Consider the following 103,440-nt stretch of genomic DNA (forward strand, 5'->3'; position numbering starts at 1 on the left):
CCGATACCAAAGAGTCACCACGCGGCTGGTCATTGGACTGCTATCCTTGGGATTGAAAAAAGTTGCTAAGCCAAAATCCGCAATCTTTAAGACACCATTATTGTCAATAAGAAGATTTGAACCCTTTATGTCACGATGCAAAACACCATGGCTGTGACAGTGTTCAAGTCCACTTAGCAGTTGCTTCATGTAGCATTTAACCTAACGAAAAACAAATTAACATGAGAATTTTAGAAACTACTATACAAGGACACAAATACAACAATCCAATTGCAAAATTAAGGAAACTGCGGCTCCCATGCTGAATCTGCAGCATAATTATATTTTTTTTTAAATCAACAGTAGTAAATGAAAATCCCGTTGAAGAACAGCCAAAGTCCGGAGAACTTCCAAAAAAGATTGTAAGAATACCTGAGGCTCTGTGAACTTCATGCCAGGAAGTGATGCGAGTCCCATGAGATCATGTTCCATATACTCAAAAACAAGGTACAAGCTGCAAGCTGTCTGGGATGTGATCAAGCCTTCCAATTTAATTATATTTGGATGATCAAGTTTGCGAAGAATAGCAATTTCCCTAGCCATAAACTTGACACTCTCAGGATCATTTTTATCAAACCGTACTTTTTTCAAAGCAACAATTTTATCATGAATGACATCCCGAGCCCTGTAAACACTACTGTAAGTTCCTTGGCCAATCTGCAAGATCAAAATACCATGATGTCTGGTGAGCCATATGCAATCACAATCGAATCTACTACAGAGGATGTTTCAAAGAATAAATAAGATTTAGTGAATGCATTCATCTAGCAATAGCAATTTTCGCACTTCACAAAACAAAATGAAAGCAAATAGAGCATAAAGTCAAGAAGGAAACAAACCTTATCCAATTTCTCAAACGTATTTGCACGTCGTGGTATCCATCCCTTGATGGCATCACCAGCCGCCGCAGCAAGCCAAGACGGCCACCCTGCCGCCAACTCTTCTGCTTCTGCTGCTTTAGGCAATCTCCCCATGCTAGGATGATTAATTACAGTCACTTGACAATTTTCAATCCTCTTCTTCTCAATTTGATCATCAATCATCTTTTTTCTCTCAATTTGTTCCTGAATCATCTTTTTTCTCTCTATTTGATCATCAATATTTATCGTCTCAATCCCATGATTATCGTAATAGCGGTTGGAACCATTGACTTTCTTGTCAATCAACATAACCTTGACATCATTATTCTCAAGTCTATCTTTTGATCCAACAATCTCCTCCCTTCTGGATGAACTCACATGCTTATTCAATGACCCTTTTTGATGAAGTCTCTCTCTTGGACTCTCGCGGCTGTCTTCAACAGGTGTAGGCTTAGAACACAAACCACCCATGGTTCCAAACAAAGAAGTTAGAAATAAACCCAGAAAAAATCAACACTTTCTCCTTCACAAACAAACTAAACCCAGTCCTAAACTTGCTAAAACTCCACCCTTTTGAATCTCCATAAACAAGAATCAACTCAAAGACCAATCTTCAAAGGACATTTGAGAAACCATATAGCAAAAAATGACTACAAAAACAAGAAAAAAATGATTAAATTATAATGAAAAGTTAAAAATGATTGAGAAAGGAAGACTTAATCAGCAAGAAAGAGAGGAGGAGGGGTTTGGGACTGTTGAACGCGTAAACATAATTACACTTGCAATTAACACAGACAAATAGAAATTTATTATATATTATAGAGACGGCCTTTGCCGGCAAAGCAGAGGTTCTGAGTCAACATAACAAATCCACTTTCTCTATCTAGACGGGAGTTTCAAACATTGAGTATAGTTTGGTTTGGGTTTCAAAAGTGAAGCTGAATTGAGGTCGTTGATTTGCCGTTATGCTAACAACTTCTCAATTACTATTTCATCGAAAATACTGTTGCTCCTTTTGAATGTAAAAAAGGTCAAGATAATTTTATTTTCTAAACTACGTGGTGAACACACCAATGGTTTGTTACAAAACTTTGACCACACTCGATCACATATTCATATCAATAATGCTTGAGTTACCGATTAAGGTACCGATTTGACATACTGATTAAGTTAAAATTTGAGATTTTGAGAATTGGGCAAGTGCATCGGTATGTGAAAATCAGTAATTTACTCGGTAAACGTAGTATTACTGTATTCATATATCCACTTAGTTTTAATTATCAACTCAAAAACCTTTATTTAGTTCATGCAGTTTTTTATTTTAAAAGAGATTATTGATTATATAAATTACATAAAGTTTTTAGTAAATTTCGTAAAGAGATTTTGATTTATTCAAATAGGGAAAGTATATGGACCTGGTCTTCATTGTGGTCCTCCATTCATATTTTTATTTAACCTCAACAAATTACTGATAAATCAAACATGTTTATTATTTGAGGAGTTTGTGAAATTAATTTAATGTGATGTTAAACGTTTACGCTTCAGTATACACATATATTGATATATATAGTTAGATGAACCAACTCCCTTTAAAATTCATAATTCTAGCAGCTCCACCTACACCTAATTAAGCTAAGCAACTGTGCTCCCAATTAAAATATGGATTTAATGTTGCATTAGTTACACCAAAATTCAACTCTAACTATTTATTTATTACTTTGCATAAACTTCATTAATACTTAAAATTATTTTAGATTAACAGATTTCACCACAAATTTGAATATTTATCCGATTTTGACATTTGGATAAAGGCGAATATAAATGCATATACAATTATACGAATTTATTGGATATCTCCAAATCTTGGATTTATTGGGATACCCAAAAAAAGTAACGTTAAAAATATTGTGTATTAAGTTTTTGATAATGCTAATAATGCAAAATTAAAGCTACAGCTAAACGAGCCCTGGAATAATTGTTAAGAGGTTAACGAAGGAAGAAAAGAAATAAATATTAATTATGAGCAAGTGGGCACAAACAAAAGTAGGTTCAGGTTCCATTCAAAGCTATTCCGTATTCAATTAAAATTTGGGGTCACTCCTCAGTTTTATTTGATTTAAGATTTGGCCTATACAAATCATGCATATGTATAATTTCATTTTTGTCCGTTCAAAATGGGATTATAATTCTTTAGTTAAAAAGAAATTTGATTTAGCACATAGTCTAGTCAGTGGAAGTAGATGATTTATGACCAATTCGAAGAAATTTGTTGATGCCAAAAGAAATAACTATAGATAGATACTCAACTTGTATAAACTGAAAAGGTCAAATAACCCTAATATATTAATTACATGTTATCAAAGCTTCTTGATTAAAACAGGCACCGATAGGAATTGTTAAAGCTTTAGCTAGACCGTGTCTACATTCAAACACAATAAATATTATGATTTAATTTGGCAGTAATATAATTCACTTTCCTTTCCTTTTCCTTTTATTTGATGAATATTATATTTAGATGAATGATAAAAACATATTCCATTATTATATTTGGAAGCAATGAATTTTGAAAGAGAAAAATCGATTTATCTCCTTTCCTTTCCTTAATTTTCAATCAATGGTCACAAATTTTAGAAATAATAATTTCTTCTGTATTAACTAAATTTTTAACTCAAGAAAAGTTACTCAATATAACTATTGATATCTTTACATAATTCATGTTGATCTCACAACAGAGTCCAAAATATTCTTGAAAATGGTTTCAATAATTTCTGTCTTTTTAAGTAATAGAATATAATAACCGACAAATTTCACAAAACCCGCCAAACCCAACTGCCATAAACACACATCCCAATAAACCCCTTCCCTCTTTGCTCTCTTGATCTTCAATCCAGTTTCCAGATCAGATTCCTCTTTTTATCTTTATTCAATTCAATTACCCTCTCATTGAAACTCCCAATCAAGACAATGCATTGCATTAATTCTTTATTTTATATCTTCTTTTAGCACGAACAAGATCATCAGGATTACAGTTGGTTTCTGGTTGGAACTTAGATTAGACTTGGTCTTCTATTGACTTTTCATTCTTCTTACATTATGCCTCACGTTGTAGATTCTTGAAACTTTTTCTTACTTCCTCGGCGGGTTCATTTTTTTTTTTTTTTTCAAAGAACTTTTTGGATCAAAGTATGAGTAGAAGGAGATCATCATAACAAGTGAGGTAAAGCTTGTTCATTGAGTTGACTTGATGGGTTCATATATCTTCTCTGTGATCTGCGTTCTCCATTCATTGTTTGCAATAACATGCGGATCCTTAATAATGTTCTATCTTAAAGAAACATATGTCTTTGGTTTGGGTGTTGAGACGGCTAGAAGGCTTTCAGGATCAACCCCTCATGATGAATTGTTGCTCCAGATTTCCAATTCTTTTGCGGGTTTGCTTCTATTTGTTGTTGGATTTTTGCTGCTGATGGTGGCCTCTGTTAAGGACATGGAGTTCCAGTGGTTTTTCGCTAAAGGGTGCATTCTTTTACATGTATCAATGGCTGTTTGGAGGATTGCTTTTGAGAGAAAGCTTGAAGATTTGGCATGGGATTGGCCAAGGCAGGTAATTGGGGATTTTTTACTGGCGCTTTCTTGGGTCTTCTTTTTGGTGAAAACATGGAGAGACAAGTATGATTAGTTTCTACTCATAAATTCGAAACCAGATCAAAGGTTTTGAGTTTGTGATCTCAGTTTTAATGTATTAATTCTGGTGTTTTGAGGCTTTAGTAAATGATTTAAAGCAATTTTGGAGATGTGTTATTACTTGCTTTTAGTTGACAAGATATTGAATGTTGAGAAAAGTCAGGTGGCTGAGCTTCCTGGCCAACTGTATATTGTTGTAAAGAATAAATACACCATTGTTGGGCAATTGCATTAAAAACCTCCATTGAAGGTCTTTGTTAATGAATTTATGGAAAACTCTTAATGTGTCGGTTCATAATCAACTCTATAATGTAACAGTAGTGTTGTGCTTTCTTATGCCTGGAAAAGTAGGGCTGAGGCAGAACCATATCAGCATAAGCGGTCAGAGCTTAGGTAAGTCTTATAGCCATTCAGACGCAGCCACGTCGCATGTTGACGTGAGCGGCATGCTCCTGCCAGTGCAGTGGGTGCTCGCCAGACTGGTGAAAGGCTGGAGAAGATCCACGTGTCCAATACCTGCACACATCGAGTAAATCACTCGAGCAAGTGAACAACGGGATGCAAGGAAGGATTTGCACAGCAACCTGACCCACTCACAGATTTAGTGACCACTACCATAACTCATCCCACTATAAATAGAGGGTTCCTCTCCCGCTTGTGGGATTAACTAATTTTTCCCTGGAATAGCATATACTCTCTCTCTCTCTCTCTCTCTTGTAATCTCTTGTAAGTCAGCTCGTTGAATGCGACCTGATCTCATATATTAATACAATACCAGTGGACGTAGGATTCGCTTACTTAAGCATCTGAACCACTTTAAATACTGTTCTTCATCTTTTATTCAGTTTAATAGCCTCATACACGTGTGTCTTCTGAGTCAGCTCTGCATTTCCCACGTGCGTTTAGTTGGTGTCAAAATCCCGCATCAACAGTTTGGCGTTAGGAGGGCCTGATTTAGTATTCGTCCTTTATCAGGAGGATCTCTGACTAATCGGTCCCACAAAAGCAAATGACTCGCTGATTCGAATCTGAGCGAACCAATCATGGTGAGGATCCCCCAGGTACAAGAAGACATTTCTTCCGAAATGCCCCCAGTCCCGCAAAATCTCATGGGGGATATCCCTTCAAGCTCACGGCTTGATCCAGCCATCATGAGCTACCTGGAGAGGTTCAACAATACTCTCCAAACGGTCAACAAAAGGCTGGACTGCTTGGCTCGGGTCATGCCATCTGAATCAAATGAGGCGGTGCCACCGCCAAAAACGTCTGCAGGTCGCATGAAAGCGCGGAAAAGGGCGATAGCCCGTGCAGCGCGCACTACAGCGCGCCAAAGAAAGGGAAAGCAGGTGGCAAACAACTGACCTAAAGGCTCCGAGGGACCAGCGAACACCGACCGCACCCCGGGTAGAAAACCCGTGGCGGAAAGACTCGGTGACATGTCGCGGCCTGAGCTGTCCCGTGCCACATCTCGCGAGCACTCCCACAAAAGTGCAAAGCGGGGAGATTCTCATTATCGCCAAAATGACGACTCTAATCGTCGTCACGCGGGAAGTTCCCACCGTCCGCAAGTCGGTTTGCACTACCGCGGAGGTCGGGAAGGTTCCTCTAACCAGTCAACGCCATCGCACGACTCTAGCCAGTGTGTGTCAAGAGCGGTCGAAACTGTCAGCCGAGGTGAGGAGGAATCTGACCTTTGGACTTTCCTCAACCGCAACCGCGAGGGTCGAACCTGCGTTGGGGAAAGTAATCCCTAGATGGCTCCGCTGCCTCAGATTAAGGGGTGCAGCAAGCTCTGGATCAGCTAAAGGCTTAGCAAAATGAGCGAGGGTAGGTCACAGAGGCGTTTCCCTTTTCTCCAGCTGTGTTAGCCACCCCTCTCCCATCCAGATTCAGAATGCCTAATATGCGGGTGTTTGATAGGAATTCTGATCCGCATGATCATTTGTACGAATTCAACGACCTGATGGAACTTCACCAAGTTTCTGACTTGACAAAATGTTGTTGCTTGCCAGTAACTCTAACTTCACATGCCAAGCGATGATTCATGTTGCTCTCGGCGGGATCAATCAGCTCGTGGAATCAGATGAGTTCGACATTCTTGAGACACTTCCAAGCAAACAGGAAGTTCTCAATGCCTTTGAGCTACCTCAACAACATAAGGCAAGAGAGGGATGAATCCCTCCAATCTTACATCGACAGGTTCCATAGGAAACTCCATAAAGTAGCTCATACTCCCGAAGAGTCTGTTCAAACTCTTATCATAGCGGGAGTTCGTCCACAGACAGATTTGTGGAAAGAGTTACAGTCAGAGGACGATGTTTCCCTTACCCGCTTCTATAGCCTTACAGAGACATACCTCTGTATTGAGAACTCCGTGGCAGCACTCAACCGCCATGACCCCGATCCTTCGGGCAGTGCGCCAAGTCAGGGGGAAAATAGGAGGGTTGATCGCCGATAGGCTAACGATGATCAGCGAAAAGGAAAGAAGCAGCGGTTTGAGCCCAAGAAATCTTATGCTCTAGTTCCTTGTCGCGATCGCGACAAGAGTCAATATACCCCTTTGAAAGCTTCAGTCTCTTCCATTCTTGACAAGTCAGAAGAGGCCGGCCAGCTCGGAGAACCTGAGCCCATGAAAAATCCCCCTTCAGCTAGAAACAGTAAAAAGTATTGTCGTTATCATCGGGATAATAGGCATCACACTGATGAGTGTCGAGCTCTCAAGCAGGCAATCGAAGACCTTATCAAGCAGAGGCATTTCAAAGAGTATATTGATGAATCTGCTTCCGTAGGGGAGAAAAATAGAGAGGAATCGGGTAAGAAGCGTCATGATCGCAAGGGTATCTGTAGCGTGGGGATAATCTTTGGGAGATCACACCTCGGAGGGAACTCGCGAGGTGCCCAAGAAAGATATGCTTACGCAGCCCATCACGACCCTATCCATGTGATAAACACAACGCAGCGACCATCAAAGGTTTGGAGACAGGAAGAAATCACCTTCTCCGAAAAAGACACAATCCGATTGCCTCATCCCCATAACGATGCTCTCGTCATCACGCCCCAAATAGGGCATTGCGACGTCCACAAAATGTTGGTGGATAACGGAAGCGCTGTGAACATCATGTTCCAGCGAGCTTTTGAAAGAATGAAATTGGATGAGGCCGACCTGAAGCCCGCCTCTATCCCTCTATATGGTTTTACAAGGGATCACCTAATCCCCAAGGGAATGATCTCGCTTCCAGTCACACTGGGTGACTCCGACAAGGTGACCAGGGTCATTGAATTCTTGGTAGTGGACTGACCCTCCGCTTTTAGTGGCATCCCAGGGCGACATCTACTAAGAAACTTCAAGGTAGTCACTTCGATCTACCATCTTAAGATGAAGTTTCCCACCCCGACGGGGATAGGGGAAGTAAGCGGATCTCAGCGTGCGTCTCGCGACTGCTATGTAAGGGCGGTGCAGATGGCGTGTAAGAGGAAAGGCATCCCACGTGGCATTCCCAAATAGGCAATGGCGATCAGTCGGATCGAACCACAGCCTGGCCCAGCCGAGGATAATATGGATCCTCGTATCCAAGAATACCCTTCCAGTGGGTCAATTGAGGATTTATCTGAAGTATCAGTCGACCAGAGCAAGCCCAGTGTTGAGGATTGGAAGCAATCTCAACCCCCAACTCGCTACTGACCTGACCAACTTCTTCAAAGAAAATATTGATGTGTTCGCATGGACGCATGCTGATATGGTCAGGATCAGCTCGAACATCATTTGTCATGCCTTGAACATCGATAGTGAAGCGAGGCCAATCCGCCAGAAAAGAAGAGCGATGGATCCAGAACGATATGCTACCTTAAAAGATGAGGTAGATAATCTTCTCCGTTATGGATCCATCCAGGAAGCGCTCTACTCGAGTTGGGTTACCAACCCGGTTCTAGTAAAAAAGCCTAATGGCAAATGGAGGACCTGCGTTGACTTCACCGACCTCAACAAAGCCTGCCCAAAAGATAACTTTTCCCTACCAAGGATCGACCAGCTCGTTAATGCCACCTCCGGGCACAAGCTGCTGAGTTTTATGGACGCATACTTGGGATACAATCAAATTTCGATGTATGCGCTGGACGAAGAGCATACCTCCTTTGTTATAGATCGGGGGCTGTATTGCTATAGGGTTATGCCCTTCAGCCTGAAAAATGCTAGAGAAACTTACCAGCGGCTGGTTAACCGAATATTTTCTGAGCAAATCGGGAATTCGATGGAAGTCTATGTTGATGACATGCTAGTCAAGTCGCATGTCGCTTCAGATCACATAGCGCATCTCGCTGAGATGTTCGACATCCTCCGGAAGTACAGAATGAAGCTCAATCCTTTCAAATGCTCATTCGAAGTATCATCAGGGAAATTTCTGGGGTACATGGTTAACTAGAGGGGAATAGAGATCAATCCCGAAAAAATCCAAGCTCTCCTCAACATGAAAAGCCCGACCAGCCGAAAACAAGTTCAGAGTCTCAATGGGCGAATAGCGGCACTCAGTCGCTTCATATCGAGGGCAACAGATCGTTGCTTGTCATTCTTCAATAGACTCAGGGCCAATAAGAAGTTTGAGTAGACTCCCGAGTGTGAACAAGCATTTCAGAGCATTAAAGAGCACCTCGGAAAACAACATCTTCTGTCCAAGCCTCTCCCACAGGAAATTCTCCTGCTGTATCTATCCGTCTCTCAGTACACGGTCAGTGCAGCTTTAGTTCGGGAAGAAAATAAGGTTCAATGGCAAGTTTATTACGTGAGCAAGCGTCTGCTGGATGCCGAGATACGGTATCCGAAAATGGAGCGGTTGGCTTATGCCTTGTTGATTGCCTCCCGAAAGTTGCAACCTTACTTCCACGCCCATACAATCCATGTAATGACCATTTACCCGCTCAAGCAAGTCCTCCAGAAGGTATAGGCATCGGGTAAATTGCTCAAGTGGGTCATGGAACTAAGTCAGTTCGATCTGCAGTATAGACCGAAAGCAACCATCAAAGGGCAGGTTGTTGTCGATTTCATCTCAGAATTCTCATATCATCCAATAAAGGAATCCGAGCAACAAGCCAGCAAAGTCACCCAGAAAACTGTTCAGAACCTATCGACCTGGAGCCTCTTTGTCGATGGGTCATCGAACAGGAAAAGGGTCGGGGTAGGCCTTCTCCTCTTGAGTCCCGAAGGGGCTCGCATTCATGGCATTCTTCATTTCTGGTTCAAAGTGACCAACAATGAAGCCTAGTGTGAAGCTTTGCTCCCTGGATTGCGGTTGGCAAGAGAAATGGGATCAACCGCGATCAGCATCCACAGCGACTCCATGTTAGTTGTCAACCAAATTTTGGGGGAACATCAGGCCAAGGAAGAAAACATGATCGACTATTTGAAGAAAGCTAAGGTCGCACTCGAGCCTTTTAAGCACTTCACGATCACACAGATCCCTATGGACAGCAACTCTGGCGCGGGTGCCTTGGCAAAGATAGCCTCATCGCTGGACTCAGACACGCCAAAGAGCATTCCTGTTCTATTCATAGAGGCCCCTAGTATCAGTTTACCCACACAGGCCATGAATGTGACTGAGTCAGCCTCCTAGATGACCCATATCATTTAGTATCTCTGAGAGGTGATCCTGCCCAACGACAAGGTCGAGGCAAGAACCCTACGAACAAGAGTTGCTCGTTACACACTCATAGGAGATCAGCTGTACAAGCGAGGGTTTAGCGCCCCTCTTCTCTGATGTGTAACCGATGAAGAGGCAAACTATATCATGAGAGAGATACATGAAGGAATCTGCGATAATCACACAGCCGCACGATCTCTCGCCAACAAAGTTATTCGTCAAGGGTATTACTGGCCCCTGATTCAAGAAGACACCTACAACTTTATTAAAACGTGTGACAAGTGCCAGCGGTTCGCAAATGTACCGCGAGCTCCTTCCCACCAACTGGTAACCATGTCCAGCCCTTGGCCATTCTCCATGTGGGGAATAGATTTCATCGGACCCATGCCAGTTGGTAAAGGGGGAGTCCAGTATGCGGTGGTCGCGGTAGACTACTTCACCAAGTGGGTCGAAGCAAAGCCATTGGCCGCGATCACCACCAAAAAGCTCAAGGACTTCGTCTTCAAAAATATTGTGTGCCACTATGGGATTCCTCATACCCTTATCTCTGATAACAAGAAGCCGTTCAATAGCGAAGAGTTCAAGCAGTTTTGCGACGAGTTGGGTATCCATAAGAAATTTGCCTCAATCGCAAGAGCGCAAGCAAATGGTCAAGTTGAAGCTGTCAACAAAACCATCAAGCATACTCTAAAGGCCAAACTTGGCTCAGCTAAGGGAAATTGGGCCGACGACCTTCCTGAACTTATGTGGGCATACAGGACAACAGTGAGAACCTCTTCCTTAGAAACCCCTTTTTTGCTAGCATATGGCTGCAAAGCGATGATCCCTGTGGAGGTAGGGACCAGTTCACTTCGAAGAGACCTGTACAACGAGACAGACAACGAGGCGCTTATACACAAAGTCTGGATCTAGTTGAAGAATATCGCAGCAAGGCTCAGCTAAGAATAGCAGTCTATCAGCAACGCGCGAAAAGGTTCTTCGACTCTAAGGTCAGAAGAAGAGACTTCCAGGTCGGCGACCTCCTTTTGAAGGAAGTCCTTCTCGGTACCAGAGAACCGAGTGCGGGAGTTTTGGGACTGAACTGGGAGGGCCCATACCATATCACCAAAGTGATAAGACCAGGGACTTATCATCTCAAAAGACTGAATGGTTCCGAAGTATCGCGAGCTTGGAATGCTGAACATCTACGACCATAGTATCAGTAATTCTGAACTGAGTTTCTCCTTGTAAAGATTTTACTTTTCTTAGTCCTTGTAAATAAAAGACAACCTTTTGCAATTATCTTTCCATGTGTATACTCTGTTCGCATAGACTTGTACCAATGTTATTGTTATTGTAGACAGCTAGAATGCGATCTCATGTGTAACATATAGAGGTGGAACATATGGGCCGGGTTAGGCGGGCCAACCCTAACCCGGCCCGCCAAAAAGAGGGCTCAAACCGGCCCGCCTTCATGGCGGGCCGGGTTGAGCCCAACCCGCCAGCCACCCCCGGGCGGGCCGGGTTACACTAAGGTAACCCGCGGCCCGCCGGGTTGCTATTTTGGCCTCTTTCAAAGAGGCCCGCAACCCGGCGGGTTGCTGGCGGGTTGGCTGTTGCCAACGGCCAACCCGCGGGTTGGCAACGGCCAACCCGCGGGTTGGCCAAAAAAAAAAAAAAACAAAATTATTAATATTTTTTATTTTTTTCAATTACACTTTTACCCTTGAAATCTAGCCGTTTTATAGCCGTTGGAGGGGTCTTTTTCGTCATTTTTTTTCCCTATTTTTTTCTATAAATTGGACCTAAACTCTCATATTTTTCTCACAACTCAAATTCTCTCATTTTCTCATATTCTCTATTCTCTCAACTCTCAAGTCTCAATTATTCATTTATTCTCTTAATATTTTTGTTATCAATTTGCTCTTATTTTAATTTTTATTAGGTTTTGCAATTTTCAATTCATATTTCCAATTTCCATATTCCAAATCTCTTTCTTTAATTTTTATTTCTTCTACATCATTTTTTTTTTCAACTACAAGTCTACAATGGATAGATATTTCTCTCCCATCAATTTCAATGAGGAAGAAAACTATTATCCTAGTCCTAGTCCCGCTGATTTTACTATGAATGCAGGAGATTCAAATAGTCCCGCTGTCCCAATCCCAGTCTCAGAATCCGATACACCTCAAAATATGGCGTCGATTCCAACAGCGCCCGGTGGTTCTAGAAGTCGTCCTCGTAATCGTCGTCCTCGTCCAACTTCATCTCAAGCTGAGGCGGGATCATCAACTGCCGTCGAAAGCGAAAACAGACACACATCAGACGTTTGGGCGCATTTCGACAAGTTTTACGAGACAGAAAATGGCGTTCAAGTCAAGAAAGCAAGATGCAAATATTGTGCAAATGTTTATAAAGCTGATTCAGGTAATGGTACTAGTACTTTAAAAAGGCATGCTAATAAACATATTAATCAACATGGAAATAGAGAAAGCAATCAAACTCAAATAACTAATATGGGTACTACTTGGCGTTATAATTCTGATGTATATAGGGAACAGTTAGCTTTATATATTGCTGCATCTGATCAACCTATTAATATGGCAGAAGATAAATATTTTGAAAGATTTGTTCAAAATTCATTTTTTCCAGGATTTAAAAGTTATTCTAAAACTGCAACTAGAAATGATTTAATAAAATTGTTTAAAAAAATGAAATTAGAATTAAAAAATAAATTTCATACTTGTCATATTAGTGTGGCTTTAACTGCTGATATTTGGAGTGGTAGAGCTAAACAAGATTATATTTGTGTGACTAGTCATTATTTTGATAATGAATTTAAATTAAATAAATCTTTATTAGGATTTAGATTAATGGATGTGGATCATAGTGGTTTAGAAATCTATAATAAAATTATTGAAGTTTTAGAAGATTATGATATTATTGATAAAGTGATAAGTTTAACTTTAGATAATGCAAGTTCTAATAGTAAAGCTATAGAATTTTTTCAAAATAATTATCTTTTATATAATAATTTGAAGTTTTTTCACCAACGTTGTGCATGTCATGTTATTAATTTAATTGTGAAAAGTGGTATGAAAACAATTAAAAAAAATATTGATAGAATTAGGGAATCTTTAGCTTGGATTACTAGTAGTAATAAAAGAAATGCTGAATTTCAAGAAGCTTGTATAAAATCAAATATGTCTCCTAGAACTTTTGCATTAGATATGCCTGTTAGATGGAATAGTACTTATTTAATGCTTGATTCATGTTTACCTTATGCTAATATAATTAGTTATTTTGTAGCAAATAATAGAGGTCCTCATCATTTGGTAGAAAATGATTGGAAGATAGCTAAAGTATTTCATTCTTTTCTCAAATGTTTTTACCAAGCCACTTTACAACTTTCTGGTGTGTATTACCCTACTAGTCCATTGGTAATACATGCAATTATAAAAATTTCCGAGTTATTTACAAAAAACAAAGATGATGAAATTTTACATGCACCAATAAAGGCAATGGAAAATTTTTTTTTGAAATATTGGAGACCCGTTCCTTTTCTTTATTGTTTAGGTGCTATATTTGATCCTAGAATTAAATTAGCACGTTTAGAAAATGGTCTTGACAATTTAAGTGAAAATTTACAAAACGAATCATATATCAATCAAATAGGAGAGGTAAAAAATAGTCTTTTCGAAGTATATTTCCAATATGAAAACAGGTATGGGAACCCGCAGTCGCAAAGAGGCGAAATATCCAGAGAAGCTGTAGCAGAAGAAACAAATGAAGACTTATTCTCTTGGAATGCACTGAATAGGCCGAAGAGGACCCGAGTCCGAAGCACAGCCTCCTCTTCAGACGCACCACCACCAACAACAACAACAACTAATATGCTGTCCTCCATGGAGTCGCAGAGTAATGAACTTCAACAATATTTGGCAACCCCCGAAATGTTTTCAACAGGTCACTTTGATCTCTTAGAGTATTGGAGAGCCAGAAAATGTATTTTTCCGGTATTATCAAGACTTGCCTTGGATGTTTTCGCTGTTCCTGTCTCAACCGTCTCATCCGAACAAACATTTAGTGCAAGTGGAAGGATTTTAAATGAAAGGAGGACTAAACTTGCTCCAAAAATGATTGAAGTCCTCACATGTCTTCGAGATTGGGAACGATCGCGCCATCAAGATCAATACGAGGTTATCGACAATGCTTTAGTAGAATCATTTCAATTTTGTAATATAGATGATACAGATGAGGGAGGTCCTAGTGAACCACCCCCAATTTAGTTGTTTTGTAAAATGTAATTTGTAAATTAATTGTCAATTATTGCACTCTTTTTTCTTTACCAAGTTTTTCTCCCATTGGGTTTTTCTTGGTGAGGTTTTTAACGAGGCAATAATTGTTGTAATTTCTTATTTTATTTTTTGATAAATGAATAAGTCTAATTTTTCTTATATTACAATTTTATTGTATTAAAATTGAATTAATATTTGAAATGTTAACAAAAAAAAAAAAATTGAATTGAATTGAATTATTGATATTTGAAAAGTTAACTAAAAATAATTATATTTATAATTATTTATTTGAAAAGATAAATTAAAAAAACAAAAAAAAAATAATAAAATCGGGCTAACCCGGCCCGGACCGTGCCTAACCCGGCGGGTTAGGGCTGGCGGGCCGGGCTGGGCCAGCGTATTTCCCTTAATTGGCGGGCCTAACCCGGCCCGCCTTTGTTGGCGGGCGGGTTGAGCCCAGCCCGCCAAAACAAGTAACCCGCCGCGGGCCGGGCCGGGCCGGGCCGGGCGGGTTACTTTTCCACCTTTAGTAACATATAGGGTACGAAAATTGTAAGTATTCATAACAGATTAAGAAAGCTATGTCTTTATTTATTAAATAAAAAAGGGAAAGTACATAAGCAAGCAGGAAAAAGACCACAAAAGCGGATCACTGGTCCTTATCCCCAGGTCTCGGAGGGGCGACCTTAACATCCTCAGGCTAGTCGCTGATCACCTGCTTGGGTGCAGGTTCCTCGGGGACATACTAAAGATGCTCTTCCGGGTCAGGTCCCCGAGCTGCTTCCTCATCTTCGGTCTGCGCCATGGAGGCAAGGGCATCCCGGTACTCATCAGGGAGGTCGGACAGATTCATATTTTCGTTCTTCGACCGAAGGGCGAAGATGGACTGAATTGTCCATTCTGTAGCCCTATTCTCGAGCTCCAACTCCTATTGTTGCATCTCTGCAATTAGCGAGGTGACGCGACATTGAGTAAATCAAAGCTCAGCTTCAAGCGCCCACCGCTTCTTTTCGGTGGTCTCCCACAGCTCAGTCATGTCCCGCTCTGCTCGTAAGGCCCGCTGAGAGGTCGTTTGCAGCTCCTACTCTTTCTTGCCAGCCTCCTTGGTGAGTCTAGCCACCGTCCTCTGGAGTTCCTTTACTTCCACTCTGTGCTTCTCTAGCTTAGCCTTCTGAAAGTTCACCGTGCAAAGAGCAGCATTCCTTTTGGATAAGTACTGGTTCACTTGAACGGAGGATGAATCTCTCTCTACTCGTGCGGCCTCTAATTCTCGCGTAAGCCGCACATTCTCTTCCCTTAGCTCGACCAGTCCCTCAGCAGCCCTCAGGTGAATTTTCTTCAGGGATAGGTGCATAGAGAGCAGGCCTGCGTAACGAAGAGAATAAAGAGTCAATTTCCTTTCTACTAAAAAAGCAAATATAAAGTCCTGGTCGAGGACAGCTAGTTTACCTGGCTCGGGTGCTAGAAGGACGTGGACATCAGGTCCATGGGGTTGGAGGCCACGAATCGTTCGAACGCCTCCGCAAGCCCGCACTCCAGCAGAGTGAAAACCACCGACTGTAGATGGTCCAGAATTTGCCCATCGAGTCTAGCATGGGCGTGCCCATGCCCATGCCCATGCCCGCAACAGGTACAATCTCCTCCTCGGGCTCCTTGCCCGACCTCCTCCTTGGACCTGCGACCTCCCTTTGCCTCATCCGCGGACCCTCTGGGGAAATGGAGATGCTGGTCACGCCCCTGGCTGGCCTTTCCGAGCAAAACGCTTGGTAAGGTTGTGACCTCTCGGGCTGGATGCCCAAACCCACAGTCTCGGACTCTGACTCTTCGGCCCAAAGTTGCTTCCGCTTCTTGGACTTTTGAGCCATTGTTTTCTGCTTCGGGCGACCAGCCAAAGGCTGGGGAGCGCCCGCAGGTCGGGCCAGAGCGCTCGACGGTGTCCCTCCGACGGGGGAATCTCTAAGAGCCACTCCAGCTGGTCCGGTGACACCCATCTGAGGGAAGGAAAATTGCCTTGGTTGCGGTGATCTGGGCACCTTGAGAGGCATGGTCGCTGCATGCGAACATCATTCGTAAAACAGTTCACTACATGAAAAATCAAAAAACAGGCTAAGGTTAAGAAGCTTACTCAATGGGGTCTCTAAGGCCACTCATGGGTTGAAAAAACCGTACTTTGGCAAATTTATGGTTGTCACGAGCAGCCTTGCGTCGCGACTCTCTTCTGTCTGAAAACCCAAGGTAGTGATTCTGTCTGGATCCTCGAGGAGTGATAACCTACTCGTTTTGTTAACTGCAAAGAAACAAAGAGCTCATTAGCAAAGATAAAAAGGAAATTCGCGACCTCAAAAGAAAGGAGAACTTACTCGGCTCTTGAAAGTGACAAATGTCATCGTATCGAAAGAAAAAGAACTTTGTCTTGTACGCCCCTACATTGTTGGGGTAACTATGTATTCCTGCTTCTATCGTAGAGTGTTTGGAGAGGTAGAATGAGTTTTTGTCCTTGCTCTTCTTTAGGATGTACGAGCAACCGAGCTCCAGCGCGGTTAGCTCACCTAATCTGTTTTCACCGCAAGCGATATACATAGCCACTGCTATCATATATGCGTTCGGCGTTAGCTATAGCGGTGCGATCCCGAAATGATCGAGGACCGACCTAACAAAAGGGTGGAAAGGGATCAACCCTCCACTTTTGAAAATATTCTCGAAGATCACAGCCATCCCTTGTGGCAGACTCCGAGCTGTGTGTATCCTGTCTTGGAAGACCTCTATGCTAAGAGCGTCTTGGTCTACCACCCTCTGAATCTCCTCAGCAGTAATCATCGATAGGATCTCTCGAGGGGGACCTGCAGGAGCATCCTGCACAGGCAAGCTGGTCCCCTCCTCAATTCTGGTCGTTGGGGAGTCCATTCTACTGCAGTCTGAAAAAAACGACATGCAGGGAATCATTCAGTCCTCGTACACTATTTTGTACGATGACGTGGAGGAGAAAGTAAAAAGCTTTCTCCCTTACACCCTAGAAAAACCCTAACAGAACACTTTTAGAGCCACCATCAAATGGCTCAAACCTAAGGAGAATATTTCATCTCTGATCAACTACCGGCAGACTATCATCGCATGACAACCGTTGAAAACAAGAAATAATAACAAAAGTGGCAGAGAAACCATCCTTACCTCTTGGATAAGAAGATTAATCCTCCTGCTTCGAATATCAAGCACGCACCAATATGAAAGACAAAGAACCAAGGCTCACAAAAATTTTTGCTCTCTCTGAGAAGGTGAGATTGTGACATTACCTGAAGTGAGCTTGGGGTTTTATAGTGAAGGAAGTGGCGCTTTGGTTTTCCGAAGTCAAACGACGTTTGGGCTGAAAACGCATCTGACCGTTGATCGCGACCACGTGTCGCAAATCAATGAAAAAGAGTGACCATCACGCTTTGAGAAACCAAATCGTCATTCTCTTCCGTTGAAACACTCAAGCGACGACTTGTTTCCCCTCTCCGCATTTAATGCGTCCACGTCCGCATTTAATGATCTGATAGGGAATGTCGTTTCAGCATGACTCGCATTTAATGCGCATGGTTGGCACTTATTGCGCATAGGACACGTCTGTCAGAACAAAAGATATTTCATTAAATGTATCAGCTACAAAAGTGCAATGAATAACATCTGAAGAGGTCATTATATAGAACATTGTTCATCTTATGTCAGTCGTGAAGCAACGTGACTCTTCGATCGTCTTATGTCAGTTGCAAAGCGACGTGATTCCTTGTCTTTGGCAAAAATTCCGCTAAGTGCAATAACATCGTGAACCTCGGATAAAGACCAGAGTCATCGTTATGGCACTGAATATGGTCTAAGAATAGGTCGTTGACCCTTAGAGTAAGTCATTTTAGGTCGCCTTCTTGGAAATGTTTCTTTGACTTCTTTGCATCTAGGTCGGATCGACTAGTTTCTCTTTAAACACATCAAATCAAGGCATAATATGTAGTTTCCAAGGTTCAATTCTCAAACCTTAAAAACTAGGGGACTTCTGTTATGTCTGGAAAAGTAGGGCTGACGTAAAGCCCTGTCAGTGTAAGCGGTCAGAGCTTAGGTAAGTCCTGCACCATTCAAACGCAACCACGTTGCACGCTGACGCGAGCGGCATGCTCGTGCCAATGCAGTGGGTGCGCGCCTGACTGGTGAAAGGCTAGAGAAGATCCACGTGTCCAATCCCTACACACATCAAGTAAATCACTCGAGCAGGTGAACAACGGGATGCAAGGAAAGATTTGCACGGCAACCTGACCCACTTACAGATTTAGTAATCATTACCTTAACTCATCCCACTATAAATAGATGGTTCCTCTCCCGTTTGTGGGATTAGCTAATTTTTCCCTAGAATAGCATATACTTTCTCCTTCTCTCTCTCTCTCTCTCTCTCTCTCTCTCTCTCTCTCTCTCTCTCTTATAAGTTAGCTCGCTGAACGCGACCTGATCTCATATATTAATACAATACCAGTGGACATAGGATTCGCTTACTTAAGCATCTGAACCACTTTAAATACTATTCTTCATCTTTTATTCAGTTCAATACCCCCATACATGTGTGTCTTCTGAGTCAGCTCAGCATTTCCCACTTGCGTTTAGTTGGTGTCAAAATCACGCACCAACGATCTACGTTATGCTGGACAAGGAATTGTGACAAGTTTTCCATTTCCATCTTTATGTCAATAACACTTTGCATAGGAAAATTGCTTAAGTGGGCCATGGAACTAATTCAGTTCGATCTGTAGTATAGACCGAAAGCAACCATCAAAGGGCAGGTTGTTGCCGATTTCATCTCAGAATTCTCATATCATCCAATAAAGGAATCTGAGCAACATGCCAGCGAAGTCACCCAGAAAATTGTTCAGAACCTATCGACCTGGAGCCTCCATGTCGATGGGTCATCGAACACGAAAAGGGTCGAGGCAGGCCTTCTCCTCCTAAGTCCGGAAGGGACTCACATTCATGGCATTCTCTGTTTCGGGTTCAAAGCGATCAACAATGAAGCCGAGTATGAAGCTTTGCTCGCTGGATTGTGGTTGGCAAGAGAAATGAGATCAACTGCGATCAGCATCCACAGCGACTCCATGCTGGTTGTCAACCAGATTTTGGGGGAATATCATGCCAAGAAGAAAACATGATCGGCTATTTGAAGAAAGCTAAGGTCTCACTCGAGCCATTTAAGCACTTCACGATCACGCAAATCCCTAGGGACAGCAACTCTGTCGCGGGTGCCTTGGCAAAGATAGCCTCATCGCTGGACTCGGACATGCCAGAGAGCATTCTTGTTCGATTCATAGAGGCCTCCAGTATCAGTTCATCCAAACAGGCTGTGAATGTGACCGAGTCAGCCTCCTGGATGACCCTTATCATTCAGTATCTCCGAGAGGGGATCCTGCCCAACGATAAGGTCGAGGCAAGAACCCTACGAACAAAAGCTACTCGTTACACTCTCATAGGAGATCAGCTATACAAGCGAGGGTTTAGCATCCCTCTTCTCCAATGTGTAACCGATGAAAAGGCAAACTATATCATGAGGGAGATACAGGAAGGAATTTGCAGTAATCACACAGCCGCACGATCTCTCGCCAACAAAGTTATCCATCAAGGGTATTACTGGCCCCTGATTCAAGAAGACACCTAAAACTTTGTTAAAACGTACCGCGAGCCCTTTCCATTTCCATTTCCATCTTTATGTCAATAACACTTTGCATAGGAAAATTTAAATGATGTATGAAGTTTAATAAAAACCTCCATTGAAGGTCTTTTTTTTTTTTTTTTTTTTTTTTTTTTTAATGATGTATGAAGTTTAATAAAAAAAAAATGAATATCCGAACATTATTTAAGCACAAGTGAGATTAGGAATTGATTAATTCGTGATTCTTGCTGGCAAATACATCAGAGAGGCCTTGAAGAAATTGTTCACCAATATGCTTCATGTTTCATCATGATACACCAATCCGATTTAAATATATACATAAAATTATTAATCTATTTGAGAAGAGATCTTGATAAAACATGTGATTGGAATATATTAACAAAAAGTTATTCAATAATAAGAATGCAGATGGAGTTCAAATTTAATTTTATAGAGGACATAGTTTATTGCTGCAATTACTAAAAATCAACTAACCTCCGTCCTAACAATATTTATAGAGTTCCCACCACTTTTACATGGAAGAATAACGTGAAATGGGAAAAAAGAAAAGTGGTTGGTTGGGTTTGAAACGAAGATGATTCTGCAAGTTGTAAAGTGAAGAGCTTACAAACCCAACAACAAAAGAGGTAACTCCTATTGCCCAAACTACACTTTCGGTCCATTTTCAATTCCAAAAATCATTTTTACCAAAGCTGTAAAGCCCGCTATATATACTATTACCCAACTGTCATTCTCTTCTACAGATACCATGACCCCTCTCTGACCAAAACAGAAAACAAAAAAGAATTCACCCCTTATCACTCTCCTTTTTATCACGTGAACATCACTACTCAACTATCAATAACCATCTGTTTAGCTTTCCCCCACGTGCCTCCCATTGCGCTTCATATATCATCTCATCTCATAAACTCAGACACGATAGTACATAAAACTCTATTAAAAATAGAAAAAAGAAAAAAAGCCCAAAAACCAAAACCCATAAACCATTTTTCCAAGGCGAAGAGAGATCAAAATCAAAGGCAAGTTTTTTCTCAATGGCAGACCACATGGAACAGCTAGAACAAGAACCAACCACACCCACTTCAACATCATACAGATTGTTTATAAATATTATGAGCAAAAGGAGAACATGGGTATGTCTCTTTGTTCTAGTCTATGCAATCCTTTTATCTTCTTCATGGAATTTACTTAAATCCATCCTCTCTTGGTATAAACTTCAAGCTCAACCATCTTCTTCATCTTTTGGGTGGCCTGCTTTGTATGCATCGGTTCTTCTCGGGGCAGTTTTTGGTTTGATTTCAATGGCTGCAGCTCTGGCTGTGGCTGTGCCTGCCACTTTGGTCATTTGGATCACTGTTGTGGTTCTTCTTGCTTTCTTTGGGAAACCCAGGAGCAGTTTGGTGATTGAAGGCAGGAAGATCACAAGAGAAATTATTAGTTTTGTGTTCAAGATTTTGTTGAAGGAAGGTAATGTTGTGGCTGCTGTTTGTGCTGTTCTGGGATACTTTGCACTTGTTAGAAGGAATTGTGGTGATAGTGGTGTGGCGTGAAGAAAATTGGGGGTTTTTGTTTGTTGATTTTGGGATTTTGTGAGATGGTTTTCTGGAAATTTTGTTGTTAGATTAGGTTTTGGTAAAGTTAACCCTACACTACATTTGAAGAGATTAAGGCTGTTAAATATGGATTACAGATGTAAAGCTCATAATTAAGGAGCTTATGTAACAAATAATCCTTTAATTTTCCATTTTCGGCGTATTTTGTTACTAATTTTACTTGTTTCTGATTTCTGAAACCGATGGATGGTCCTCACTATGTAGCAGTCCAATGGTCTCTAATTTTCACAGGCCTGGTAACATTATGAAGATTGTCTCTGCCTTTCCCGACACTTCAAGTCAAAGCCAAGTTTCTCCTTGAGAGAAGGTTAATGTTGTCCACCAAATAATCAAATACAAAGCTTTTGTATAATGTTGATTTTTAGCGTTCATGCACGTTGTTATAGGATTTCGAATACAACTAACAAAAAAATTTGAAATATAATATACCACGATAGTTGATATAATTTATTTGTTCATAGCGAATTATAGATTATGTTGTTAAGCAAAGTACCTGATTCCACCTAAAAGTTAAATGGCCATGGCCCATGGGTTTTGCTTAATATACCAATTCACTTTCTTTTTGTCAAAGAGCAAATTTGATTGACCGAAATTGTTTTAAGGCTTTAAGCAGCATCTTTCCTCGTTTGGCATAAAAATGAAATTAACAAGTACTTGCTAAATATGTTTTCACAATCAAGAGACACCTCTTTTATGTCTTGAAACATACTGGGCTTCCTAATTAGGCCCAAAGTTGTGGTTTCCATACTTAAAGCCCAACCCATATTCAGAATGGAGTTCTTTATTCTGCCCAGCCCACAGTCCATCCTCCTAAATAGCATGTCAACCATCTTCTAAGGAACAGAGCGAGATAATCGCAGTTACCCCATTGTGGTTCCGCTCCCCTATTATAATAGACATTAACCCAGAAAGTGTAATTTACTTGTACACGTAAGGACAAAACAGATATTTCCTATTAACAGTTATAATTTCTCATTTTTGAGTTTATTCATCATATAAACATAATTTTGGTTTTTCAGTTTGGTATTAGTTATCTTGCAGTATAAAGTGTTTGTGCAATACATGAAATCAAAATATCATGTTTTCAATATTGCCTTTATTTCATTTTCCAGTTTGACAAGTTTATGCCGACAAAACGCCGTGAGAAGTCATTGTCATTAGCTGGAGTTAAGCTACCAATAATGCAATGGAAGCCTGAATATATAAACATCAGTTCAGTCTCTTTATAAACCAATTGTTAGTTTTGCTACAATATGTTAACTACTAAAAGGACAAAATCAAGAGTTATTCCAATCCAATCCATTCATTAATTGAAATTTCATTTTATTTTATAGGTAACCATCTTAACATCAAATTAAATTATTGGTCATCGTCCCTCCTTGTATAAATGAATCCCAAGTCCCAACAAGCCTCCATGCAACGCATCTCAATATACAGTATGTGTATATGAAGTTACTAAATTACTATTATATTGTTCAATATTATTAACGTTATTTATATATATGAGAATATTTTTTGTTTCCTACCTGAAAATTGGTGTTGCCGGCTATCCTGGAGAGTGTCGGTGGCTCCTGGCAAAAAACTTTTGTTTAATTCTTTAATGCACATAGATATGATTGTATATAAAAATATTGGCACATCATGTGAAACCATTTGACCTTTGCTTTCCCCATCAAGTACTCAATTAGTAGAAGATTAAACTAAAACATCATCTTTAATTAATTATTTTTGGGTACATTGAGTATTTTAATTAATATGGAGTATTAGACAAGAGTTTTATGGGATTTTTAGTAAATGTTACTTTTTGAAAAAAAGAAAATGTTAATTTTCGTGTGATGGAAACTAGGCATCTAATAAACGTAATAACGAGAGAAGCCAATAGGTCAACAAGAGAAGAAAGGAATAAGACCCAAATCTAATATGAAAACAATTTATTGATTATTATTATTAATTTTTAAAGCATTAATGCATATGTTAAGATTCAATTGGTTCTTCAATCTTTCCCAGCCAGATTGCCCCGTGTTTTGGTAAATACTAATTAATTAAACAAAAACATGTCTGTCCAAGCCCCTTCTTTTTCCAATAATTAATTTCTTCGCCATATATTATTATAACCACTACAATATCAAGATTATAATAGAATTGTAAATAAGTTCTTTTTGGGAAGATATGATTTTATAGATTAATAAATTGCATTATTAGCTTTTTAGTGTTGAATTTGAAAATTGAATTGCAATTTAAAATTGTACTAATATATGTTTCTCATTTTCAATAATTGAAAACTAGAGTTAACCGTAAATTTGACAAAAGGTGAAAACTTGACTTGACTATGACTAAGTACCGTAAAATAAACTTATAACAATTGGAAAGCTGTCGGCAAGTTTCTCCAATCCCCGATTCCCCATACCCTACTTTGGAGTTTGGACTTGGGATCCACACGCAACTCTCAAATTATTTAAAAAAAAAAAAAAAAACGAAGGCTATAATCATTACAAAGAAGAAAGAAAGTCTTATGATTATTTGACCAAGTGAATATGACCAACTACAAAACTTAAAATTAAGCTACCAATGTTCATTCACTTGAAAATCATCAGCTTCATTAACATAGATCTGTGTTAATGAAGCTACTAAAATCATCAAGTTTGTTTATAATTTATATTGAAAAGAAAATGATACAATACAACACCACATCTTCCATTATAAAAGAAATTAAGCATAAGATTTTAATTTATTGCCACTTTTGTCTTTGCTCCACAATTTGTTCAAGAGTCCAGGCCCAATGGGTGATGCAACTGAATATGATATAATTAATTAATTTGATTATGATTACAAAGAGATATTAACAGAATCTATGTGATGAAGAAATTATGGCATATCATGAGTCCTTCTTTCTCATTTTATGCCCTATTTCAACTTCATTGTTTAATAAAAATAATAATAGTTTGTTTACCCAATCCTCTTGAGTGGGTACGTACGTCACTGCATTTCTTTAATCCATTAATACTGAATTTCAACTCAGATGCATATGCACTTGCACATGACTAACCCCTTTGATATAATTAGCTTCAGTTACAGTCTACTACAGTTTTTATTTATAAAACTCTTTTGTGTCTCTCTCACTCACCCTGCCATTTCCTTTCCTTTCCTTTCTTAACATGTAACCATTTCCATGGGATATCTCTATTCATGTATTGTATTTGAACATTTGGATTTGTTATGAAAGAATTAATGTAACAAGCGTATTCAAGATTGACGGAGGGTGGTCAGTCGTATTCTAGATGTATGCAGGCCTTGTTCTTTTGGTAGCAACTTATTATTAATAAACAAAGAAAATTTTAATAATAAGGTCATTCCCAAAAGATACACATCATTGTTACCCTAAATAACACCCTTAAAAAATTAAGATATACAACTCACTCATTTATAAATGATATGATAATGAGAAACAGATGGAGGATCAGAATTATTATTCTCTTGGTCCTTTGGTCAGACGCAGCAACAAAATTATATCCATACCATATATTTCTCCTTCACATAGACTCAATCCATACCCCATACCCCATTCTCCTATGTCATATTTTTTTTATTAAAAAGAACTAATTAGCTTATAAAAGTCTGATAAACTTTACCGTATAAAGATAATATTCATTATACATGTCCTTGTAGTTGTAGGCACATAATAACTACATGATAAGCTGCCTTTTTGTTGGTAAGATTTGAAATATGATAATTTCTTTCAACTAAGATTGTGACATGGCAACCCTCAAATCTCTATTCTACTTAATACTTCCGGACCAGTGGGCTCCTTCCTTGAGAGAATGTGAATGATTGTTGCTTTCTTTTCTGCTGCGTTTGTAACAAGAAATCCATACTTAAACTTGATTCTTCTTTTCTAGGTCATTTTGTATGATGTTACTATAATTATTTCATCTTCATTCAATAATCTAAGCAAACCAATATATCTATACAGTCTACTATCCTCTAATTCCCTCCCCCTTTTTTACCATAAAATATACGCAAACATTGAATTAGTTATTAACACAGACATTAAATTAGCTGTTAATTTCAAAGTTGCCCCACAATGAGCTTCATTATACAGGTGTGACAGCATAATTAGAGAAGAGGTTAACTGCCAATTATTTTGAACTAACAACAATTGCAACAACTGATTAGGTCACCTATGTCTTATTTGCTTCGATACTATATCATATTTTCTGAAAGATTCAAGTAACGTTAAAGACGGTGAACTATTGTTACATGGCAAAGATTCATTGTCATTGGGTATGAGCAGAAAGCAATTAAGTAATTGCCAAAAAGTGGAAAGCAAAACATTATACAAATAATAAAGGAAAGGGCTCTCACATAGTCACATGCCAAAAGGTTTAATCTCTTCTAATCCTTGAGATCTTTTGTCTCTCACAATTTATATTCATTAATTCTATAGATTCAACATCAGAGATAAAAAAAAAAAAAACACTGCATTAACTGAGAATCCAAACAGTGCATGTATATTATACTATATCTGAGGTCACGTTTATTTAATTATTTTCTTTTGTTGTTGATTTGGTAGGAAGGAAGAGGGAGATTGAGAGATAATAGGCGAAGAAGCAAAAGCGAACATAATACTTAAGACACATGGGACCAATGTGTTCGACTAGACTTGTTAAGCGCAGTTTTAAAAGTCAAGAAAACTGTAGAGATGAGTTTGAACAGATCTAAATTAACCAAACCGGTGATACAACATTCCACCACACACACAATCTTCACCTCCTGGTTTTTTGACTGTTTTCAAGGAACTCATGTTAGGTGTGTTCTTTACTGCTCTTTTTCCTTTCCTTCTCTTATAATCTGACCCTCCCCTCTCTCCTTCAATACCAAATTACTCGATTTAGCACTTTCATATTTCCTCATTTCTTTCACTGGCTTTATAATTTTCAGCCCATTGCGGAAATTTCGGGGCTATAGTGTTTTTTTAGGCACCCCTTAAAGAGAGAGATCTGGGTATCCCAAAAATCTGATTTTTATATTTATTTTTGTAAAAAGAGAAATATTTGCTCACATCTGGGTGTAAGGTGCTCACAACCTTATCTGGGCATCCATGGTTTCTGGAGTTTGTTGATATAGAGCCCAAAGGGTGTTCAAGATTGTTTTTTGTCTGTGAAACTTTGTTTCTTTTTTATTTATACTATAAATAGTAAGAATGGTGGCAGGAAATGGGTTGCTTTACCCGATTCTTGGATTTGCATCATGTGTGGCTTTCATCTACATGTCTTTTGGTGACTTGAGCGTTAGTTATCAGAAAGAAACGGAGCTGGGTTTTGTGACAAGGAATGGGAATCAGTTTATGGCAGATGGTAAAGTGTTATACGTTAATGGATGGAACTCTTATTGGTTAATGGACAATGCTGTACATGATTATAGCAGACCTAGGGTTGGCGCCATGCTTGAAGCCGGGGCAAAGATGGGTCTAACAGTTTGTAGAACATGGGCCTTTAATGATGGATCCTACAATGCCCTTCAGATTTCCCCTGGTCGGTTCGATGAAAAAGTCTTCAAGGTATCACAACTTCCTAAATATTTTGTTCTTTTTTTTTTTTTTTGTTTTTTTTTTTTTTCTGTTTCTAATAATCTGAGTTTTATATTATCATTAGAAAATTTGTTACCCCCGGAAAGATTTGGATTTTGGGTGTTATTATGAAATTAATTTATATTGCGGGATCTTATTTTATTTCTGTTAAAAATCTGATTTTTAGTAATAACTGGAATGACTTAAGATTAAGGGTTTTGGGGAAACTTATGTAGATTGGTGGAAATGAAATTTGTGTTGGTGGAGTTAGGACAGACATTAAACCAATGCGGCTTAGGAGCTTTACGACTGCGCTGTGTAAGAGAAGATGTAGACAAAAAATGTTTAAACGACATTTTTGACAGGGAAACCTAAATGCAGGTTGTGTTCTTGTATACTTGTTGGTGCCAAACTGCATTTGGTTTCCTAGTTAATCAAAAAGATATCTCTTTATCAAGTTGTGAGTCTGAAATGAAAGATAGAATAAACAGCAAAAAGAAAATTCTGATTGTTTCAAAACCTTAAAATACTTAATACAGTCGAACTGAAGAGTTTTAGGATATATTATGCCTGTCATTTTGTGCTTGTAATAATTTTTGGTTAATGTAACAAATTGGATCAAATGTTTTTTCTGTTTTGATTTATTTGCTTCATTTTCTTTTTTTATAGTTGGTCTTTCTGTGAGTTGAAAAATTTCAGAAATTTGTCAGTGTTTGTAAAATGAATTCACCATAAAGGCCACATGCCTTCTGGAGACATTCATTTGACGTAATTTAATTAAGAGCTTACAAGCGCAGTTAGAATTTCAATGATTTTCCTAGATTGTTCTTGTTATGCCTGTTATTTAGAAGGCCATTCATTCTTCAAGTTGTCCACACCATAGCTGATGTCTGAACGGTTAAATACCCCAATTCTCCAATCTCGATCATACATTTTTTTTTCACATATTGTTCTTTGTTTTAACAACTCTTTGTGTGCAGGCACTGGATCATGTCATTGCTGAAGCAAGAAAACATGGAGTTAGGCTTCTTCTCAGCTTAGTTAATAACTTGCAAGCCTATGGTGGAAAGACTCAGTATGTCAAGTGGGCATGGCAAGAAGGAATTGGTTTGAGCTCCTCTAATGATTCCTTCTTCTTTGATCCGTCCATCCGCATCTATTTCAGGCATTACCTCAAGGTATCTAACTATCTAGTGTTCCCAATTTATCTCTTCTCTAAGATAAGATAATGGAAACCTTTTATATGCATCATGCTACTTAAATATCAGGGCAAACCTAAATTTTTTAGTATACACCAAAGCAATTATGAGAACTGGTCCTTGTTGGATATGCAAAAAGTTATAGCTGCTGGAGGCTTGTTAATCAACTGTGAGTCTGTTAGGTCATGGTTTAGACATGTGCAGCTATAGGGAGTCCGTTCGTATTAGTTTATTTCCTTAATGAAATTAAACCCATGCACTAAGTACTTGTTGCAAACAAACATTGAACTGTGGTTTCAAATGTTTGATTTTGAATAGGAGAAATTTACACCATTTCTTCTGTCATCATAAAATTTGAAATTTGATTCCTCTAACTCACTCATTTTTTCAAGACAAAAGTGGGCAGTACTTGATTGTATTTGTTTGTTCTTGTTGAAGGTTGATTGATACTGTGTAAAAGATTTCAGATCAGGGTTGAATAGTGCACATCTGGGTAGAACATCAAAACTTGTGATAGGCAACACCTTATTCCTAGAGCTCCTAAAAACAAATTGGGCATCTCTACTTTTGTGTTTCTCTCCTTTCCCTTAGTGCATGGCACATATTAAGAAACTTGATGCAAATGATTTTATCTGCTCTGTGAACGTGTACAAGGTCTGATTCTAACTGTATCAGTTGCCAATACAAGTCAATATTTGCATTTTTCTGTGTCCAGCCAGTTGTGTGATTTCTGATTGCAGAATCATTGAAATATATTATTGTATCTGTAATGTAATAATGGTAAAAGATTTTACTCATCACAATCTATTTCCTTTTTTCCAGGCTGTGCTCACCAGGAAGAACACCATAACGGGAATTGAATATCGGAATGATCCAACCATCTTTGGATGGGAGTTGATTAATGAACCCCGTTGCATGTCTGATCCTTCAGGCGACACTCTGCAAGTATGTTATAACTGTTTGTGCTGTTTATTTTCTTTTTGTAGTCAACCATAGAAGATTTAAGACATCTGACTTTGATTGAACTTTTGTATAAATCTGAAAATTTCCAAATAATTTGTCCAAAGCCTGAATAGGTACTTGCCTCTGTTATCATAAGATTAGACATTAAATTTCAGTGTGATGGCGATGTATGCTGGAGCAATTAGTATTTCTTAGGTTGTATGGTTCTATTGAATCCATGCAGTAAACTTTCATTGGCTATACTGAGCAACTTCTGTTAGTATAGTCTTCTGATTTCTTGAGACATTTGAAGCTTTCAATTGTTTGAGGTGAAACTGAACTTCAATAAGCACCTTTTGAAACTCACTTGAGCTTTTGTGTTCTACTTTCTTTGTATCACTGTCAATTTTTTCATATGAGAGAGAGGAGAGAGTGCTATCAACTTAAAACATTCATTTGTGTCTGAGTATGCACTAATTGTGGCATAGAAATGCAGGACTGGATAGATGAAATGTCAGCATACGTGAAATCAATTGACAAAAGACATCTTGTGACTCTGGGCCTTGAAGGATTCTATGGTCCTAAAAACCCCAAGCGGTTAACTGTGAACCCAGAAGTGTGGGCATCAGAGCTTGGATCTGATTTTATCCGCAACTCTGAGAAGGCAAATATTGATTTTGCATCTGTTCACATCTACGCAGATCATTGGTAAGCATTTTTTTTCCAGTTGATTTTGTCTAAAACTGCTTGAGCTATGAAAAAAGGAAACCTGACATTGGAAACTGATACTTAAATAAATAAATGAATAAACGGCCTACAAGATATAAATTATTCTTAAAATACTAAAAGCATTTTGATATTGTTTATTTTCTAATTCACGCTGCTGGAAAAAAAAATGTCTCAATTCCCTTGGGGTCTGTCTTTTAGATTTAGCTTCAAGGCAGCTGTACACACCCTTAATCATTAAGTTTGTCCATTTATTTTTGACAGGTTTCATGATCATAAATTTGAAGACAATATGAAATTTGTCTACAAGTGGATGCTTTCTCACATTGAAGATGGTGACAAACTACTCAATAAGCCTGTCTTGTTCACTGAGTTTGGATTGTCGAACCTGAACAAGGACTTTGAACCATCTCAGAGAGACAAGCTTTACAAAACGATTTTCGATGTCATCTATAAATCTGCAAAGAGAAACAAGTCTGGAGCCGGCACTGTTATCTGGCAATTCTTTGTGGAAGGAATGGAAGAGTATAATGATGATTTTGGGTTTGTTCCATGGGAAAAACCATCCCTTTACAAACTAATAACCGAACAGTCTTGCAGATTGGCCAGAGTGCATGGACTGACACAATACAATGTAAACTTAAAAGTACTGTGTTCACAAAGACAGTGAGTGTTTAATACCCTCTATGAGAAAACATAATTGTAATTGTTTGAAGAGAGGGATCGGTTCTCTTTTGTGGTTTGATCTGATGCATCAGGGGAGGGATGAGGGCTTGGTGTTTCTGTACTATATTCTTCAATTACATACAAATTATTTAGTTAAGATGAGTGATTTAGATGTGGTTATATATCTAAGATTGTTATATTGCTAGTCTGAAGAAGAAATTACAGAAAGACGTTATAAATTATAATATTATTTGGAGCAATGGAGCTTGTGAGGAGATATAAGTACGGGCACAGGCTGAAGCCTCCAACAAACATCCATTAGATCACAAGTTCATTTCTGTTATCAGTGGAATGATTTCAGGAGCCTCAACTTGAAGCTGAAATGAAACACAACATTTACAGTTCTCATTTTCCATTCATATAAATTTAAACCTGAAAACTCCCATCCTGGTCAAACATCTCATTCCATATTTCTATTTCCAAAGGCTAACACACACATAAATCCTAATAGAAAAATACCACAAAGAAACTAACTCTACACTCATAACAAGAAGATTAAAATATAATCTATTTGGATCCACGCTTAGCCAATCTTGGGGAAGTTCTAATCTCACTCTTCACCTTATTCCTCGTCTTCACTCCCGCCGACTCCTCATCCCCCGCCACTCTATCAAAATCTTTCATTAATTTCCTCCTGTAACTCCCCTTCTTTTTCTCTACAACTTCGTGCACTTCTTCCTCTTCCTCTTCATCACTCAAAGCCAAGAATCTCCTCTTCTTTACTGCCACTGGAGCGGGAGGAGGTGAAACTGAAGCCGCCCTTTTCTTGTTATTAGTACCTGAGTCATTTGAGGTATATTTGGCTTGTGATTTTTCAATCTTTTCGCGCTCTTTGCAGAGTTTACTGACGGAGCCCTCGATCCGACCTTGAAGGCGGAGGCGCTTGAAGCTGAGACCACCCATGGACCAATGGGCCTCGTTGGCCCAGGAGAGGAGCGGATCCATGACGGGAACCGGCGGATCTACCCGTTCCGAGTTGAACTTGGTGTCGGTGTAGATGCGAGGCCGTGGGAGGCTGCTGCCATAGAACTTTCCAGGCCCCAGAGGTACTACCATAGCTGATTTGGGTGAGTTTTCAATTGTTTTGGCTTCAGTGAGTAATTTTTAACAAACAGATGAAAGAGATAGTGTTATGGCAAATACAATGGGTGTAGTGGTGGCAATTTTGGAGTGGGTTTTCTGCGTTGTTATATAGAAAGAAAGAATGGCGGGAAGATTTGGCGGTAAAATTGGCGCCATGGATGCTAACTATTGCTAAGTCAGCTATTATTTTTTAAATGAAATTGTTAGATGATTGGGTTGAGCCCAATGGAAAGAAAATAAATAAGAAACCAAAACAAGTGGGTTTATGAATGGACCGAGTGCTGTATGAATCCATCACTATCCTTCTCTTTTTCAACTCAATTGCAATTCTGAGTTGGAAGGTTTTGGATTTCATCTCCCAACTTTCAAATTTTCCCCTTTTTTAATTCTACTATCCTACTCTCCTGATAATCTCAAAAGATGAACGGCCATAGATCTATCATCTATTCACCCGAATTAAAAGAAAAAAAGAAATTACATTAGTAAAACAACAAAACCAGAGTCTTGACTCTTGAGTAAGCTCTTCACTTTATCCTATGCACTTGAACCGAAACTACCAAATCCTCTCGGTACCACTCCTCCACACTCTACCTCACTCGAAACTCCTACACCCTTAACCTAATACACTTCCACCTCATCCAAATCAACCCTCCCTTCCCTTATATCAACAAAAATTAAATACCCAACGGCTCAGAATACGTAGACACCAGTGAAACTCTGCTTCGAGAGGATCATAGATTAGTCATTTCCTTATTGCGTACGATACGGGGAGAGAGAGAGAGAGAGAGAGAGGCTTACCTAACAAGGCGCGAATTCAGCCTTCGCTATTAAAACTTGCTCACACACTCTCTTCACACTCTCCATGTCACGAAGAATCGGAGACAGAATTCGGGTGTCGATCAATCTTTCCGATTCTCTTTTTTATCACTCTTAACTGTTTGGTTTTCACGCTCTATCTTAATTTTTTGTTTGTTTGTTTGTGTGTATTTTTGAATTCGTCTCGTTAGAATTTCATGGATCTTGAAATTGAACAAACTGCGATCTCCGAGAAACTAAACCAAAACGAGGTAACTTTGATCGTTTTTGTTTATATATATATTTTAGTTCCTTGTTTTGATTTTTGTGGTTAATATTGTGGGGTTGAGAGTAATTCTGAACTATGAAGTGATCGATGAAGTTTAAACTAATTTGGTCGATTTTGATAATGGGGTAAGTCAACGGTTGTGATTTTTCTGATGGGTTTGATCAAACTATGCTAGTTTTTTTTTTGTGCCCCGTCCTAGTTATGCACACGAATTGACGGTAGTTTGTTTTCTGTGTTTTGATTGGTTGCTGAGAGTGAGAAGAAGATTGTTCACTAGGAAAAAGTATGACAAATTGTGCATAACAGTAGTATAATAATAAAGTTAGCCAACTAAAAAGGCCTGTTCCCTTGTTTTGATGTTCGTTATTGGAACTCTTTATTGGATAAAGACGTGCATGCACAGTACATTTTTTAATTCTGGCATTTACCTATTTGTTGAGGCAAATTCTTATTTGGAAATTGGTATCTTTTTACAGTGTCATGATAAAAAACCGGCCAAGTGTGGTTTTTATTTGTTATTACCTTTGCTTGTGTTAGCATTTGTATTTTATTATCAATTCATATTAAGTTTTACCAATATGGTGGTGTAAGTTTCTAGTTTACTGCAAGTCTCATTGTTTATCTTAATTCACTGGGATTGTGCTCTCAGTTTTAATGTTTGTATATGTTATTGGGTGATAAGAAATCAATATATTTGTTTAGGTTGATATGTGTGATGTGGATTTCGGAATAGATGAAGATTCACCTGAAGGTTTGATTGGTGATGGGAAAGTTGAGATGGATAGCAAGGGAAAGGCAAAAATATGTTATGATGAGAAATGGCAATACCAAGATAAGGTATGTAGCTAGAGTTCATAAATAATTCTATGCTATCTTATAATAGATTCCTTTTGCTCAATGTCAACAGTTGTTTGATCTGGTACTTGTTCTTTCTCCAGGATGCATCAGCCAGTGATCCTGGGAAGACTTCCACTTCAGGATCAATCATTTCAAACAATCTCAATAGTTCTAATTCTGAGCTGTCTTATCATGATAATGATGATGACTGTGATGATTGTGGTGATGACGGTTCTGATTATGATGACAATGATAATTTCTTATATGAAGATGAAGATGATTATATAACCATGCAATCCCAATTTGATAATGTGGATCTTCCTCCTGGCGTAGAGGCCTCACTTCCTTGGTTGAAAGACCTTGCTCCACGTCAACTTATAACGCCATCTGTCACTACTATTTCATCTGTTCCAGACCTTTCCGAGAGCAAGAGGAAGTCAACTATTCTTGACTCGACTGAAACCAAAAGGAAGACAACTATTTCTGTTCTTGATGAAAACAAAAGCAAGCTAGCTTCTTCTAGCAGTTCAACAGACCCTGAAGAGGCAAGTTCTAATGAGAAGGAAGAAATTAAAGAAAGTGGAGGTATGCAAAAATTACATTTTAAGCTATTCGACATGGTGGGTGATTTTTCTGACCATCACTACAGCCGCATGGGCTTTCTGGGGGATCAGCAGGTGAGCTTTATTTAAAGGTATATTGGCCTCTCTTTCTTTCTCTTTGTGTGTCTAATATATGTACCGAATGGTATGTGCTCTCTCTCTCTTGATAGCCACCAAAGAATTGGGCAAAGAAAATCCAGGATGAATGGAAAATTCTGGAGAAGAACTTACCTGGTGAGTTTATATATGCTTATTTATTAAACATTATGGTATCTAGCCATCTTTTGCTGATAAAGGTTGTCTGAATTGGATTGTTGTGTTAGTTGAGGGCATAATGAAACCATAAATATTTTTTGGCCAAATAATCTTTCTTATTAATGTTGTGCATATAAATGCACAAATAGTATTGATTTTGACTCTCTTCTCCATTTAGAAAAAAAAGAGCTTACCTCCATACAATAGCTTAGTTGATTTATTTTTCTCCTTGTTATACTTTGACAGAAACAATATTCGTTAGAGTTTATGAATCAAGGATGGAACTTTTAAGGGCTGTCATGGTAGGACCTTCTGGTACACCATATCATGATGGCCTTTTTGTCTTTGATTGTCTATTCCCTCCTAGCTATCCAAATGAGCCACCGGTATGTATCTTCTGGTATTGTCCTTTCAACATACATTCCTTAGTGTACAATGTAAATGTGAAGTCTTTTTTTTCCAGATGGTTTATTACTATTCAGGTGGCCTTCGATTAAATCCAAATTTATATGAATGTGGGAAAGTTTGCCTTAGTCTTTTGGGTACATGGACTGGTAAATCGACCGAGATGTGGAGTAAAGAAAACTCAACCATGCTACAGGTTCTGGTCTCCATACAAGCTCTGATTCTGAATGCACAGCCATTTTTTAATGAACCTGGGTATGAAAAATCATATGTTGGAGCAGAGGGGGAAAGGAAGTCGAGGTCATACAATGAGGAAGCATTTATTTTATCCTTGAAGACAATGTTGTACACACTAAGAAGACCACCAAAGGTAGGATGTCAGCTGGAATCTGTCATAAATTTACTCTGTTTACCTTGCATGGAGGATTGATCTGTCAAGTTCTTTTCAGTACAATTTTTTGTGTTTTAGATGAGGCTCTGTTCGTGGAGATTTAATATTTGGTTGTGTTGACATTATTTTACTTGGCCTTTGTTCACATTTATTGTTCATTAACTGTAAGTATAAATGATTCATGTATCACAGAAGACTCTGCACCTGCATTTGCATAGGTGTGCGCATTATCTATGCCCTTTAATTGTTTGTGCCATACACATACAAATTTTTATAGGTGGCATGTTTGAATTTCATAATTATTCATTGTTGAATTGTTCAAACCAGTGGTATGATATTTGATTATTCTATTGTACTGAAATATGGTGGCGTATGCCTGCATGTATGAGTTTGCAGTTATTGAGTGAGAACTGCCTGATATGATTTATCTGGCTTTTGAATACTGTGATCTAATCTATTGGGTTTATTGGCAGCACTTTGAGGATTTGGTTGCTTATCATTTTCGCAACCGTGCTCATGATATTCTGGTAGCTTGTAAAGCATATATGGAGGGAGCTGTGGTAGGTACTGTGGTGGTCAAAGACGGAGTCATAGAAGGTGGTAAAGTTGAGAAGGGTGGCTCAAACCTCTTTAAAACCAAAGTAGGTCAGATGATGAATATTCTCATTACTAACTTCACCAAAAACGGGTCCACAGGTTGTGAACAGTTTCGGACTATCAGTTAGACCGTAATAGATAAGCTGATAGCATAGTGGGCAGTTGATCTGAAGATATTTGGGGTTGCAAGGTGATGCCTTAGCTGACATGAAGCCTGTGCCTTTCAAGTACATTTAAGTTAATGCAATTTTGACAAAATGGATTGAACCTGTGGAACTTCACCCTAGTATATATATTATATTATCTTTTGCAGTTTTTGAGCTAGATGATGTAGCTAGTATCGTATAGTAGAATGACGCGGGGATGGTTGAGCTTTCTACTGGACTAGTTGCTTGTTGACAACTTTAGTAATAAGAATATATGGGTTTCTTGTTAATATACTTGTGAATGCTATGACATCTTGTCCAGCTCTCGGATATATATCTTCATAACTTGTGTTTTCAACTTTATCTATGGTTGTTTCTGCTGATATACATGCTTATTTCAGTTAAAAGGAGAAGGGGCGTTTCTTGGTTGTAGGGGATTTTGATCCCTCAATGGAAGTACTCTTAGATGATTTTGATCTGTAAAACATTAATATTAATTTCATGTACTTGTAGGGTACCATAACAAAGCTTTAAAAGAAGGTACTATTATGGTTATTTGGTTAAACACAATCTTATTATTCCATTCTATAAAGCGTTGACCATATCATAAAACATCCACTATATGAGTGAGTCTGACTCTCGAAAAAATATATAGCGGTTCATACACGTGTAACGGATACACATACCATAGTTTTAATTTGTTTTCCGAAACTATTAAACTCCAAGCTTATCAAAACATCAACACAAACAAGAGAAACTCTAATAATGAGCACACATACCGTAGCTTATATCAATACAATAGTAGGATACACGTACATGCATATGATATTGATGGAGAGAGAGAGAGTACGGCTTTATGGCGACACGTTGATACAAACATGCACACACTCACTGCTTAATTTAATATTTTACACACCATTGATGCAGAGGTTAATTAGTAGCTTAGCTGAAACTTGTCGAAGGACTTGAGAAATCCAAGGGCAGCGTCCCTAGCCTTGTCTGGTGGAGGTGTTGCTGGTGTCAGTGGCTCAAATTCAACTTCCCATTCAGCTTTACACATCTCCTTTTCCTTCCCTGTCATTGGAATGAACGAGAAAGTCACTCTGTAAGGATCATACATACTCTTTAAGTCCCCTTCTACTACAAGATATGTCACTGATTTTCCACTCTCCACCTTCTCTATTTTCTGGGTTGATTCTTTCACATAGCTCTGCACAGCTGCAAATATTTTCAAAATTTAATACGGTGTGTTGAAATTCATAGTTTCATGCATGCATGTTTAAATGAAAAATTAAAACACAGAGAGGGGCGGAGAGACCATACCAGGGCCAAGCTTGAAAAGCCTAAGGCTTCCGGGGCTGCCATCTCCTTGTATATATTCAGCATGAGCAAGCATTTCAGGGTTGATTTTGCTTATGATTTGATTGTTTCTAAACATCTCCCATGCTGTTTCAGCTGGGAGATTCAGCACCACTTCTCCTTTCATGTTCTTCATCTCTCTCAATCTATATCTTTGTGTTTTTTGATGATGGTGAGACTTTAAATAAGGACGGAGGAGAGGATATGGTAGGGCCAAGTGGGGATTGCTACGAGTAATATTACGAAATCTCCCCTGAGGTTTCAGACATATTTAACGCATCCTGAGATTTGGAAACACAGACAGAATCGTCCCCTGGTTAATCTATATATCAATAATATGCGAAGAATTAACCATATTCAACAATAATGATATTGATACACAGATTAGTGTAATCTGTTAATGGCGTTTCATGTTTGTAAATGTGAAAGATGGTATAAGAGGTTTAAAACTTTTTTTTTTTTTTTTTTCAAATTTCCTTTGAAAAATAGTTTATACAAATTACAAGAGGATGGAATTATACCTTTCATCCTTGACTATATAAAATCCTAAGTAATATAACAAATTCTTTGGATGCTTTTTGTATATTTCGTAAATATTTGATAAAATTGTTATTCGACAAAACCTGATGAGGGGGGATTGCAAGTTGCTACTCTTTCTTTTAGTTAATAAGAGAAATGCAATTGAAGAGCATGTAAATCCCTCTCTGGGTCGTGGTGGCATTGATTCTTTCTTGGTATACTTAATTATACAGCAAAGAAAGTCGTAGATGGATAGAGGGTGCCTATAAAATGTTCTACTTCCATTATCTATAAACAACCAAATTACATTCAACTATTTCTTCCATATTTTACTTCAAAAGTAGATTCCAATCTCTTCATATATATATTTATGTAGAAATGGCCATTCATCCCATCAGCTGACATGTGGTTATATTATATATCAGTTACAGCAAATAAGATGACAAATCATGAAGAGGTCGTTTGAAGAAGAGATGGTTTCATTATTTAAAGATTTTGCTGTTTTCTTGTAGAGATTAAACTTGCAAACTATGAAGCAAAGTGAGTAAAAGGCTCTGAATTAGTATGCTTACTATTTAGTTTTTTCTTTTTTCTTCTTTCTTAAATTGAAGACTAGTTCTTGAGCCCCACAATAAAATTTCGTCACATGGCAAATTGCTGAGTTATATTTAATTGACATTTTAAATATAAATTGTCAAAAGGCGTTCCTATGTGAGTCATTGGATACCCTTCAAAAACATAAATTTATTACCCCTAATTATGTTCCAACCCCGCCAATTTTCTTAGTAGACCCCACACTCTAAAACTATCGACTTATTATTTTATCCTTGAAGACAATGTTGTACACACTAAGAAGACCACCAAAGGTAGGATGTCAGCTGGAATCTGTGTCATAAATTTACTCTGTTTACCTTGCATGGAGGATTGATCTGTCAAGTTCTTTTCAGTACAATTTTTTGTGTTTTAGATGAGGCTCTGTTCGTGGAGATTTAATATTTGGTTGTGTTGACATTATTTTACTTGGCCTTTGTTCACATTTATTGTTCATTAACTGTAAGTATAAATGATTCATGTATCACAGAAGACTCTGCACCTGCATTTGCATAGGTGTGCGCGTTATCTATGCCCTTTAATTGTTTGTGCCATACACATACAAATTTTTATAGGTGGCATGTTTGAATTTCATAATTATTCATTGTTGAATTGTTCAAACCAGTGGTATGATATTTGATTATTCTATTGTACTGAAATATGGTGGCGTATGCCTGCATGTATGAGTTTGCAGTTATTGAGTGAGAACTGCCTGATATGATTTATCTGGCTTTTGAATACTGTGATCTAATCTATTGGGTTTATTGGCAGCACTTTGAGGATTTGGTTGCTTATCATTTTCGCAACCGTGCTCATGATATTCTGGTAGCTTGTAAAGCATATATGGAGGGAGCTGTGGTAGGAACTGTGGTGGTCAAAGACGGAGTCATAGAAGGTGGTAAAGTTGAGAAGGGTGGCTCAAACCTCTTTAAAACCAAAGTAGGTCAGATGATGAATATTCTCATTACTAACTTCACCAAAAACGGGTCCACAGGTTGTGAACAGTTTCGGACTATCAGTTAGACCGTAATAGATAAGCTGATAGCATAGTGGGCAGTTGATCTGAAGATATTTGGGGTTGCAAGGTGATGCCTTAGCTGACATGAAGCCTGTGCCTTTCAAGTACATTTAAGTTAATGCAATTTTGACAAAATGGATTGAACCTGTGGAACTTTCACCCTAGTATATATATTATATTATCTTTTGCAGTTTTTGAGCTAGATGATGTAGCTAGTATCGTATAGTAGAATGACGCGGGGATGGTTGAGCTTTCTACTGGACTAGTTGCTTGTTGACAACTTTAGTAATAAGAATATATGGGTTTCTTGTTAATATACATGTGAATGCTATGACATCTTGTCCAGCTCTCGGATATATATCTTCATAACTTGTGTTTTCAACTTTATCTATGGTTGTTTCTGCTGATATACATGCTTATTTCAGTTAAAAGGAGAAGGGGCGTTTCTTGGTTGTAGGGGATTTTGATCCCTCAATGGAAGTACTCTTAGATGATTTTGATCTGTAAAACATTAATATTAATTTCATGTAGTTGTAGGGTACCATAACAAAGCTTTTAAAAGAAGGTACTATTATGGTTATTTGGTTAAACACAATCTTATTATTCCATTCTATAAAGCGTTGACCATATCATAAAACATCCACTATATGAGTGAGTCTGACTCTCGAAAAAATATATAGCGGTTCATACACGTGTAACGGATACACATACCATAGTTTTAATTTGTTTTCCGAAACTAATAAACTCCAAGCTTATCAAAACATCAACACAAACAAGAGAAACTCTAATAATGAGCACACGTACCGTAGCATATATCATTACAATATTAGGATACATATTGATGGAGAGAGAGTACGGTTTTAATTTTATGGCGACACGTTGATACAAACATGCACACACTCACTGCTTAATTTAATATTTTACACACCATTGATGCAGAGGTTAATTAGTAGCTTAGCTGAAACTTGTCGAAGGACTTGAGAAATCCAAGGGCAGCGTCCCTAGCCTTGTCTGGTGGAGGTGTTGCTGGTGTCAGTGGCTCAAATTCAACTTCCCATTCAGCTTTACACATCTCCTTTTCCTTCCCTGTCAATGGAATGAACGAGAAAGTCACTCTGTAAGGATCATACATACTCTTTAAGTCCCCTTCTACTACAAGATATGTCACTGATTTTCCACTCTCCACCTTCTCTATTTTCTGGGTTGATTCTTTCACATAGCTCTGCACAGCTGCAAATATTTACAAAATTTAATATGGTGTGTTGAAATTCATAGTTTCATGCATTCATGTTTAAATGAAAAATTAAAACACAGAGAGGGGCAGAGATACCATACCAGGGCCAAGCTTGAAAAGCCTAAGGCTTCCGGGGCTGCCATCTCCTTGTATATATTCAGCATGAGCAAGCATTTCAGGGTTGATTTTGCTTATGATTTGATTGTTTCTAAACATCTCCCATGCTGTTTCAGCTGGGAGATTCAGCACCACTTCTCCTTTCATGTTCTTCATCTCTCTCAATCTATATCTTTGTGTTTTTTGATGATGGTGAGACTTTAAATAAGGACGGAGGAGAGGATATGGTAGGGCCAAGTGGGGATTGCTACGAGTAATATTACGAAATCTCCCCTGAGGTTTCAGACATATTTAACGCATCCTGAGATTTGGAAACACAGACAGAATCGTCCCCTGGTTAATCTATATATCAATAATATGCGAAGAATTAACCATATTCAACAATAATGATATTGATACACAGATTAGTGTAATCTGTTAATGGCGTTTCATGTTTGTAAATGTGAAAGATGGTATAAGAGGTTTAAAACTTTTTTTTTTTTTTTTTTCAAATTTCCTTTGAAAAATAGTTTATACAAATTACAAGAGGATGGAATTATACCTTTCATCCTTGACTATATAAAATCCTAAGTAATATAACAAATTCTTTGGATGCTTTTTGTATATTTCGTAAATATTTGATAAAATTGTTATTCGACAAAACCTGATGAGGGGGGATTGCAAGTTGCTACTCTTTCTTTTAGTTAATAAGAGAAATGCAATTGAAGAGCATGTAAATCCCTCTCTGGGTCGTGGTGGCATTGATTCTTTCTTGGTATACTTAATTATACAGCAAAGAAAGTCGTAGATGGATAGAGGGTGCCTATAAAATGTTCTACTTCCATTATCTATAAACAACCAAATTACATTCAACTATTTCTTCCATATTTTACTTCAAAAGTAGATTCCAATCTCTTCATATATATATTTATGTAGAAATGGCCATTCATCCCATCAGCTGACATGTGGTTATATTATATATCAGTTACAGCAAATAAGATGACAAATCATGAAGAGGTCGTTTGAAGAAGAGATGGTTTCATTATTTAAAGATTTTGCTGTTTTCTTGTAGAGATTAAACTTGCAAACTATGAAGCAAAGTGAGTAAAAGGCTCTGAATTAGTATGCTTACTATTTAGTTTTTTCTTTTTTCTTCTTTCTTAAATTGAAGACTAGTTCTTGAGCCCCACAATAAAATTTCGTCACATGGCAAATTGCTGAGTTATATTTAATTGACATTTTAAATATAAATTGTCAAAAGGCGTTCCTATGTGAGTCATTGGATACCCTTCAAAAACATAAATTTATTACCCCTAATTATGTTCCAACCCCGCCAATTTTCTTAGTAGACCCCACACTCTAAAACTATCGACTATGAATTTTTAAGACTATATTATATAACACTAAGTTCAAACTTTTATTTTTTAATAATATTACACCTACATCATTTTTATACAATATTATGTAATAAAATATGATTAGATAAAAATTTAATTTTAACTTTAAATTAACCAATGATAACTTGTCACATAATATTGTATAAAAAATATTATATGTATAATATTATTTTTTACTTTTTAAATAAATTCCCCCGTTGCTTCAAAATTTAAACTGGAAATGTTAATAAAATTATGACACAACGGCTTCAATCTTTCTCAGGAAAACATGTGGAGGGATGAAGTGGGACTGCAATAAAATAAAATGTGGAAAACTTGGTGGGAAAAGAGATAGAAACAAACAAGACCTAAAACATTTTCAACCCTTTTTGTTTGTGTTGAAAATATGGGCATATCTTGTTGGGGAAAGGGGACTGGAAGGTGGTTTAACATATGTGTCGCCCTCAGCTTACATCTGTATCCAACAATTTCAATTTTTAATTTGCATTATTTACAGCGTCAATCATCAGCATGTTTATCTACAGTTAATCAAGAATTTATGTTTCACAGGGTTAAACATAAATCAGCATATATGATTATAATAATTTTTTTTTTTTAGCTACAAAAATATTTAGGTGATTAGAAATTTACAGTTCGGTAATTAGAAATTTAAAAAAAGTTAAAATGAACCCTGAATTGTTCTAAGGTTTATAAAGTTTAGCCAAATTTCACATCACGAATCAAATTTTAAGGCTATACATAACAAATAAATCTACAAACAAACTGATAGAATGTGAGATGGATTATTGAATGAAGAGTCAGAGCTACCTCAAATTTCATCATGACCTCAGAAATACACCTCACTTAGTTAAATGATGTTTGACCATCGAGTAAAAAATTAAGCCAACATTAATTCATCAACATGCATAATCCAACATATGAATTGGACTGTGAAGGGGAGTGTTAGAATCCTACACTGATAGGCACGCTCAAGTCTATCAATTTATAAGAGAGGATAATACTCCAATTCAACAAAATCTTATTGATTTATAAGAGAGAATACATTCCATTCAACAAAACTTTATTGGGTAAGAAATCAAACTCACCTCAAATTCTATCAAAAACATATCTCACCAAGCATCTACAAACAAAAAGTTATAATAAAATTACATATTTATTTAGTTGCCCGTTCAAAAAACGTCCGCAATGCATCACAAGAAGTAAAATATCTATTATTGTTCTTGTTGATTGTTTATGGGAAAGCAAACCGAAAAAGATAAGCAGAGAAACTAAAGCAACCAAGTGAGGGGTACGAGATTCCATGTCGTTCATCAAACAACCATCAAATGATTCTCATCGTACCAACACAAACTCACCAGAAAAATCACTCCATTGCCCTACTCCACCTCCTATGGAATCAAATGGGTTCAAACCATCTTTTATTCCATGGGCCAGCTAGACCTCCGAAAGCAAGGAGCCCAATTGTTCTAGATACTTCATATATTTCGAGTTCAACAGCACAAATCCTATTTAAAAAAAGAAAGAAAAGAAAAAACACAGTTTAATATGCAACAAATGAGAATGCAGAATCAAAATGAAAGAGAGTTCATTTAAATTCTGTCGTTATTTCAGTCAAATGCTTGTTGTGAATAAACAGCAGCACATGTTTCAGTCTAATTGTACAAATCTATAAAATTTGCATCCAATGTCCTCAACACTTGAATTTTCAAACAGGGAATTCCACATCTCATTAAAGGATTTGGTTTCATTTTACCAAATAAGCAATGAGCAATTTAGCAACAAATGACAATCTTTACCATTAAATTTGAACTAGTATCCACTGTTCTCTATGTAGCTATACCATATAATTGGACTGGGGACTGATGCGTGCAATAATTGTAGGCAACAAAATTGGAAAAAACAAAAAAAAACCAAAAGACAATGTAAATAACACAAACTTGCGACAATGAAAACTGAACTTCGAAAAGAAGCAGTAAGATTTATTTTAATTATCACACACCAGAATGTGAAATGAAATCAAACTACGTATCGCCAGAATCATTTAGCTCTGCACTCAGCATGTGATGGAGAAGCCTATCAACTCTCTGACTTCGAGTTTTGGCACTGTACCAAACCAAACAATATGTAGTCTTAGCATACGGAAATAAGTGATAATTAGCCAATAGGCAGCAATACGTACCCAACAACATATCGGCGTCTTTCCTTGCTTCTTCCATCCTAGATCAAAATGTAGAAGATGACCATTCTCATTAGAATAGAGCATTGAATATCAATAGGCGAGAAATGTAAAACATTTGATGATTTGACAAGCATGATGTTCAATAAGTGAGAGATGTAAATGACACACAGACTAGCATCACAAGTTCTTTCATAAATAGGCTTTGCATCAAAACATTCTACTGTTATTTCCTAAAAAGATTTCACAAGATATACCAACCTTGTCATCTTCTTCGCATTCCAATTCAGCAAAGAATGCCTCCAAGATAAACGCTACAATCTGAGATTAAAATAGGAAACAAAAATGAGAATAATTCTTTTACAAGCCTTAATCCTTCGCTCGTGCTTTACAGTTTAGAACAACTTCCACTATTACATTGTCCCAAACATCCAAAAACAAAATTTAATCTTAAACACTCTCTGAAGAAGGCATTTGCATCTCTGAAGCGATAGTGTTTTTGCAACAGATAAAACACAATCAATAGTAGAAAAGCATTAAACAGAACTTACCAAATTCAAGAGTAATACAACATTTATCAGGTAGAAGCTGATAAAATATACAAGGGTCCAAGAGGTTCCTGTCAATTCTTTGTAGCTCTGAAATGGTAAACCAGAAATAATTAATGCCCTCAATCATAAGCATCAATTTTGAGCACTGAATAAAGTAAAAATAGGTGAAAATGACTTCAATGTTCCGTGGAAGGACATCCAACAAAGTCTGAAATCTTTTGAATGTACCATGTGGGTCAATATTAAATGAATGGGTTCTCCAATCAGATCTGATGATGTCTCTCTGTATTTTATCAATATCAGCCTGGCTGTCAATTACTGTAACTATACCTTGTGTGCGAACCCAAGTGACATATTTTGCAGTCACATAATATCCTAACAATGGCTGGAAGTCACCAGCCTGGAAAAGGCATCTAAACCTAAATAAGCAGGCCTTCTACGCAAAAGATCCTCTACTTGAGAGGAAGTCTAAGTGGCAGCATTGAGAAATTAGTTCCCTAAATTGCCATCCATTAGATTGGGTTAAGTTTTAAGTACCCCTTTTTTTCTTTCAATATAATCTTTGCAGTTCCCTATTAAACAAAAAAGATTTTAGTTTAGGTTTTAAGAGTTCCCAGAATGGCAAAATACTCGCTCTATTTAAGGAATAAATACAAATCTTCAGATGTTATGGAGGTAGCAAAAGAGAAAGTCCCATAGCCAAAAATAGTGAAAATGTATAATAAACAGGGACTTTATTCTTAATCTAGAAATCTACCATTTCAATAAAAAACAAGAAAGAATGAAAATGACTAGTATTCACCTCATCATGCACTACATCATATTACCAGATGTGAGAAACATACAATATAAAGAAATTGTGACACAGAAGTCTTACCTGCATCCAATCTTGCCAATTATTCATAACCAGCAAATTGAAAAGAGTCACCATTCCATTTGGATAGTCATTAAAATTAAAAAGTAAATAGCTGAAATTTTCAAGAAAAAGTGATTTAAGGAACTCAAATCGCAGCCTTTTAGGAAAAATAATAGAACAAAAGGGCAATAACTTAAAAAACAGAAGGCTAGATTTTAATAACTGTTAGCTGCTTATCAATGTCTCAGGATTCTGTACATGTACTTTGGGTGATGCGTAAGAAGAAACCACCAGTTGATGTAAGAAGTAGAAAATATAATAGATCTAAGATATCCATCAACTAATAAGGATACTCATCATCTGCAAGATCAGTCTCTTCCACCTTTGTGTTCCCCACATTGACAATCCCGCCAAAGATCTATCAAATAAAATCAATGTATGATGTATAAAAATTTTAACAGTTATACATGAGCAGAAGTCCAAAAAATGACAAAAATAATACTGAGATGTCAAATCTCAAAGATATATCATTTGCATAATACAGTAAACAGAATTAAAAAAAAAAAAAAAAACCACCAACAGAAAACTAGAGGTGATAGAAAAATAATTAACTATTTCATAACATCCAAATAATATTGTACTAAAACATACAATCTATGACACTTTCTTTTTTTTTTTACCAAAAGAACTTACACTATTTTAAATCATTGGATCAAATAAATCTAGATGGTTCAGATTAAATCTAGCATGCATCATTAATGTACTTCAGAAATAAAATATGCTAAATACATTCCCAATCATCCAAACTATATTTACCTAAAAGGTCTAAAAATTCAAGTAAAAAAAAATATGGTGCACTGATCTTAGCCAATATGTCTTTTATTTTTGTTTGATAGGAATTCTAGCTCGATATCATATAAGACATGCAAAATAATTAGATAACTATATTTTTAAGTATTTTAAGGTTTTCCTCTCAAATTATAATGGAAGGAAAAACCAAAGATGGTGGATGATAATTTCCCCAAGAAAACTTTAGCCACATTTCTACAGGTTTTTTTTTTTTTTTTTTTTTTTAAATCCAAAGTGAAAAAAAATGAGGTAGAAATATGCCAAGATGATCTCATGTACTTAAATTTTCCTTTATACCGAAAAGTATTTTGAAGACCAGTAATACAAGCAATAAGAGCATCCTCTATATCTAAACAGAGTATACCTGTACACCAAGAGAGCAATAGATACATAAGACACAAAATATGATCCCAAGATAAGGCATTAAACTTGGTATAAGGGTTAAGAATGTGGCAAGAAAAGCTCGGTAACGTTGGACATGCATTAGGATCCTGATCAATCTTAGCATTCTTGCGAGAAGAAGGTAGCGGATCCTGTTAGAAAAAAGTTGGGGAAACAAATGGAGATAAGTATCAAACTGAGACTTCGTGGAAATGAGAAGAAACATAATCTAGTCGCATGCAAGAAGTTTACCCTGATAAAATAAACTTCGTTAGAAAATAACCAATATTAGTTAATTAGTATATTAAAGTAGATCACAGTAAGAATATTGTAGTTATTTCAAATCACAAACTATTTCAGATTTGGGTATCCTTGAATGGTTAAAGAAAGGAAAGAGGTTTCTTGAAGCACCCTAATGCTTGGAACATTTATTTGAATAAAAATGAGGAACATCATAATGCCAAAAAATAAATGCAATTTACACTATGAACCTATTTGAAATGGGTCTGCTCTTACCATTCTCCGTTCGAAAGAAAGGTAAGGCTATTAGGGGACACAAAAGTTATGGTTTCGCCGATAACTGCAAACACATAATAATTGTATGTTAAAGCAATATAATGAGATCTCAAGACACAAACTAGAATGTACATGGTTTATTCTTTTCATAACTTCTGTAGCAAGACCCAGCAAGTCACAGCATGAAAATTTGTAAAGATCATTCTACATGCATAAAAAGCTGATGTAGTTTCAGTTTTCTATAAAATCCTGATTTTTCAATGAAAGTATGTTTAATGCATTTACATTTGAGTATAATCATGAAACTACAATAATGGTTGTTTTTAAATGAAATTTGTATTGGTCGACACAGTTTCAACTAAATTGTCTTCTAAAGTATGTCGGAAATACAAAGTGACGGTTTGTTTAAAAAAAAAAAAAAAAGGCACTCATAAGAACAAAATAAGATCAGACGAGAATCAGAAATATAAATTTTCTTCCCAAATAGAACTAGAATATCCATCGTGTGAGTTCCTCATATCTCATTTCTTTGATATTAACATAATACAATTCTTTATTGAGTATATATATTGTTGTAATGCATCTCAAGTAAACAAACACAAAATATTAAGTAATTTCAAGCATAATGAATGTTCTCCAATACATCAAAAGATTATTAACAATGCAAACTTTATTAACAAAAATAAGGATATCACACAATGGTTATGTGAAATTCTACATTCTGAGCACCTTAAACACCTTAATGGCATGAACATTCTCCATTTCTAATGTAACGGTTACTCCATTCATCTTATTGTAATATATGTACCAGACTCCAACTTAATAAAAGTAACGTCAATATGTGTTAGAATATTCCTCAGGTAGGTATCTTGATGATTTGTTTCAGAGTATGCAACTCTTTAGGTTATTGACAACATCTGCGAAGAGTTAATATCTGCAAGAGTTGGTGGAAGAAAATTGACAGCTTGGATTTGCAATTATGACCTCTTTCAGACACTCCACTCTTTAAAATAAGAAATGACACTAACGATATAGAGAAGTTCAGAAATTCGACAAATTACTACTTTCAGCATTAAGAATTTTAGAAGACAATATATGACAAAGAAATATTAAATTGGTAGCAGTGCAATTATCAACAAATATCATCAGTAATATAAAAAAGAAACCGTGTCCAGTTATTCAATTACATTTAAAGTAAATATAGCATAGATAGCAGGGATATGATTGTCCAGTGTAGTTACCTATTATCCATGTTATCAGAAAATCAAAGCGATTTTGACCATCCCTCCAATAATTCTCAAATCCAAATGAATAAACTTTCAGAGCCATTTCCAGTACATATATCCACCCTGTTGAACAATAGGCAATCCATGAGCTCCAAAGACAGTGGCAAAGTCTCAAGTGTGACAACATATAATGCACCACTTAATGGGCGTCTCAAGCGTAATATAGAAATACAAATTCACATGGTTATCCAAAGGGATGTCACATTCATCCTACACCCATTCAGTTGCTGCAGAATCTGGCACTATAAACACTTTCATGGAAAACCCTATGTATAGCTAAATTGTATGTTTCCTTAGATGCTTAGAAATTCTAAAATTGCATAGACTTAATTGCTCAAGAAAAGGCATCTTTATATATCCTCAAGTTGCTAGTGAGCACCCATTCACATGTACACATGACAGAATCTATGAATTGTTAAAAATAATGCCTCGGCGATCAACTTACCAAAGACAAATTCCACCTCTTGCCACACCTTCTGTCCAGAACTGTTTTCTATATCAAGCTGCAAAACATTACTCATCAAATTACATGCGACATAAGCAAGATTAAATTTAGACTTTCAAACAGAGCCACCAAGATACCAAGTTTTCCCAACTAGAGATACGAAATCGTGAGGTGGCAAGGTAGTCTATAAAACACAACTGAATATTATGGCAAACAGCAGTCAGGCAATAAAGTATTCAAGGAAAACAAATGATTAGAAGAGAAAAGTCTGATCAAGAAAGTGCATGAGAAAACAATCTAGCACATACATGTGTTTCAACAAAGATTGCACCAAATATGCAATGTTTTGTTATTTGATTTGAAAACCTTGAAGGAAAAATAAACGCATGAGCTACTTTTACCTAAGTTTTGGGGTTTTCTCCAGAGATCAGCACGACGAATTGTCTTTAAAGCAAAGAGTAAGCTCAAAAAGGTCTCACGCTAGTTCCAGGGTTTTTATTTTTATATTTTAATTGAGTTTTTCCAGCTCTTTGATGTAGCCGGCTTAAATTTAACTGTGTTCTTTAAGTCATCAGAAAAAGCAGAAATTGGAATTAAGGTATGAGGTCACATGACTGAGGCATCAGTTGTAAACTCAATAACAGCAGCAAAAAAAAAAAAAAAAAAGCACCTATAGCAAATTCTTATCAAATTTACAGTACTTTGACGTTATTCTGGATGTGGAGGTGCAACTAATACCTTCTCCTAGATCAGCTAACAAAGATATAATAATCTCTAAAATTATATGTATAACTAGATAACTGCAATCTTATTTACAGACTTGGCTCTTGGAAGACATCCAGAGAAAGCCACAGCAGGACATTCAAAAGCTGGAGAAAGTAGAAAAGATGACCAGATAGGCTGCAGTATGAAGGAGGTTACTCCATCAGCAAATTTATTTAGCCCTGGGTGAAAAGGATAATACTCCTCCAAAATACATAGTTTACTCATTAGATTTTCGTGCTTGATAGATACTCTTTGCATACCCTGTATCTTAATTTGTTTTCTACTCTCCAAAGAGGCTAACCTTTCCTAGCTGTGTAGTTGTAAAAAATGGTGTGCTGATTAGTAACTAAAATCCACTCGTCATCAATAAACAATTATCACCTCTTTAACTTTGTCTATACAAAACATACAGCAGCTAAATTTATACCACGGTTCATGAAGTTCAATATGAATATCAACTGTGCAACTCACAGCATTGATAAGCAAATGCTTGCATTAAGCAACATACCAACGAAATGTATCAGAAAAGGAAAGTATAATAGAACTAAACTTGTAAAATAAAAAGTTTGAATCATTCTGCATGTTCAGGGCATACCATTGTTTCAACAATAACGGCAGCTAGATTCACTACGAGAATGAAGGTTATTATGTATCCAAATTTGGGGCTTCGTACAAAAGCTTTCAACTTTTCGGAAAATGGTGAACGGTAAACTAACGGAAATCTTTCAAAACAAGATGGCTGCAACCAGACGCAAAGTATCTTATATCAATTCTAAAAATTATTTGTCATTCAAAACATGAACAAGATTTGAGTTTGGACTCACTGCATCCTCTTTTAGGAATCTTAGAGCAATGGCATTGCAAAGGTCATAGAATTCATCCAAATTGATCTGCAAACAAAAAAGATCAAGTTCAGTAAACAGATTAAATAGGACTCACAATCAATAAACAATAATATAAATGTAATTGCTATCCCATAGATGGCCAGTTGATATTACAACTACACAATTATGTGATCAGAAAATGAAACAACAGGATACACATTCAAAGAACCACCGAAAAAAAAAAGCTAGAAATTTCTGAATTCATGATATGGGTGGCAGAAGTTGTATCCAATATGCAAGTAAAAAAAGATGCACAGTCTTAGACCAAGAATAGAGGAACTATATACCTTGAAATCATGGGTGTCATCCAGCTCATAAAATATTAACTCAAATTCTTCTCTTGATATTTTTGGCAAAGTCCTACAAAATATGAACAAAGGCAAGATTTAATATTCACAAGAGCAAAGTTAATGGCACAATTATTAGAACAAATTAATTACAAGAGCTGAGATAATGGAAGCCCACTTTTTTTTTCATAAGATCTGAATTTTTTTTATTTAAATAAGATACTGCAGAAAGGGGTGAACCAGAAGTTCATGATAAAAAGAAAAAATGTAAATGAATTCATCAACTTCACAATAAAAATTCCCTCAAACAGCAGAATTTTTTTTGAAAATTAAGTCACAACAACTACCCAATCCTTTTGAATAAATAAAAAATGAAATCCCTTCAAATTGCTTGGTAAATTCAAAGAGCACAAATTTTTTTGAAAATTAAGACAAAACTGCCGCCCAATCCCTTTGAATAAAGAAGAAAAAACCTTCAAACCTACTCAAAGAAGCAAGAGCACAAACTCTTTCCCAAAGCAACTCCAAGCTCCCATCCTTACCTTCCTCAAATATTCTTTTACTCTGCTCTATCCATAACACCCAAACAACCACCAAAATAGAGCATCTCAAAAGAACACAACTTTTCCTCCACCAAATCCAAAATGATATTCAATAAACAATGAAATGTAATTCATTGGTATCAACCCAACAAATTAGCCTCTCCAAAATTATTACACAAAGGAAATTTGAATGAAATCTTTTCAAATAGAAAAAGAAATGTATTATTAGAAGAAATTGATGTGCAAGATGCATAGGCGTAATCGCTTTAAAGCACATTGGAAAAGGTGGTACAAGTAATACCTATATTTGTTAAGTTCTTGAAACAGTTGTATACATTGCTCTTTGTCGAGGGATCCGACATTCTGTTCAACATAGAGAAAAGGACCTTACATAACACGTGACAGGATAGATGATAGAGCAAAGCATCAAACAAAACCATTGTAACTACATTTAGATACAGAAAAAATACACAGTATCACTAAATGTAACAACGGTTGTGGTGGTAATCTTATCTATAAAACTAAAAATGACTAATCCAGGCAAACTGTTTCACATAACACAGATCATTAGGTAAAGCTAAGTAATCAGATGAGCTTCACAAAACCTCTGAAAAAGTTAAATTACAATGTCCGCTGCAATTACAAAACAAAAACAGAAGAAAATGCTCAATGTCAACACTGAGATAATGAAACTCTGGCTGGAGATAGATAGCCATTACTATACATCATAACTTCATATCTTGACCCCATCTTGATCCCATCAATATATCCATTCAATAAACAGTAATAACATAGTACTGTTTCGATCACTTGGGTCTTTCTTCTTCAACCTGGACAACTTGATCAGTCACATTACAATTCTTGTCAAACAATCTGACATGAAGAGCCACTTTTCTTTTTTCAACTCATAGGCTTTTCAAAATCAAACTCTCCCAATCTATTTTAACTAACTCAGAAATTTGAAAATTGACAATTGGTTCTACCCCTAAACTCAACTGTGATATTATAAGCAGGCAACAGACTATTTGCCAGTAATAATTTAGCTTTCTATCAGTATTAATGATCTTCTGATTAGTGTTTACCTCAAATAAATGGAGTGCCAAAGCACTCCATGAGCAACATCATTCCTGCTTTACTTTTTTTCTTTTTCTAGAACAAACCAAATAATTGGTACATTACTGCTTCAACTAATCAGCTAAATCAAGAAACATCTCCACTGTTAAATTCTAAGCAATGATGATTTCTCAAGACCACCATCTAGAGTGAAGAATATTTGCATGATAATAATGAACCGATATGTAGCCTCTGTTTGTTATGTACAAAAAAAAAAAAAAAAAAAAAATGATTGCGAATAAAGCTTGTTCCAAAGTATGCAAAGTATGCTAAGAGAATTACTTAATTAGATAGTTAATACTTACATCTTTATCAATAAGATTAAAGGCCTTTCCCAATATACTTTTCCTCATGCGATCCATATCAGAAACTTGCTTTGCAAGCTACAACAAAAATCAATATGAGCAAAAGATAGTAAGCATATGCATTTGTTCGGTTCCTAAAATCCAAGAAAAATCTTATAAAAAATTTAGGGAGATACTCCATATATCCCAAACTATTTGTCCATCCTAGCAATTCTAAATTTTCGAAACACCTCATTATTACATTTGCTAGATTTTAATACACTTGTTGGGTCCTTTTCTATTAACTTAAGCTTTCGGAATTCACATTGTTCAATGTGGTATTAGAACCAAGTTGACTAAAATGACTTGTGCTTGAATCCATGCATTCTATTTATAACAAGATGCAAAATGGGTCTATGTTTGAATTTATGCTGCAAATTATTAACCAGATTTCGCCATACATTTAAAAGGACAAGAGAGTTTAATATTATCTTTGGGACTATTCCTATCAAATTAAGTTTTTAGGACAACATTCACACACACCTTAGAATATATTGCATTTTAAACTACTCTTATGCAGAAAGCTTGCAGAAGTATTTCAAAGGAAAACAGTAAAGGCAATTTTGAAAATCCAACAAAAAGAATAGTTTGCTTTTAATGGTGGACAATCATTTCGGGACAAAATAAAATAAAAGTTGGAAAATAATTCTAGATGGAGGGATATATATACTACCCCATGTAGAATAGTTGCACCAGTGCTACTTGGCATAGTAATTACAGTATTTTTAAAGTCTTCAGTCATATGGTTAATGTTAAAGAGATTAAAAAAAACCAATACCTGACCTTTGAAGCTATCATATACAACAGCAAGGATCAAGTTGGTGACCTTCATTTGGGGGTTATCCTACATCTCTTGTTTTTTATACGTTATGGTGGAACTTCAGGAATTTGTCTTTTGTATCATCTATTTATGATTCAACCTCAAAGGTCTCTGTAACTACTTTAAAGTTCTGAAAATTGTATTCTGTTACTCTAGAAGTGAATTGTACTCACTTCTCTGTCTTGTGATTTTACAAATCCATAAGATCTGTACTTTTTTTTTTTAGTTAATGCACAATTAGAACTCAGAAGCAACAAAAGAACTGAAAATCAGAGACAATTCTGTAAATAACAATGATAATTGCTCTAAAAGCCATTGATGAAAACTTAAGATTCTAACATAAGACACCATCAGCTATACTGTGATCTTCACTTAACAAAAGTGTAGAGAAAGAACATTAAAATGTTAAAAGAGTAATCACAACATGCTAAAAGATACAAAAGTTTATCATTTAAAAATAAAAAAAAATAAAAAAAGTGTGACAACAATGCACGTGAATAGCTCATGAATCAAAGAAGCATAAGTATATACATTTGAGAGGTGTATAATTTAGCAGCATGAAATTGTATCTAAATACACTATTTGATTTAGCACCATGAAACTTAAAATTTTAGCTCTAATAAAACTAAGTTCCTTTTCAATTTCCTACTTACTTGTACGCAGGTATCCAGACATCCGGGTTGTTGGAAGTGGTGAATAAAATTAACATCTTATACAATGTGGTACCATACGAAGTAAATACTGTTTTACCCTGTTGCGTGTCTTCAAACATGACATACGCTACCCAACTGGCGATCAGCAGGAACAAAAGCCCAAGTGCCTGTAGTTTTAGAATATGAAAAGTGGAGGCATATTATCCCATTAACCATAAACACTAAAAACAGTAACATTTGGTAACTTGGGAGACAATTGCAATTGCAAACACTATATAGATTGAAGAACAATGTTAAGATGGTAAACAAACCAAGACATTCAAGTACATGCCAAGCATTCCAGCCAAAACGAAGATGCTATCTCGTAATTCTCTGAAGTCAAAAGGAAGGTGAGATTAAAAAAGGGTAAATCACATGCTCTAAAATTGTTTGATAGCAAAAGCAGAATTAAGCCATGCAAGTTCACCACAATAAGTGTTAACTATGTGCAATTCCCTATCCCAAGATTTAATTCACAACATGCTCATTGGCATTGACTAGGCACAAGAACCCTCTTTTTGCACAAAACCTAGTTTTTAGTAGGCGGTCAGAAGGTGCCTATCCATGGTATGCACAGCTCTATATCGGTATTAAAATACAAGATAAACCCACATGCGCAAATGCACATATAACTATCTATATGTGTACAAACATAAATGAATTCACAATAAGAATAGTATATGTGAGTCCTTCCGAACCATACCTAATGTTTAGGGTGAAAAAAGCAACTCTGATATATGGTGCAATCCTGAGAGGAAGTGAGTCAAATGCCACTGGAGACAAGTAGAGAACATAAACCAGAAGATCAGCAACCAAAATTAATAGGCACATGACCTGCAAAATTAAACCACGCAAACAAAGAAAAATTATCATTAGACTGCAGAATGAGGGAAAAAGAAAAAGAAAAGAAAAGAGGAAGTAGAACTTATCAAAGACTTAATAAGGACATTTTAACGTTTGAGCAATCGATGCACATTTCCAAATAAGAGGTTACGTAATCCAAATTAAGAAGAAAATTACATAAGTAATTGAACTACTCCAAATAATTAAATTATGAAGCCATTCTTATTCTTCTATGTAAAAAATTACAAAAATTGAACTACTTCAAAGAATTAAATTATAAAGCTAGTCTTATTCTTCTGTTAAAATAATAATAATAATAATAATAATAATAGTAAAACATAGATCAATGATGGTTTACCTTCAACCGAGTAAAAGGATTTTTCCAGTAGACCTGTGACCCTTCGAATGAAATTGGAAAGAAAGTATGTATCACAAGCACAATGAGAGTTATGCCCTGTGCAGAAGCAAAATGTCATCATGCAACTTGCAAACACATCATTGTAAGAAAATTGCAGATGAAACATTTTTAAGATCTTCAAATCTTATAATTAAGTTTAGAATTTCAAATAAAAATTATCTTACAACTAGCAACACGCTATAAAGAATAATATTAAATATTCCAAGTTTGTATCCCAACTTTTGAATCCCAAGGGGTTTGGATTTAATTTATGATTGTTATGTAGATTATGTGATAAATATGGTAAATGATGTGACAGCTCTAAATCAATGCCGCATTAATTAAGATGCAAAGGTTGGCATGATGTGTAGCATTATTCGAAACCTGGAAAATACAAATCTTCATAGTCTCCAAAAACAGGTCATCTACTATCACAATACCCATTAATCCCTCAATCTACAGATTCAACCAAGTCCATCTTAGTCACGTAAAACCAAATTGCTTCCACCTCCATATGGAGCATATCCAATATAAGCAAGTATTGAAGGAGGGTGATAATACAAAAAACTTTATGCTGCTCACGTAAAGTTCAAACTTAATTTAACCATGAAAATATGATAACAACTAACAGACACACCCCAGACACAATAACAAGTATAAGTCAGAGTGACTAATAACAATCACATATCACCTAACAAACCAACTGTATTAACCACCAAGAAAAGGAGTTCCAGATTACACATTATTTCTATTTGATCAAACTAATATGAGTTTATAATTTGTCAACAAGTTTTGAATTTATTTCATTTAATTGACAATGTCTTTTTTTCCAAAAGTGAAAAATCAAAATTAATGATTGAGTTGCTTGTGAAATATTACACTTTAGCACTCCACATTGCTGATTCTTTTTCTTTTTCAGTAAGATTTAGAAATTATACTTAACTTTCACACATTCCTTTCATTTTCTCCTAAATGTTCACCACTTTTAGCAAGCTATTTGCTATACGTCTATCAAAATCACCAATGACTAATTGAATGACCTCTGAAGTTAACAAAACAGTAACCATTTGGTTTCCATCACATTGCTCATATCATTAAAATTGTCAAACAAAAGCTAACATCATCTTTACCATATATTTAATTCGAATTCAACTGGACATAATACTATTTCAAGAACATCATAAACCTTACCTCATAAATAAGTGACTCTGTACCACTTAAGTATGGCAACTGCCCAAGATAATAGTAATCTCTATCAGTGCAAGAATATGTTAGAGAACTCTTTGAGCACCACAAAGGTTTCTGCATGAACTCAACCAAGTCAAGAATCAAAAAACGAGTGGGATAAAGACAACAAGAGAAACAAGAACTATATTAACAAATTCAGAATTAAAAAAAAAACCGAGACAAACAAACCAACCTCTAAGAAATTCAAGACTATCAAAGCAAAATAATTAAGGGACCAAATGAATTCAAACTTAATAAACATGAAGTAGAACTTGGCAGAAGTCTCGAAGCTCGACTCTGACTGATCAAGAATTTCCTCTGGTAAACCATCACCATCTGCAGCCTGTAACAGAAAAAGCATCGTCAACCAATCAGAACAAGCATTTTCCAGTTAAAAGAAATATAAAATACAATATTTGCGACGATAATTTGATGAAACCATAAGTGACTTGGGTAAACTTAAATGAGAAGGAAGAGTTTACCAGATCCACGAGAGCCGCGGCCTTCTGGTAACGAGAGCCGCGCGTGATCGCTTGGGAGCGACGAGTGTAGGAAGAAGGCGGCCGTATGTTGTTAGTGTTACTGCTTTCTCCGCTTATCAGCAGAGCCTTATCCATCTTCCACTTTCGGAAACTGAATCGACTAACTACTATACTTGTATGGCAAGTCTGTTGTTCAAAAGTGGACGTCGTAATGTAAAAATAAAACAAAAATCATAATTAAATCCTTTAAGATGTGCATGTCATGTTAGTTTTATAAAATATTTATTTATAAATTAATATTCCGTTAATCGCGTTGTGTTGGTTTGAGATATTATTTAATGAATAACAAGTGTACATATTAAATAAAGGGTACATTAATAGAATAATGACGTATTTGAGAGGAACTTCAATCACATTGATGTCGGGCGTTGTCGGCAATGGCAAAAGAAAAGGCTTGCGGAGTAGAGACAAAGCATAAGCGGTGAGTCATGAGATGGAGTGGGAGTATCCAATTGGATTTATCGACATTGACTCAACCAGAACCTGCCAGATGACCCACTGGGCGGGCTCCATCTGATCTGATCATGACCCAGTTGACATAAATGTTATAGATAACCACACGTATATACATGTATTGAGAAAACACATAGTTGCATTTCTAATAAAAGAATAACAAATATTTAATATTCTAGAAAGTCTTGACAAACTGAACACTAAGCTATCATTAGTATGAACATTGCCAATTAACTGTACCCTGAAAAATCTGGGAAAATTGAATACATAAGATCAAAACTTCCCAGCTTGGCAACAGTAAGAATATGAGAAATATAGCTAATTACAACAGACAAGGGAAGTTGATGCCAGAAATAAATAACCAAATGTATGTCTTCTACCTCCCCACTCAATATATGACAACCATAATTTCGCCTTACAAACAAGAACCTCCACAATCAACAAATGAGATATCCATCACTCTCAAGTTGAATATAGTACTCCGCCTCATGCTGCTTTCAGACCTGCAAACATCATCCAATCTTCTCAGTGAAAAGCTGAATTATACTAGGTTTAATATTCAACTATGCAATCAACAGTAGCTTTTTCAATTATGACAAGAGAAAATTTCAACAAAGAGAGTTAAACCAAGACCTCCCGGCAGGTAATACTTTCTATGCAAGATCGATTGAAACATTATAGTCCATATTATCAAAGCAGGCAACATATAGCAATCACAATAAACAAGTTAAGTAGACATGGATGTGCGAGTTTGTTGCCCATCCCTAATTCTTTAACTGCCAATCGGTTGAATTCTGAGGAAAATTAAGAGCAATTAAATCATGCAAGACAAATGGTAGTGGATCATCTCATATTTAAAAAAAAAAAAAAAAGGGGTGTTGCGACTTCTCAAGGACACCACAGCAGGCGTGCAAGCGGGTCAAGCTAGAATTATAGCAACTTGATCCCTCTACACATTATATGTCTTCCACTACTATTAGTGTCTCTTCAGTTGCTTCTTGCATCTCAAAAGTTTTTGCTTGTGTTTCCTTTTTTAATCAGTCAAAAAAAGAAGATTGAGCAGTGGTTTTGGAAATAACACTTGGTGGGCATTGAGGAGTGGTAAGGACTTATAAAGAGTGAAATTCAATCACCCTTTCAAATGTCTTTTCTTGAGAAGAATGCTCTAGGATAAATGCTACTAGGTCATCTATGATCCGCAAGAATGGAGGAGTTCAGCAGAAGACTGGAAAACTAAATAGAAAGCCGTCTGGTGGATGAAGTCAACCTTTGTGATTTCAAGGAAGAACTCCTGTTGAGGTTCACATCGGTACAAGAGTCCTCGACCAGTCAACGCCCACATAATACAAATAATGTTTGCCATGAGAAACTCACAGCAGAGGCAAGTTACAAATGGATTAGAATTATGATCCAGCTTAGACGTTGGGCCATATGCAAAGCCTCAAATACTCTCTAGTCATTAGTAAGTCATATTTTCATGTTTCCAAGATTTACTAAACTAGCTCATGTTATGTATTTTGGTTTTTCTCAAGTTTCAGAAATAAGCTAACTTGATAATTTCCAGGCTTGCAGGAATTGAATGCACCTTGTAGCAGTGTTCCAATAAACTTATGTTGGTTTTGACATCTTATTTGTTAACTTTTCTTGGTCTTACTAACTCCAAAAGAAAATGTTATTAGTATTCTATTTAGGCACTTACTATGAGGAGTGCTAAAATCCATATAATTATACATACTGCTTCCAATTTAGAACAAATATAGAAAATTGAAAAGCTATCCGGCTCTTATATTTGAGTTGTGTGATGCAACCTGCTAATGCCAAGAAAATCTAGATATGAAAGTCCACATATTCTCCTTCTTGTCCTTTTCTTTTTAAGTTACAAAACTATATGCTTAACAACCAGCCCTATAGTTATTTGCCACTGAAAATTTGGGCCTTGTCAGACTTATTTTAAACCACAAACCCTAATTTCGTTCCCACCTAACAAATCCATAAAGTTATTACTCATATCAACCCTTAGCTAAGTGTGAAGCTTCAGTAGGCCGCATTATTCAGATTTGCCCCACATCAAAAATCTCATATTTTGCCTCTTAAATGTCCAATCCATGGTCCTAACCACTGCTTCTATATAAACCAAAGATCATTCTCAACCAAAAAAGAAAAAGAAAAGCAGATCAAAGATCTTTCAACCCATAAGACACATCCAATTGTTCTGGGTGCTTTAACCTTCAAGAACTTCTAGAAACCCACATTGATCTACTCTCAAGATACAGATCTCCTAAATAAAATACACCTTCTCTTCAGTATTGCAACCAATAAAATTATACTCACTGTTCCGGCAAGTGCTGTGTGAATTCACATTCAATTCAACAAAAATAGGCTACAACTGTAATTATGAAAATAATGACCTTGTGGTTAATAAGGAACAATACCTTGAATCAAGTTAGAATAATTCCACACAGCAAGAACAGTTACAAGCATGTATTTCAGAAAAAAAACTATATAAAAAGAATATACTGCTAGCAGAGGCAGATAGAACCAGAATACCTAATATGAACCAACGCCTTAAGCATACCCAACTAACATCAAGAAATCATGGTCAAAAAGGTAAAACTTATGCATATATAAACATATACTCCATCATAAAACCATGTGACCATGGAATTCATTCAACATCACTCGTTCAATTTAAAAGGAAACAAGTATTCTTTCAACTGCATAATGCAATAGCAAAATTTCACTGACTAGCCAAATTTTGTACACTTAATCTTGTGAAAAAGTAGACACCACAGGTAAGGGGGAAAAATCAAGAAAGGCTAAACGAAAAGTTACCTCAAATTATATGTCGCCCTTAGCTTGTTTTCCGGTAAAAATCTGGAATATCCTAAGGCCTCTGCTGAATGCTTCATTGAATAGTATCCTTGTCTGCATAGACTGGAATCCAGGCATCCATGATAGAAATGCCACAGGGGTCATGACAATCACTCCAAACATTATATCGTACAATCTAGCAACAGAAACCACAGCCTGCCAAACCCCTGTGGGCCGCAAAAAGGGCCGGAATACTTGGGCAATTAATATCAGGCCCCACCCAGTAGGGATAAAAGCCAACAGACTGGTGAAAAGATCTATAAACTTTAATTCTGTAAATTCCATTAGGGCAATTATCACAAGTATCGCAAATATGACAATAAGGAACTGAACCAGTCGGTAGTAGATGTGTTCTTTTGCCGCATATTTGTCACGAGCATAGGATATTACTGCATAAATCCCAAACGCCACAACAACATAGATCCAAGAAAGCAAGTAAACAGCAATACTAGTACTTCCAGCAGCAATACCTAGCTGGTATACTAGGGCATACTGAAAAAAGAAGAAGCGGAGGTCTAAAATTATCTCCAGTATCTTTCCCCAAATACCAGTTGTCTTTAGATGATCCTGTTCCTCACTCCACCATTCTTCCCAGCTCTGTTCTGCTTTTGCAAACACACCACCACGGAACCAAATCCAGTTCATGAATTCATCAAAGTCATATACAGTCTTCAACCAATCAAAACCAGAAGGATTGAAGACAAACGGGGCCATTATCCACGAAATAACCATGAACCAACTTGAGATGCTCATGGCTATGTAAACAAATGTGTCCTTAGCTATAGGGCTGTGTGATGCATAAATTATAAGAATCAATCCAAGCTCAATGGCTTTTATAAAGTGGCTACGTGCATAAAGCCGATAATTTTCTGCAAAGCCCTTGTGCTGCACAACAAAACCACGTCCAGTAGCTCGATACTTTGCACCACCATGAAGGATAGTCCGGCCAAAGAAGTGAGTGCGAGTTCCCATGGAGAATGTGTAGAAAACTGATGAAAGCTGGAGCAACATAGTCAGGAAATCCCAAATAGCTTGAAGAAATCCATGCTCAAGAGAATTCTCCACAATCATCGGAAGGGCTGTGAATAAACCAAGTTGGATGATGAATTGTTGGTTCAAGATGGCACCAAGTGCTTTATTGGTTTCACTGTCGTTTGCAACAGAATCCTCAACACCACTAAGAGCCAGATAAAGTCGGCCCCATAAGAATGCATACACAGTCCACACAACCAACATTGTGTTGAAAAAGAATCCAACAGTAGTATAAAAAAATGATAGCATACGGAAGAAGTCCAGTCTATGACCCAACCTATACACATCTCTGCTGAGAACTTGCTCACCATTTCCACTAGCAACCTTGGCTTCAAACATAGATATCTGATTCAATCCAACATCCCTTCCCTTGCCAACTTGGATGTATTCATGGTGTGTAACACTGCCTCCTCGTAATGTGCAGTTAAAGCCAGCAAAAATGTCCTCACTGATGTTAATCACTCTAGAAGCTTTGCTGAGGCCTCCTCGAGTTAAGAACCAAAACCTGTCAAAGACATCAGGATGGCCATAATGCATTCGGATTTTCAAAGGGTCTGCCAAGACACGCTGACCCAAGGTGACAAAACTGGTTTCCTGAGCCGACATAAACCAAGCAAGTGACGACACTGAGCCAGTAAAAATGTGCTCCCTAACGCCCAAGATGGTAGGTTTCCTGATACCATGGTAGTGCCTGTATTCTTCCAACAAATTCCGCATTTTAAGTGCCTCCTCAAAGTAATTGTCCTGATTCATATCAATAGTCTGAACTGCATCTCCTCTGGTGAAGATAAGGGCATGGTTTTGGTTCTCCGGTTTTCCCTCGCCAAGCTTCAAAGGACCAGGCAATTTGACCCTGTAGATTTCCACTTCCCTCTGTAACTGCTGATCATATTTCACAAGAACAGAGTAATACTCCTTATCATCCCTCCCTGTGGAAACCTCATCAACATATGCAACTCGAAGGGCTTCATTGTTCTTCATCAGATACAAAATTTCTTCAGCATGGGGGTCTTTCTTCTCCTTTTGTTGCCCATATATCTGGCAGGCAATAACATATGTGTATTTCATCAAAGCGGTTCCATACTCATGGCCCTTGAATAGCATGCTAACTGAACTACCATTTCTACTTAAACTTTTCACAGACGATGACCTTGCTGAGCCGAAACGATCCAAGCTGCCATCCCGCCTCATTGAACCAAGTTCTCGGGTCCCTTCCTTAATGTCCATCTCAGATGCAGAATCAAGAAAAGCCAGCAACTTAAGAGCCCGATAATAATACATCATTCCCCTCACAGTGCGAGCAAGTGTCTGGCCTCTGTATGATGCCCAAAGCCTCAGATCCTTCAACTTCTCCGTCCAGATTTCATTATCCTTCACCATTCCTTCTTGGCGCATCCTTTCCATGAAATTCTTCCAGTCATCAGGATAAATTGTCTGCAAATAGTATAGGATGGATATGCCATCCTCATTCTCAGTTCGTAGTTGCTCTTTACTGTAGAGAACTTCTTCATTGTAGTAAGGGGTGAGAACACTGAAGGACATCATCTTCTCAACTTGGGGAGCATGGGGCATATTCATGAAGAGTGAGTTGCTAAAAAAAGCTATTCTGCGCCTTGCTTCAAGATTAACAGGAATATTATTCATTGAATCCCTAGATGTTAGAATTGTGTGTAAGCGCCTAACCTGACGATAGAAGTTCTCGTTATCAGAGTCAGGCAACTGAACAGCATTCTCGAACAGCAAGGCTGGATTACTAGGAGCCAAGCCATCCTCAACAAGCTGGTCAGTGCCCCTTTTCTCCAAAAAAAAATCTCGAATAACGATCTCATAAAGGGCCTGTAGGGCATTCACCACCTTGTTAATGTCCTTATTGGGCTTGTTCAACAAATCAACAAGTTTGATCAACTGGGCATGAATTTTGGGCAAAACAGACATCTTGAATGTTTTAGTGAACCTCTCAATCTGAATGGAGTGATCAATTTCTTGAAACACGACCGTCATAATGGAATGCTCTTGAGTGTTAACTCTGATGATATTAAGAATCAAGTGCTTCAGGCTATCATAAGTTTCTATCACAACACAACGCCTATACTCATTCTTAGAAATCTTATACCAAAGCCACTTGTCAGGAGCATCCACCAACTCCTTAGCCTGGCTAAGAGCTAGAAGCAGCTCATTGCACAGCAAGAAACAAGGCCAACGAATAACCGATACATTCCAAGAATTCTGCGGCAGCTCCAACAGTTCAACCTCCGTATCAGAGATGATATCCTCTTCCCTAAAAATGGAAATTATCTCATTCCAGATCAAGGCAAATTTGTTTGCCTCAACCTGGTTCGATTCAAGCTTCCTATAGGGTCTCCCAAGGCCATATCTCAGTTTCAACCGATGAATGGCATCGTTGAACTTATTCCTCAGCGTTCCCCTCACATTCAACAGCTGCTCCTCAGGCATTAGATTAAACTGCATAGCACTTGCAAAGAACTGAAATCTTAGCCTCAACTGCTGTATATTTCGAATCTCACCCAAATGCTGGAACAAGCCCACTGTTGCACCCACAAGAGATGAATAAATTGCGTACCAAAGCTGAATATCCATCAAATATATCAAAATTACAGGCAGCCACAGTAGCCCAACAGCCAACCTGTTGCTGTCAGGGAAGAGTTGATACCACTCATACTTCACATCATTAAGTTGTAACAATCGTTTCGTTGGGTCAACCAAGGGTTTGATCTGCAGGAAGTAACTGAACGAAAATTTAGTAGCTAACACTACTATCCAGAATAAACTATACTTGAGATTATCCACAAGCCCTTCTCTCAATCCACGACCAACAAAACTTTTACTCTGAAACCACCATGTTAACAAATAAAAGATCTTCCAATTCGTTCTTTCCAGAAAGTTCCTCACCCAAGGAAGAATAAACAAAGCTACTGCCAACAACTCAGGCAAAATAAACACAAATGCCGCCTGAAGAAAATTTACTATACGCCTATCTACCTGAGCAGACCAATTATTATCCCGATTCTTCTGCACCCAAATCCGCGCATAAAACACTCCAAAAACCAAAATCCACACAGCCGCAAAAACACTCTTTAACAACATCCTCACACCAAGCCCCATTGTCTCTCTCGAAACAAGTCTATATTGCGTTCCAATATCTAACAAAGACTGCAAAAATCTCAATCCACTCCATGTAATAAACACAGTTAAAACACGAACCTGCACTTCTCTTTCCTCCAACGATTGCCACGGATACTCCTTCCCCTTCCAAGCCACAATAATCGCTGCTTGAATAAACAATATCAACATCACCCACAACCTGTCAAAGCTCCTATACAAGTTCCAAAACGATCGTTGCTCCACAAACCCAGTTTTCCCGACGTGTTTAGTCCTACTTGACAGCACAAAAAAATTACTCCCAACATCGATTGGCCATTTCAGCTTCTGAAAACACCTCTTACTCCAAAAATACTCATTAATATCATCATAGTTCCTCCACGCACTATGTGGCGCTGTTCCGTTCTTACTACTCTCCATTTCCGCCTTCACCGTCTCGTAAATGGGCTTCACCACAAAGTTCAAAAACGCGTTCTCACCCGATACGGAAGGCATCACGGGCTGACCCGTGTTCTCGTCAATATAATCTTCTAAAATCTTGTTCAATTCCATCGCCATGTTGTGAAAAATATAACAAATACACTCTGGCATGAACCTCAGATTCGCTGCTTCGCCCCAAATCAAAAGATACAACGATACATACAAGAGTTCACGACGTTGGTCGGAGTTCCGATCCGAGATCCAGATGTTCGATTTCTTCCCCAAATACGAACACCAGTTGGTGTAATTCTTTAACAATTTGCGCCGGAATTTCCTCAAAACGCTGCCGTCCAGCGTGTCGATGTTGTCCGGAGGTGGCGTTAAACGCATCTGAGCATTGGCCAAATGGAGAACCAAGTGTTCACGCTGGTTTCGAACGTTGTCCTTTTGAAATCCGAAGAACAGTGCGAGCCAATCGAGAAGGTCCATGTGGGGAAGCCATTGGGTGTATGGAGGCTTGCGGAGACTTCCGACGGTGCGGAGAGCGGCGGCGGCGGCTCGTACCTCGGGGAAGCGGAGGGAAGGGTGGTCAGCAAGGAGGTTGTGGACAGGAATTACATTGTAAGGCTCCTCTTCCTCGGGTTGGTGGTCGTGTCTGGGCCGGGATGAACCGGCACGGTGGCGGAGATTACTCATGATAGCATGTGGGTTTTGGGGTTTTTTGGTTTTTGAAAATGAAAAAGACGAGAGAGAAAGAGAAACAGTTGCTGTTAGTGTAGAGATGAAGGAGAAAGAAATGAATGGGGAGTGTTTTAATTTTGAGGAAATTGTAGTGGCTCCTACAGTAGTTTTATTTGTTATCAGTTACACCCTCTTTTTCTAATTTTTACCATCTTTGATTTTGATTTAAACATCTCAAATAAGGTAATAGAATAATTATTACTTAATTGAGTTAGATTATCTGTACTAATAAGTTTTGTTTCTTTTTTTTTTTTTTAGTTCACTTGTCTTTATGAAGGCAAGTATGTAATATTTAGACGTTGAGGGGTATGTAAACAATTAAGAGGAATCACTTTGGAAAGTTTCGCCATCTCGTTTTCTAGGTTTGAATTTTGCTTTTAGAATAAGTTGTGTATCAATAAACAAAGCCTTTTTCTTCTTTTGAGAGCGTTCTCACTCCCAACCTGAATTATTCTATCACCACTTGAGTTTTTTTTATTGCCAAAGATCCAGTCAAACGCGCTTTTTAAATTCAAAACTTCACTATATAGCCCGAAAATAATTTCAATTTTTACATATACAGCCCTCTAAAGTCTAACTAGATCCAACGGCCATCCAAGTACGGATGGGTAATTTAGCAACAATTCAAAGTTTGTTGCTGTGTCTCTGAATTTGAACAAATAACGAGGAAATTTTCAATCGAAGGCTCCCTCCGTTGGGGTTTTGAAAAGTTTGGCCGTTGAGAAGTTGTACGGCAGCGTGTGGACCCTGAAGTAGGTTGGATCTTGTGTCACGTGGAGGGTCTAGATTAAATGTTATTTTTTTTATTAGTAAATGGGCAGGAACCTTACTAACTAAGAGACGGAAGACTCGGTTGCGTAGCTGGTTAAGAAACAACGGATGTGAACTTGTATTTAAAACGACAACCCATAACCATGATAAAATAATTACAAACATATTTTATATTATAAATTAAATAAATACATTTAAAAAGCATACGCTTAGCATATTCATAACATAGTTGGGATAAGAAAAAGCTTGAAATGGGGGGGTCACATCACATCACATGTCTTCAATGAAGAGACAAGTAGAATGTGTTGTTAAAAAACAGAAAGATTTAGTGGAGGTGACTGTTGAGAATTTAGGATCTCATCCCATTTTTTGACAATTTCATGAGAATAATATCATTTTATTCATCAACTTTGCATCATTCAATACTTTAATTTGTAATTATTATTATTATATATAGAGCGTTAACTGCTACATTTTACCATATCAATAATGGAAACGAAAATTTAAATAAATTTGTTTTAATTTTCGTATTAATGGACGATTAAGAGTATTGAGTTGGTTTTGACTTAAGAGGCATTTTAGGTGAGGCAAGTGGGATATTTATTTGTGGGGAGAACGACATGCACCCACCCAAGGTTTGTTTTAAAGACAAATTGATACCCACATAGTTTGAAAAAGACAAACAAGTAATTTCCGTCATTCTCAGTTAGAGATTTCTGTTAAAGACTATACTTCTGAAAAATATTGGAATGCCCTTCAAAGGTTGCCACATCAATTACTGAAAAAAAAAATTTCTCTGTCATTCTGATTTTCTATTTCTTTTCTCCATCGCTCTGTTTTTTTTTTTTTTTTTTTTTTTTTTTTTGTGTGTTTCTTATTTCTTTTTCTTCATCGCTCAGTGTTTGATGGATAGATTGACGAAATTGCTTTTTTTTTTCCTTCTTCTCCAGCGTTCTGAAATCTTCATTAGTCGATGAGATTTCATCACAAAATCCATTCAAACGCCGACAAAACCAAACCCAACATTGACCACCAAAACCATGGAGTCCGGCACCTGCCATGCCGAATCTTCATTGGCTTGACGCCGTCACACCTCCAACGCCGATCGCTACTCGTGATCCCTGCATGTTTTCTCTCTGACACTTGGTGACGTTTCCTCCCCCCTTTCCATCCCGGCTTCATTGACAATGGTTTTATGTCTTTTGATTGGGTGGATTTGGTTGGTCTTTTTGTTTTGTCTTAGGGGTTTCTTGGTGGATTTCGAGTGTTTGGGTGGTGGCTGATTTTGTTTCTTACGTATGGTCAATGTGTTTGGTGTTGGTTTGGCTTGTTTTGGTGGGCGAGTGTGGTGGGCTATGGGCACTTGGGCATTTCTGCTGTATGTTCTAGTTTATAATGATTGCAGAATTTGTGATTTTGTTGGATTGATGGTAGGTTGGATATGCCGTTGTTGTGGGGGGTTGGAGTGCTTTGGAGAATTGGAAGTTAGAGCTAACTGTGTGGGACCTTATGTTGTTGATTGTTGTTTTGGTTGTGGTTCCTGGATGCTTTTGCTAGGTTTGTTCTGGTTTTGTTGCTGCTAGCTGAATTTTCCTTGCTTTCTGTTTGTTGATTTCCTGCTCAAGGTGCTTCGTGAAAGTTGGTTGTTTGGCTGGGATATTTTTGTTTGGTTTTGCTGTTTGTTCATAGTTCCTGGAAGCTTTAGCCGCTGGTTTTTTGCTGCTGCTAGGCTGCATCCTTTTTGTTTTCTGCTGTGATTTTCTGCTCTAAGTGTTGTGGGAAAGCTAGTTGCTTGGGCTAGTTTTTTTTCAAGCTTTTGTAAAGGCACCCTTGCCTCTTTTTTGGTTCAGGTTTGGGTGTGTTGTTTGGATTGTACATCCAGCCTTGTGTTTCTTTTGCACATTGCATGAGTCGTAGTGCTAGAGGATTTATCCCGTTTAGGCGTCAATCATTATTCTTTATAAAATCTCAATTCAATTGAATTCAATAATTCTTTATAAAAAAAAAATGATTGTATTCAATCTAGCTCAATTCAATAATTTATAAAAAAAAAAATGATTGTATTCATTCAGCAACTGACAAGTTTTAGTTGAAAATAATTTACAAAGAACAAAGCCGTAACAAAAGAAAAGCTAAAACACTTTTCGTACAAGGAAAGCCAATAGACTTTTCATTTCTCTTTTTTTTTTTTTTTTTAATCAATGTCAACGTGTCAAAACTTCTTAATCTTTTAAAAGAAGCTTGCTCCATATCCAGAGAAAGATAATTAAAATTTAAAACATTGTGATTCTGCAAAAATTACTATGTTACCTTTTAATTGACGGAAATCACTAACAGATAATGACGGAAAATAGCTATTTGTCATTTTCAAACTATTTGGGTACCAAATTGTCTTTGAGGCAAACCTTGGGTGGGTATTATTCGTTCGGCCTTTATTTTGTGCGTGCATAATGGGACACGTGTTGACACCCCAAATAAAAGAAAAAACATGCCACGTTGTTTCATGTGTTTTCATTATTTAATTACTGAAGATGAAATCAAATTAATTATGATTTAGGCGGGATTTATTGGCAATCACGCCCCAATAATAGCAGGGTCAACAACATCGATTTAAACATTTAGATTCATAAACCACAAAACCCTTTCATTATTAAATACACAAATGATAAATATGGTTCAACATAGAATAAAATCTGATTCGTGTATAAAGTCAAATTTAATAGATTTGGTTGATTTTAATTGTATGTGTGAAGGCAAAAAGGAAAATTGGTGGTTGTTAAGTTTAAAATAAATAACGAAAATTCCAATATCTTTCATTGAATTTCGTATTCCGGTCTAAATTTACTTTTCAGCATACCATTTGCCGTCTTGGAAGAAGTTATAAGATAAAATAATATTGAACTAGTCCAACACAAAATAAATAGAAAAGAATTGGTAATATCATATTAGTAACACGGATATCACATAATCAACTTTAATTTATTTTTAATTTTAAGTTTTCAAATCGTTAAATCACGTTATGAGGTACAGTATATATTGGGGTGAAAAGTAGAGAAGGTTGCAATGCAAGAGTGAAAAGGATGAATGTTGTATGAGAAAAGAAACCATCTTCACTGCAACGTATAACCAAAACCAAGACCAGGGACGGATTCAACTCAACTCAATTTTCTTTTTCTTTATTATTGAGTTTTTTTTTCTTTTTATTTTTATGTTCAATGTATAACTGTATAAGGATTTTGTCAGGAGCTTAGTGTTCCATGATTCCCATCATTGGTGTAAAAGCTTTACATGTACAATTTAAATATAAAATTAATCTACCTAAAACATTTCAATGAATCCATTGTAATCTAGTTGGTTAGGATATTTGGCTCTCACCCGAAAGATCCGGGTTTGATTCCAGGCAATGGAATTAAACTTTTTTTTTTTTTAAATTGATTATTTAGAGCTAATTATGTTTAAATGTTATTTTAATGATTATTTAAAGCTAATTATGTTTTACTTTGATTTTATTGGTTATTTAGAGCTCATTATGTGTTTACTTTTACTTTTATTGATTATGATTATCATCATGAATAATTGATGACCTAAATGGGTAAGCAATGTTCATGTGATTAGTGCTAAAAAATGACTCAAAGCTTTTGTGCTTGGTAGTTCAACTACATGTGCATTGATTTTGTGGTGGTTAAATGTGGTTTTCATTAATTACTTTTTGCACATGGTAGTGGTAGTGGTGATATTTACTTGCCGAATATTCACCATTGCAATCATTACGTTATCCTTTTCTGATGAAGGTACCATTGCACCCAGCATTATCTATGATACATGATTATTATCCTTTGAGTAGGACCATATTAATTTGGAATTACTTTGTCCAAGGTGATCGTGTCAGAATTCTTACAGGTTGATGTACCATTNTTATACTTTTATTGATTATGATTATCATCATGAATAATTGATGACCTAAATGGGTAGGCAATGTTCATGTCATTAGTGCTAAAAATTGACTTAAAGCTTTTGTGCTTTGGTAGTTCAACTACATGTGCATTGATTTTGTGGTGGTTAAATGTGGTTTTCATTAATTACTTTTTGCACATGGTAGTGGTAGTGGTGATATTTACTTGCCGAATATTCACCATTGCAATCATTACGTTATCCTTTTCTGATGAAGATACCATTGCACACAGCATTATCTATGATACATGATTATTATCCTTTGAGTAGGACCATATTAATTTGGAATTACTTTGTCCCAGGTGATCATGTCAGAATTCTTACAGGTTGATGTACCATTCAGCAATCACCCTCTCACTCAAAACAAAATGCCGCAAGAGAAAAGTCCCTGTAATAAATGTTAAAAGTTGACATAATCTCTACAAAATTGATGGTTGACAAATTAGGGACTCTTCTTTCTAACCCAATCAATTCAAATATTCAACAACTAGGCATCTCTGCTTTCTCTCAGCTTTCTGCTTTTTAACGCAATTGACAAGCACGTATATCACAGTCTATTCTAACAAATGATTTACTGAAATGTTGAGAAATTGGGCCAGATAAAAGTTGGACCATGCATAGAGACAGAAAAAGATTACAAAGTAAAATAAAAAAACATAAGGTTACACACGTATACAAATTAAGAAACCTTTATTCACTGCGATGCAAAGATTTAATTGTCACTGTAATATAGCATGACAATACTTTTCTTTACCCTGACCATCCTCTCTGAGTACCCCCAGAAGAATGCAAATTCAACCTGTCAAGCACAGCATTAAAATCCACAGGCTGACCACTCTCTTCCATTCTCTGAATCACGTTGGCCACAACATCACCCCTAAAACCCATGCTCACCAATTTCTCAATCAACTCATTATACGGATGGTTGCGAATGAATTGTGAATGGCTTGGAGTCCGGCTCATAAGATTAGCACCTCCAGTAGGTTGAAGATTTGGTGGAGGATATCCACTCTGTGGGTAGTGTTGGGATGGATGATGTGTTCTCCCCCCTTCACCTTCATACATCATATATGCACTCCCTGGAGGAAGAGTTGGCAGTGGCCCAGAAGCTGCATATCCGTCACCAGGTTGTGCCCCATAACCGCCCTTAATTTGCTGAGGTGGTGGTGCCTGCTGGGGAGCGGTTCTACCCGGTGCTCCATATCCATAAGACATCACATCAGCACGGCTAGATACTGGCTGAGGAACTCCTGAATATGATACCTGCATAGATCCACTATTTGGCAGCATCTCCGGAGGTGGGTTTGTTGGTTGGCTGGGAGGGTATGTTGGGTAAACTGGTGTTGATGGGGGCCTCATCTGGGGCTGCATTGAGGGCTGTTGCGTTTGTTGTACCTGCTGAGGTAACTGCTGTGGCCATTGCTGGTGATACTGAGAGGGAAATTGGTGGCCAGGAGGCACTGGATTAACCTGAGATTGCGTAACCTGTGGGGCCAACCTAGAGGGGTCTGGCAGTTGGGAAGTTCGGTATTGAGGATCAGAAGGCAAATATTGAACTTGAGGCTGTTGACTTGGGACTGGGGTGGGGGTGGGGGTGGGGGCAGGGGCGGGGGAGGGGGAGGGTGCAAGGGCTGGAGCTTGGGGGTTTGGTAATTGGTTTGTGGGCATATAATAGGATTGCTGATGTGTTAAATTCTGTGGGGGTGGCTGAGAGGGGGGTGGCTGAGAGTGTTGCTGTGGAGCTACTTGATGGGGAAGGGCCAGAGCTAACTGCTGATTGTGCATATCAGATACATTTTCATTCTTTTTAGTTTCAGAGGCAGCTGGTGATGCTCTCTCCTCAGTGGATTGTGAATGGCTTGAAGAGGACGACTCCTTCTGCACAAGTTGAAGCTTTGCTAACTCTTTTTGTGCCTCAACAAGTTCTTGCTTGTCTCTTAGGATCTGCACAGACCTGTGGACCTGAAGTGGGTAATACAAATGTTATTCAGCAAAATCAAACAAGTTAAAACTGCTTAGATGTCAGATGAGAAAAAAAAAAAAAAAAGACAACCAGACTGAATTGTCAACAACAAAGCAGAAAACACCCACATACACAATGAACACCATAGTTCAATCAGTGTGAAGATCACTGCCAACTTCAAGTGTAAGAAAATTTCTGAAGGCAAAAACTATGTGTACAATTTTGAAATCTATGCCAATCAGGGAGAGGTGTTATCACATTCAGTTAATAGAAACAAATATATAAATCCAAGCTCATTTACTGTTTAAGAAACAAGAATTGTCACATTCAAATATAATTTAAGTAAATTTAAAAAATGATGATCAAGGCAAAAGCTCAAAACAGGATAATACGAAACCCATCTAATTCTAGAGTCGACAATCAACTGAAGAGACTAGCTAACATTTGCAATTTAAAGATAAACAATGGCAAACATAAAGATATTCACTGATTTATTAAATACTTCTACAACAGGAATAGTAATCACAACATTACAGCTGACTATTAAGCAGAAAAAAGAACAGAAACAAAAGTTAACAATAGTTCTACATTTCCAACTTTTCATTAAATCAAAGCTCTGAGACAATAATCCAAAACAACATTTATTTCTGCACAGAAAAATAATAATATTGAACTGACCATTAACCAAGGTATATACCTGGTATCATAGACACTTATCATTGGGGCACATAATACAATGCATATTTCCAATCATCTGAACTATGGTTAATGAACCATTTCTTATTAATATTTCCAGTTGCGAATACAAGAGAATAAACTTCCATGAAGGGTGCAATAAAGAAATAATATCCATTTCTCCATTTCAAATGCTTCAAAAAACATATTCAAGTTTTCATCACACATGCTTAAGAAGGGAAAAAAAACATGGCATTTTCATACCTCTTAGTAGTAAAACCTAAATCTTAATATAATTCCGTAGTTGTAACTCACCTCCTGAATATGTTTCTCAAGTGTTTTAAGCTTTGTATCTGCTTCTAAATGGTCGCGAACTAATTCAGACCTCATTTCACCAATTGATTTATCAAGATTATAACAATACAATTCCAACTGCGATAAACGTGAACTGATTCCCTCAAGAAAACGCATGAGATTATCAGTATGTTTTTTCATGGTTAGTTCAACCATAGAAGTTACATCTTGGTTGAGAGAATCTTCTGGATGGCTATAGGCATTACCAGAATACACTGATGGTCTTGACCTTCTGCTCTTTTGGAAATCCTGAAAAATTAAATCGCCGAAAATTCAGTGGATTCAATAGCAGCATCATCGATAGAAATTAAAGGGAAAAAGGCATCAATAAGTAACACTATGTCTAAAATATATTAAATTTCAAGGATGCATGATTTTAGTACCTTTATGGGGGTTATTAGCTGTTAGCCACCATAATTTCTTTTTATCATCAACAAAACAAACGTCGTATGCCCTCGAAGCATGTCTAAAATTTCTAATTTCTAAACCCACAAGACATTCAAACATATCTAACCATCAATAATATTTCTTACTCCAAGAATAAGAACACTAAAGAGAACTGTTCACAATCACGTCCACACAAACAAAGTCCGTTAGCCAACTATAGCCATTAAATTAAATCAAACTCTATTTATCTACTTGTATAAAGCCTGATATGAAGTCAGAAATTCAATCTCATGTTCTGCAAATTTCAATCAATCAACCAGATCTCCTGATTAATTAAAAAAAATTAACATAATCCAAAAGAAAAATCACCTTGATTTTAAAAAAAAATCCCAAATTCGAAAACCCTAATCACATCTGCGAAACAAACTCCGAACCACCCACAGGAAAAGCGCTAAATTACAATTTCGTGCCTGGACGAGTAATTAAAGTACCTTGTTGGAACTGGAGGTAATCACAGGATCAGAATGGTTTCCATTAGAAGAATCCTGGTTGGCGTAGTCTTCATAGGAGCAGAGAATGTCATCGGAGGCAAAATCGAAGCCCTTGGAGCCTGAATTGGCCCGGCCCGACGATCCAGAAGCCATGGATAGAGAGATCGCGAATGTGGAAATTAATTAGAAGAGAAAATTAGGGTTTAGTTTTTTTTCAGAGATACAGAAGATAATAAAAGAAATAAATGGTAGAACTAGAGGCACAGAGAAAGTTCGATTTGCTTGGCTTGTCTGCAAAGGATTTGAAGGAAATTTCGTGAAATATATACGGTGCCGTGTTGGGAGACTTATAAAAAACGTTTTAAAAATGGGGATTCATGCGTTGGGGTTTGGAAGTTAGATAAGGATAAACTTATATTTGACCTGTCCTGTCCTGACTCCTGACCTCACCGACCTTCTAATTTTCACTAAGCTTAATATTAAATTATTAATATAATATTTAACTTCATTCATTTTATTATGTAAAGATATCATAAAGATATAAAGCTCACTCTTATTAATTAGTTTCAACTAGGGGTGCATACTAGTAGTGGCTGGCTCGAGCTCGGCTCGGATGCATTAGTAGGAGGCTCGAGTTTGAGCTTGAGCTCTGGCACACGAGCTCGAGCTCGGCTCGTTTAAGAAAACGAATGGCTCGAGCTCGGCTCGTTTAAGAAAACGAATGGCTCGAGCTCGGCTCGGCTCGGTTATATATTACACGAGTTGAGCCAATATAAAAAAAAATATAACATACAGTTGCATAGTATCAAAATTCAATTTAATTCTGCCTTCTGATCAGATTAACTATTATTATCACCAAAATCGCATGATTCAATTGAAGTTGTATGTTTGAAAGTCTTTACAGTTGTCAGTTGAAGTTGGGAAGAAAATCTAATGATATTTCAGGAATCTGTCTAGCTTTTGAAGAGGGTCCCTACTGTAACTTAGTCTCTCATGAAACATAGGATTTATTGGTATCTCAGACTTGAACTTCAAGGCTAAGCACACAATTCATACAAACAGACAAATAAGTTTTTGCAATGGCAAGCAATTCAATCACATCACAGGCCACAAATCAATAACAACAATTTTTCCCCAAGATTCAGCTCAGGTTGATGATGAACTAAAAGGAACAAACTAAAGAATCATGAAGAACTTGGGGATTTAGCTATCATGCTATGACAAACTAAACTGCTTTCTCTTAACCTAGGTCAGGAATCAAGCAAAACCCACTAGAATAATCCAAGTAAAAAGTAAGAGAACAGTTATTGTGTTTTGGCACGTTATTAAACTAATGCAGCTCATATGAATGTATGAAAATTGGTTAGTGAATTAGAACAGTTTGTAAAAAAAGGAAAGTAGGACAAATAGTAACTAGGAACCAATCCCGGTACTTTCGCCCGTAATTTGTGATACTTGTTCTTTCTGTCATAGAACAATAAAACTTCCCTTGCAAATCAGTTTCACATTGGCCTCCCGAGAAATGAAAATCACAACATTCATCCAAAAATCAACATTCAAAGTAAAAAATAAGCTCTAAATTCAACAAACATTCATCCAAATAACATTCAAAGAAAAACACAAACTGTAAATTTAACAATCCTTAATCCAAAAACAACATTCAAAGCAAAGCACAAAATAAAAGCAAACATTAAGCATATGGAATTCAGTCCATGTGAAACAAAAAGCATCTTATTTTCTTCTGCCGAATCATATCAACAACAAGACCAACATCTTCTCTTCTCTTGCATCCACCTGACCCATGAAGCTTCTCTTCTCTTGCATCAACAACAAAACCAGCAGCCAAAGAATGGGAAAGTCAAGATATTGAAGGTTCTTCCATGAAAGTCGTTTAACGTCTGTCAACAAGTTTATGAAAAATTAAACTCTAAATCCTATTTGTTAGTCTGATCCTCTGTTTTTCAAAGTTCTAGAGTTTGTACAAGTACACAATTAAATCAAAATGTGCATAAGTCTTATAATAAATTTTTGAAAACAGATTGTGCTAGGGCCAAAAATCGTCCTTGGCCCAAATAGGGAAATAGGACCATTAGCGAAGACGGACCAGGCCCAGTCCTGCAAAGGCCCAAGTCATGTTAGTTCTCTTCTAACATGAGGTACAAATCGGCCCAAGTCAAGCGGGCACAAGCCTCTCAAACCTAGCCCATGTCCTTGGTCCACGGACGAATCCAGAGCCCACAGCTCTGTCATAGTACTTTCCTATTCCTAATCAACCTCCAATTCAAAGACGCCTTCCTAATTTTGACCACTTTCCTACTTAGCGAATTCTCTTAAACAGAGTAACCTTCCTATTTGGACACGGGTAAGACAACTCACCACGACCCTAGTTCTTCTAGGGTTTACATCAGAGTCAGATGAGGACTCCTGTTCCCACAAGGATTGGGAGACCAGACGACCACTATATAAGCAGAGGCCTGCCCTCTCACAAAGNCGCCGTCACACCTCGCCAGACGCCGAATCGCCTACTTCGTGATCCCTGCATGTTTTCTCTCTGACACTTGGTGACGTTTCACTCCCCCCTTTCCCAATCGCCGGCTTCATTGACAATGGTTTTATGTCTTTTGATTGGGTGGATTTGGTTGGTCTTTTTGTTTTGTCTTAGGGGTTTCTTGGTGGAATTTCGAGTGTTTGGGGTGGGTGCTGATTTTGTTTCTTACGTATGGTCAGATGTGTGTTGGTGTCTGGTTTGGCTTGTTTTGGTGGGCGAGTGTGGTGGGCTATGGGCACTTGGGCATTTCTGCATGTATGTTCTAGTTTATAATGATTGCAGAATTTGTGATTTTGTTGGATTGATGGTAGGTTGGAGTATGCCGTTGTTGTGGGGGGTTGGAGTGCTTTGGAGAATTGGAAGTTAGAGCTAATCTGTGTGGGACCTTATGTTGTTGATTGTTGTTTTGGTTGTGGTTCCTGGATGCTTTTGCTACTGGTTTTTGTTGCTGCTAGGCTGAATTTTCCTTGCTTTCTGTTGTTGATTTCCTGCTCAAGGTGCTTCGTGAAAGTTGGTTGTTTGGGCTGGGATATTTTTGTTTGGTTTTGCTGTTTGTTCATAGTTCCTGGAAGCTTTAGCCGCTGGTTTTTTGCTGCTGCTAGGCTGCATCCTTTTTGTTTTCTGCTGGTGATTTTCTGCTCTAAGTGTTGTGGGAAAGCTAGTTGCTTGGGCTAGTTTTTTTTCAAGCTTTTGTAAAGGCACCCTTGCCTCTTTTTTGGTTCAGGTTTGGGATGTGTTGTTTAGGATTGTACATCCTAGCCTTGTGTTTCTTTTGCACAGTGCATGAGTCGTAGTGCTAGAGGATTTATCCTCGTTTAGGCGTCAATCATTATTCTTTATAAAAATTCAATTCAATTGAATTCAATAATTCTTTATAAAAAAAAAATGATTGTATTCAATCTAGCTCAATTCAATAATTTATAAAAAAAAAAATGATTGTATTCAATTCAGCAACATGACAAGTTTTAGTTGAAAATAATTTACAAAGAACAAAGCCGTAACAAAAGAAAAGCTAAAAAGACTTTTCGTTACAAGGAAAAGCCAATAGACTTTTCATTTACTCTTTTTTTTTTTTTTTTTTTTTAATTAATGTCAACGTGTCAAAACTTCTTAATCTTTTAAAAGAAGCTTGCTCCATACCCAGAGAAAGATAATTTAAATTTAAAACTTTGTGATTCTGCAAAAATTACTATTGTTACCCTTAGTTTGACAGAAATCACACAGATAATGACGAAAAAATCCCTATTTATCGTTTTTAAACTATTTGGGTACCATATTGTCTTTAAGGAAAACCTGGGTGGGTGTAGTCGTTCGGCCTTTATTTTTGCGTGCATATGGGACACGTGTTGACACCCAAATAAAGAAAAACATGCCACGTTTGTTTCATGTGTTTTCATTATTTAATTACTGAAGATGAAATCAATTATTATTGATTTATTGGCAATCACGCCCCAATAATAGCAGGGTCAACAACATCGATTTAAACATTAGATTCATAAACCACAAAACCCTTTCATTATTAAATACACAATGTAAATATGGTTCAACATAGAATAAAATCTGATTCGTGTATAAAGTCAAATTTAATAGATTTAGTTGATTTTATTGTATGTGTGAAGGCAAAAAGGAAAATTGGGTGTTTTAAGTTTAAAATAATACGAAAATTCCAATATCTTCATTGAATTTGTATTCCGGTCTAAATTTACTTTTCAGCATACCATTTGCCGTCTTGGAAAAGTTATAAGATAAAATAATATTGAACTAGTCCAACACAAAATAATAGAAAAGAATGGTAATATCATATTAGTAACACGGTATCAATAATCAACTTTATTTATTTATTTTTAAGTTTTCAATCGTTAAATCACGTTATAGGTACAGTATATTTGGGGTGAAAAGTAGAGAAGGTTGCAATGCAAGAGTGAAAAGGATGAATGTTGTATAGAAAAGAACACCATCTTCACTGCAACGTATAACCAAACCAAGACCAGGACGATTCAACTCAACTCAATTTTCTTTTTCTTATTATTGAGTTTTTTTTTCTTTTTATTTTTATGTTCAATGTATAACTGTATAAGGATTTTGTAGCTTAGTGTTCCATGATTCCCATTGTTGGTGTAATCAAAGCTTTACGTTTGTAGTCTAGTTGGTTAGGATATTCGGCTCTCACCCGAAAGACCGGTTCGATTCTCGGCAACGATTTAAACTTTTTTTCAATTGATTATTTAGAGCTAATTATGTTTACTTTGATTTTTGGTTATTTAGAGCTCTTATGTGTTACTTATACTTTATGATTTTTGATTATCATCATGAATAATTGATGACCTAAATGGGTAGGCAATGTTCATGTCTTAGTGCTAAAAATTGACTTAAAGCTTTTGTGCTTTGGTAGTTCAACTACATGTGCATTGATTTTGGGTGGTAAATGTGTTTTCATTAATTACTTTTTGCACATGGTGTGGTAGTGGTGATATTTACTTGCGAATTTCACCATTGCAATCATTACGTTATCCTTTCTGATGAAGATACCATTGCACCAGCATTATCTAGATACATATTATTATCCTTTGAGTAGGACCATATTAATTTGGAATACTTTGTCCGGTGATCATGTCAGAATTCTTACAGGTTGATGTACCATTCAGCAATCACCCTCTCACTCAAAACAAAATGCCGCAAGAGAAAAGTCCCTGTAATAAATGTTAAAAGTTGACATAGTCTCTACAAAATTGATGGTTGATAAATTACGGACTCTTCTTTCTAATTCTAACCCAATCAATTCAAATATTCAAGAACTAGGCAGCTCTGCTTTCTCCACTTCCTGCTTTTTAACGCAATTGACAAGCACCGATATCAGTCTATTCTAACAAATGATTTACTGAAATGTTGAAAATTGGGCCAGATAAAAGTTGGACCATGCATAGAGACAGAAAAGATTACAAAGTAAAATAAAAAAACATAAGTTACACACGTATACAAATTAGAAACCTTTATTCACTGCGATGCAAAGATTTAATTGTCACTGTAATATAGCATGACAATACTTTTCTTTACCCTGACCATCCTCTCTGAGTACCCCCAGAAGAATGCAAATTCAACCTGTCAAGCACAGCATTAAAATCCACAGGCTGACCACTCTCTTCCATTCTCTGAATCACGTTGGCCACAACATCACCCCTAAACCCCTGCTCACCAATTTCCTCAATCAACTCATTATACGGATGGTTGCGAATGAATTGTGAATGGCTTGGAGTCCGCTCATAAGATTAGCGCCTCCAGTAGGTTGAGGATTTGGTGAGGATATCCACTCTGGGGTAGTGCTGATGGATGATGTGTTTCTCCCCCCTTCACCTTCTACATCTATATGCACTCCCTGGAAAGAGTTGGCAGTGGCCCAGAAGCTGCATATCCGTCACCAGTTTTGCCCCTAACCGCCCTTAATTTGCTGAGGTGGTGGTGCCTGGCTGGGAGCGGTTCTACCCGGTGCTCCATATCCATAAGGCCATCACATCAGCACGGCTAGATACTGGCTGAGGAACCCTGAATATGATACCTGCATAGATCCACTATTTGGCAGCATCTCCGGAGTGGGTTTGTTGGTTGGCTGGAGGGTATGTTGGGTAAACTGGTGTTGATGGGGGCCTCATCTGGGGCTGCATTGAGGGCTGTTGCGTTTGTTGTACCTGCTGAGGTAACTGCTGTGGCCATTGCTGTGTGATACTGAGAGGAAATTGGTGGCCAGGAGCACTGGATTAACCTGAGATTGCGTAACCTGTGGGGCCAACCTAGAGGGGTCTGGCAGTTGGAAGTTCGGTATTGAGGATCAGAAGGCAATATTGAACTTGAGGCTGTTGACTTGGGACGGGGTGGGGTGGGGGTGGGGGCAGGGGCGGGGGAGGGGAGGTGCAAGGGCTGGAGCTTGGGGTTTGGTAATTGGTTTGTGGGCATATAATAGGTTGCTGATGTGTTAAATTCTGTGGGGGTGGCTGAGAGGGGGTGGCTGAGAGTGTTGCTGTGGAGCTACTTGATGGGGAAGGGCCAGAGCTAACTGCTGATTGTGCATATCAGATACATTTTCATTCTTTTTCGTTTCAGAGGCAGCTGGTGATGCTCTCTCCTCAGTGGATGTGAATGGCTTGAAGAGGACGACTCCTTCTGCACAATTTGAAGCTTTGCTAACTCTTTTTGTGCCTCAACAAGTTCTTGCTTGTCTCTTAGGATCTGCACAGACCTGTGGACCTGAAGTGGGTAATACAAATGTTATTCAGCAAAATCAAACAAGTTAAAACTGCTTAGATGTCAGATGAGAAAAAAAAAAAAAAAGACAACCAGACTGAATTGTCACAACAAAGCGAAAACAACCACATGCACAATGAACACCATAGTTCAATCAGTGTGAATCACTGCCAACTTCAAGTGTAAGAAAATTTCTGAAGGCAAAAACTATGTGTACATTTTGAAATCTATGCCAATCAGGGAGAGGTGTTATCACATTCAGTTAATAGAAACAATATATAAATCCAAGCTCATTTACTGTTAAGAAACAAAAATTGTCACATTCAAATATAATTTAAGTAAATTTAAAAAATGATGATCAAGGCAAAAGCTCAAAACAGGATAATCGACGCCCATCTAATTCTAGAGTCGACATCAACTGAGAGACTACTACATTGCAATTTAAAGATAACAATGGCAAACTAAAGGTATTCACTGATTTATTAATCTTCTACAACGGAATAGTAATCACAACATTACAGCTGACTATTAACAGAAAAAGAACAGAAACAAAAGTTACATAGTTCTCATTTCCAACTTTTCATTAAATCAAAGCTCTGAGACAATAATCCAAACACACATTTATTTCTGCACAGAAAAATAATAACATTGAACTGACCATTAACCAAGGTATATACCTGGTATCATAGACACTTATCATTGGGGCACATAATACAACATATTTCCATCATCTGAACTATGGTTATAACCATTTCTTATTAATACTTCCAGTTGCGAATACAAAGAATAAACTTCCATGAAGGGTGCAATAAAAATATATCCATTTCTCCATTTCAAATGCTTCAAAAAACATATTCAGTTTTCATCACACATGCTTAAGAAGGGAAAAAAACATGGCATTTTCATACCTCTTAGTAGTAAAACCTAAATCTTAATATAATTCCGTAGTTGTAACTCACCTCCTGAATATGTTTTCTCAAGTGTTTTAAGCTTTGTATCTGCTTCTAAATGGTCGCGAACTAATTCAGACCTCATTTCACCAATTGATTTATCAAGATTATAACAATACAATTCCAACTGCGATAAACGTGAACTGATTCCCTCAAGAAAACGCATGAGATTATCAGTATGTTTTTTCATGGTTAGTTCAACCATAGAAGTTACATCTTGGTTGAGAGAATCTTCTGGATGGCTATAGGCATTACCAGAATACACTGATGCTTTGACCTTCTGCTCTTTTGGAAATCCTGAAAAATTAAATCGCCGAAAATTCAGTGGATTCAATAGCAGCATCATCGATAGAAATTAAAGGGAAAAAGGCATCAATAAGTACACTATGTCTAAAACATATTAAATTTCAAGGATGCATGATTTTAGTACCTTTATGGGGGTTATTAGCTTTTAGCCACCATAATTTCTTTTTATCATCAACAAAACAAACGTCGTATGCCCTCGAAGCTGTCTAAAATTTCTAATTTCTAAACCCACAAGACATTCAAACATATCTAACCATCAATATATTTCTTACTCCAAGAATAAGACACTAAGAGAACTGTTCACAATCACGTCCACACAACAAAGTCCGTTAGCCAACTATACCATAAATTAAATCAAACTCTATTTATCTACTTGTATAAAGCCTGATAGAAGTCAGAAATTCATCTCATTTCTGCAAATTTCAATCAATCAACCATCTCCTGATTAATTAAAAAAATAACATAATCCAAAAGAAAATCACCTTGATTTTAAAAAAAATCCCAAATTCGAAAACCCTAATCACATCTGCGAAACAAACTCCGAACCACCCAGAAAAGCGCTAATTACAATTTCGTGCCTGGACGAGTAATTAAAGTACCTTGTTGGAACTGGAGTAATCACAGGATCAGAATGGTTTCCATTAGAAAATCCTGGTTGGCGTAGTCTTCATAGGCAGAGAATGTCATCGGAGGCAAAATCGAAGCCCTTGGAGCCTGAATTGGCCCGGCCCACGATCCAGAGCCATGGATAGAGAGATCGCGAATGTGGAAATTAATTAGAAGAGAAATTAGGGTTTAGTTTTTTTTTCAGAGATACAGAAATATAATAAAAGAAATAAATGGTAGAACTAAGGCACAGAGAAAGTTCGATTTGCTTGGCTTGTCTGCAAGGATTTGAAGGAAATTTCGTGAAATATACGGTGCCGTGTTGGGAGACTTATAAAAACGTTTTAAAAATGGGGATTCATGCGTTGGGGTTTGGAAGTTAGATAAGGATAAACTTATATTTGACCTGTCCTGTCCTGACTCCTGACCTCACCGACCTTCTAATTTTCACTAGCTTAATATTAAATTATTAATATAATATTAACTTCATTTATTTATTATTTAAAGATACAAAAGATATGAAGCTCACTCTTATTAATTAGTTTCAACTAGGGGTGCATACTAGAGTGGCTGGCTCGAGCTCGGCTCGGATGCATTAGTAGGAGGCTCGGTTTAGCTTGTCTGGCACACGAGCTCGAGCTCGCTCGTTTAGAGAAACGAATGGCTCGAGCTCGCTCGTTTAAGAAAACGAATGGCTCGAGCTCGGCTCGGCTCGTTTATATATACACGAGTTGAGCCAATATAAAAAAAAATATACATACAGTTGCATAGTATCAAAATTCATTTAATTCTGCCTTCTGATCAGATTAACTATTATTATCACCAAAATCGCATGATTCATTGAAGTTGTATGTTTGAAAGTCTTACATTGTCAGTTGAAGTTGGGAAGAAAATCTAATGATATTCAGGAATCTGTCTAGCTTTGAAGAGGGTCCCTACTGTAACTTAGTCTCTCATGAAACATGATTTATTGGTATCTCAGACTTGAACTTCAAGGCTAAGCACCAATTCATACAAACAACAAAATAGTTTTTGCAATGGCAAGCAATTCAATCACATCACAGGCCACAATCAATAAACAATTTTTCCCCAGAATTCAGCTCAGGTTGATGATGAACTAAAAGGAACAAACTAAAGAATCATGAGAACTCGGGGATTTAGTTATCATGCTTGACAAACTAAACTGCTTTCTCTTAACCTAGGTCAGGAATCAGCAAAACCCACTAGAATAATCCAAGTAAAATAGAGAACAGTTATTGTGTTTTTGGCACGTTATTAAACTAATGCAGCTCATATGAATGTATGAAAATTGGTTAGTGAATTAGAACAGTTTGTAAAAAAAGGAAAGGTAACAAATAGTAACTAGGAACCAATCCCGGTACTTTCGCCCGTAATTTGTGATACTTGTTCTTTCTGTCATAGACAATAAAACTTCCCTTGCAAATCAGTTTCACATTGGCCTCCCGAAAAATGAAAATCACACACTTCATCCAAAAATCACATTCAAAGTAAAAAATAAGCTCTAAATCAACAAACATTCATCCAAATAACATTCAAAGAAAACACAAACTGTAAATTTACAATCCTTAATCCAAAACAACATTCAAAGCAAAGCACAAAATAAAGCAAACATTAAGCATATGGAATTCAGTCCATGTAAACAAAAAGCATCTTATTTTCTTCTGCCGAATCATATCAACAACAAGACCAACATCTTCTCTCTCTTGCATCCACCTGACCCATGAAGCTTCTCTTCTCTTGCATCAACAACAAAACCAGCCACCAAAGAATGGAAAGTCAAGATTGAAGGTTCTTCCATGAAAGTCGTTTAACGTCTGTCAACAAGTTTATGAAAATTAAACTCTAAATCCTATTTGTTAGTCTGATCCTCCTCTTTTTTCAAAGTTCTAGAGTTTGTACAAGTACACAATTAAATCAAAAGTGCATAATGTCTTAATAAATTTTTGAAAACAATTGTGCTAGGGCCAAAAACTCGTCCTTGGCCCATAGGGAAATAGGACCATTAGCAAGACGGACCAGGCCCAGTCCTGCAAAGCCCCAAGTCATGTTAGTTCTCTTCTAACATGAGGTACAAATCGGCCCAAGTCAAGGGGCACAAGCCTCTCAAACCTAGCCCATGTCCTTGGTCCACGGAATCCAGAGCCCACAGCTCTGTCATAGTACTTTCCTATTCCTAATCAACCTCCAATTCAAGACGCCTTCCTAATTTTGACCACTTTCCTACTTAGCGAATTCTCTTAAACAGAGTAACCTTCCTATTTGGACACGGGTAAGACAACTCACCACGACCCTAGTTCTTCTAGGGTTTACATCAGAGTCAGATGAGGACTCCTGTTCCCACAAGGATTGGGAGACCAGACACCACTATATCAAAGGCCTGCCCTCTCACAAAGGACATCGACATTACACCTTCACACCCGAGACTCTTTACTCGAGAGTTTCACTGATTCGCCGTAGTCACAGTCCCCGACTAGGCTTCCGGTATCTATTCTTATTCCTTAGCCCTCACTATATTAGCCCTTTCAGCCTTGCTGACTGGAGCGTCGGAGTGCCTACGGCAAACACCACCCCCGGTGTTTCCCCGTTCGCTTCACGCGTGTGTTTCTCTACCGTGTGCAGGTGCAGCGGATCGCTAGTAGCCTTAACCTCACGGGATCAGACCCCCCTTCCGTACAGGTAGATTTTTACGTTTACTACATATGTAAATCACCTAGATCAATAACAAAGAAATCAAACAGATTGTACACAATTAGAGATTTATCTTGGATGCATTTTCTGGCTCTTGATACTAATGAATTTTTAAATTTGTAGTTAATGTCGTGTCAGTGCAGCTGAGAATCCTGGCTTTGACTGCAACACCAGCAGACTATTCACATATTATTGATAACTTACATATATCAACACTAGAATATCGCAATGAAAGTGATGATGATGTCAACCCATATGTTCACAACAGGAAGACATAATTGATTAAGGTATATATTGGTTTTTTTACCTAAATAGCGTTACCATGCAACTATGTTTTCTAAATGTACAGTACTGATAGGTTCCAATGGGACAAGAGGCTGCATAGATAAATAACTAGAACTTGTTTGGTGGTAATGAGACAGCAACCAAATGTAAACAATTTAAACAAGACAACTAGATAGGGAGCCAAATATGTAAATCAATTAGACAAAAACCAAATAATTTGAGAAGTATAACATTTACTATCACTAACCTGTCACGATTCCACCAAAACTTCATAGGATTGGAAGTTGAAACTCCTCATTTGTCCCGCTGAACTTTATTGATTTCTACAGGTGGTTCACTGTTGGAAGATTGACTTTCCGCTGCATATTCCTCATAAATCTCATACAAGACAGCTTGCACTTCATCAATTTTGCCTTGTGCTTCTTTATCAGGATACATTTGTGAGTAGGCAAATTGCAGCAGCCTTATTTTCATCCTCGGATCCAATACAACTGCAATTGCCATTACGAAATTGCATTCCCCCAATACTTGTCAAACTTTTTCTTTCATCTTTCCCACCATTGACCGAATGAAATCATCATCATCAGAACAGTTTTCATCTAGCAACTCTTTTATGTCAACAATTTCTTGCAAAAATAAGTTAGAAGTAGGGTACTCACTCCCCGATATGACATTAGTTGCCGAGTTGAAGGCTTCCAAAATCTCACACACTTTCTCAAGTTTTTCCCAATCTTCATCTATTGGGGCATAAGTAAAGTTATTATCCAATTAAACTAACATTGGAAACACATTTCTGTACTGAATTGCAAGTGCCAACATCTCATAAGTAGAATTCCACCTCGTTTTGCAATCAAGTATGAGTTTCCGCTTGGACAATTGCAACATCTGAACAATCTCTAAAAACATAATTACTCTGGTCTCTGATTGCTTGACATATAAAATACAGTCACGTATGTCTTGAATGATGGGTTTAATTTGGGAAAGCCCATCTTGAACCATGAGATTCAATATGTGTGTCGCGCACCGTACATGAAACAACCTCCCACCACACATTAGCTTCTTGTTTCTTCCTAAACTCTCCCTCAAAATCTTGGTTGTTGCGTCATTACTTGAAGCATTGTCAACCGAGATATTGAACACATTGTTCTCAATTCCCCATTCAATTAAACACTTATGAATAGCAGCAGCAATCTCAACACCAGGTTGAGGAGCCGGTATATTAACAAAATTGAGCACACGCTTCTGCAACTTCCAATCATTATCAATAAAATATCTGGTGAGAACCATGTACTCAAGCTTCTGATTAGAAGAATTCCATAGTTTAGTTGTCAAACTAATCTTGTTAATACTCTTAAGCAAATTAACCAACTTCTTCTTTTGTATCTTAGACACAGTCACACAATGTTGTTTCAAAGCAATACGCGTTATCTTCTCCCATTGTGGCACACCACATCTTTGCATCATGTTAAAACCCTCCTCCTCCACAACTGCAAATGGATGCTCGTGCATGAGCACCCAATTAGCAGCTAGTTCCCACATCTTGCTCATATCAACCTTGGTATCTGAAAATGCAAATGCAGATTGCATTGAGATTTTATTCGTTAAACTGGCTGGCCGAAACAACAACCGTGTTTGCCTTTGACTACCTATTCGCTTCAAACATGATTTCAAATGTCTTGCAAACTAAGTTGTGCTCTTGGTCTCTGTTATTGCGAGCTTTGCCTTACAATGAATACACCTCCCTTTGTAGAACCATCTGGTAGCACTACCTCTTTAAATTCATTCCAAACCGCTGATGTCTTTGGTCTCTTTTTCCTCTAAAGGATTAACTTGCTCCTCATTAGTACGAGGGGTAGAAGCATTAACACCATCACCAGGTGTGCCTGTGGGTGTGACATCATCATCAAACCAAGTTTCAAAGATATCTTCTACTGGTTGCATTCGTGAAGTGGAAGGGTGTGTTCAATTGGGAGTGAATGACAGATGCTTCATTGGAATAAACAAATCCCTTTGCAAAAAGAATATAAAGTCAGAATGCAACGTTGCACCAATTAATTATAAGAAGAGAATCCCCACAGATTAATTACATCTTTCAGATTCAGTAGACTGGACTAGGTCAGAAAATATACTCGTGTAAAAGGTCATCAGAATCACACTCGTGATTCAACAGAATTAGGACAAGTTAACTGAAACAATAAAAAAAAAAAAGGAATGCAGAATGGCAATCATATGATATTGCAAAGTTCTCTCAAAGTTAACTGAACATTCTGGAAACTTCCAGTTAATCATAGGTGTTTTAATTCTGGAACGCAGAATGTTAATCATAGGTGTCCTAATTCTGTACATACACCATATGATTAACTTAAACAAAAAAAAAAAAATAAAGGAATGCAGAATGTTCATATCTATGTTCCCTCAAAGTTCTTGGAAACTTCTTGAGCAGAGATTGGCTCATACCCAAATAAATGAATTGAGAGAATCTAAATTCTTCACTTTTTATAACCAACTCTTCCTTTATAGTGTGTACTCAATGCAAAACATGACTCGAAAACATTCATTCAATTCATCATGAACACTATCGATAGTCCTGAATCTCTGCACTAAGGTACCACTATCACTATTAATTCCTGAAACTGCTATCTGAATCCTCAAGCACCATTAATATAGCTAACTGAAAACAAGCAAAAGTATTTACTAAGACAGGTTTATGGCCGCTAATCCAATGAAATAATAATACAAACTACACAATTACTCCGTACCAACAATTATTGTAAACAATAAATGGAAAAGCAGTTTAAATCCACCCTCCCAAATCTGGAGTTTATGGACCTAAACATTTGATAGCCCAGGTAAAAATTGCGAAATTCTTTTGGATGCTATCCACAAGAAATCATCAAATAATAAGAACAAAACCATCCAAAATATCAAACTATACAACGCAATAACCTCATAATTCAACCCAGTCAATGATCTTAAGCTCTTCTTGACTCACTTTGTTCTCTTTCTTTATATTCCAAAAATAATTTATATATATTTCTATCACTCCCTCAACTTGTCTCAGCAAAATACTCCTCCAAAATTTGAGAAGAACGATTAATCAAACAAACAAAAAAAATTTGATTTAAGGACACATAAATGCAATCATGCAGCCCATCTAATCAAAATAAGCAACATTCACAACCGTGAAAAAGCCAGCCCCTAAACCAAAAGAGCAGGAAATATGGGAAAGAGCACATCAAAAGTGTCCTCCACTTGGGCACAAGGTTAGAGTGATAAGGTCGGGTCCCATTTCACCCTTAAGCTGTGGACCTTGATATTAGTGACATCTTCATATCCCGGATGTTTATTGATGACAATGATGTTGAATGGCTTCGCTGTATTATGGGTTATTTCTCGGGGTATCTATGCCATTTCGATGCTGTCCGCTCAATTGCTTTCCGTGCATGGAAGCTGCGGGTTGGAAGATGTTATGTCCACAGGTTCTGGCTTCTACATTTTTCAGATTTAGGGATAGGATGCGGTGCTTAAATCCTTAGAGAGGGCCATGGATGTTTGGGGGTAAGTGTATTATTCTGCAACAATGGCATGCTCAATTTACTTTTGATAGAAGCCGCATCTATAGATTTCCGTATGGGCTCGTTTGCATGGTTTGCCTTATCCTTTGTGGCCACAAAGGACTCTGCATGGTTTCCTCTATGTTAGGTCACCGTTGTCTAGTGATAAGAAAACATCAGAGCGGACCCGTTTGGATTATGCTCGGGTATGTGTGTGAGCCAGATGTTACAAAGCCTTTGAGACTTCATATTGAATTTCAGTGCCGGTTATCTGCAGAGCCTATTCAGATTACAGTGGAATATGAGTGGACCCCTAAGAGGTGCCCTAAATGTGTTGTTTTTGGTCATGTTTGTCACCAGCCAAGGTACCTACTGCACCATCTCAGGGTAAGAATAATAGTTACTAGTTTCCAGAGCACCAGGGAAAGCAGTGCAATCCGAGAACTGTGAGCCTTTGAATCAGCCAGCCCTATTGACCATTAGGGAGAGACCGGGGGATGGAGAGATGTTTTTAGTGTCATCTACAGTTTCAGTTCCAGTACAGTTAGAGTTAGGGATGTTCTTTGGCTTTGGTCCCGTATCAGCAGACTGTTCGTGCTAGCAGAGGTGAATTTTCTGGCTCTGAATCGGGGTCGAACCTGATTCCCCTTTTCCTATTGAGGAGGAGCAGGACCGTATTATGGATTGACAAATTGCACAAAAAACACTCAGCCTTTATGAGTTCTGGAGTAGGCAATCTACCTCTTCCAACAGGTTTGCCTCTTTTGTTTGCATAGTGACGATCTCCCAGACACCAGATGCCACCTTATCTGGATCAATTTCCTTACCACCCCTGGCAAGAGATAGGTCGGGGAAAGCGGGGCTTCGGCTCAAGTGATTTCTTAGCTTGTTTCTATCCCAATTCCAATGATAGGGAGTTGGAATATTAGAGGCCTTAACGGCTTCTCGAAACAACGCGCTGTGCGGAATTGGATTTCTGACTCTTCTTTGTGTTTGATTGGTTTGTCAGAGACTAAGGTTGAGCAGTCTCCATTTACAGTCAGTGGTCTCGTCTGTTTGTCCTCGTGGCGTTTAATCGAATGCAACGGATTCTATTGCTTGCCGTGTTTCTGGTATGTTGGGACTCTTCTCTTTACTCTGTGCATAGTCTTCATTGCTCTCTTCAGGAGATTACTTGCAGGGTTACTCATGTTTCTGAGGGGTTCTCATTTGGGATTACTTTTGTGTATGGTTCTAATGACCCTGGGAATCGCCGCAATCTGTGGGATTTCCTTAGGGCTCAGTCGGCAGTGTTGATTCAGAGGGGCTCCCATGGCTTGTGTTGGTGATTTTAATGCCATCTTGGGAGCCTCTGACAGAGTGGGTGGTGATCCTGAGTGGTATGGTTATATGGATGATTTGGCCAATGTTCCATGATGCTGATTTGATTGGGGTTCCTTTTACTGGGCTTCGGTATCTTGGCATAACGGTCAACAGGGCGATGGGTTTATTTTACGGAAGCTCGATTGGGTCTTTGCATCACTTCTTGGTTCCTTGATCGACCAAGCACAGTTTCAGAGTTCCGACCTCGAGATGTTCATATCATAGCTCTATTATCGTCCGTTTGGTCCTTGCCGTGGCAAGGTACCATCCCCTTGAAATTTCTAATTTTTGGCTGATCATGCAAATTTAGGGATATTGTTTAGGCAGTTTGGATGAGCCTATTGTAGGCAATCCTATGTTCCGTCTTACGCAGATATTGGGGTTAGTGTAACGGAAGCTAAAAGCTTTACATATAGGGTTTCCAGTCATATCTCCAGCAGGGTAATTGAGGCCGTCTCGGTGGGCAGCAGCCCAGGAAATTTGGATCGGGACCCCTTTCTACTGAGTGTATCTCTGGAAGAGGAACCTTGCCAACCAGTATTTCATCTTTGTCGAGATAAGGAGGCTTTCTTTAAGCAGCGTCTCGTGTTCAGTGGTTGCACTTAGGGATCAGAATACTAAGTTCTTTCATAAGTCGTTGATCCATAGGCAGGTTCGGAACCGCATCCACGGTTTGACTGACGGGAATGGTAACACATATTACTGACAGTCAGGGTTTAGGGCGTTTGCGGTGGGTTTTTTCAGGATCTTCTACTGCCCCTAGTCGACCTCATTGCAGAGGCTTCTAGGTATTTTTCTTCTGGCCGCATTTCTCCTGATGATTTTCTCCATTGACTGCTCCTATCACTGATGATGAGATTAGGATTGCTTTATTCTCTATCCCGGATGATAAATCCCCCACCCGATGGATTCACATCTTTGTTTTTTAAGCGCATGGGATATTATTGGTACAGATTTCAGGGATGCATGAGACATTTTTTTGCTACTAATGAAATGCCAAGATGTGTTAATGCCACCAGGATTGCTTTGGTTCTAAGTGGAGAGCCCGAGTCGTATGACAGACTTTAGCCTATATCTTGTTGAATGTACTTTACATGTGCATTACTAAGGTGATTGTGAATCGGTTTAAAGTTGTACTTCCGGATATTATTGGGGTTTCCCAGTCAGCTTTTGTCCCGGGTCGAGGATTTCTGTATATTCTGCTGACTCAGGAGCTTTTGCGGAATTATCATCTTGGGGTACTTCACCTCGATGTGCCTTTAAAGTTGATATTCGGAAAGCTTTTGATACTATAGTTTGGGAGTTCATCCTTTGGGATTGCGTACTGTGGGTTTTCCTGAGCGTATGTGAGGTGGATCATGACAGTATTTCTACACTGTATTTCTCTGTTGCCCTGAACGGAGAGCTTCCACGATTTTTTAGGTCCTCGGGTGTGGCGACAGGGGGACCCTCTTTCTCCTTAACCTTTTGTGTTGGCTATGGGGGGTTAGCTGTATTTTTCGGGAAACCTCTCACAGCCCTGGTTTTCAGTATCATTGGAGATGTAGGCAGGCAGCTATTACTCATTTGTTTTTGCAGATGATTGATGGTGTTTTGTAGAGCAATGCTTCCTCTGTTAGCTTGATCAAATCGCTTGGATTATTTTGCTAAGATTTCTGGGTAGTGACTAATGCAGAGAAAAGCCAGTTGTTTCTTTCTGGAGTTACAGATGAGGAGCAGATTGGGTTACAGTCTATCATGGGTTTCTAGTTGGGCCAGTTACCGTAAGATATCTAGGGGTTCCTCTAATCTCTACCCGCCTTCGACACTCGATTGTAGGCCTCTGTTGGAGTGAATTCTCTCTTCGGATTAGGCTATAGACGTCAGCATCTTTGACCTATGCAGGCCGACTACAGTTGATAAAGTCGATACTTTTCTCATACAGGTTTATTGGTCCTCCATGTTCTTTTTGCCGGCAGCTACAGTTAGACGATTGAGAGTATTTTTGGCCTCATTTCTTTGGAAGGGTACTTCTCTGTTCCCATTCTGGTGCTAGGGTTGCATGGTCTTCTGTTGCGCTACCATTGACGGAGGTGGCCTGGGGATTAAGAGGATCCAGATTGGAATAGGGCGGCTATTCTCAAACACTTTTGGAGGCTACTTACTGATAAATCTTCTATATGGTCTTCTTGGGCCATTCGGTTCTCCCCGTGGTCGGTCCTTTTGGCATATCCGAGTTACTTCTGGGGCTTCATGGGCTTGGAGGAAGATTTTACTTACAGGTTTTGGTGCCGGGGTCTTATTGCGACTTGTATTGGAGATGTAGGGCACCATGTTATGGCGAGATCACTGGCTTCCGCGGGTCCCTGTGTGACTTGTTCCCTTTTAAACCTTGACTTCCACTGGGTTACCGTGTTGCTCGGGTTTCAGACATTATTCGGGATGGTTTGTGGGACTTTCCTTCGGGCATTCAGACCTTCAGCATATCTGGACTCTATTACAGTGCAGCCTTCAGCGGTCATCCTGACCATCTGTGTGGAAGGGCCATCCATCTGGACGGTTCTCTATTGATTCAGCCTGGAAGTATTGCGAGACAAACGAGATGTGAACTCGATTCATCATCTCTTGTGGTTTCCCGGGCTATTCCACGTCACTCTTTCATTCTCTGGCTCGCTTCTATTGGTTGGCTTCACCACATGGATCGGCTCAGCTCTCATGGTGTCTTACGTCCTCCCGATGTGTTTTGTGCAATCACTACAGAGACCCATGACCATTTGTTTTTCAGCTGTGACTTTTCCAGTTATGTTTGGCAGGAGGTCACAACCAGACGCTTTCTACATGGCCTACTCTCTCCTGGCTCCCTCTGCTTCAGTGGGCTAGTTTGCATCTTCGACGAAAAGGTGACTTCAGCCACCTTCTTTCCCGGTTAGTCTTTTCAGCCACAGTTTATTTCCTTGTGGTTTGAACGGAATAATCCGTGTTTCGTCGCATTGTAGCTCCCATAGAGATATTGTCTTAGCTATTTGTGATCTAGTTCGATCAAGATTTTGTGTCTAGCACCTAAGTAAGATCTCACCTCAGCTCCGTGTGATATGGCATCTTCCTGACTAGCTTTGTAAGGAACCTGCATGCTCTTTTGTGTCGGTTTGGACTTTGTGTTTGTGGTGAGCCTGCGTGCTCTTTATGCCGGTTTGTGGCTTTTTTTTATGGCATCTTCTTGCTTTGTGGGAGCCTGCATGCTCTCTGTTGCTGTTCATGACTTTGTGGGTTTCCCACGAGTTCTTGACTGACAGTTTCAGTCATCCTCTTAGGGTATGCCCCTCGTATTTGTATATTTTGTCTTTTATACATTTACCTTATCCAAAAAAAACGATGATCGATAAGTACAATAACTCAACTCCCAACATGAAAGTTCCTCTAGCGACTGGTGATTGGAATGGCAAGTATTTCATGAGCCATCGTAGATAAAATGGGATAGTTTATTGATTTACCTTTCACCACTGTAACGCATCAAATGAGGTATTATCATACCTATAACAAACATTTCTCCCTCTAGTATCGATCTAACTTAGATTTCTCATGTTGCACCGTTGGAGTTGTCCTAACAAACTGCAGAACCGTGAACTAGTACTTTTTAGGGCGTTGTACATTGTCCCGTTGAACTTTACTGATTTCTACAGGTGGTTCACTGTTGGAGATTGACTTTCTGCTACTATATCCTCATAAATCTCATACAAGACACTTGCACTTCATCAATTTTGCCTTGTGCTTCTATCGGATACATTTGTGGTAGGCAAATTGCAGCAGCCTATTTTCATCCTCGATCCAATACATTGCAATTGCCATTACAATTGCATTCCCCAATACTTGTCAAACTTTTCTTTCATCTTTCCCACCATTGACCGAATAAAATCATCATCATCAAACGTTTTCATCTAGCAACTTCTTTTATGTCAACAATTTCTTGCAAAAATAAGTTAGAAGTAGGGTACTCACTCCTCCGATATGACATTAGTTGTGAAAGTTCTTCCGTGAAAGTCGTTTAACACCTGTCAACAAGTTTATGAAAAATTAAACTCTAAATCCTATTTGTTAGTCTAATCCTCTGTTTTCCAAAGTTCCAGAGTTTGTACAAGTACACAATTAAACCAAAATGTGCATAAGTCTTATAACAAATTTTTGAAAACAGATTGTAAATCAACCTAGATCATAAGAACAAAGAAAATCAAACAGATTGTACACAATTAGAGATTTATCTTGGATGCATTTTCTGGCTCTTGATACTAGCGAATTTTTAAATTTGAAGTTAATGTCGGTGCCAGTGCAGTTGAGAATACTAGCTTTGACAGCAACACCAGCAGACTATTTAGCATATTATTGATAACTTACATATATCAACACTAGAATATCACAATGAAAGTGATGATGATGTCAGCCCATATGTTCACAATAGGAATACAGAATTGATTCAGGTGTATACTGGTTTGTTTACCTAAAAAGCGTTTCCATGCAACTATGTTTTCTAAATGTGCAGTACTGATAGGTTCCAATTGGACAAGAGGCTGCAGAGATAAATAACTAGAACTTGTTTGGTGGTAATGAGACAGCAGCCAAATGTAAACAATTTAAACAAGATAGCTAGATAGGGAGCCAAATATGTAAATCAATTAGACAAAAACCAAATAATTTGAGAAGTATAACATTTACTATCACTAACCTGTCACGATTCCACCAAAACTTCATAGGATCAGAAGCTGAAACTCCTCATTTTTCTTCTCTTTCTAAACAACAAAGAAGAAAACCAATTGTTTTAGTTTAAATAATGTTAATAAACGACCAAGTAATGCCATAATTTTAATAAATTGGACTATGGAAGTATGAAACTTACTTTGTAACTTTTCTTGACTCCATAGAGATTGCGACACCGATCACCACCACAAAGTGCTGCCAGCCTTCCGGGAATTCGAGAAAATCTTTATGGATTGGGGATTTGGAGCCATGGATGGATGACAAGTACTTTTTATCCGTTTTCTCAAATGTGGCAATTCAAGGAGCCAAGGTTTTTCATCACAAAAACTCTTCCTTTGGTTTTCTTGACTTTGATTCTAATGATACTGCAGGTTTGTCTTTGCAATCGTTTAATGGCTTAAAAATGCCGAAGTCTAAAAAGGTCTTCAAGCTCAATTGGGCATCTTCTGAGCCNTACTTACTGATAGATCTTCTATATGGTCTTCATGGGCCCATTCGGTTCTCCTCCGTGGTCGGTCCTTTTGGCATATCCGAGTTACTTCTGGGGCTTCATGGGCTTGGAGGAAGATTTTACTTAGTAGGGTTTGGTGCCGGGGTCTTATTGTGACTTGTATTGGAGATGGTAGGGACACCATGTTATGGCGAGATCACTGGCTTCCGCAGGGTCCTCTGTGTGACTTGTTCCCTTTTAGAACCTTGACTTCCACTGGGTTACCGTGGGATGCTCGGGTTTCAGACATTATTCGGGATGGTTTGTGGGACTTTCCTTCGGGCAGTTCAGACCTTCAGCATATCTGGGACTCTATTACAGTGCAGCCTTCAGCGAGTCATCCTGACCATCTTGTGTGGAAGGGCCATCCATCTGGACGGTTCTCTATTGATTCAGCCTGGAATGTATTGCGAGACAAACGAGATGTGAACTCGATTCATCATCTCTTGTGGTTTCCCGGGCATATTCCACGTCACTCTTTCATTCTCTGGCTCGCTTCTATTGGTTGGCTTCACACCATGGATCGGCTCAGCTCTCATGGTGTCATTACGTCCTCCCGATGTGTTTTGTGCAGATCAGCTACAGAGACCCATGACCATTTGTTTTTCAGCTGTGACTTTTCCAGTTATGTTTGGCAGGAGGTCACAACCAGGACGCTTTCTACATGGCCTACTCTCTCCTGGCTCCCTCTGCTTCAGTGGGCTAGTTTGCATCTTCGACGAAAAGGTGACTTCAGCCACCTTCTTTCCCGGTTAGTCTTTTCAGCCACAGTTTATTTCCTTTGGTTTGAACGGAATAATCGCGTGTTTCGTCAGCATTGTAGCTCCCATAGAGATATTGTCTTAGCTATTTGTGATCTAGTTCAGATCAAGATTTTGGGTCTAGCACCTAAGTAAGAGATCTCACCTCAGCTCCGTGTGATATGGCATCTTCCTGACTAGCTTTGTAAGGAACCTGCATGCTCTTTTGTGTCGGTTTGTGACTTTGTGTTTGTGGTGAGCCTGCGTGCTCTTTATGCCGGTTTGTGGCTTTTTTTTATGGCATCTTCTTGCTTTGTGGGGAGCCTGCATGCTCTCTGTTGCTGTTCATGACTTTGTGGGTTTTCCCACGAGTTCTTGACTGACAGTTATCAGTCATCCTCTTAGGGTATGCCCCTCGTATTTGTATATTTTTTTGTCTTTTATACATACTTACCTTATCCAAAAAAAAAACGATGATCGATAAGTATCAATAACTCAACTCCCAACACTGAAAGTTGCCTCTGAAGCGACTGTGGTGATTGGAATGGCAAGTATTTCATGAGCCATCGTAGATAAAATGGGATAGTTTATTTGATTTACCTTTCACCACTGTAACGCATCAAATGAGGTATTATCATAATCCTATAACAAACATTTCTCCTCTAGATAACGATCTAACTTAGATTTCTCATGTTGCACCGTTTGAGTTGTCCTAACAAACTGACAGAACCGTGAACTAGTACTTTTAGGGCGTTGTACATTGTCCCGTTGAACTTTACTGATTTCTACAGGTGGTTCACTGTTGGAAGATTGACTTTCTGCTACATATTCCTCATAAATCTCATACAAGGCAGCTTGCACTTCATCAATTTTGCCTTGTGCTTCTTCATCAGGATACATTTGTGGGTAGGCAAATTGCAGCAGCCTCATTTTCATCCTCAGATCCAATACAGTTGCAATTGCCATTACGAAATTGCATTCCCCTCAATACTTGTCAAACTTTTCTTTCATCTTTCCCACCATTGACCGAATAAAATCATCATCATCAAAACACTTTTCATCTAGCAACTTTTTTATGTCAACATTTTCTTGCAAAAATAAGTTAGAAGTGAGGTACTCACTCCTCGATATGACATTAGTTGCCGAGTTGAAGGCTTCCAAAATCTCACACACTTTCTCAAGTTTTTCCCAATCTTCATCTATTGGGGCACAAGTAAAGTTATTATCTAATTGAACTAACATTGGAAACATATCTCTATACTGAATTGTAAGTGCTAACATCTCATAAGTAGAATTCCACCTCGTTTTGCAATCAAGTATGAGTTTCTGCTTGAGCAACTGCAACATCTGAACAATCTCTAAAAACATAATTACTCTAGTCTCTGATTGCTTGACATACAAAATACAATCACGTATGTCTTGAATGATGGGCTTAATTTGGGAAAGCCCATCCTGAACCATGAGATTCAATATGTGTGTCGCGCACCACACATGAAACAACCTCCCACCACACATTAGCTTCTTGTTTCTTCCTAAATTCTCCCTCAAAATCTTGATTGTTGCGTCATTCCTTGAAGCATTGTCAACCGAGATACTGAACACCTTGTTCTCAATTCCCCAATCAATTAAACACTTATGAATAGCAGCAGCAATCTCAACACCAGGTCAAGGAGTTGGTATATGAACAAAATTGAGCACACGCTTCTGCAACTTCCAATCATTATCAATAAAATGTCCGGTGAGAACCATGTACTCAAGCTTCTGATTAGAAGAATTCCATAGATCAATTGTCAAACTAATCTTGTTCATACTCTTAAGCAAATTAACCAACTTCTTCTTTTGTATCTCATACACAGTCACGCAATGTTGTTTCAAAGCAGTACGCGTTATCTTCTCCCATTGTGGCATACCACATCTTTGCATCATGTTAAAACCCTCCTCCTCCACAACTGTAAATGGATACTCGTGCATGAGCACACAGTTAGCAGTTAGTTCCCGCATCTTGCTCATATCAAACTTGGCATCTGAAAAAGCAAGTGCAGATTGCATTGAGATTTCATCTGTTAAACTGGCTGGCCGAAAAAACAACTATGTTTGCCTCTGACTACTTATTCGCTTCAAACATGATTTCAAATGTCTTGCAAATTGAGTTATGCTCTTGGTCTCTGTTATTGCGAGCTTTGCCTTACAATGAATACACTTTGCCTTTGTAGAACCATCCGGTAGAACTACCTCTTTAAATTCATTCCAAACCGCTAATGTTTTTGGTCTCTTTTTCCTCTGAAAAGGATTAACTTGCTCCTCGTCAGTACGAGGGGTAAAAACATCAACACCATCACCGGGTGTGCCTGTGGGTGTGGCATTGTTATCAGACCAGGTTTCAAAGATATCTTTTACTAGTTGCCTTCGTGAAGTGGCAGGGTGTGTTCGATTGGGGGTGAATGACAGATGCTTCATTGGAAAAAACAAATCCATCTGCAAAAAGAATATAAAGTCAGAATGCAATATTGCACCAATTAATTAGAAGAAGAGAATCCCCACAGATTAATTACAGTGGACTGGACTAGGTCTGAAAATATACTCGTGTAAAAGGTTATCAGAATCACACTCGTGATTCAACAAAATTAGGACAAGTTAACTGAAACAAAAAAATAAATAAAAAAATAAAAAAAAATAAAAAATGCAGAATGTCAATCATATGATATTGCAAAGTTCCCTCAAAGTTAAGTGAAACCAAAATTAGGACAAGTTAACTGAAACCATATGAACATTCTGGAAACTTCCAGTTAATCATAGGTGTTTTAATTCTGGAACGCAGAATGTTAATCATAGGTGTCCTAATTCTGTACATACACCATATGATTAACTTAAACAAAAAAAAAAAAATAAAGGAATGCAGAATGTTCATATCTATGTTCCCTCAAAGTTCTTGGAAACTTCTTGAGCAGAGATTGGCTCATACCCAGATAAATGAATTGAGAGAATCTAAATTCTTCACCTTTTATAACCAACTCTTCCTTTATAGTGTGTACTCGATGCAAAACATGACTCGAAAACATTCATTCAATTCATCATGAACACTATTGATAATCCTGAATCTCTGCACTAAGGTACCACTATCACTATTATATTCCTGAAACTGCTATCTGAATCCTCAAGCGCCATTAATATAGCTAACTGAAAACAGGCAAAAGTATTTATTAAGACAGGTTTATGGCCGCTAATCCAATGAAATAATAATACAAACTATACAATTACTCCGTACCAACAATTATTGTAAACAATAAATGGAAAAGCGGTTTAAATCCACCCTCCCAAATCTGGAGTTTATGGACCTAAACATTTGATAGCCAAGGTAAAAATTGTGAAATTCTCTTGGATGCTATGACTATCCATTCCACAAGAAATCATCAAATAATAAGAACAAAACCATCCAAAATATCAAATTATACAACGCAATAACCTCATAATTCAACCCAGTCAATGATCTTAAGCTCTTCTTGTCTCACTTTTTTCTCTTTCTTTATACTCCAAAAATAATTTATATGTATTTCTATCACTCCCTCAACTTGTCTCAGCAAAATACTCCTCCAAAATTTGAGAAGAACGATTAATCAAACAAACAAACAAAAAATTGATTTAAGGACACATAAATGCAATCATGCAGCCCATCTAATCAAAATTAGCAACATTCACAAAAGCTTAAGCTACTAGGAAGTGCACAATTTAATCCTGTCAGCCTTACACACACCATAACAAATACTTATGAACCCGTTGAGTTACAATATATGTTTTCACATAGAATTTCCATAGCTCAAAATTTTAGTTATTATGTTTGCCAATTTTTTGTCATCAAGTAGAGCAACTATATCATATCCAGTAACCAGCAGTTCATGCCTCCTACGAAAGTTCCTATGAGATTTTGCACTTGGGAACTGCTACATAAACACAAAACTAACCATAATCAAACGGACTTACCTGCTTCTTTCCTTGCTTTGGAAGACCTAGCTTGCTTAGAACATCCTTGAGCTCTTTAATTCGAAAATAGGCCAACTTCCCCTACAAGTATAGCAAAAAAAAAATCTCAAATGGTTCCCAATCATAAAGTTTGGCATAAAATTCCTTGAAGCTGTAACTCAAACAGAGTAATCGAAAAATTAACATGATTGATAGGCAACAAAAACACAAATTTATGTTTACATAACCTCCTTACTCTGCAAAAAATTAGAATAGATATCTTTTGTCCTCAGGCTGATGTGGTTTAGAAGTGAAGAAGGGAAGACGACGATGGCTGATGTTGCAGCTTCGTCGGCGTGTGAGACTTTGCGGTGTGAAGAAGTGAAGACGACAGTGGTTGTCTGGTTTATGTGGTTTAGAATTGAAGAAGTGCAGACGACGATGAAGATGACAGTGGTTGATGTTTCAAAGCGATCTGAAGATGTGAAGACTACGGTGGCTGATTAGGGATTTTGCGATTGAGTAGTGGTAGTTTTGTAGGTTTTGTGACTACTGTAGTGAATGTTGTGGTTTAGTTTTCATTTTAGGGTAAATTTAATTTGACGCGAGCTCCCACAAATGATCAATCGAGTAACGAGTTGAAAAACTTGACTGACGACGCAAGCTTCAGTAAAGATCGCGAGCAGCTCGATTCGAGCCCCCATTTGCTCGGCTATTTTCGCGAGTTTGAACTTGCGCTCAAACTCGTTATCTGCTCGAGGATAGTCGAAACGAGCTTCCGCTCGTCACGAATCGATCTCGAATAGCTTGTGAGCTACTCGGGTCGACTACACCCCTAGTTTCAACCAATAGGTTGTCAAATATGACATTTGAAGTGGTAGTCCTTTAACAATATGAACGTATTAATATGTTATTTAGCATAAAAAAGTTTGAATTATTATTTACGATAAATTAAAAATATGAAGATATATTATTTGTTTGAAATTTTTTTGTCAAATTAGTATGTTGATAATATATATTTTTTTTTTTTCCAAAATAGATTAAGAATGTCACCAGAATTAGCAAAATCTTAAGTTACAAGTTTGTATTTTAAATGAATAATTTATCCCATAATAAAATAATTTTCTTGAAGGAAGTGAGAGTTGATTTCTCCAAAACTCCATGAGATCTGGTAGGTTACAATATGGTTTCAAAAATCATAGAAAAGCGTGGCTTGGCTAAAGAGAGCAAAAGTAATCAATTTCCGTCACATGGAGATTAAAACACTTTCAAATCGAGGCTACATATCTCAGCATTTTTATTCCACTCAATTTTGGTAAAAAAATTTATATTAACAAGAGTGTCCAAACCAGTTTGTACGTATCTCAATTAATTTTTCAGAATCCTAGAGTTAATGACTGAGTAAATTTTCAGTGATCACCCCTATTAGAGCCGAAGTGAATTAAAGTCAGGACCTCTTGACTAATATACCCAAAAGTCTTAGTTAAGCACTCAACCACCCAATGATGATTAGTCTATCAAAATATTTGTATACGAAATAATGCACAAGTACTAAAGTTTGGTACCAAATTAAGTGTAATCCTTTCAATAAATGTGCCTCTTAAACCGTTTTCAAAATTTTAATATCAAATAGTGTTGTAGTGGCCAACGAGTTCTATTTTATAC

The 103,440-nt window shown here is 37.6% G+C and overlaps 13 protein-coding genes, 1 long non-coding RNA gene, 2 other non-coding genes and 1 pseudogene across 16 annotated transcripts in view; 7 read left to right on the top strand and 10 right to left on the bottom strand.

Annotated features, from left to right (window-relative positions):
* The window catches only part of LOC116111372 (probable serine/threonine-protein kinase At1g54610), a 4,071-nt gene extending 2,636 nt beyond the window's left edge, over positions 1–1,435 (bottom strand). The window contains exons 1-3 of the mRNA XM_031397572.1: positions 879–1,435; positions 412–696; positions 1–201 (exon numbers count right to left, since the gene is read on the bottom strand). The exon at positions 1–201 is cut by the window's left edge and continues 117 nt beyond it. Coding sequence (XP_031253432.1) covers positions 1–201; positions 412–696; positions 879–1,370 — 978 coding nt within the window. The 5' untranslated portion in view covers positions 1,371–1,435. The remainder of the gene's footprint in view (positions 202–411; positions 697–878) is intronic.
* Positions 1,436–3,754: 2,319 nt separating this feature from the next.
* LOC116111373 lies at positions 3,755–4,801 on the top strand. Its single transcript, XM_031397573.1, has one exon. The coding sequence runs from the start codon at positions 4,144–4,146 to the stop codon at positions 4,576–4,578; it is 435 nt and encodes a 144-aa protein (XP_031253433.1). The 5' UTR covers positions 3,755–4,143; the 3' UTR covers positions 4,579–4,801.
* A 16,255-nt stretch (positions 4,802–21,056) lies between these two features.
* Positions 21,057–21,928, top strand: LOC116111362. The gene is made up of 2 exons (XM_031397562.1): positions 21,057–21,306; positions 21,395–21,928. The coding sequence occupies exons 1-2, from the start codon at positions 21,303–21,305 to the stop codon at positions 21,721–21,723; spliced, it is 333 nt and encodes a 110-aa protein (XP_031253422.1). The 5' UTR covers positions 21,057–21,302; the 3' UTR covers positions 21,724–21,928.
* Positions 21,929–26,454: 4,526 nt separating this feature from the next.
* Positions 26,455–31,042, top strand: LOC116111358 (mannan endo-1,4-beta-mannosidase 2-like). The gene is made up of 5 exons (XM_031397557.1): positions 26,455–27,343; positions 28,333–28,530; positions 29,374–29,496; positions 29,990–30,201; positions 30,484–31,042. The coding sequence occupies exons 1-5, from the start codon at positions 26,987–26,989 to the stop codon at positions 30,887–30,889; spliced, it is 1,296 nt and encodes a 431-aa protein (XP_031253417.1). The 5' UTR covers positions 26,455–26,986; the 3' UTR covers positions 30,890–31,042.
* Positions 31,043–31,117: 75 nt separating this feature from the next.
* On the bottom strand, positions 31,118–32,204 carry LOC116111359. Its single transcript, XM_031397558.1, has one exon. The coding sequence runs from the start codon at positions 31,999–32,001 to the stop codon at positions 31,453–31,455; it is 549 nt and encodes a 182-aa protein (XP_031253418.1). The 5' UTR covers positions 32,002–32,204; the 3' UTR covers positions 31,118–31,452.
* Positions 32,205–32,801: 597 nt separating this feature from the next.
* On the top strand, positions 32,802–36,472 carry LOC116111342 (putative ubiquitin-conjugating enzyme E2 38). Its single transcript, XM_031397538.1, has 8 exons — positions 32,802–32,920; positions 33,036–33,095; positions 33,815–33,949; positions 34,051–34,626; positions 34,722–34,785; positions 35,053–35,192; positions 35,270–35,581; positions 36,076–36,472. The coding sequence occupies exons 1-8, from the start codon at positions 32,891–32,893 to the stop codon at positions 36,325–36,327; spliced, it is 1,569 nt and encodes a 522-aa protein (XP_031253398.1). The 5' UTR covers positions 32,802–32,890; the 3' UTR covers positions 36,328–36,472.
* A 636-nt stretch (positions 36,473–37,108) lies between these two features.
* Positions 37,109–37,917, bottom strand: LOC116111345 (major strawberry allergen Fra a 1-E-like). Its single transcript, XM_031397540.1, has 2 exons — positions 37,669–37,917; positions 37,109–37,563 (listed from the first exon to the last, which is right to left on the bottom strand). The coding sequence occupies exons 1-2, from the start codon at positions 37,838–37,840 to the stop codon at positions 37,280–37,282; spliced, it is 456 nt and encodes a 151-aa protein (XP_031253400.1). The 5' UTR covers positions 37,841–37,917; the 3' UTR covers positions 37,109–37,279.
* A 1,128-nt stretch (positions 37,918–39,045) lies between these two features.
* On the top strand, positions 39,046–40,022 carry LOC116111346 (putative ubiquitin-conjugating enzyme E2 38). Its single transcript, XM_031397541.1, has 2 exons — positions 39,046–39,089; positions 39,586–40,022. The coding sequence occupies exons 1-2, from the start codon at positions 39,060–39,062 to the stop codon at positions 39,835–39,837; spliced, it is 282 nt and encodes a 93-aa protein (XP_031253401.1). The 5' UTR covers positions 39,046–39,059; the 3' UTR covers positions 39,838–40,022.
* Positions 40,023–40,703: 681 nt separating this feature from the next.
* On the bottom strand, positions 40,704–41,372 carry LOC116111343 (major strawberry allergen Fra a 1-E-like). The gene is made up of 2 exons (XM_031397539.1): positions 41,168–41,372; positions 40,704–41,062 (listed from the first exon to the last, which is right to left on the bottom strand). Exons 1-2 carry the CDS (start codon positions 41,337–41,339, stop codon positions 40,779–40,781), a joined length of 456 nt encoding a protein of 151 aa, XP_031253399.1. The 5' UTR covers positions 41,340–41,372; the 3' UTR covers positions 40,704–40,778.
* Positions 41,373–44,091: 2,719 nt separating this feature from the next.
* Positions 44,092–58,253, bottom strand: LOC116111330 (two pore calcium channel protein 1). The gene is made up of 23 exons (XM_031397529.1): positions 58,016–58,253; positions 57,727–57,876; positions 57,498–57,608; positions 56,268–56,363; positions 55,770–55,900; positions 55,339–55,399; positions 55,027–55,194; positions 54,333–54,398; positions 53,516–53,593; positions 52,399–52,460; positions 51,556–51,628; positions 51,209–51,274; positions 50,980–51,123; positions 49,620–49,677; positions 49,130–49,237; positions 47,889–47,952; positions 47,356–47,524; positions 46,496–46,560; positions 46,164–46,254; positions 45,287–45,373; positions 44,997–45,056; positions 44,739–44,776; positions 44,092–44,662 (listed from the first exon to the last, which is right to left on the bottom strand). The coding sequence occupies exons 1-23, from the start codon at positions 58,148–58,150 to the stop codon at positions 44,581–44,583; spliced, it is 2,163 nt and encodes a 720-aa protein (XP_031253389.1). The 5' UTR covers positions 58,151–58,253; the 3' UTR covers positions 44,092–44,580.
* Positions 58,254–58,649: 396 nt separating this feature from the next.
* On the bottom strand, positions 58,650–66,746 carry LOC116111363 (callose synthase 12). Its single transcript, XM_031397563.1, has 2 exons — positions 61,361–66,746; positions 58,650–59,031 (listed from the first exon to the last, which is right to left on the bottom strand). Exon 1 carries the CDS (start codon positions 66,665–66,667, stop codon positions 61,367–61,369), a length of 5,301 nt encoding a protein of 1,766 aa, XP_031253423.1. The 5' UTR covers positions 66,668–66,746; the 3' UTR covers positions 58,650–59,031; positions 61,361–61,366.
* LOC116111377 lies at positions 63,646–63,726 on the bottom strand. Its single transcript, XR_004125056.1, has one exon. It is a non-coding gene; the product is annotated as a small nucleolar RNA J33 (small nucleolar RNA).
* Positions 66,747–70,819: 4,073 nt separating the features above from the next.
* Positions 70,820–70,892, top strand: TRNAE-CUC. Its single transcript has one exon. It is a non-coding gene; the product is annotated as a tRNA-Glu (tRNA).
* Positions 70,893–71,911: 1,019 nt separating this feature from the next.
* Positions 71,912–75,620, bottom strand: LOC116111354 (putative cyclin-dependent serine/threonine-protein kinase DDB_G0272797/DDB_G0274007). The gene is made up of 3 exons (XM_031397553.1): positions 75,305–75,620; positions 74,388–74,675; positions 71,912–73,396 (listed from the first exon to the last, which is right to left on the bottom strand). Exons 1-3 carry the CDS (start codon positions 75,455–75,457, stop codon positions 72,185–72,187), a joined length of 1,653 nt encoding a protein of 550 aa, XP_031253413.1. The 5' UTR covers positions 75,458–75,620; the 3' UTR covers positions 71,912–72,184.
* Positions 75,621–80,826: 5,206 nt separating this feature from the next.
* On the bottom strand, positions 80,827–87,448 carry LOC116111331 (annotated as a pseudogene).
* Positions 87,449–95,857: 8,409 nt separating this feature from the next.
* On the bottom strand, positions 95,858–97,031 carry LOC116111364. Its single transcript, XR_004125053.1, has 3 exons — positions 96,728–97,031; positions 96,557–96,620; positions 95,858–95,888 (listed from the first exon to the last, which is right to left on the bottom strand). It is a non-coding gene; the product is annotated as an uncharacterized LOC116111364 (long non-coding RNA).
* A 190-nt stretch (positions 97,032–97,221) lies between these two features.
* On the top strand, positions 97,222–97,784 carry LOC116111332. Its single transcript, XM_031397530.1, has 2 exons — positions 97,222–97,618; positions 97,717–97,784. Exons 1-2 carry the CDS (start codon positions 97,222–97,224, stop codon positions 97,782–97,784), a joined length of 465 nt encoding a protein of 154 aa, XP_031253390.1.
* The last annotated feature ends 5,656 nt before the right edge of the window (positions 97,785–103,440 follow it).

The sequence above is a fragment of the Pistacia vera genome, unplaced genomic scaffold (genome assembly GCF_008641045.1).
Source record: "Pistacia vera cultivar Batoury unplaced genomic scaffold, PisVer_v2 Contig631, whole genome shotgun sequence".
Lineage (NCBI taxonomy): Eukaryota > Viridiplantae > Streptophyta > Magnoliopsida > Sapindales > Anacardiaceae > Pistacia > Pistacia vera.

Bases quoted from the DNA above. Each gene is read 5' to 3' on its own strand.
- LOC116111373 (XM_031397573.1), top strand. From the start codon at position 4,144: ATGGGTTCATATATCTTCTCTGTGATCTGCGTTCTCCATTCATTGTTT.
- LOC116111358 (XM_031397557.1), top strand. From the start codon at position 26,987: ATGGTGGCAGGAAATGGGTTGCTTTACCCGATTCTTGGATTTGCATCA. The intron at 27,344-28,332 runs GTATCACAACTT...CTTTGTGTGCAG, and splicing joins TCGATGAAAAAGTCTTCAAG to GCACTGGATCATGTCATTGC. The intron at 30,202-30,483 runs GTAAGCATTTTT...TATTTTTGACAG, and splicing joins CACATCTACGCAGATCATTG to GTTTCATGATCATAAATTTG.
- LOC116111359 (XM_031397558.1), bottom strand. From the start codon at position 32,001: ATGGTAGTACCTCTGGGGCCTGGAAAGTTCTATGGCAGCAGCCTCCCA.
- LOC116111342 (XM_031397538.1), top strand. From the start codon at position 32,891: ATGTCACGAAGAATCGGAGACAGAATTCGG. The intron at 34,627-34,721 runs GTGAGCTTTATT...CTCTCTTGATAG, and splicing joins GCTTTCTGGGGGATCAGCAG to CCACCAAAGAATTGGGCAAA. The intron at 35,582-36,075 runs GTAGGATGTCAG...GTTTATTGGCAG, and splicing joins CACTAAGAAGACCACCAAAG to CACTTTGAGGATTTGGTTGC.
- LOC116111345 (XM_031397540.1), bottom strand. From the start codon at position 37,840: ATGAAGAACATGAAAGGAGAAGTGGTGCTGAATCTCCCAGCTGAAACA. The intron at 37,564-37,668 runs GTATGGTCTCTC...AAATATTTGCAG, and splicing joins GCTTTTCAAGCTTGGCCCTG to CTGTGCAGAGCTATGTGAAA.
- LOC116111346 (XM_031397541.1), top strand. From the start codon at position 39,060: ATGTTGTACACACTAAGAAGACCACCAAAG. The intron at 39,090-39,585 runs GTAGGATGTCAG...GTTTATTGGCAG, and splicing joins CACTAAGAAGACCACCAAAG to CACTTTGAGGATTTGGTTGC.
- LOC116111343 (XM_031397539.1), bottom strand. From the start codon at position 41,339: ATGAAGAACATGAAAGGAGAAGTGGTGCTGAATCTCCCAGCTGAAACA. The intron at 41,063-41,167 runs GTATGGTATCTC...AAATATTTGCAG, and splicing joins GCTTTTCAAGCTTGGCCCTG to CTGTGCAGAGCTATGTGAAA.
- LOC116111330 (XM_031397529.1), bottom strand. From the start codon at position 58,150: ATGGATAAGGCTCTGCTGATAAGCGGAGAAAGCAGTAACACTAACAAC. The intron at 53,594-54,332 runs GTATTGGTTTTT...TTTTTGTTGTAG, and splicing joins ATGATAGCTTCAAAGGTCAG to CTTGCAAAGCAAGTTTCTGA. The intron at 44,663-44,738 runs GTACGTATTGCT...GGTTTGGTACAG, and splicing joins AGACGCCGATATGTTGTTGG to TGCCAAAACTCGAAGTCAGA.
- LOC116111363 (XM_031397563.1), bottom strand. From the start codon at position 66,667: ATGAGTAATCTCCGCCACCGTGCCGGTTCATCCCGGCCCAGACACGAC.
- LOC116111354 (XM_031397553.1), bottom strand. From the start codon at position 75,457: ATGGCTTCTGGATCGTCGGGCCGGGCCAATTCAGGCTCCAAGGGCTTC. The intron at 74,676-75,304 runs GTACTTTAATTA...TTAATTTTTCAG, and splicing joins TTACCTCCAGTTCCAACAAG to GATTTCCAAAAGAGCAGAAG. The intron at 73,397-74,387 runs GTGAGTTACAAC...TACCCACTTCAG, and splicing joins TTGAGAAACATATTCAGGAG to GTCCACAGGTCTGTGCAGAT.
- LOC116111332 (XM_031397530.1), top strand. From the start codon at position 97,222: ATGTTATGGCGAGATCACTGGCTTCCGCAGGGTCCTCTGTGTGACTTG. The intron at 97,619-97,716 runs GTGTCATTACGT...TATGTTTGGCAG, and splicing joins GGATCGGCTCAGCTCTCATG to GAGGTCACAACCAGGACGCT.